Source organism: Sus scrofa, chromosome 4 (assembly GCF_000003025.6).
Source record: "Sus scrofa isolate TJ Tabasco breed Duroc chromosome 4, Sscrofa11.1, whole genome shotgun sequence".
NCBI lineage: Eukaryota > Metazoa > Chordata > Mammalia > Artiodactyla > Suidae > Sus > Sus scrofa.
The window spans coordinates 56,199,284-56,343,462 of record NC_010446.5 but is presented as its reverse complement, the minus strand read 5'-3'; positions in this window follow the sequence as shown (position 1 = coordinate 56,343,462).

The following is a 144,179-nucleotide window of genomic DNA, read 5'->3' as shown; positions in this document are numbered from 1 at the left end:
CAATATATGCCATTTGTGGCAGTCGGTTTAGAGGCAGATTTTATTTCATTGTCTGCCGAAAATGGCTATGAAGCCTGCTCATTAAAATACCATTAATAAATAGGAAACATCACAGTTCATTGGTAGATATGCCTGGATTTTGACATATGTTTCTTACTGATTATCTTATCTTCCAGACCACAGATCCCCAGCTGAGGCTCAGGTAGGGCCTGGCTAGTGCCTTGAGGTCTGCTAGGCTGAGGACCACAGATAAAAAGGAACTAAATGAAACTGAAACCAAAACCAGGCAGATTTTTTTTCATCAAGTCATCAAGCTGAGGGGTTGGCCAGTGGTGTTCTATTTTAGCTACGTAGCAGAATTAGTGGGGGAGCTTTTAATTGGTCTCGCCCCAGACCACGTAAATCAGAAGTTCCGAGAGAGTTTGCTAATCACTAAGAGAGTCTGGAATGCAGACGCACTGGAACATGGGTGCAGCAATCTAGACAGCTGACCTATAGCTTTATTGTGAGCAGGAAGGCTACTAATCCTTATCAGACATACTGAAATCCTATTGCTTTATTATAATTGAGCACTTACCATGTATGAGGCACAATATAGACAGACACAAAGAGAAGAAAAGTAGTAAAACAAACTAATTAATGCTTTTTTTTTTTTTTTTTTTTTTTTTTTTTTGTCTTTTTAGGACCACACCCAAGGCATATGGAAGTTCCCAGGCTAGGGGTTGACTGGAACTGCAGCCGCTGACCTACACCACAGCTCACAGCAACACTGGATCCCCAGCTCACTGAGTGAAGCCAGGGACAGGATCCGCATCTTCCTGGATACTAGTCGGATTCATTTCTGCTGAGCCACAAAGGGAACTCCTAATTAATGCTTTTTGAAGTCTGTATCCTTTTTTTTGTGTGTGGCCACACCTGAGTCATATGGAAGTTTCCAAGCTAGGGGTCGAATTGGAGTTGCAGCTGCAGGCCTACACCACAGCCACTGCAATGCCCAATCTGAGCCAAATCCTCTAAACGCTGGAACCTTAACTTACTGAATAAGGCCAGGAATTGAACCCGCATCCTCATGGATCCGAGTCGGCTTCTGAACCCGCCAAGCCACAACAGGAACTCTCTTGAAGTCTGTATTTGAATATACACTCTTCCAGGCACTTTCATGGTTTAATTTTCACTTTAGTGAAAATTAGGGAAAATAGTATTTTTTAGCATCCTCATTTCACAGATAAGAAAACTGGCTCAGAGAGGTTGAGTAACTTCCTCAAGGTAACTCAGCTAGTAAGAAGCAGAGTTAAGAGTCAAACTCACCTGCCGGCTCAAAAACTCTTGTTTGTTTCCCTATATTTAGTTGCCTATTATGCCAAAAGACGAAGAAAAGACTTGCCTGCCCTTCAGGAGTTTTCAGTCTGTTTAGAGAGGAAGGGTATGGCTCTAAAGGAGAAAGATCACACTAAGCGTTTGAGAGGTTTAAGCATTGCTGAAAGAATGAAGAGGGGAGGGGATTAGAGTTACAAACCACCTTGTATGAAATAAATACAAGGATATATTGTACAACATAGAGGATATAGCCAATGTGTTATAATAACTATGAACGGAATATAGCCTTTAAAACCTGTGGAAAAAAATTGTTAAAGTAGGAATTTATTTTTTCAACCTTTTTCTAAACACACAATGCTTCTTGGAGACTTTATTTTAGAAGCGATACTTTAAAGTCTAAATAAATATAGTACTGGAGTTCCCTGGTGGCTCAGCATGTTAAGGATCTGGCATTGCCACTGCTGTAGCTCAGATGTGGTCCCTGGCCAGGGAATTTCCACGTGCTGCAGGCACGCCTAAATAAATAAATATTGTACCGAGATGAATTTTTTAAAAAAATGAAGACAATGAAAGGGAGGTTGGAAATCACTCTTTGCTGAAGGCAAAGTCCTCTAAAATGCTTCCAGGGAAAGACATTCAGAGCAGCTAAAAGCTGGTAGCTGGAGGAGTTCCCATGGTGGCTCAGTGGTAACAAATCCAACTAGTGTCCGTGAGGACGTGGGTTCGATCCCTGGCATCGCTCAGTGGGTTTAAGGATTCAGCATTGCCATGAGCTGTGGTGTAGGTCTCAGATGCAGCTCGGATCTGGCATTGTTGTGGCTGTGGTGTGGGTCGGCAGCTGTAGTTTCGATTCGACCCCTAGCCTGGGAACCTCCGTATGCCACGGGTGCTGTTCTAAAAAGACAAGAAATAAATAAATAAGTAAAGAAAGAAAGGAAGAAAGAAAGAAGGAAAGGAAGGAAGGAAGGAAGGAAGAAAGGAAAGGAAGAAAGGAAAGGAAGAAAGAAAAAGAAAGAAAGAAAAGAAAGAAAGAAAGAAAGAAAGAAAGAAAGAAAGAAAGAAAGAAAGAAAGAAAGAGAAAGAAAAAGAAAGAGCTTGCAGATGGAGATGTCGACAGAACCTATGCCCAGTAGGGAAGACAAAGACGGTGTGGAGTTGCACAGGGACTTCTTCAGGACAGGGCGTGGAGTCTACTTTGATTGGAGAAGAAAGTACCAGAGTGGACACATGTGCAGCAACTCTGGAACAACACAGAGCCACAAGTTCTTGGATGACAGTCTCAGGCATTAACCTGCTCACCAGGCACAAGAGCCTCGTGGACATCCAAAGGCCAGGAGCGAAATGATGTGTCTGGTGGATTGAAGCCTGGAGAGACTGGAGGCCAGAGGACTGGTGAGGAGGAAACTGTAGTTAACATGAAGTGAAGAGGCAGGGTGGGCAGAGGGAAGGATGAGAGACCCACAGGACGTGACCTGAGGTGGTAGGGTGATAGCGTGGATGAGAGGAAGGCTGTGATCACACGGGTTGTTTCCAGTTTAGGAAGGGTCCCAAAAAGAGGGTTGGGTTCTTTTCGTAAGGCAAGAAGAGTTGAGAGAATTCCCATAGTGGCTCAGCGGAAACGAACCTGACTAGGAACCATGAGATTGTGGGTTCCATCTCTGGCCTCGCTCAGTGGCTTAAGGATCCTGCATTGTCATGAACTGTGGTGTAGGTCACAGATGTGGCCTGAATCTGGCGTTGCTGTGGCTGTGGTGTAGGCTGGCAGCTGTAGCTCCGATTGGACCCCTAGCCTGGGAACTTCCGTATGCCACGGGTGTGGCCCTAAAAAGAAAAAAAAAAAAAAAAGAAGAAGAAGAGTTAAGGATCTGGGGTTTGGGTACGTGGAGCTCAGGGTGATGGGAGGAGATGGAGAAGCACAGGAGGCAGATGGACTCCGAAGTTTCGAGAGGGGTTCTGAGTTCCTGGCCCCTTGCATCAGACTTCGCAGCTAGTTGCCTGGGCGTGATGGCTGGAGCACCTGGCTTCTGTAAAAGTGTTCAACTTGAGTGGATTCCCATTAAATGCTAACCACACGAACACCATTGATTTTAAAAAAAAAAATCGTGGTATCAGAAAACACTGGGTAAAAAGAGTTTCGGAGTCATATCCAGTTAAATAAAGAACGAAGATTGCTAGCTGGTTAAATAACGAAAAAGCTACTTAAACATTACTAAAAAGTTACTTAAAAGTTAATTACATCAATTTTGAAATACCAACTTGGAGAGCTTTCCTATAGACTGGAGCAATTGTAATTAAACACAATTGTAGTCATGCTAGATTTCCTCTCTGATGTTTATTTTTCTTCTGGTTATATTTCAGACAATTAATAGTGTCTAATGACTCGAGGTTTCATGTAATTACCACCCATGATTAGGATCTCTCTCTTCTGGAATGTTCTTTTCACACAGTCACTCTGGAAGTGAAGGACGTTTTATGATTACTCATGAAAGTCTCTCTATTAAGTAGTAAAAAATTAGCAGACTTTAAAATAAATTTACTCTTCATTTCCATCTCTACTTGTGGTAGAAAAAAATGATCAAAATAATTTAGTACCCTTTAAAAAGTTCCAATAGTTTGCTCTCACATAGTGCCTTATTTACCTCCAATTTCAGTATGTTTGAGAGAAATGGAAATTCAAACGGGAGACAGATTTTTGTTTTTAATGCCTTCGAACGCTTGGTTTCTAGGCCTCCCTTTTCCCCACCAAGTGCGAAAGTATTTTAGTGAAAGTTTCATTGCAACTTTGTCAATAATTAATCCTCTGTTTCTTCAAAAAGTCTGACAATGTTACAGTAACAATAACAGGTCATAAAACACTCCCCCTAATTGTGCAAGGGCTCATTCTTCCCTGACAGGGTTCAGGTTGCCTGGAATGTGCTGAAGTCACATTCCAGCACCTTCCAGGGTCAGGAGAACCACACAGGACTTTGGAAGGAAAGGAAGAGATTCTTTATTTCTGCTTCCAGAAAGGAGGATGAAGAAGACTGGAAGAGGCTGGGAGAGGCACCGAAGAAAAGGAAATGAGGCTGAAAAACAGAGGGCAAATTAATCAGGGGGAGAGAGTGTGGGTCCCTGTGCAGAGGGATGGGTCAAATGGGAAAGAGACAGTAACCAAGGGTGAGGCCCATTAACATAAATTAGGGAGGATGATAGACAAACAGATCAGCGATTCATCTGTAAGGCCAATGGCTGGGAATCACAGGCAAGGAAAAAAACACAAACATTAAACATTGTTCATTCAGTGGGGATCTCTCTTCCAAGAAAATGTGTTTGGAAATCCAAATGGAAGAGTCTTCATTTATCTGAATGGTGGATGGTTGAATAGAAACTTGAAAACTAAATCTTAAATTCTCACCAGGATTTACTTAGGAAACTCTTTAAAATTAAGACAGGATTCTATAAGAAATTAATTTTTTTCCAGAGTCCCCTGGTGGCTCAGCTGATTAAGGATCCAGGGTTGTCACTGCTATGGCTCAGATCACAACTGTGGGTGCAGGTTCAATCCCTGGCCTGGGAATTTCTGCATGCTGATGGCACGGCCAAGAAAAACAAAACAAAACAAAACTTTTTTTTCTAACAATTTCTGGCTTTGAAATTTTTATGTTTTAATTTGCTCTTGAGTGACAAGGTTGGTTTTGAGAGAGTGAATTCATGGAGAAACTTGCCCCAAAGTTCCAAAATCTTTCTCCTTAATAACTTTCAACATATTGTGACATTCACCAGTTTTAAACATATAATTCAATGATCTTTTATTAATTTACCTTGTTGTTCAACCATCACCATAATCTGCTTTTAGAACTTGGCCGTCTTCTGGGTAAGATCTGATGTGCCCATTTGCATCTAACTTCCATTTCTGTCACAGGCCCCAGGTAACTAACCACTGATCTATTTCCCATTTCTATAAATTTGACTATCCCGAATATTCCATATAAATGGAATTGTACAATATATGGTCTTTTGGGACTGGCTTCTTTGCAGTGTTTTTGAGGTTCATCCATGTTGTTGCAAGCATGTGTATTTCATTCCTTTATTGCTGAGCAGAATTTCATTACATGACTACACAACATATTGTTTACCTATTGACCAGCTGATGGACATTTGAATTATTTTCACTGTTTGCTTATTATGAATAATGCTATTGAGAACATTCCTGTGCAAGTCTTTGTGTGGTCATATGCTTTTTTTGTGTGTGTGTCTTTTTTTTTTCTGTCTTTTTAGGGCCGCACCCGTGGCATACGGAGGTCCTCAGACTGGGGGTCCAGTTGGAGCTGTTGCTGCCAGTCTATGCCAGAGCCACAGCAATGCGAGATCCAGGCTGCGTCTGTGACCTATACCACAGCTCACGGCAACACCAGATCCTTAACCTGCTGAGCGAGGCCAGGGATGGAACCTACAACCTCATGGTTCCTAGTTAGATTCCTTTCTGCTGCACCAAGATGGGAACTCCATATGCTTTTTTTTAAGTTTCTCCTTTTAGGGAGTTCCCTCATGAAGCAGTGGAGATGAATCCGACTAGTAACCATGAGGATGAGGGTTCGATCCCTGGCCTCCTTCAGTGGGTCGGGGATCCACTGATGCCACAACCTGTGGTGTAGGTTGCAGATGTGGCTCAGATCCCACGTTGCTGTGGCTGGGGTGTTGGCCGGTGACTACAGCTTCAATTTGAACCCTAGCCTGGGAAATTCCATATGCCATGGGTGTGGCCCTAAAAAGCAAAAAACAAAATAAAAAAATAAATAAGCTTCTACTTCTATAGTTATTAAAAAACATTGGCTATATTTCCCATATTGTACAATATATACTTGTAGCTTATTTATTTTATACATAGTTGTTTGTACCTTTAATCCTCTATCCTTATATTGCCCCTCCTCCCTTCCTTCCCCAACTGGTAACCACTGGCTTGTTCTCTATATCTGTGAGTCTATTTCTTTTTTGTTATATTCACTAGGTTACTTTATTTTTTGGATTCCACATATAAGTGATATCATACAGTATTTTTTTTTTTTTTTGGTCTTTTTGCCATTTCTTGGGTCGCTCCTCTGGCATATTGGAGGTTCCCAGGCTAGGGGTCGAATCAGAGCTGTAGCTGCCGGCTTACGCCACAGCCATAGCAATGTGGGATCTGAACCGCGTCTGCAACCTACACCACAGCTCACGGCAACACCGGATCCCTAACCCATTGAGCAAGGCCAGGGATGGAACCCTCAACCTCATGGTTCCTAGTTTGGATTCATTAACCACTGAGCCACGACGGGAACTCCATATAGTATTTGTCTTTTCTGACTTATTTCACTTAGCATAATACCCTCCAAGTCTATCCATGTTTTGCAGATAGCAAAATTTCATTTTCTTATCTTTTTTTTTTAATTTATTTTAAAACACCTGCATCATATGAAATTTCCCAGGCTAGTGGCTGAATCAGAGCCGCAGCTGAGGCCTATGCCACAGTCACGGCAACACCAGGATCCAAGCTGTATTTGTGACCTATACCACAGCTTGCCTCAGTGCTGGATCCTTAACCCATTGAATGAGGCAGACAACGATACATCGTAGATACTCCATAAAGATTTGATGGATGAGGTCAGTGCATATCACTTACATCTCTCCTATCTTCTCTTTCTCCACTGCTACTGGCCAAATTCAAGTTGTCAAGAGACAGTGTGGATTGAGGCTGAGAGCATTAAGTACCATCAACTGGGTTTCCACCTAAAACAGCACTGTAGTTTTGAGCAAACTATAAAACCTCAGTAAGCCAACCTCCCTCCCTCCATTCCTTCTTTCCTTTCTTTCTTCCTTCCTTCTTTCCTTTCTTCCTCAGAGCTGCACCCATGGCATGTGGAAGTTCTTGGGCCAGGGATTGAATCTGAGTTGCAGTTGCAACTTATGCCACAGCTGTGGCAATGTTGAATCCTTAACCACTGAGTGAGGCCAGTGATCGAATCTGCATCCTCATGGATACCAGTCAGATTTGTTTCTGCTGTGCCACAAAAGGAACTCCCCCATTCTCAACATTTTTATTCAACATGATGCTAGAAGTCCTAGCCAGACTCCATCTAGGAGTTCCCACTGTGGCACAGTGGGTTAAGAAGTTAACTACAGTGGCCCAGGTTGTGGCAGAGTTTCATGTTTGATCCTCCTGAAAAACAGAAAAAAAAAAAAAAAAAAATCTCAGATTCCAAGTTGCTGTGGCTGTGGCATAGGCCAGCAGCTGCAGCTCCGATTACACCCCCAGCCTGGGAACTTCCATATGCCATGGGTGTGGCCTAAAAAGACAAAAACAAAAAAGAAACAAACAAAAAAAGAAATTACCAAAAAAAAAAAAAAAAGAAGAAGAAATGACAAAGGAGATATCACAATCAATACCATACAAATACAAAGGATCATAAGAGACTACCATGAACAATTATACAGCATAGAAGAAATGGATACATTCCTGGAAGCATACAACCTACCAAGATTGACTCATGAATAGAAAATCTGAACATACCAATTACTGTAAGCATACTGAATCAGTAATAAAACCTTCTAACAAACAAAGGTCCAGGAACTGATGACTTCACTGTTTAATTTCACCAAACCCTTAAAGAACAAATACTAATCTTTCTCAAATTCTTAGACAAAAATCAAAGAGGAAAGAACACTTTCCAATTCATTTTACAAGGCCAGCATTACTTTGATACCAAAACCAGACAGATTTGCTACAAGAAAATTAAAGGCCCATATCCCTGATGAACATAAATGTAAAAATCCTCAACAAAATATCAGCAAACCAAATTCAACGATACATTAAAAGGATCATACACTATGATCAAGAAGGATTTATTCCAGGAAAGCAAGGATGGTGCAACATTCACAAATCAATCAGTGTGCTATAGCACCCTAACAAGATGAAGGATAAAAATTATATGATCATCTCAATAGAGGCAGAAAAAGCATTTGACAAAACTTAAAAACAATTCATGATTAAAAAAAAAATTTCAACAAACAGGGTATAGAGGAATGTACCTTAACATAATAAAAGCGGTATATGACAAGTCTACATCTAGCATCGTACTCAACAGAGAAAAGCTGAAAGCATTTCCTCAAAGATCAGGAACAAGACAAGAATGTCCGGTCTCACCATTTTTTTTGGTCTTATTTTTAGGGCCGAACCTGCGGCATATAGAAGTACCAAGGCTAGGGAGTGAATCAGAGCTACAGCCACCAGCCTACACCACAGCCACAGCAACTCAGGATCCGAGTCACATCTGTGACCTACACCACAGTGCATGGCAAATCTGGATTCCCCAACCCACTGAGTGAGGCCAGGTTTGATCCTCCTGACAGTGATTTAGACTAGGGGTCAAATCAAAGCTATAGCTGCTGGCCTACACCACAGCCATAGCATTGCAGGATCCAAGCCGTGTCTTCGTCCTATACCACAGCTCATGGCAACACCAGATCCTTAACCTGCTGAGTGAGGCCAGGGATCGAACCCAAGTCCTCATGGATCCTAGTTGAGTTTGTTACCACTGAGCCAGTATGGGAAGGCCTCCTTTTTCATTTCTGATTTTATTTATTTATTTTTTTGTTTTTTTTTGTTTTTGTTTTTGTCTTTTGTCCTTTGTTGTTGTTGTTGTTGTTATTGTTGCTATTTCTTGGGCCGCTCCCACGGCATATGGAGGTTCCCAGGCTAGGGGTTGAATCGGAGCTGCAGCCACCGGCCTACGCCAGAGCCACAGCAACGCAGGATCCGAGCTGCCTCTGCAACCTACACCACAGCTCATGGCAACGCCGGATCGTTAACCTACTGAGCAAGGGCAGGGATTGAACCCGCAACCTCATGGTTCCTAGTCGGATTCGTTAACCACTGCGCCACGATGGGAACTCCTGATTTTATTTATTTTAATTCTTTTTTTCTTTGGTAAGTTTAGCTAAATATTTGTCTGTTTATCTTTGCAAAAAAAAATTAGTTCTTATTTTCATTGATTTTTTTTTTTTTTTGTCTTTTCTAAGGCTGCTCCCACGGCATGTGGAGGTTCCCAAGCTAGGGGTCTAATCAGAGCTGTAGCCACCGGCCTACGCCAGAGCCGCAGCAACGTGGGATCTGAGCCGCGTCTGCAACCTACACCACAGCTCAAGGCAACGCCAGATCCTTAACCCACTGAGCAAGGCCAGGGATGGAACCTGCAACCTCATGGTTCCTAGTCAGATTTGTTTACCACTGTGCCACCAGGGGAACTCCCTCATTGATTTTTTTAAATTGTCTTTTTATTTTCTATTTTATTTATTTCTTTTCTTTTACCAGCTGTGGGCTTTGTTTATTCCTTGAGACATAAATTTCGTTTGAGATCTTTCTTTCTTTATTAATGTAGGCATTTATTGCTAAGAACATCTGTCTTAGAACTGCTTTTGTTGCATCCCATAATTTTTGTATATTGCATTTCCACTTTTATTTTGCTCAAGTTATCTATTTCTCTTTTGATTTCTTTATTGACTAATTGATTACTCTATAACATATTGTTTAATTCCCACATATTTGTGAATTTTCTAATTTTCTTCTTTAACTGATTGCTAGTTTCATATCATTATGGTCAGAAAAGATGCTTGATATAATTTCAATCTTCTTAAATTTATTAAGACTTTTTTTGTGGCCTAACATATGATCTATCCTGGAGAATGTTTCATGTGCACTTGAGAAGACTATGTGTTCTGCTGAAGATGGATGGAATGTTGTATAAATGTTTGATAAGTCCATCTAGACTGATGTGTAGTTTAAGCCCAATGTTCCCTTATTAATTTTCATTGTTGAAACTGGGGTATTCAAATTCCCTACTATCGGGAGTTCCCATTGTAGCATAGCAGAAATTAATCTGACTAGTATCCATGAAGATGAGGGCTCAATCCCAGGCCTTGCTCACTGGGTTGGGGATCCAGCATTGTCCTGAGCTGTGGTGTAGGTCACAGATGTGTGGCTTAGATCCTGCATTGCTGTGGCTGTGGCATAGGTTGGCAGCTGCAGCTCCAATTCCACACCTAGCCTGGGAACTTCCATATGCCATGGGTGCGGCCAATAAAAAAAAAAAAAAAATCCCTACTATTATTTGTTGCTCTCTCTTTCTCCCTTTAGTTTTGTTAACAGTTGCCTTATACATATACTTAGGTGCTTCTATGTTGGGTGCGTAAATATTTACAAATATTATAACCTCTTGACCCCTTTATCATTATATAATGACTTTTGTCTTATATTACGGTCTTTGGCTTATCGTCTATTTTGCTTGATATAAGTATAGCTACCTCTGTTTCTTTTGATTTCATTTGCATGTAATATTTTTTCCATCCCTCACTTGCAGTTTGTGTGTGTGCTTAAAGTTGATTTGAGTCTCTTGTCAGCAACATATAGTTGGGTCTTATTTTTTAATCCATTTAGCCACTCTAAGTCAGAAAATTTAGTCTATTTACACTTAAAGTAATAAGTGGCAGGTATAGACTTATTACTGCCATTTTGTTTACTGTTTTCTGGGCTGCTTTGTAATTCCTTAATTCCTGTCTGCTGTTGTTCTCTTCCTTTGATTTGATAAGTGGTATGCTTAGATTTCTTTCTTTTCATCTTTTGTGTATCTACCTTTTTTGTTTTGTTGTTACTTTGATGCTTACATGAAACACTTTATAAGTCTCTTTTAAGCTGATAACAACATTGAATACATACTAGAGCTATACATTTTTTTTTTAGAGCTATACATTTTTATACCCCCTTATATTTTATGTTTTTGGTGTCAAAATTTAACTCTTTTTACCTTGTAAATCCATAATCAAATTATTTTAATTATAATTGTATTTAAATTTTTTTTGCTTAATCTTTATAGTAAATTAGAAGTGATTTATCCAACATCATTACGGTAGGAGAGTATTCTGAATTTAACTACATATTTACCTTTACTGGCGAGATTTACACTTTCATATGTTTTCTTATTACAAATTAGCATCACTTTGTTTCAGTTTGAAGACGACCTTTTAATAATTTTTATGCAGTCTTTTGGTACTGGAATCCTTCAGCTTTTGCTTGTCTGGAAAATTTTTATTTTTCCTTCAACTCTGAAGGAAAATTTTGCTGGGTAAGTATTCTTGGTTGGCAGTGTTTTTCTTTCAGTGTTCTGAATATGTCAGGCCACTTGCTTCTTTCCTGCAAAGTTTCTGCTGAAAAAAATCTGCTGATAGTTTTATGGGGCTTCCCTTTACATAATGCTTTCTCTCGTTGCTTTATAGATTCCCTATCTAAAATTAAAGTAGCTACCTCATTTGATTTTGACAAGTATTAAGTCATTATATAAAGCAATGACAACTCTTATGGCACATTGCAAGTGTTCAAAATTGTACTATTATAAGTTGTTTAACCTATCAGTTAAGGCAGAATTATTCTGTATTATTGAGTCTCAACTTCCATTTAGTGTGTTATTAAGAGTTTTCACTACCACAGTGCACTGAATCACCAAGGGGCAGAAAATTAACATTTCTTTTTGAAAAACTTTAAACTTGTTTATTATAAAAGCCATACATGCACTAGAGTAAAAAAAAAAATTCAAACAATATAGTAGCATGTACAATAAAAAGTAGAACCCCCCCTTCCACACACATACACACAATTCATTCCTCAGAAGTAATCACTGTAAACAATTCTTTTGTTTTTTACATGTATATATATATGCATATATAAATCTCACATTATATATATATTTATATAATTTCACATTCTTACCCAACAGAGAATGTAATCAGATACTATTAATTGGTTATTACTAAGCATTCTTATTTAACAGTGTGCACTAGAAAACTCTTCAAGAGTATGATATAGTGTTCTTACTCAGATTGAGTACTTAATATTTTTAACAATTTTTTTTTTTTAAAGAACGCTTTTTAGCTTTTTGAGAAAGTCTATGGGCTATACTTTCCTTCCTTCTCCACCCCCGCTCTCCCCAGTCTCAGCCCCCATAGTTTCTAGCAGTCAGATACTGGCACCTGCCCACCCACGCTTTCTTGGCTTGTGGCCAGCTGTGGTCCAACCGGCAGCAGAGAGTTGGGGTGCGGCTGTGGGTAGCAAAGAAGGAAGAGAAAACACATTTTCCATAAGTGGTCGAGAAAGAGCAACAAGAGTAAAATCATGTCAGCCTAAGGCAGCAGCACCCAAAAGTGTTTTGTGACATGAATATAAATAAAAGGTATCAGGGAGAATGTTTTAGAAGGGTTTAAAAAGCAGTAGATAGATGACCACCAGGATTTTAAAGTAGGAGCAACAGCTGCACAATCTGTGACTTGGGTGGTAAGAAAGGACTTGGGGTTCCTGTGGACAAACGTGTTCCCTAGAAGGGGGGTGGGGAGAGAGAGAGAGCAGTTGAGGCCCCCTCAGAGAAGCAAAATGGCAAGATAGCAAATTGGGCTCACTAGCCGGGAAGGACAGGGAATGCACCACCCCTCCTCCCTGAAAACTCGACTTCATTGCCTACACTTTCCACCTGCTTCCGCCATCTCATTGCTCTTAGCCCCATTGCTTCATTTCCCTTCTAGGAGGGGTTTTGCTAGACCTCAAGCCCCAGCCAAGACTCTGGATGACTGATGTCTCCTCCTGACCACAAATGTATCTCAGTGGTTAGATGCTCAAATAACATCTGAAATGGAGATTCTGATAATCTTGGGGGATGTAGAAATAAATCTCTGGTTGTTGCCTCTTTCTTTTTGCTTATTCATTTAATCTTGGTTCCTGAATTGTTTCTACTTCCACCTGGACCAGAGTAAAAAGGTTATAGAATGGTTTAGAGCTTCTAAGTTAAGCTGTTAGAGGGCCTGTGCCTCAGCTTACAGGCCTGGCTCAGAGCCCACACCCAAGAAAGCAAAATCACTCCTTGGGTGGGGCTTGCCTAGACATAAAGCTTTTCCCATGCCTCTAAGCAGGGGAAGCTTGGCCCAAGATTATATTGGGCAGATAATAAAATTAAGGGCAATAAAACCAAATAAACCACCTACTTAGCAGCAATTTACTGTAGCCATTTCAACAAGGAGAGGTAAGATGGAGGGCTCCAAGGGCCCGCTCTCAAGTTCTTTCAAGTAGTGTCCTCTGCTGAGGAAACACTTTTTTTTCCGGGGTCTTGGCTTGACTGAAAGAGCCAAGTGCATTTATCCAACATTCAGTAGGAATAAGTTAGCAGCTCAGAGGGAGGTCTCTGGAATGTGTACCCCTCTCACTAATGCTATGAATGACACCACTGATCTGCTCGAACCTCTTAACATCTTTATTTATTTATTTATTTATTTTTGTATTTTCTAGGACTGCCCAAGAGGCATATGGAGGTTCCCAGGCTCGGGGTCCAATCGGAGCTATAGCTGCCAGCCTACGCCACAGCCACATCAATGTGGGATCTGAGCTGCATCTGCGACCTACACCACAGCTCACAGCAACGCCAGATCCTTAACCCACTGAGCAAGGCCAGGGATCGAACCTGAAACCTCATGGTTCCTAGTCAGATTCATTAACCACCAAGCCACGATAGGAACTCCATCCTCTCAAAATCTTTTTAACAGCCATAGAATTGAAAGAATTGAGGTCCATACATGCACTTTGATGTTTGTTGCAGCGTTGTTTACAATAGCCAAGGTAGAGTCTGGAAGCAACCTAAGTATCCATTGATGGATGGATAAGGAAGATATAGAGTACATACACAATGGACTATTACTCACCCATAAAAATAAATGAAATCTTGCCATTTGTGATAACATGGATGGATCCTAGAGGGCATTATGCTAAGTGAAATAAATCAGACAGAGAAAGACAAATACCATATGATCTCACTTACACATAGAATCTAAAAACACAAACAAACAAATAAGGAATTCTCTTGTGGCACAGCAGGTTAAGGATCCTGTGTTGTCACTACAGCAGCTTAGGTCTCTGCTGTGGCATGGGTTTGACTGTGGCCTGGAAACTTTCACATGCTGTGTGCACAGCCAAACAAACAGACAAAAAATGAAAACAGACATATAGATAAGAGAACAAACAAATGGTTGCCAGAAGAGAGGCAGATGGGATGGGAAGGGTGAAATAGATGAAGGGGATTTAGAGATAGGAATCTCCAGTCATAAAATAAATAAACTGTGGTGACATAATTTACAGCGTAAGGGACATGGCCTATAATATTATAATATTAATATTGTAATAACTTTGTATAGGGACAGATGGTTATGAGATTTGCCATGGTGATTGTTTCATAATATATGCAAATGTTGAATCATTACATAGTACACATGAAACTAACGTGATATTGTACAACAACTATATTTCCATTCAAAAGGTAAGTTAAAAAGAGAAGGAGAGAGTTCCCATTGTGACTCAGTGGAAATGAACCTGGCTAGTATACATGAGGATGTAGATTTGATCCCTGGCCTGGCTCAGTGGGTTAAGGGTCTGGCATTGCCGTGAGCTGTGCTGTAGGTCACAGACGTGGGTCAGATATGGCATTGCTGTAGTTGTGGTGCAGGCGGGAAGCTGCAGCTCTGATTTGACCCCTGGCTGAAAACCTCCATATGCCACACCTGTGGCCCTAAAAAGCAATAAAAAGAGAAAGTCCAATACCAATCTGTCTAGACTCAAGTCATTGTTGATTGATTTTCACATTGAAAATCAAACTTATTCTTTAAAGATGGAATCATTTTCTTGGCCATATACGTCATGGTGATATTATGTTGCTTTTAAGGGATCAATTAAGAGGAAAAACACGAAAGATCAGTCTTAAAACTGCCATACACACACATGTACATATATACATACGTCTACACATCTATATACACCTAGACATACATCCAGGTAAAATAACTAAATTAAGACATACCTCTAGGCGTTCCCATCATAGTGCAGTGGGTTAAGAATCTGACTGCAGCAGTTAAGGCTGCTGTGGAGGTGCAGGTTCGATCCTGGCCCAATGCAGTGGGTTAAAGGATCTGGTGTTGCTGCAGTGGTATAAGTCTTAGCTGTGGCTAGGATTCAATCCTTGGTCCGGGCCTGGGAACTTCCATATGTCATGGGGGAGGTCATAAAAAAAAAAAAAAAAAAAAAGACATATGTCTAAATAGCTTTTTTTTTAAGCACTAGCAAAATTTTTCTATCAATAAATACTTGCTTTTTTCAATTTTATTTCTGCATAATACAAACTTCCCTAAATATCACTTGATGATTGGTCTCTAAATATTAAATAAAATATCTTTCTAATGGTTATAAATTGTATTTTCTTTCTTTGGCCACCCTTCTATGGAAGTTCCTGAGTCAGAGATGGAATTTGAGCTATGGCAGAGATATTACTGGATCCTTAACCCTCTGTGCCACAGCAGGAATGCCTGTATTTTCTATCTAAGAAGAGTCACAAAAGATTCAGCGACTGCAATTATTCTTTGGGGGACCGAGTTGTGGTTATGTGGGCACAGCCCTTTGAGGACACAGCAGGCTGGTGAACCTTTGCTTCAGGAAACCCTGCCCGGAAAGGCCAAGTTCAACCAGCAGCAGGGGATAACCCAGGCAGGGAAGGACTAGTCAAAAATACAAATTCCTGCCTTTGTCAGAATTCCTAGGAATGTGGGGATATTCTCAGTATCTCCCCTTTCCCTCTCTCTTATATCCAGTCAATTACCAACATCGATCAACTGGCTTCAGCTCCTACCTCCCCCTCCAATCCATCTGCTCTTCTGCCTCTTTCTTAAGTCAAACTGGCTGATTATTATGGAATCTTTCCAAGTGGGCTACAACCATCCACTTTTGACCCTGTCCCATCAAGTCCCTATATTATGGCCAGATAGACTTTTTTTTTTTTTTTTTGGTCTTTTTATGGCCACACTGCGGCACATGGAAGTTCCCAGACTAGGGGTAGAATCAGAGATACAGTAGCCAACCTACACCACAGCCACAGCAATGCAAGATCCTAGCCGTGTCTGTGACCTACACCACAGTTCACAGCAATGGTGGATCCTTAACCCACTGAGGGAGACCAGGGATCGAACCCATGTCCTCAGGGATACTAGTAGGGTTTGTTACCGCTGAGCCACGATGGGAAAGTCCACAAGTATATACCTAAGCAGTCCTTCTCCCCTTTAACAGTTTCCATTGGCTTCCTTTTGGCTCTTAGAAGATCAATATCTGCACCGTGACCCAGAGGCTGTGACCGTGAATGTGACTCCATGTTCCACCCTCCAGTGTCCTCCGTACATCACATCACTATTCACCTTTCTCTCCACTGCCCTGACTGCCTCAGGGCTCCTCACAGCTCAGGACATTTGGAGACAGGGAAGAGCCAGGTTCCTGAATTTTACCCAAAGCTCCTTGGGTGGTTCTGTGCCACTGCTATGGTTGAAAGTAATTAGGAAGATGGAGCCACTGAAAACTTGCATTTGATAAGTCTGTGTCTGTGAGCATGAGGCTTTGACTCCAGATTACGAAGCAGGCCAGGAAAATTCCCTAAGTGGCAAGTCTTGGCCGACTTTCTAGAAGAGAAGGTCACAGTTGCTACTTCTGCTACCCAAAAAGACTTTCTTTCTCTTTTTATGGCCACACCTGTGGCATATGGAGGTTTCCAGGCTAGGGGTTGAATCAGAGCTGCAGCTGCTGGCCTATGCCACGGCCATAGCAACACCGGGTCCGAGCTGCTTCTGAGACCTACACTGCAGCTTGCAGCAACCCCAGATCCTTGACCCACTGAGCAAGGCCAGGGATCAAACCTGAATCTCATGGAGAGTATGTCTGGTTCTTAGCTCACTAAGCTGCAATAGAAACTCCCCCCAGAAAAGGTTTAAAGAGTGAGTTACACACGATGCCTTGGGTGGATGCTTTTTTATTTTCGGGAAAACCTAATCCTAGCTAAAATATGCCATTCTGAGGCTAAGGATACATTCACAAAAGCTCTGAAACATTATCTTAGATGAAGCAAACCTGGCTGGGAATGTCTTTCTCTGACCTTTGTGTTTGTAGATTCCATTTAATCCTGTTAGAGCTTGTTAAGTGGATTCGGATGTGCTCTGAGTCTGGTCGTGTTCCAGAAAGTGGACCACCAGGAAAGGTGAAGCCAGATCAAATGGAATTGCTCTTCTCTTCCAGTTCCATTCTAGAAAAATTCCAATGTGTTGTCAAGTTCACTTTTCTGCAGATCTCTCATGAACTGCATGGGGAAAGCAGGATTGAATTTGTTTGTCCCTGCTATTTATAGCACCCACTGAGTCCTCAGCCAGCTGTGGGAGGATGTGACTGCGTTTAGATTCCCATCCAAGTTGTATGTGACAGGATCTGGCACCCATTCAACAACTGCAGTTACTTGGAGAATAAGCACAAAGGGAAATAAATCAACTTTTCATGTCAGGATATCACACCCTCTCTAACGTTTTTTTGGATATGAACGAGGCACTAACTATATAATTAACCTCGATCTTATCTCTTATAATCATATGACTGCTTTACCAGAAGGTGCTATCTCTAACACCAACAAATTTTATTTAACTAAAAAAAAGGAGCTTTCCAGACTAGACAAAAATGTTTAAAGAATGCTGATTTTTTTGATAGGCATATATGGGAAAGTTCCCAAAGTCAAATGTTCAAAAGAACATACAATAAAAAAAATATATGCAATTCCTGCACCTGTACTTCAGTCATCCAATTCCCTAGGGAAACATGGTAACCAGGGGTTTTTTTTGCTTTTTATTCTTTGTTTTTTTCCCTTCTTATTTTTTATTTATTTTACAATTTTATTTTATTTATTTATTCGTGTTTTACTTTTCAGGACTGCACCTGCAGCATAAGGAAGTTCCCAGGCTAGGGGTCGAACTGGAGCTGTAGCTGCTGGCCTATGCCACATTCACAGCAATGCAAGATCTTGAGTCTTTTCTGTGACCTACACCACAGCTCATGGCAATGCCAGATCCTTAACCCACTGAGCAAGGCCAGGGATCAAACCTGTATCCTCAAGGATAATAGTTGGGTTCATTCCCCCTGAGCCACAGGGGGAACTTCAATTTTTTTATTTATTGAGTTTTTTTTTTTTTAAGGCCACACCCAAAACATATAGAGGTTCCCAGGCCAGGGGTGGAATTGGAGCTGCACCTGCAGCTTAGGCTGCAGCTTAAGGCACAACTAGATACTTAACCCATTGAGCCAGACCAGGAATCCAACCCACATCCTCACAGAGACAAGGTTGTATCCTTAACCTACTGAGCCACAATGGGAACTCCTGCCTTTTTATTTTTTTATTAATTCTAAATAGTCTTTTTAATTTTTTTTTCATTTTTAAAGTTTTATTGTAGTCAATGTCCAATGTTGTGATAATTAGTAACCAGGTTTTAATTTTTCTGTCTAGAGAAATCTTTTAGACACACACACATACATAACACACACACACCTCTTGCTTTTTTTCTTTTTTTAAATAGTATATGCTAATTGCTCCACATAAACACATGGAGATGGGCCTAATTTCATTGCTCAGGGCTGTGTTTCATGCAATAATTTCCTTTTTTTTTTTGGTCTTTTTGTCTTTTCTAGGCCCCCACCCATGGCATGCGGAGGTTCCCAGGCTAGGGGTCCAATCGGAGCTGTAGCTGCCGGCCTAGGCCACAGCCACAGCCACATCAATGTGGGATCTGAGCTGCATCAGCAATCTACACCACAGCTCACAGCAACGCCAGATCCTTAATCCACTGAGCAAGGCCAGGAATTGAACCCCAAACCTCATGGTTCCTAGTTGGATTCGTTAACCACTGAGCAACGACAGGAACTCCATTCGATAATTTCTTGACTTCCCAGTGAACCCTTCTTTACCATGAAGACCTTTTGTGGCTTCTCAGCTGTCGGGAATGACACCAAAAGGCCTCTGCAACCATCTCAATCAGACACCATTTTTAACCTGTATTCTCCACTCCAGATAGACTGACCTACTCTGGCTCTTGAATGGAGCACGAATCCCTGCTCTTTTGTTAATTTACTGTTTGGCTGCGGACAAGTGATCTCACTCTTCTGGCCCTTGGTCTTCTCATCCCTGAATTAGGGATGGTACAGGGAGGGGAAGCGGGTGGATCCACTTCTAAGGTCCTTTCAGCCCTGTTCTGTGAATCTGTGACCAGATGAGGTCAAAGGGCCTATTCAAGTCTACACTTTGATCAGCAATTTAAATCTTCATGGGTTCCCTTAGTGGCTCTGCAGTAATGAACCTGACTGGTATCCATGAGGATGTGGGTTTGATCCCTGGCCTCATTTTGTGGGTTAAGGATCTGGTGTTTCTGTGAACTGTGGTGTAGGTCACAGATGCAGCTCAGATCAGGCATTGCTGCGGCCGTGGCATAGGCTGGCAGCTGTAGCTCTGATTTGACCCCTAGCCTGGGAACTTCCATATGCTGCGGGTGAGGCCCTAAAAAGCAAAAATAAATAAATAAATAAAAGAAGCTAGGCTTAGAAGTGTTCACATCTTAAATGTCAGGACAATTTAAAAATTGATTAATTAAATTTAAAAAATAATAATGTTGACTCATCTGGTGATAGAACCAGGGTTAGGATCTGGGTATCCTTACTTTGATTCTCCAAAAAAAAGAGGAGAAACAGAACTTTACAGTGTGTTATTCGTTGGAACTTGCTGCTCCATGAAACTATATGCACATAGATTATTATGGTTTGTATCTTACTACACTTCCTCATTTGAAAAATTAGATTAATAAGCCAGCTTACTTCACAGGGTAGTAGAAAGACTACATTAGATGCCTATAGAGTCCGAGGAAAGCCCCAGGAACATAAATGTTACCTATAATTACTGTTTAAACATTTTCATAATGAAAGGTCATTTTTTGAATTCCCATCATGGCTCAGTGGTAATGAACCTGACTAAGATCCATGAGAATGCAGGATTGATTCCTGGCCATGCTCAGTGGGTTAAGGATCCGGCATTGCCATGAGCTGTGGTGTAGGTGGCAGACGCAGCTTGGATCTGGCATTGCTATAGCTGAGGCATAGGCTGGCAGCTGCAGTTCCGATTCAACCACTAGTCTGGGAAATATGCCTCAGGCAAAAAGCAAAAAAAAAAAAAAAAAAAAGAAGAAGAAGAAGAAAGGTCATTTTCTAATATAATCTCCCCTTGAGCTGATTTTTTTTTAGTGGAGAGAGAGCCGAATTTAAAAGTCAGATTTTGTTAAGGAAAGCACACCTACCCAAATGAACATCATGGCTAATCATTGACTTAGTCTTCATCTTAAAATGGGAGAATAATTCCTGGTTTTTGCCTATCTTTCAGTGACTACAGAAATTATGAAAATTTCAGTCATTCACACATATTCTCACGACTTTTGCCAAATCTGCCTACCAGCTCTATTATTATTACTGTTTTTATTTAAATTGATCAACCTCTAATTTAAATATTTTGCATAGTTGTATTACAATATAAGACTCTTTAAATAAGAAGAGTTGTTCCTAGATCCCTTAGGGAACACTGTTACACTGAAATGCATTGAGTTGAAAGATTAGAACACTTAGTTTCTAATCCTAGCTTTGCATTCTGCTCTTCATGTAATGTTGAGCAAGTTGTCTCAGTTTCTTAATCTATAGAAGGATGAGCACAATATGTAATTCACAATGTCTTGATGGTTATAAATAGAATCAGATAAGTGGAAACACCTTGAAAGATTAAGACAGTGTATTTTATTAGTTACTGTTAAATAAAGGGAAAACTATCGTGTTTTGAGAAGAAAGTGGTATCGTTTTAGTTATGGACAGTTTATTCAGGAGGCTGGGAGGATGTAGAGATCAACACCTTGAGGAATGGATAAAGAACAATACACTGTTAGGTAGGCTGAACACTGCACAAAGCTGAACAAAATTACTGCAAAAGGGGCATAATCGACTTAAATTCTCTTCAATGAAAAGAACATTCTTAGTACAGGTCTAACAATGAAACTGTGGCAAGTTTATGTGAAATTTTAAAAACATAGCTTCAGAAAAAAAAAATGAATAAAATATCTTCAGGAGTTCCTATCGTGGCTCAGTGGTAACAAACCCGACTAGTATCCATGAGGACACCGGTTCGATACCCGGCTTTGCTCAGTGGATTAAGGATCTGGTGTTGCTGTGAGCTGCAAGGTAGGTTGCAGAAAAGCCTCAGATCTGGCATTTGCTGTAGCTGTCACATAGGCCTGCAGCTCCAATTCTCCCCATAGCCTGGGAACTTCTATATTCTGCAGGTGCGGCCCTAAAAAAAACCCAAAAACCAAAAAACAATACACACACACACACATACATATATATAGCTTCAAGTGTTAAAACTTAATCATATATATAATGAGTAAAAGGTATCTTAACAGTAATTACTGTTTTCTCTATTCCACTGCAATCATTAATTTTCTGACATACTATTTTCTTAACTTGCTCTCTAGAGTTAACGTAAACCAAGTCAAGTCTCCCACATACTTATTGCTAAATTGCAAAGAGTAAGAATAGTCAAGACTACAAGCTCCCCAGACTCAGACCATGCCTACTTTAAAAAAAAAACCTCTTCGAAATGTATTCCCACCTTTCTCCATTCTCTTTACTTCCTTGACTACCTGAAGAGTTCCCATCGTGGTTCAGCAGTAATGAACCCAACTGGTATCCATGAGGAAATGGGTTCAATCCCTGGCCTCGCTCAGTGGTTAAGGATCCAGAGTTGCTGTGATCTGTGGCATAGCCCAGCAGTCGCAGCTCTAATTGGACCCCTAGCCTGGGAACTTCCATATGCTGTGAGTGCAGCCCTAAAAAGACGAAACAAACAAGAGTTCTCAACTCGGCGCAGAGGAGATGAATCTGACTAGGAACCATGAGGTTGCAGGTTCGATCCCAGGCCTCGCTCAGTGGGTTAAGGATCTGGTGTTGCTGTGAGCTGTGCTGTAGGTTGCAGATTTGGCTCAGATCTGATGTTGCTGTGGCTCTGGCGTAGGCCAGTGGCTACAGCTCCGATTCAACCCCTAGACTGGGAACCTCCATATGCCTCGGGTGTGGCCCCCCCAAAAAAAAGAAAAAAAAAAAAAGACAAAACAGACAAAACAAACTAGAGGGACCCTCCGGGGCCCCTGTCAACTTCCTGTCCCTGGATCTCCATGGCAACCCTGCCTTCCCCTTCTTCCTGGACCTCCTCTCTGGGTCTGGAGCATCCTACTCTTTATTGGAACTTTGAACTCTCTGTAGCTTCTGCTTTCCCTGTGATTCTAATCTTGCCCTGGCTGCAGGTTTTTCTCATCAGCACTAACCATTTCATGCCTTCTCCTGTCCATTGCTTCCCATGTTGAGCTACTTTGACCCTCTCCCTTACATCAAATATGTCCAATGAACTCTCTTCCTAATGTCTTACTTTGTCTTCTTCTGCATTCCTTGCCTCTCAAGTAAACTTCCATATTCTCTTCTCCTCTAAGAATGTTAGGTTCCCACCACAAATTTTAATCCACAGCAATTTGTGTATATAATTACACAAGTAGTAGAATAAAAGAATAAATAGATAAAATTTGATTGGCTGTAGTGCCAAATAAATTGTAGTGCTGCATAGAGTGTCTACATGCTCCCATTTCCCCTGATAGGAATTTTTTTTTTTGCATGTAAGTAGTTTTCTTATATCATAGCAACCACACTGACCTTTTTGTTTTGTTTTGGCCTCCCCTCAGCATATGAAGTTCCTGGGCTAGGGGTCAAATCCAAGCCCTAGCTGTGGCCTATGAGCTGGGCCCATGCCAGATCCTTAACCCACTGTGGTGGGCCAGGGATCAAATCTGTGTCCCTGTGCTCCAGAGACACTGCTAATCCTGTTGGGCCTCAGCAGAAATTCTTTTTTTTTTTTTTTTTTTTTTTTGGCAGCCACTTAGCATACGGAGTTCCTGGGCCAGAGATCAGATCCCAGCCATAGCTGCGCTCTATGCTGCAGCTGTAGCAATACAACATGAGATCCTTTAATTCACTATGCCCTTCTGGGGATCAAACCTGTGTCCTGGTGCTCCAGAGACACGGCTGATCCCAGTTGTACCACATTGGGAACTCCCACACTGGCTTTTCAACCCACTCTAGGAATAAAGCATAACCTGCTATGAAAACAACTAGTCTGGGTTCAAGAAGCTTTTCACTTTCTACCTGAGAGATTTTTGCCCTCACTTATCTGAGTCCATTGTTAGGAAGATTGTCAATGAATCCTCTGGCCTCTTAAATCTAGACTTGAATTTCAACTTGCCAGTAGTATTTGATGCAGCTGATCACCCCTTTGCGACACCTTCTCCTACCTGGTTTTGTGATGGTGTATGCTCCTGGTGACTCATTTCCCTTGGCTGCTCCTTCTCAGATTTCCCATGGGCTCTTTTTCTGCTACTGTTCATTCCCCCAATGAGTTCCTAAGGGGTTCACGCTGAGTTCCTCTGCTTTTATCATTCTACGCACTCTCCTTAGGCAGTCTCACTCATTTTGGAGACTCCTATTACTATCTTCATGCTGGTGAGCCTCAAACTCCTTTCTCCACCAAAGACCTTTCCTAGAACTTCGTATCTGTCTTCCTAGTGGTCAACTGGATAGATCCATAGGATGATTCATAATGGGCATGTAAATCTTAGTATTTTATCAAACGGAACTCATCTTCCCATCCCCAAATATTTATTTCTCAAGTCTTTTCTCACTTAGTAAAGGTCACCACCATTTCCACACAGTTCCTTAAGCCAGAAACTTAGGAGTCATCATCGATTTAGCCTTCACTTACCTCTTTCTTACCATACCCCCCTTCCCCATTAATTAATCACCAAGTCTTTTCCATTCTATATCTTACATCTTTCTTTAATCCATGTATCTCCCTAAATTGTCACTGTCATCATACCAAGTCCAAAGTACCATCATCTTTCAACTGGATTGTGTGACCATCTCTCACCCTCCCACGAAAGCCCATGTGATTGTGTCACTCTCTCCTTAACTCCGTTTAATGATTTCCCACTGCCTTTAGCATAAAGGTCTGAATCTTTAAGTCCTCCAAGGTTCTGTGTGCTCTTCCATCTACTAGTTATATAGAGGTTCACTGTGGGTCATTCTGTTCCTCACTCTTTCCATTCCAGAAACTGGCCCCTTGGTTCTTGGCGATGAGAAGTCACATTTCTTTATTTCTTTTTTTTTTTGGCCACATGCAGAAGTTCCTAGGCCAGGAAACCCACGCCGCAGTCATGACCCAAGCCACAGCAGTGACAAAGCCAGATCCCTAACCACTCCAGCCACACTTCTTACCTTGGGACTTTGCCGGGAATACATTAGCTTAATTTTCAAGCCCCCTACTGCCCCCTCTCCTCTGTCGTCCCCCACAATTCGCAGACCTCCCCTGACCTCAACTTTGACATAGTTATCTTATTCTTTAAGTCTCATCGTAAAAATCCTATCTTCAAAAAAAGGCTTTGGGAGTTCCCATCGTGGCGCAGTGGTTAACGAGTCCGACTAGGAACCATGAGGTTGCAGGTTTGATCCCTGGCCTTGCTCAGTGGGTTGAGGATCTGGCGTTGCCGTAGCTGTGGTGTAGGTCACAGACGTGGCTTGGATCTGATATTTCTGTGGCTGTGGCCTAGGCTGGCAGCTGTATCTCCGATTTGACCCCTAGCCTGGGAACCTCCATATGCTGCAGGTGCGGCCCTAAAAAAAGCAAAAAAACAAAAAAAAGGCAAGTCTCTGAGGTGGTTGCTATTTTCACCCTTGGGTTGGAGTGTAACTGCCATCCCTTTGTTTATGGCTCTGAGGGAAGCAGGAAGTAACGTTCTCTATCTGTCACTGACACACCTCTTCATTAGGTCATATTTTACAGTTACACTAGATTCTGATAATGACCGGGATTCTTGCCTGGCTGCTTCCAAGAGCTCCTGGGCCACGCTGCCAGAGGACTGTCTCCTGTCATGTGTTGTCTCTTGCATCACAGATTCTTCCCGGGTGGATCTGGCTCCATCCTATCTCTTTACTGCCAGAGGAATTTATCTAGTCATGCATTGCCCTTGAGGCCACAGGAGCTAGTCCTTGTGAGTTTTTTTTAAAACACTGCAGTTACTAAATGGTATTCAGAAAAAAGGATTCTGCAGGGTGCCCATGCTTGTCTCCCATTCAAAGAGTTCCCATTGTGCCTCAGCGGTTAACGAATCTGACTAGCATCCATGAGGACAGAGGTTTGGTTCCTGCCCTCATTCAGTAGGTTAAGGATCTGTCACTGCTTTGAGCTGTGGTGTAGGTTGCAGATGCAGCTCGGATTTGGCATTGCTGTGGCCGTGGCATAGCCCAGTGACTACATCTCCAATTGGACCTCTAGCCTGGGAACCTCCATATGCTGTGGGTGCAGCCCTAAAAACAAACAAACAAACAAAAAACCAAAGTCCTCTGGAAGCATAAAGATGGATGGGAAGCAGTGAGCATGTAAGGGGAGATTGACAGTAACATATCTCATTCATTCACTCACTCACCCATTTTTAAATATGTTTTTAATTTTTATTTTTTGGCCATGTCCGTGGCATGCAGAAGTTCCCCGGCCAGGGACTGAACCTGCTTCATGGCAGTAACCAGATCCACAGCAGTGACAATACTGGATACCCAACCTATTGAGCCACCAGGGAACTCCCTCATTCACTCATTTACTATTATTATTATTTTATTATTATTATTACCATTGCTTTTTAGGACCCCACCTGAGCCATATGGACGTTCCCAGTCTAGGGGTTGAATCAGAGCTGCAGCTGGTGGCCTACACCACAGCATTAGCAATGCCACATCCTTAACCCACTGAGCAAGTCCAGGGATCAAACCAGAGTCCTCAAGGATATTAGTCAAGTTCATTACCACTGAGACACAATAGGAACTCCTTCACTAAATTTATTAATTAAATTTAGTCCACAAATTTATTGCTTATCTGCTGTGTGCCAAGTTGCATTTGAGTTGCTGGGAGCATCACAGTGAGGGGGAAATTCCTGTCCTCAAGGAGCTTCTAGTCTAACTGCAGAAATAGAGGGGTTAATATAACACATGTTTTGAAGGAGGTTAAATGAGAAGTATTGTAATGTTGGAACTCAGGGTGACTCAGGGTAAACCCAATTGAAAAATTGATTAGGTGAAACTGTTAATATTTATTGGCTGAAGGAAAAGCACTTGGAATAATAAAACCCTGAGAAAGGGAGGGGCTGCAGCAAGGACTCAGTACCAACTAGACCCAGGCACTTGAATGTCCCCAGGAGCTTGCTGTTCTTGGTCCACATGCAGGCTCTTTCTCTGTAGCTGAAGACTGGCTCTCCTCAGAGGTCAAGAAGCAAGGCCTCCATCATTTTTTTTTTTTTTTGTCTTTTTAGGGTGGCACCCACAGCATATGGAGGGTCCCAGGCTAGGGGTCCAATCAGACTGTAGCTGCTGGCCTACACCACAGCCACAGCAACACCAGATCCTTAACCCACTGAGCGAGGCCAGGGATCAAACCCACATCCTCATGGATACCAGTTGGGTTCATTTCCGCTAAGCCATGAAGGGAACTCCAATGCCTCCATCAATTCTAAGCCTCACACCAATTCAGGGTCTGACTCAGAGAGGACTGGCTCATCTTTTTCAATTCTAATCTAAAAAACCCCAGGGAAGAACTCAAATCAACTCAGCGTGGGTCATATGCCCATCTCCAGATCCGTGATTTTCGACTGTAGGTGGTTTTGCCCCTCAAGGGATATTGGGCAATGTCTGAAGATACATTCTCTTGTCATTACTAGTGCAGTGGACAGGGTGCTCTTGATGTCTAGTGGATGGAGGCCAAGGATGCTGCTAAACATCCTACAATGTATAGGAATGCCCCCCACAACAAAGAATGGTGACTACGAAATGTCAGTTGTGCTAAGGTTGAGAAATCCTGTTCTAGACCACTCCATTATGGTCAGGGGGAGAGTACACAGGGGCTTCGAAGCTTTTCTAAAAGAAGCGAAGTATTGGCTGACTCTTGAAGGGTGAGTAGGAACCATCCAGGCCAAGAAGGGCCACGGAAGGCAGATACATGAGCAAAGAGCCAGGACTGCCCACAGCAGTTTCCTATAAGTCCCTCCCACTACTGCCTTGCAAAGTATCATGAATCTTTACATGGAAGGTGCACCTGGAGCAAAGTGTCTGGTGCTTCAATAGTGTCATTACCTGGCAAAACAATTTATCAAGCACAAATCATATGCATTTCCTCCACTGTACCAGGTTTTTGTACAAGGCTAGTGTTGCATCTGAGATTCATTTATATTTATCAGGAGATTGTTTTGGTCTGATCTTAAAATGCATTAATAGATGAGCCCTAGTGTTTAGTAGGACTGGTTCTGGAGTCAAGCCAACCTGGCTTTGAATTCAGGCCCTGGCTCTGCCTAGGGGGTATCCTTGGCCATCACAGGTGGAACAGGCTAGTCCTCAGAAAGGAGGCCACGTGAGGGAGGGAGGAGGAACCCAGACCTTTTAGAGTGAGAAATAAGTGGGTAAGTCGAAGGGAGGAAGGTATTCTTTTTTTTTTTCTTTCTTTCTTTTCTTTTTTTTTGTCTTTTCTGTCTTTTGAGGGCCGCACACATGGCATATGGAGGCTCCCAGGCTAGGGGTCAAATCAGAGCTGTTGCTGCCAGCCTACACCACAGCCACAGCAACACTAGATCCCAGCTGCATCTGCAACTTATACCACAGCTAATGGCCATGCCGGATCCTTAACCCACTGAGCGAGACCAGGGATCGAACTCCCAACCTCATGGTTCCTAGTAGGATTCATTTCCGCTGTGCCACGATGGGAACTCCGGAAAGAAGCTATTCTAAGTGGAGAAAGAAGCATGTGCCAAGACGTGGAGTTGTGTGTGGGGGGAAATGGGAGATAAGAAGATGAAGACATCTTGAGGAATTGGGAGTTTCATTTTGGACACACAAATGAGCATTTCCTTTGGAAGATCTAAGTAGAGGTATTCAGGAGTTCCTGTCATGGCTCAGTGGAAATGAACCTGACTAGTAGCCATAAGGATGGGGATTCGATCCCTGGCTCCTCTCAGTGGGTTGAGCATCTGGCTTTGCTGTGAGGTGTGGTGTAGGTCTCAGATGTGGCTCGGGTCTGGTGTTGCTGTGGCTGTGGCATAGGCCAGCAGCTGCAGCTCCAATTGAACCCCTAGCCTGGGAACCTCCATATGCCTTGGGTGCGGCCCTAAAAAAAAAAAAGTAGAGGTGTTCAGAGAACAGTCAGAGTTACAGGCAGGATTCAAATTCAGGTGAGAGGTAAAGAGATTGATCTACTTGAGAAAGACATACAATGTCTTTAATGTAAAGAGCTGAGAGACAGAGAGAAAAAAGAAAAATGTTTGTTGAAAGAAAGGGAAAAAAGAAAGAAAAATGAGAAAAACAAAACAGACGAGCGTGTGAAGAAAGAGAGAAAAGAATAAAAGGAGTGATGACGTGGTGTCACGGATGCTCAAGGAGGAGAGAATTTGAAGAATGAAGAGGTGTCAGTCATGTCAAATACTGCAAAGAGACTAAAGGTGAGCAGAGCCCTTACAGAGATTGCTGGACACCTGCAGTGCCTTTTAAGATGCATGTTTCTGGTGGGAGGATGGAGGGTAGGGGTCGGCATCTGATAAAGGGAGTCCTGGCGTAAACATGGGTAAGCACTTGGAAAAACCTAGTACATAATAATAGCCTTTTACAAATTTAGAATGATAAGCACTGAAGTCCTACTGTGTAGCACAGGGAACTATATCCGATCTCTTGTGATAGAACTTGATGGAACATAATATGAGAAAAAGAACGCATATACATGTATGACTGGGACACCTTGCTGTAAGCAGAAATTAGCACAACTTTTTATTTTTTTATTTGTTTTGATTTTTAGGGCCACACCTGAGGAATATGGAAGTTCCCAGACTAGGGGTCTAATCAAAGCTATAGTTGCTGGCCTAGGCCACAGCCACAGCAACACAGGATCCGAGCCGCATCTGTGACCTACACCACAGCTCACAGCAACGCCAGATCCTCAACCCACTGAGCCAGGCCAGGGATCGAACCTGGGTCATCACGGATCCTAGTCGGATTCGTTAACTGCTGAGCCACGAAGGGAACTCTGAAATTGGCAACTCCATTGTGAATCAACTATACTTTAATAAAAAATTCAAATTAACTAAATTTGGATGTTAGACAAAGATGCCCATTATTATTGTCATTATTGCACATTGATTTGAAGCTTTCAACCCAACGCATAAGCGCAAGCGAAAAAGGAATAACAATTGAAAATAAATTAGCAAAATAAATTCACTATTTGTAGATTATATTACTTTTTACCCAAAGATACAATTTTCTTTTCCTTTTGGCCACACCTGTGGCATGTGAAAGTTCTGGGCCAGGGATCAAACTCATGCCACAGCAGAGACCTAAGCTGCCACAGTGACAACAGCAGATCTTTAACCGGCTGAGCCACATGAGAGCTCCAAAAACACAAATTAAAAAAAAAATAAACTCCAAAAGAACATATTAAGACTAATCCAAAAGCTCACAAGGTGACTAATTACAAAGTAAGTACATATATAGCCATAGGTTAATTTTAAAAAGTTCAGTTTGCTGTAGGAATTCAGAGTGACTAAAAAGAAAGAGTGAATCAGTAGAAGGACCTAAGATGTTCAATATTGCATATGTATCAATTATCCTCAACTTAATTTAAATGCTTAGTACAATTCCAATCAAAACCTCCATGCACTCTTGGGGTCTCTTGATAAATCAATCTGAGATACCATTAAGGATAGAAGGCTGGATCCGGCAGAGAGGTTGTCAGTAAGAAATTCTGCTTGGTGGAGGAGTTCCTGTTGTGGCTCAGCGGTAACAAATCTGACTAGTATCCATGAAGATGTGGAGTTGATTCCTGGCCTTGCTCAGTGGGTTAAGAATCCAGCGTTGCTATGACCTGTGCTGTAGGTCTCAAACGTGGCATGGATCTGGTGTTGCTGTGGCTGTGGTGCAGGCTGGCAGCTGTAGCTCCAATTCGACCCCTAGCCCAGGAACTTCCATATGCTGTGGGTGAGGCTTTACAAAGCAAAATAAATAAATTAAAAAAAAAAAAAGGAGAAAAAGAAAGAAATTCTTCTTGGTGGAGTCACAAAACATTTTTTAAAAGTGATATTGGAGTTCCCTGGTGGCCCAGAGGGGTTAAGGATCCTGTATTGTCACTGCTGTGGCTCAGGTCATTGCTGTGGTGAACATTCGATCCTTGGCCCAGGAACTTCCACATGCCACATGCATGGCCAAAAAGGATATTAATATTCACTTTTGTCGCATATATACAATATATGCTCCCTCCATTTTCCAGACACTGAGTAAAATATGCTAAATATAGAAATGTCTTTGATGACATTTTCTTTTTTGGGAGTCATTTTAAGGACTGCACCTGTGGCATATGGAGGTTCCCAAGCTAGGGGTCCAATTGGGGATCACGGCAATGCCGGATCCTTAACGCACTGAGCAAAGCCAGGGATGGAACCCACAACCTCATGGTTCCTTTGGATTTGTTAACTACAAGAACTCCATTTGATGGCATTTTCAAGGGAGAAGATCCGAACGAAAGAGGTGGAGGTGCACTGTTAGATTGGTGGGGAACAGAGAAAAAGAAAAGCTTGAGAAGGTGAATTTACGGCGAAATTCAGTGGAATGAGAACTAGGAGACAAAAATGATTATATTGACCCCTGAAAATTTGAAGCAACCTTAAAGAATGAAATGCAACTCTGTTGAGATGATGGGAGGAGCCTTGAGCCAACCTTTTCTGTTATCTCAACATTCAAGGTAATTTCAGTTGACATCTCAGTTACAAAGGTGAAATCTTAACCTTTTAAAAGAAATTTCGACAAAAAAGACAGAACACTACTCTTACTTTTCTCAGCAGTATTGAATCAGAAATGATTTTTCTTTTTTATACTTATTGGGTTTTTTGTGTTTTCTATGATGAGCTTAAGTTATTTTTCTAAGAAAATTTGTCAGTGAAAAAAAAGAGAAGTAAGAAGAATGCTTGGGTGGAAAGCAAGGTCAAATAAAGGTTTTCAAGTTCATTTGCTTGGTGGTTTCTAGAAAGGTCACGGTAAATGATTCTTTGTGTTTCATCTTCAACCATAATTATCGTGGTTTTGATTTTATGTGTTTTGCCATAATTTTGGAACCAAGTACCAAGAGTGAGCAACTTATTTCTACCCATTGATATTTCCCTCTTTTGACTTTCCAGAGATGACACCAATTACATATTTTCTTGAGCTGTTATCTAGTTGTTTCATGTGCTTAAATGCTATCTTGCTAACTAGGTTATAAACTTGTCTATAAACTTGTCATGTCTTATATTTCTGTTGCTTCTCCCGTGGTACCTAATAGATAAAACTGGTTCTGTGTTTAATTAAGAATTTTTAAAATTATTTCATAAAAGAAATAGAGGTGAATATTCAGTGATTTTCAAGAAAAACTGAGGGTCCATAATAACTCTTTAAGACCACATAGATAATATGGCAATGGCATAGGTTTCCAGGGAGTTCCCACTGTGATGCAGTGGAAATGAATCCCACTAGGATCCATGAGGATGCGGGTTTGACCCCTGGCCTCCCTCAAGGGGTCAGGGCTCTGCGTTGCTGTGAGCTGTGGTGTAGGTCACAGATGCAGCTCAGATCCTGCGTTGCTGTGGCTGTGGTGTAGGCCGGCAGCTGCAGCTCTGGTTCAACCCCTAGCCTGGGAACTTCGTTATGCCATGGGTACAGCCCTAAAAACCAAAAAAAAAAAAAAAAAAGTGGGAATTATAATCAAAGAATTTTATAATATATTTTATTCCTCTGGGATCCACCTCCTCCATCTTACACATATTAATATTCTATTGCTACTATAACAAATTACTACACATGTTAACAGCTAAAACATGATCAGTATATTAGCTTACAGTTCTGTAGGTCAGAAGTCTAACATGAGTCTGCTGAACTGCGTTCCTTCTGAAAGCTCTAGGGGAGAACTGGTTTCCTTGCCTTTTCCAGGTCCTAGAGGGCCTTTGCTCCACCTTCAAAGTCATCAGCATGGTGTCTCCTCTCCTTTCTGACTTTCTGCCTCCTTCTCATAAGGACCCTTGTGATTACATTGGGTCCACCTGGATAATCCCGAATAATCTCCCCAGCTCAAACTCCTTAATTTAATCATAGTTACAAAATTCCTTAAGCCAGGTAAGGTCATATATTTGCAGGTTCTGGGGATTAGGATGTGGACATCCTCCGAGGCCACCATGCAACTCCACAACTTGTGAATCTGATTTTTCACTTTCATGATCTGATCGTCAAGCACATTTACTGAAACAATGGGCGTGTATTGTATATAAAAGTAGAGGACTGCCTGCAGTGAGGTAGAAAAATACTTCGTTAGAAAATAAAATATGGTCTGCTTCCTGCTCCCATTATAATAAGAGGTACAACTTGTTTTGTTTTAAATCTTTCCTCTTTTTATTTTATTATTATTACTATTATTTTAGGGCCACACCCATAGCATATGGAAGTTCCCAGGCTAAGGGTCAAATTGGAGCTGTAACCACCATCCTACATCACAGCCACAGCAATGCAGGATCTGAGCCCCATCTGCAACCTACACCATGCTCATAGTAACTCCAGGTCCTTTACCTCTCTGAACAAGACCAGGGATTGAACCCACATCCTCATGGATACTAGTCAGGTTCATTACCACTGAGCCACAAGGGGGACTCTGCTTTCCTCTTTTTAAATAGGATGGGGAGTCAGAAAACTGGAAAAGCAGAGGAAACACTGGGAAGGATAACTGCTGCCAAGTAGGAGTTCCCTGGTGGCTCAGTGGGTTAAGCATCCAGCATTGTCACTGTCACTGTCATGCTGTGGTGTAGGCTTGATCCTTGGCTTGGGAACTTCTGTATGCTGTGGGCACAGCCAAAAAACAAACAAACGACCCCCAAACTGCTACCAAATACTCTAAGAACAAAAAGAATATCGCTAAGGCTGCTTCTTGGTCTTTTGATTACGTGTGAACAGATGGTTCATTATCTTACAAGAATGGTAATAAAGATAAGGGATTTTTTTTTTTTTTTTTTTTTTGCTGTGGTTGTAGCATACAGAAATTCCCAAGCCAGGGTTCTAACCTGCACCACAGCAGTGTGGGATTCTTAACGAACTGAGCCATAAGGGAACTCCAAGGCAAGGGATTTTTAATTAAGTTTCCTCTGAAGTTTATGAGATTTTTTACTTATTTACTTTTTAAAAGTCTTTTTCTTTCTTTTTGAAATTAAAAAATTTGTACTCAGGATAAATTTTGAATCTTTTTTTTTTGTCTTTTTGCCATTTCTTGGGCTGCTCCCAAGGCATATGGAGGTTCCCAGGCTAGGAGTCTAATTGGAGCTGTAGCCACCGGCCTATACCACAGCCACAGCAATGCGAGATCCGAGCCCCGTCTGCAACCTACACCACAGCTCACGGCAACGGCAACGCCAGATCCCTAACCCACTGAGCAAGGCCAGGGATCAAACCCGCAACCTCATGGTTCCTAATCTGATCGTTAACCACTGAGCCACGAGAGGAACTCCAAATTTTGAATCTTTGACCTCAAAACAAAATACTATATCTGATTATCAAATATTTCCTTTTCCTCACTTATGAAAGCTGCTGTAGGACTATTTTCTGGACTACTCAGTATTATTTGATCTATGTTTAAAATATTTATTGAAAAAATCAATTTACAATGTTCATTGGATAACTATCAGAATAAAATTGCTGACCCTTTATTATCAAAAGGCAGAGATTTCTGGTGAGCAGTAAGAAGTATTCTTAAGCCTGGAGACAAAACCAAGTTTAAATCAAACTGGATTTTATTACATTTAAGAAATTGAGAAAGGGGTTTTTCTGAATTTAACCATATGACTTTACCAATATTACTTAATATTTATATGTGGCTGCTTTGCTAGATAGTTACACCATTTGTTGAAGGAAAAAAAAAAAAAAAGGCTACTAAGTGAAAAAGATAATGAACTGCTCCCAGCCCTGCTACTGTATTGCTTCTTTGGAGGCCAACCTAAGGCATTATCTGGGGACAAGGGAGCCTGCTTCTAGGTAAAAGTCATAGCAGTAGATAAAGTCCCTGCAAACTTAAATTGATAAAGTAAATGTAAATGTCAGATCTCATCCTGCAGATAGGAATGCAAAGGAATTTTAATACCCTTTTGGGACAGATTGAATTTACTGAATCTTTAAGATAATATATTTAGGGAAAATTTTTTTTTTCTTTTTACAGCTGCACCTGCAACACATGGAAGTTCCCAGGCTAGGAGTTGAATCAGAGCCACACCTGCCAGCCTACACCACAGCCACAGCCACGCAGGATCTGAGCCTCATCTGCGACCTATACCACAGCTCAAGGCAACACCGGGTCCTTAACCTACAGAGCGAGGCCAGAGATCGAACCCACATCCTCAAGGACTCTATGTCGGGTTCTTAACCTGCCAAGCCAGGAGCTCTCTGATTACCCTCTTTTTATAGATGAGGAAACCAAATTTACGTCATTTTTCCAAGGGCACATAGCAAGCAAGTGACAGAGGCAGCTGGAGTGTGAATGTTTGATGCTAAATTCCACACCACAAACCACTGCACTTATATTTTGCATCTTTTACCAGGACACAGTTTCTTAACTCCAGGTGAAATTTTTTTTCCATCCTAGATATGAATAAGAAATATACACGTCATGGAATTCCTGGGTTAGCCATCTGTGTTTCCTACTACCTGATTGTGAGACAGGAGGCCGTGTTCCAGGTCTGGAACACGCTCCTTCCTCTCCACCATCTGTGAATAGAGCCTTCAGGGTACCCAATCCCTCTGTGGTTTTCTTTTGCTTCTAAGGACCCCCAGAGGCTGTTTCATGCTCAGTGAATCCTGTATCTATCAGCCTTGTAAGGAGTGAGGCTGTCACTAAAGAAATGAAGTCATTATGTCTGAATCTAATATATGGCACAAATGAACCTGTCTCCAGAAAAGAAACAAACTCATGGAGTTCCCGTTGTGGCTCAGTGGTTAACGAATCCGACTAGGAACCATGAGATGGCGGGTTTGATCCCTGGCCTCGCTCAGTGGGTTAAGGATCTGGCATTGCCTTGAGCTGTGGCGTAGGTCGCAGATGTGGCTCGGATCCCGCGTTGCTGTGGCTCTGGCTTAGGCCAGCAGCTACAGCTCCAGTTCGACCCCTAGCCTGGGAACCTCCATATACCGCCGGGAGCAGGCCAAGAAATGGCAAAAAGATGAAGGAAAAAAGAAAGAAAGAAAGAAAGAAAGAAAGAAAAACTCACGGACTTGGAGAACACACTTGTGGTTGCCGAGGGGGAGAGGGAGGGAGTGGAATGGACTGGGAGTCTGGGGTTAATAGATGCAAACTACTGCATTTGGAGTGGATAAACAATGAGATTATAGCACAGGGAACTATATCTAATCACCTGTGATGGAACATGATGGAGGATAATGTGAGCAAAAAGAATGTATGTATATGTATAACTGGGTCACCTTGCTGTACAGCAGAAATTGACAGAATATTGTAAATCATCCATAATTAAAAAAAAATAAATGAAGTCATTTTACACACCCTTTCAAAAGCAACCAAACCCGGACATCCCCGGGAGACTCAGAGTCAGCCTGGAAGTGAAGGGGGCCCCCACGTTGTGAGAGTGGACTTTGTGAGGAAGAAAAGCAGTGTTGCTTCGGGAAGCTCACAGGAGCATCCTAAGCTAACTTTGACCCCTTTCTCTGGCACCCTGGTTCCTAAAACCACCCTTGCCCCCCATTCAGATGGTGAAACTCTCTGGTGATTTGATACCCTTGATTCGAGGTGCCGGGAACATCTAGACGGCATGCTTAACCCAGCGCTGTCACGTGGGGTTGGGCTATGGGCTGATCTACACAGAAGAGCTCAGTCTGTCTACCCCCTGATGTTTCTGTAAATGAAATCAGGTTCTGATGATTTTATTTACAGAGCCTTCAGCTGGCAGCATGGGAAGGCAAGAAAGGGACCAAGCATAGCTCCTGGGCTGAGAAGGAACAGTGTTAAAGGCTGCTTGTGCTGATGGGAACTTCAGGTCCTGCTTGGCAGTGGTTCAAGCAGCCCTTCTCCCTCTGTCTGCCCCCTTAAGACACTGCCCTGATGCCTGGGTTCAAAGTTAGGGGCCTAGGAAAATTTTCAGAATTCAGTACAGGTGGCAATAGGCAGATTTGAAAGTATGAGAAAAGGAGAGAAAAAGTTAGGTCCAAAGGTCAAAAGTTCTCCTCTCATCCTCCCTGAGGACCAGCAACTAATCTTCCTTTATTTCTTCTTTTCCTTTCCTCTCCTTTCCTTTCTTCCTTTCCTTTCCTTTCCTTTCCTTTCTTTCCTTTCCTTTCTTTCCTTTCCTTCCCTTCCCTTCCCTTCCTTTTCTTTTTCTTTCTTCCTTCCTTCCTTCCTTCCTTTCTTTCTTTCTTTCTTTCTTTCTTTCTTTCTTTCTTTCTTTCTCTCTCTCTCTCTCTCTCTCTCTCTCTCTCTCTCTCTCTCTCTCTTTCTGTCTTTCTTTCTTGCCAAGCCTGCAGTGTGCAGAAGTTCCCAGACCAGGGATCTAACCTGCTCCACACCCGTGACAACACAATCCTGGGTTCTTAATCTGCTGGGCCACCAGGAAGCTCTTTTCTATCTTCCTACCTTCCCACCCTCCCTTTCTCTCTCTCTCTTTCTTTTTTTTTTCCTTTTAAGGCTGCATTTGCAGCATATGGAAGTTCCTAGGCTAGAGGTCAAATTGGAGCTACAGCTGCTGGCCTATGCCATAGCCACAGCAACGCCAGATCCAAGCCCCATCTACAAACTACAACACAGCTCACAGCAACACCGGATCCTTAACCCACTGAGCCAGGCCAGGGATCATACCAGTGTCCTCATGGATACTAGTCAGATTCATTTCTGCTGAGCCACAACTGGAATTCCCTCTTTCTTTCTCTCTTTCTTTCTTCCTTCTTTTTCCCTTCATCCCCCCTCCCTCCCTCCCTTCCTTCCTAAGACTTTCTGTTCAGGAGCAGAACTGTGACTTAATGGGTGACATAGAAAAAGAACAGCATTAGATACCAACAGTTCTCAGTGCTATGATTAGTAGTTGCTGCTGCTTGTCATAATACATCAGAAAAACAGCAACCCATCTGTTCCAAATTGATACAGCAAAGGCTCAGCAAGAAGTGTTTATCCAGATTCTATGGGAAAGTGTCTGCGTTTTACGGCATATTGACATGTGTGCCCGTGCAGCTAAAAGATGTCAGATGCCAGCTTGCTACCTAGCCGAGTATCATGTAACATCTGTCATGACAATAGCTAAGAGTTTTGACAAGCCGGCTGTTTTAGTATGAAAACGTCCAAGTGGGAGGAAGAATATGCTTTGCTGAAAGTCAAATGCCACTTCAAATCTACAGCGCCACTTGGACTCGTCTGTTCTGAGGATATAATAGGAAATGGAATCAAACCACCTCTTCCATCCACAAAAGCAAATTGCTATCACACTCTGTGTTGGCGTTTCCCAGACACTTTTCACTGGTGGTAATTAGCAGCACATAAATGCTAATGACTAATTAGCTTGGCCTGTGTAGACATCATGAGACTCAAAGTAAACTATTGTCCAAAAGCCTGACTTAACAGATATGTGGACAGTAAAGCTGCAAGTTTTAATAGCTTTCCATAACTCTTGGGCTGAGGGATCAGTAATTGAGGGGACTGTTGGGTAGTGGCTGCGGGCAGGAGGGTAGATGAATATGTTCATGTTATTTACATTTTTGGAGGTAGAACTGGGTAATTCGCAGCCTCTGTGTGCCAAGGTCTCAGAAAATAAATATAATTCACAGAGGCACATGAATTCTCTGTATACATTTACTTGAAGGTCTGTTTTTCCTCTGTTGTCAGTGGGTGAGATACCTAAAACTTACAGCAGGAACATCTGGTTTCCTTAATAAAACATGTCAGATAAATGGGTGGCTTCTGCACAGCATATGTGGATATAAAGGGAAATAAATAATTCACTTTTCTGGAAAACTGTCAAGGTCAAAGAAATGACCCTTTACAACAAGGCGTTAATGGGGTGTCATAAGAACAGAGGACCCTCCCTGCCTACTAAATCTTCCCTCCTGTGTCCCTGAGTGAGGGAAGATTCCAGAATTTCTGTAAGGGACGGCTTAGGAACAGCAATGGGTTACCAAAATGGACTGGATAACTTGTCTTGAAGCTGCGTTGAACAACAAGCATAGTTTTGACTTGTAGGTGTGTTTGCTTTTGGTAAATGTCTTTGGAGAAGGGGAGGTTATAGGGAACTAAAGTTGCTCCCTACCGAAACTGCCACTGGGGGAAGAAAACTGATTTTTAAAATTTTTATTATTTTTTAATTTTCATGGCTACGCCCATGGCATATGAAAGTTCCTGAGCCAGAGATTGAATCCAAGGCATAATTGTGACCTATGCCACAGCTGCAGCAATGCCTGATCCTTTAACCCACAGTGCCAGGCTGGGGATTAAATGCACACCTCTTTAGGAACTAAAGCTGCTGCAGTCAGATTCCTGATCTATTGTACCACATCGGGAACTCCAAAAACTGATTTTTTTTTTAGGGGGGGGATATTTTTACTCCCTCCTAGATTTCTTCACCTACCTGATGTAATTGATTTTTCTTAGAGACACCAGGAGGGCTAGAATTTATATTAGCTCATCTTACATTTAAATGCTGCATTCAAATCCTGTTGATTTGTTTTATATAACTGAAATGCATATCTTTTCTGTTGAGAAACTGGAATAAAGGTTAGCTGCATTTTATACTATTTTCAATCCTTTAAAGGGTTAAAATGGTTCTTCGGGTGATGAAATCTCATATGTGTTACCTTTCTCAATTCCATACAATTCCATACAAGAACCAAAAAACCGAATAGCAAGAAACTTCTTATTTTATTTGTAAGAGGGGATCTAGGATAATAAAATGTATATTCTAATTCCAACTTCTCATCATAAAGTCCCATGAAAATTAGTGAGAGTTTTGTTCTCTTTTTAAAAGCTACTATGTTTTTTGCTGTGCCTCTGGCGTAGGCCGGCAGCTACAGCTCCGATTCGACCCCTAGTCTGGGAACTTCCATATGCCGTGGGTGTGGCCCTAAAAAAGACAGAAAAAAAAAAAAAACCCACACTACTGTTTGTATATCCCATACACTCTGTTGTATTATAATATATAAACACTGTAAAACTAAGAGATTTCAGAATCATTTAAGAGGTTTTTTTTTTTTTGGACCACACCCGCAGTCAGCCATGGACTGACCCTGTGCCACAGCTGTGACCTGAGCCACAGCAGTGACAACCCCAAATCCTTAAGCCACTGAACCACCAGGGAACACATTTTTTTTTAATTTAAAAATTATTTATGTATTTATTTTTTAAAAATTGAAGTATAGCTGATTTACAAAGTTCTGGTTATTTAAAATGCACTTCTATTCTGAGCATGTCAACCAAACGACTTGGGACTTCTGAGATCCTGGTCACAAGACACTAAGGAGGTAAGTTAATATTCTTAGGCTCCTAAAAGTCAGAGATCACTTCAAAACTCTAATATCGTTTAGCAAAACAGCCTTCAACATCACTGCAAATAAGCTCATCACACACATATCACAAACACTAGGGCCAAACTGAGACAGGATAACAGGTTTGTACACTTTCAAAAGGAAACGCTGTAAATATCTATTTAGCCAAGAAGGGGTGATTAACTCTGCAGAGGGCTAGCTGAGTAGTTTATGGGTCAGATAGATAGATTTGGAGGAAGTTCCCGTATCTGCAAAGCTTTTTTTCTTTTTTCTTTTTTTTTTGGCTTTTTAGGGCTGCACCTGCGGCATACGGAAGTTCCCGGGCTGGGGTCAAATCAGAGTTATGGCTGCCAGCCTACACCACAGCCACAGCAACGCTGGATCCCTGACCCACTGATGGAGGCCAGGGATCAAACCTGCATCTTTATGGATGCTAGTCATATTCGTTTCCACTGTGCCACAGCGGGAACGCCACAGTAAAGCTATTTGGAACTCCATTTTTATGGGGAAGAGTTTCTTGGAATAATCAAGTTCTATTAGTGCAGACAGATGGATCTCCATGGCATGTTCATGTAGACAGCGTACTATGTGGGTATAGAGTCTCAATCTAAAAATACCAAAGTGTATAAGAATAAGATGCTATGATATCATCATCCTCTCCTCACCCCAAACTTGTTCTTTTTCTTGTTTTTTTTTTTAACTCCTTCAATTTCATTTTATAGCACTTCCACCCACCCTGACACCCAGGCTGAAAACCAGAGGATCTGCCCTGACTCATGGCTAACATTTAATCAGTTCTGCCTCTTGAAGGTGCTAAATATTTCCTGGATCCACTGGCTCCTCTTCATTCCTGGTTCAGGCCCTCCTCCTTTCTCGCCTGGATCCTGCAGTACCCTCCTAATTGGTTTCCTGTTTCAAGCCAGGTAAGTGTCAGTTTTACATATGGTTTTCCTTGGAAATACGGCTTGTTGGTGAGGTTTGACTCCGTTTTAAAAGAATCACAGTTCTCTTGATTGCCTGTTAGTGGGTACTCCAGTTATCCTGAGAATTCCTGATTATCACCTTGTCTTTTATCCCCTTAGTTTGCCCAAGGATGGAAAGGATGTCACCACGCCTTCAGGACTGAAATGGCAGTCAGGGATGGGGTAAGATTTAGGAATAGGGTAGGGGTTAGCTATCTATTCAACATATTACTTATTCTACACACAGTAAGAAGAAACAGAAAGTCCCACTTTAATTTCATCCTCTGTGGACACTGTTGGTACCCTGCCACCCCCCCCCCCCTTTTCTTTTTAGGGCTCCCACCCCCCCCTTTTCTTTTTAGGGCCATACCCGACACATATGGAAGTTCCCAGGCTAGGGACAGAATTGGAGCTGTAGCTCCTGGCCTACACCACAGCCACAACAACGTCAGATCCAAGCCGAGTCTGCGACCTACACCACAGCTCACAGTAACGCTGGATCCTTAATCCACTGAGCTGAGCAAGACCAGGGATAGAACCCATGTCTTCATGGATATTAGTTGGCTTCATTACTGCTAAGCCACAATGGGAACTCCCCTGCCCAAATTGTTTTCATGCCTTTCACCAACTCTGTACTCCCCAGGTACTGTGTGCTTTGCTCATGCTGTAAGGGAAAGAGGGCTGTCCTTTGGCAATGGAGCCGCCTGACCCACAGGGAAAGCAAGAACGCTTAAGAGCCTTCACCTCTCCCAGGGTGGCCGGTCGATGACAACTCACTGGTGTGGGAGAGAAAAAACCCAGCTACCTGCCTTAAGGTGAGGCAAACTCTGAGGTATGATTTTTATTTTTGCTTTTTAGGGGCACACTCGTGGCATATGGAGGTTCCCAGGCTAGGGGTCCAATCAGAGCTACAGCTGCTGGCCTATACTACAGCCACAGCAATGCCAGATCTGAGCCACCTTTGCAACCTATACCACAGCTCATGGCAATGCCAGATCCTTAACCCACTGAGTGAGGCTAGTGATTGAACCTGAAACCTCATGGTTCCTAATTGGATTCGTTTCCACTGCACCATGATGGAAACTCCATGACTTTTTTTAAAATTATAATTGATGTACAATGTTGTGTTAGTTTTAGGTATAGTGCACAGTGAATCAGTTACACATATATTCACACACATGTATATTCTTTTCAGATTCTTTTCCTTTATAGGTTTATTACAGAATATTGAGTAGATTTCCATGTGCTATACAGGGCCCTCGTTGATTATCTGCTTTATATATAGCAGTGTGTATCTGTTAGTCCCAAACTCCCGAACTCCTAGTTTATCCTAACTTTTTTAAGTTCATTTGTATCCTTTTTTTTAGATTCTACATATAAGCCATATCATATGATATTTGTCTTTGTGTGACTTACTTCACTCAGTATCATAATTTCTAGGTCCATCCATGTTGCTTGCAAATGGCATTATTTCATTCTTTTTTATGGCTGAGTGGTATTCCATTATGTAATATAGTATTACATATTCTAGTAGTATATATGTACCTCATCTTCTTCATCCAATCCTCTGCAGATGGACATTTACGTTGTTTCCATTTCTTGGCTGTTATAAGTAGAGCTGTAATGAACAGAGGTATGAGCTGAACTGTAGAGCTCCACACAGGAACAAGTCTAGAACTTGACTTTAAACTGCTCCTGTGCCTGGCTTCTTATCCTTCTCTTTCCTGTTTCTCCTCCTTTATTAAACTAGTTTTTTCTGGAATCATTTTTCTTTAAAAAAAGAAAAAAAGGGAGTTCCTGTTGTGGCTCAGCAGAAATGAATCTAACAAGGATCCATGAGACGTAGGTTCAATCCCTGGCCTCACTCAGTGAGTTAAGGACCTGGCATTGCTATGAGCTGTGGTGCAGGTTGAAGACGCAGCTTGGATCTGGGATTGCTGTGGCTGTGGCATAGAAAGATAGCTGCAGCTCCAATTCCATCCCTAGCCTGGGAACTTGTATAAGCCACAAGTGCGGCCCTAAAAAGACCAATAAAAAAATATATGTATATATATATATGTCACTTGAACTCAAATCTTCGGTTCAGGGTCTCTTTCTGGGAGAACCCAACTTTTACTTGCCCCTAAAATTCTCTCACCAGAAATCTATCTAAAATAAAGATCTGAGGAGTTCCCATCATGGTGCAGTGGAAATGAATCTGACTAGGGACCATGAGGATGCGGGTTGATCCCTGGCCTCGCTCAGTGGGTTAAGGATCCAGTGTTGCCATGAGCTGTAGGTTTCAGATGCAGCTCAGATCTGGCGTTGCGGTGGCTGTGGCTTAGGCCAGCAGCTGTAGCTCTGATTGGACCCCTAGCCTGGGAACCTCCATATGCCACGGGTGTGGCCCTAAAAAGAAAATAAATAAATAAAATAAAGATCTGACACTGTCGCTCTCCTGCTAAAGCCTTCAGTAGTATGTGCTCGTTACCTATGTGATCCTTTCCTGTGACATTCAAGGTTGGCTGCCCTTGGCCTTTGCCTGCCCAGTCTCACCTGTCCCAGCATCCTAACCTGTGGAACAGTGGTGTGGAACTGCTTTGGATGCCTTGTCAGCTGCTTGGTTTCTGGTGTCCCCATCATCTGTGAAACTTCCAGAAGCCCCTCGGCTTCCACAGCTCCCCGAGATGTGTTAAGGTTCCTCTTTGGTTCTCTTCTAATAACCTATCCAGTCTCTTTCAAATGTGCCGCTCTTACCACCTTATATTGCAGTTCTGTTGTTCATCTTCCCAACTAGACAAGCGATATCCTTAAAGTCAGGGAGCGTGCCTTCATCATTGTCAAATCCCCACTGGCCAGCACAATGCCTCCTGTGTAGAAGGCTGTCATTCAAGTTTTTGAATGAATTCACAGAACCATTTTTTTCATGCAAGCAGCCAGAGATAGGAACGTAATTATAGCACTCCGCGCTCCAATTCTATCACATGGAAACGAGACACACACTTAGAATAATAAAAATGGCAGAGATTTTTCAAAATATTTATGCTTCTGGCCGTCCAGGCATAGTGACAGCGGTTAAACTGGTTAGGCAGAGGTATTAGGACTTCATCCTATGATATATACCTTGGGCTTTTTTTTGCTCAAAACTCCTTGACTCCATCTCAGATTATATAACCGACGGTTAGAGCCTTTACATAACCCTTGGTTTTTTAGTGGCTTTGTTTACGAAATATTGTTTTTAACTGTGTGGTTTGTGTGGACTCCACAGGACTGCTCCCTGACCTACCTCCTGGATTAGGAACACAGCCTACCAGCTCCCCAGCAGCCAGTCAGCACCATGCCTCATTCCTTAGCTTGGTTGGCAGAAGTGAAAATGCCACAGGAAAAACAAGGGAGAGGGCTAAAATAAGCTCGCTTGGTTTCATCCTGCCAGAAACTATTTGGGCGAATAATTCAACATCCATCAAATGTGAACATGTCAAAATTAGGTGAAAAAGAAATGTTATCTGCTACCTTTAAGGAAAAGTCACATCCTATAAGTTGGAGAAGAGGGTTTGCAACATTTAGAAACTTGGCAATACGATTTGTGGCATGGAGAGCCAGGGTCATGGTGAGGCGGGAGGTCAGAGCGAACGTGGTCCACAGACATTCAGGTGTGCAAGGGAGTGTGTGTGGGGTTCTTTACCTAGAAATGGTCCACATCTGGAAGATATTGAGCCAGAGCTACAATGGGAGCATCCAGTGAATCACAGCATACATTCTTCTCTCTCTCTCTCTCTTTTTTTTTTTTTTTTTGGCTGTACCATGTGGAAGTTTCCAGGCCGAGGATGGAGCTCGTGCCACAGCAATGACTGGAGCCACAACACTGCCAACACCAGATCCTTAACCTTCTGAACCGCTAGGGAACTCCATATGTATCATTGAAAGTCTGATCGAGGATCCTTTTCCATCTTATGTTTCTGCGATTATGTTGTATTGCTCCTCACCCCACCCGCTCTTGCCGACTCAAGGACATTGGTCCATCCGTCATCCCTTCTTTTCCCACATCATCAGTTTTTCCTTTCTACTGGACTTTCCCATCAGCATTAACTCTGTCATCTCTTCTATGTCTCCCAAATCCTTTCTTATCCTCCCTTTCTCAGTGGTTCCTATACTATTTCATTTCTCCCACTCGAGCAAAAGTCTTTTTTTTTTTTTTTTTATCTTTTTGCCTTTTCTAGGGCTGCTCCCGCGGCGTATGGAGGTTTCCAGTCTAGGGGTCCAATCGGAGCTATAGCCACCGACCTAAGCCAGAGCCACAGCAACGCGGGATCCGAGCCATGTCTGCAACCTACAGCACAGCTCACGGCAACACTGGATCCTTAACCCACTGAGCAAGGCCAGGGATCGAACCCGAAACCTCATGGTTCCTAGTTGGATTCGTTAACCACTGAGCCATGACGGGAACTCCGAGCAAAAGTCCTTTTAAAAGTTTTCTCTATTACTGTTTCGAGCTACTTTCCTCACACTTGCAGGTGAACCTGCTCCAGGGGGGCTTTTGCTTTTTTACTCCACCAAAACTATTTCATCAAGGTTATCATTGACCATGACATTGTCCAGCCCTCAATTCACTTGATCCATCAGCAACATTTAACACAGTCGTTCACACCCTCTTAAAAAACACTTCTTTTCCAGAGTTCTCATTGTGGCTCAGTGGTAACGAACCTGTCTAGTATCCATGAGCATGCGGATTCCATCCCTGGCCCTGCTCAGTGAGTTAAGGTCCAGTGTTGCTGGGAGCTGCAGTGTAGGTCGAAGATGTGGCTTGGATCCCTGTTGCTATGGCTGTGGTATAGGCTGGCAGCTACAGCTCCCATTCAACCCCTAGCCTGAGAAATTCCATATGCTGTGGGTGAGGTTCTACAAAGACAAAACAAAACAAAACAATCCACTTCTTTTCCTCTCAGGGCTTCTAGGAAAATGCACACTCCTGATTTTCCTCCTAGCTCACTGGTCTCTCCTCTCTGTCTCATCTCTAGAGTTGATTCCTCTTCATCTCTTGGGCTTCTTGACATTGAATTGCTATTATATATATATATACACTCTGTCCTTTGAACTCTTTTCTTTTTTTTATTTTTAGGGCCGCACCTGCGGCATATGGAGGTTCCCAGGGTAGGGGTCAAATCAGAGCTACAGCTGCCAGCCTACACCACAGCCACAGCAATGCCAGATCCGAACCTCGCCTGCGACCTACACCACAGCTCACAGCAAAGCTGGATCCTCAACCCACTGAGCAAGGCCAAGGATCAAACCCGCAACCTCACAGTTCGTAGTCAGATTCGTTTCTGCTGCACCACAATGGGAACTCCCTTGAACTCTTTTCTTTACTCTCAACTTTCTCAATGAATCCATCCCATCTTGTGCTTTAGACACCATTTCCATGCTAATAACGTTCAAAACTATATATTCAGTGTGGAATTCTCCCCTGAATTCGAGATTCATCTCTACTGGGATGTCTAACATGCACCTCAAACTTAACATGTCTCATAATGAATTCCTGGTCTTCCTCTGAAAGCCTCTCTGGGAAGTTTTCCCCCGTTTCAATGCCATCCAGGAGTTGCTGAAGTTTAAGTTCTAGGACTCATGCTTGACTCCCCTCTTCTATTCTCAATCCAAATACAAGTCATGAGCAAGACCCGTTGGTTCTACCTTCAAGATCTATCTAAATCTGAACACTTCTCGCTGTCTCCATTGTTGCCATTGTGGTCTAACTAAGTCACCATCATCTCTTTCATGGATTATTGCAATAATCTCCTAATTGTTCTCCCTGCTTATACCTATTTTAAAATGACAACAACACCCCACATGCCCATGCACTTGCTATTCTTCTTTGCTTTTTTTTCCTCTATGCCATTTGCTAATACACACACACACACATGATACAATTCAAAACAGCCATTATTTTAAGTGTGCGTTTTGATGAATGACAAATTTATACATCTGTAACTATTACCACAATCAAGATGTAAAACATTTATATCATGTCAAAAAATTTCCTTTTCGGAGTTCCCTTTGTGGCTCAGTGGTTAACGAACCTGACTAGCATCCATGAGGATGCAGGTTCGATCCCTGGACTCACTCAGTGAGTTAAGGATCCGGCATTGCGGTGAGCTGTGGCATAGGTCTCAGACTCGGCTCGGATCCTGCGTTGCTGTGGCTGTGGCATAGGGTAGAAGCTGCAGCTCGGATTTGACCACTGGCCTGGGACAGTACACATGCTGCGGGTTCAGCCCTAAAAAGACAAAAAAAAAAAAAAAAAAAAAAAATTTCCTTTTGCCCCTTTCTTTGCAGTAAGTTTATCTCCCCAGTTCTGGCTCTGGGAAACAAGCAATATGCTTTTTTTTTCTTTTTTTTGGTCTTTTTTTTTTGCTATTTCTTGGGCCGCTCCCGCGGCATATGGAGGTTCCCAGGCTAGGGGTCTAATCAGAGCTGTAGCCACTGGCCTACGCCAGAGCCACAGCAACGCTGGATCCGAGTCACGTCTGCAACCTACACCACAGCTCACGGCAATGCCGGATTGTTAACCCACTGAGCAAGGGGCAGGGACAGAACCCGAAACCTCATGGTTCCTAGTTGGATTCGTTAACCACTGAGCCACGACGGGAACTCCCGAGATATGCTTTTTTAATGACAGTGGCGGAGGTGAGAGAAAGAACATGTTTTACTCTAATGGGAAAGAAATAGATGATGTAGCTCACTATAAATGCCATTTGCCTTTTTTAGAATCTTACATAAATGGAATTGTTCCAGTATGTACTCTTTTGTAGCTGGTGTGTTTTATTCAGCATAATTTTTTTTTTTTTTTGAGATTCATTCCTATTGCATATATCCATAGCTCATTCCTTTTCATTTTTGAGTAGTATTTCATTTTAAGGATATACCACAACTTGTTTACTAATTCACTAATTGATGGCCATTTGAATTATTTTCAGGGTGAGACTGTTATGAGTAAAATTGAATAAACACTAATAAAACATTGGTGTACAAAATTTCGCATGGATATGTTTTCAGTTTTCTTAGGTAAATATTTAGAATTGCTGGGTTGAAGGTATATATATATTTAACTTTGAAAGCAACTGCCAAATTGTTTTCCAAGGTTTTACATTCCCACCAGCAATGTATGAGAGTTCTAGGTGATTTGCCTCCTTGTTAACACCTGATTTTTTCAGTCTTTTTATTCTGGTGTGTGTCTAGTGGTATTTCCTTGTGGTTTTAATTTGCATTTCTCTGTGACTCATGATGTTAAGTGTCTTTTTCATTTGCTTATCAGTCATCCATATATCTTTTTTGGTAAAGTATCAGTTCAATCACTTGCCCTTTTTTTTTTTTTGTCTTTTTGCCTTTGCTAGGGTCGATCCTGCGGTATATGGAGGTTCCCAGGCCAGGAGTCGAATCAGAGCTGTAGCCACCAGCCTACGCCAGAGCCACAGCAATGCGGGATCTGAGCCAAGTCTGCAACCTACATCACAGCTCCTGGCAACGCCTGGATCCTTAATCCACTGAGCAAGGCCAGGGATTGAACCCGCAACCTCATGGTTCCTAGTCAGATTCGTTAACCCCTGAGCCACAACGGGAACTCCGACTTGCCCATGTTTTTAACTGAGTTGTTTTCTTGCTGAATTGGAAGTGTTCTCTAGAGACTCTGAACACAAGTCTTTTGTCAGCTATTTGCACTATATGTATTTTCTCCCAGTATGCAGAATGCTTTTGATTTTCTTGATATTTTTTGAAGAGAAGATACAATATTTAAATTTTTTTCTTTTATTATTTGAACTTTTTGTGTCATAAGACATCTTTCCTATGGAGATTTTCTTATATAATATCAAGTATATTTTGCTCATTTTATTTCATCTTCCACAAACTGAAAATATACTACATGGTACAAAATGCTAGAGAAATATTTGAATTTTTTTTTCTTTTTTATTTTAGGGCTGCACCAGCAGCATATGGAAGTTCCCAGGCTAAGGGTCGAATTGGAATTCGACCACAGCCACAGCAACATAGGATCCAAGCCATGTCTACAACCTACAGCACAACTCACGGCAATGCCGGATTCTTAACCCACTGAGCGAGGCCAGGGACTGAACCTGCATATTAACAAATGGTAGTCAAATTCGTTTCCACTGATCCACTTTGGGAATGCCTGAATTTTTTTTTTTTTTTTTGCTTTTTTTTTAGAAGGGCTGCACCCACAGCATATGGAGATTCCCAGGCTAGGGGCTGAATAGGAGCTGTAGCTGCTGGCCTACACCACAGCCATAGCAATGCGGAATCCAAGCCGAGTCTGCACCTACACCACAGCTCATGGCAACCCACTGAGTGAGGCCAGGGATCAAACCTGAATCCTCATGGATACTAGTAAGATTCGTTTCCTCTGCACTGCAACAGGAACTCCATATTTGAATATTTGACATAACTGTGTGTGTGTGTCTATGTACACTTTCCAATTTATAGTGTAACTAGACTATGTTGTCACACTTTGCTGATGGGTTTCTATAGGCAGATACCATAGCACGGTGGTGAAGAGTAAAGACATGCAAGATAGACAGATCTGGAACTGAAAATTGCTGCTTATCCACAGTGGCAAGTCGCCTAACTTCTCAGGGAGAACTTTGTCAGAGGTACAAAGGAAAGAATGATGATTTTATGGGGTAATACACACAATCCTGAGCACACGGATAAGGCTGCATGAATTTTAGGTGCCATCATCATCATCATTATTAAGGTATGTTTGAAGCTTCCAGTGTGAATTTAGTCAACAGGCTAAGGTCAAGTGTATTTATAAAATAGAAGTTAAACGTATTGCTATGATTATTATTCAGTTATTATCCGAGCATTTCCCAAACAGTAATGAGCACACATTTCACAGTTGGCAGTATGTTTTCCTAACAAAAATTTGGGGGTGTTTGTAATTTGTTAGAGCCGTATGTCAACAGAAATCTTCCAAACTTCTAAGAATAGAATAACCTCAGATTATTTTTGCCACAAAAGGACCATCTAAAAATGTCTTGGCTGTTGCTGCTTCTGTTTCATAAAGTCAGGTCTGGAACAGTTTTTGTAAGTGTAATGTATTTGTCACAATTGCTTTTTCTCCTATCATTTGCCATGGCAACCATTTATCAGTCATGCGCTAGGTCTTAAGACAAAAATACCACTTATTTGCCATGTGTCTTTCCCACTGGTCTTCTCTGATAACATGTTAACAGAAATGTGATTCAGAGAGGTTTCAGATAAGTCAGCAAAGTAGCAAGTCCCCCTCATTATTTGTAAGTCGTTTATAATTAAGTTGGTTTGTCACATTTAGAATCTTGGACTAAATATTTATTTAATAAACAATCTGGGCTCAAACATTGGTTGCATTTAATAAATATTTTGTTGTGTCTTTTTAGGGCCACACCTGCAGTATATGGAGGATCCCAGGCTAGGGGGTGAATTGGAGCTGTAGCTGCTGGCCTACATCACAGCCAAAGCAACTTAGGGTCCGAGCCACATCTTTGACCTATACCACAGCTCACAGCAAAGCTGGATCCTTAACCCACTGAGTGAGGCCAGGGATTGAACCCGCGTCCTCACGGATGCTAGTCAGATTCGTTTCTGCCGAGCCATGATGGGAACTCCCATAAATAAATATTTTAAACCAGCCATGGAGTTCCCACTGTGGCACAATGGGATCAGCGGCATCTTTGGAGCTCTAGGGTGCAGGTTCAAGCCCTGGCCCAGCACAGTGGGTTAAGATTTGGTGTTGCTGCCACTGCAACTTAGATCTGATTTCCGGCCCGGGAAACTCCATATGCCATGGGGTGGCCAATAAATAAATAAATAAATAAATAATAAAGCAGCCACTCAAGAAGGATGACTTTTGAGTTTCTTCTGATAACCGCCGAGCCATATGCACAACAGTCTCATTACATGTTCTGCCGTGACTTTCCCAGAGGATATAAACACTGTAAAGCTGATTTTGATGTAAATAGGCTGTGAGGACCGAGGGGCTTCTGCTGTTTGGGTTGCTTTAAACCTGCATGGCTGGGGCAGCAGCGCCCATTCTCCAGTGAAACATCCATTGAAACAGCACGAAATGACTCATCCTCGACACTCTCACTGATCTACGCGCTTCAATTCAAACCACCCCAGAGGCATACGGTTTGGTTTTGACTGTCTGTCATGCTGTTAAGGAGAATTTAGCTAAGTGTTGATTTGCTTCCTTACTCTCAAATTATAGGTGATCTCTCTGTGTTTGCTCAGGGCTTCATATTCCTTTTTTAGGGGATAGGGAAGCTGGTTCTTGTCATAACAGAATTATTCTGCTTTCGGATCATTTTTCAAGTCACAGAGAAGCCTCTGCCTGTCAACGTGTGCTATTTTTCTATTTCTCCAATTCTTTTAGGTTTTGCAGGGAGGGTGCTTCTGTGGGAACCCAACCAAGACACATGTCCAGAGAAGCCTAGGGAGTTAATGACCAGCAGGGTGAAGGAGGCAGGCTTCTTCTGGCTAAATAGATGCTATGTTTCCTAAGCATGGGAGGATTAGAATAGTGGCACTGGAACCCCACCAAAGCCCTTTGCCTTTGGTGAATTAAAGCTTAATCCCTTGGCTTTGTTCTACTGTATAGATAAGTCTCATTACTTGTTTTGTCAATGCCCCTGAGAGAGCAATTGTTTTAGATGATCACTTTAGATGTTCTAATGTGAAGAGGTTCCTGATATTTCTTCTTCTTCTCTTCTTCTTCCTCCTGCTCCTCCCCCTCCTCTTCCTTCTTCCCCTTCTTCTTTTGACTCTACCCATGGCATCTGACTATTCCCAAGTCGGGGATCGAACCCACACCTCAGCGGCACCCCTGTGGCCACAGCAGTGGCAACGCTGGATCCTTAACCCGCTGCACCACAAGGCAATGCCTCCTGATCATTTCTGATGAACTGATGTCTGCAAGGAGAAGAGATACAGGAGGGAGGCAGAACCAAATAAAACATGAGACCCTGGGGATGTGAGGAGGGATGGAGGGCTATTGAAGGATAGGAGAGAAAAATGAGCCAGACTCCACATCTTTGTACTTTACAGCTTGTTTTTGAGCAATGGAGTTGGGGTGCAGAGGCGTTGGCAGTGATTGGGCACGCAGCCTAAAACACTGGTTCTCTACCATCCAGAGGGCTCTAGAACTACCTAAGCCTAGGCCTCACCCCTCTTCTCCAGCCAGGCTGACTTAATTGATCTGGGAGGGGTTCCAGAGATTAGTATTTTATTCCCTCTCTCTATGTCTGTCTGTCTGTCTGTCTTTCTTTCTTTCTTTCTTTCTTTCTTTCTTTCTTTCTTTCTTTCTTTCTTTCTTTCTCTCTCTCTCTCTTCCTTCCTTCTTTTCTTCATTTCTTCCTTCCTTTCTCCCTCCTTTCTGTCTGTCTGTCTGTCTTTTTAGGGCTGCACCTACAGCATATGGAAGTTCCCAGGTTAGGGGTCAAAAGAGAGCTGCACTCGGAATTCAAGCTGCATCTGAGACTTACACTACAGCTCACAGCAATACCAGATCTTTAACCCACGGAGCGAGGCCAGGGATCCAACCAGCATCTTCGTGGATATTAGTTGGGTTTCTTACCCTTTAGCCACAGCAGGAACTCCTCTCAGTGTTTATCAAAGGCAGCCGGAGTCAAGAACCTCAGCCTAAGGGAGGCTTCAGGAGTCCCCAAGAATGGGGATCCCCACTTTGTCCTTCTCTTCAGGCGCCTGGGGAAGTCCCAAGGACTGTTCAGCAATGGAAGAAATCCCCACTTGAATCTTGTGGGAAGAGGAGGAGGAGATGACTTGTCATCACCCCTGGAAACTCCCTGAGGCCTTCTGACTCTTCCTGGTCTCTTCACATAAGATGCTCGCCACAGAATGCCTTCCTGAAGAAGCACAGTCTCTGCAGCTCACGTCCATTTGGCCACATTCTTTCAGAAACCAAATTCCTTTGGAGACACTTACAATTAACCTTTTCTCAAGTTAGATTTCAGACAAGTTGGTACGGTTATAACATGATTTTCCAGTTCGGTGTGGATGGAGACCTACTTCTCCAGCGGCAAGAAAGCCTATGGGGTTTTCTGGCAGGTTTCTTAAACACAATCGTCATGCGGTTTGCAATGACAAGAGGTGTGGAAAAAATACATATAGTATCCGTTTAAAATCAGATTAATGATTCTGAGCTTCTAGACTCGAACAAATTAAAAAGAAAACTGCAATCAGTTTTCTCATCTGAAAAATTGGATTGCAAGTACCTATCTTTCTTGTCAAAGATTTGTTGATGAAGATTAAATTAGATAATATTAGAGAGTTAAATATTAATATTAATATTTAATATTAGTATTAATATTATACTAATATTAATATAGTATAATATAATTTTAATATTAGTTAGTTAAAAATTTTGGAGTTCCCTTCATGGCTCAGTGGTTAACGAATCTAACATCCATGAAGACGAAGGTTCGATCCCTGGCCTTGCTCAGTGGGTTAAGGATCTGGCGTTGCCATGAGCTGTGCTGTAGGTCACAGACATGGCTTGGATCCTGCATTGCTGTGGCTGTGGTGTACGCTGGCAGCTACAGCTTCGATTCGACCCCCAGCCTGGGAACCTCTATATGCCGTGGGTACAGCCCTAAAAAGCCAAAAAACAAAAAAAAACTATATATTACTCTTCAGAAGTGAAATCCTGTTATAGTCCAGTTAAAGTCTGTTTTTTCAACAGGATTGATTGCATTGAAAAACCTACGTTATGTAGCCAATTTCCAATTTCAGGAAGACATGGAATATAAAAATGCCTATATTGGCTCATACAGATATGAATCAGGATTTGCTAAAAAAGATCTTATACCAATAAAGATTTTAAAGTTTTTTTTTTTTTTTTCAAAACGCTTCAGAGGTTGTGGTCATTTTTTTCTTTACAGTCACTTAGTAGAAAATAATTCCCCAATCTGAGATATTTTCAGTATATAGACTGTCTTGTTTTTTTCTAAACTCATATTGCTACCACCCTGCCTAGCTCCCCAGGTTATTTTGAAATGAATCCCAGACTTTTCAAAAAATTGTTTTATTCATAAGTTCTCCAGGAGTTCCCATCGTGGGGCAGCAAAAACAAACCCAACAAGTATCCATGAGGATGTGGGTTCAATCTCTGGCCTTGCTCAGTGGGTCAAAGATCTAGGTTTGCTGTGAGCTGTGGTGTAGGTCGCAGACACAGCTTGGATCTTATGTTGCTGTGACTATGGTGTAGGCTGGTAGCTGTAGCTCCTATTAGACCCCTAGTCTGGGAACATCCATATGCTGCAGGTGGGGCCATAAAAAGCAAAAAAAAAAAAAAAAAAAAAAGTTCTCCAGAACTTTTTTTGAATCAGAGCTATAAAAACTATCCAAAAAACACGTTTGAGATAAATGATAGTGGTTTTAACACTGACAAATGTAGAACTGAGCCACCCTGGCACATTGCCTAATGGCGCATGACTTAGTAGCACAATAAGGACTTGAAGTAAGCTCTTTAATTTTATTAGAAAGAAGTAACACCCTCCCCCTTTTAGCTCATTTAAAAATGTATCACATCTCATGGGTAAATATGTTTTGTTAAAATCAGTACCAGTTATGTATTGTTTGGGATTGATTCTTATGGATCAGGGAAAAAATAAGTTGTTGAGTCAAAACATGAAAGTACTAGATGAGAATAGATTATCTCGCCCAACCCCTTCATTTGAAAGTTGAAGAAATCAAGATGGACAGAGATTAAGATACACAGATAGAAGGCTGGATAGGTAGATGGATAGATAATAGATAATCTCTGTACACCTTAATTAAGATATGTCATACATAAATATATTTAACTTTTATTTTTCTAAAGTCTGTATTCACTGTCTGTAACTTTATAAAGAGAATTAGTTGGCATTTTACAAAGAGGAGGTAAAATAGTTCAATGGGAAAAATAATTAAGGATTCAATTTAAAAGAGTTGGATATTTAAGTGATTTCTACAAAGATTTTATTTTCTACTTTTTCAATACTGTATCACAGTGACACTGATATTAGTGATTTTTTTATGGTCACATCTGAGGCATATGGCAGTTCCCAGGTTAGGGGTTGAATCGGAGCTGCAGCTGCAGTTTCATGCCACAGCCACAGCAGTGCCAGATGTGAGCTGCATCTGCAACCTACAACACAACTGGCAGCAATGCCCGATACTTAACTGACTGATCAAGGCAAGAAATCAAACCTGCATCCTCACAGACACTATGTCAGGTTCTTATCTCTCTGAACCACACAAGGAACTCCCAATATTGGTGATTTTAAAGGCAAGAGGCTGGTGACAACTGCTAAGTGTCCAGACAGGTTAGAGGCATTTTGGAACCAGTAAAGTAGAACAAAAATCTTCATGGAGCAATGGTTTGGGCTGAACAGACGTGACCAAATACAACTATATACAGGACACATAAGGTCCAAAAATTAGGTTGCAGAAAGGAAAAATCTATATTTGGGGGAAAAATAAAAACAAACCCAACAGCATTTAATTCAATAGTTCTCTGTAGAACCCAGGTGAAAAAGTGTATGTGTGAATTTGCATCCAGACACAGACAGTGGCACACAGATTAGCATAAGTTAAAGTTGTAGAACTGTAGTCTGGATCTCATAAGCTAGTGTCTTTCATGGGTGTAACGGTTAGCAAGAGTTCTGGTACCCGGGCAAGCAAGTCTGTTGCGGTGCCAAAGAGAGCTTCCAGGGAGTTGTCACTCTGCCAGCATTCTTCTCAAGGGTGTGTGTGTGTGTGTGTGTGTGTGTGTGTTAGATGCAGTACCTGCTCAGTTACTATGTTGGTTCTACCTGTTCCTTGAAAGATTTTGATTGCTTACACTGATGACTTTTGTTCATGGGGTGTGAAAAAAAAAAAAAAAACACTGATGCTTGGACCAAACTCTCAGAGATTCTTGATTTCATTGAAATGAGGGAAGCCTAGACAGTGATGTATTTTTACATCCTTCTCCAGTGATTCTGAGCTGTGCCTTGGGTTGAGAGGCTCTAGCTTAGGTGATGAGGAGCCCTCCCCGACTGGACCTCTTCTGGGGGGTGGGGACGGTGTAAGGGTTTGCCTTCTGATACCCAGGAGTCCTCCCCTCACTGTTTAATGGGGGTGCCTCATGGGGGAGGCTGTGGGGCAGTTGGGATGGGGGCCATTAACATGCTATCCATGTCCTCTCCTTAAAGTGACTCCCCTCAGCTGGAGGTCAGAGTTCAGCTGTGAGGACCCCTATATGCCATCAGAGTTCACCTCATCAGAGACCTGGACATCCTCTGAAACCAGAGGAGAAAAATATTTTTAGGTCAGATCTTAACAGAAGACTTCACAGGACAAATTTCAGTTCTGTGTCTGGCCTAGATGTAACCATGGAGAATTGGTTGTCAGATTAGGTCCAGTTTTGTGCTGCCTGTGAAGAAATGAGTATTAAATGTCAGCAAACTACTGACTGAAACCAGCCTGTCTCCTCAGGGCACACAACCTAATTCTACGGCTCCTTGTGGCTGAACTTACACAAAAGACACTATTTCCACTTTAGAATGAGAAGTGAGAATGCAGATGGATTCCCTGAATTTGTAAGAATGAAGCAATGTTCACATTGATTTCACCCCAAAGCAGGAAATGAGTGTCTTTATTCCCTATGACAAGATGCATTTCTTCAGAGTTCCCATTGTGGCTCAGTAGGTTAAGGACCAGACATAGTGTCGGTGAGGAGGTGGGTACCATCCCTGGCTTTGCTCAGTGGGTTAAGCATCCGGCATTGCCACGGCTGCAGCATGGGTCACAGATGTGGCTTGGATCTGGCATTGCTGTGGATGTGGAGTAGGCAACTCCACTTTGATCCCTAGCCTGGAAAATTCCATAAGCCACAGGTGCACCCCCCCAAATATGTTTCTTATTAGGACAACTATATCAACTTTGGTATTGTAGGCATCTCATATTAGCCAATCATTTTTACCTTTAATACTTGGTTTTAAATATTTTTCTTTCATTACCTATTTTTGCATTAAAAAAGGGCTGCATGCTTCATCAAAAAAGCTTAAAGCAAAATGAAAAAGAAAGAGAAAAGATAATTTTACTATTCAGAAAGTCGCATTTACCACTTTGGCTTATGTCTTTTCTGATTTTGTTCTTGTTTTGTTTGTTTGTTTTGTTTTGTTTTTTAGGGCTGCACCTGCGGCATATGGAGGTTCCCAGGCTAGGGGTCCAATTGGAGCTACAGCTGCCGGCCTATGCCACAGCCATAGCAACACCAGATCTGAGTTGAGTCTGTGACCTATACCACAACTCACAGCAATGCCAGATCCTTAACCTACTGAGGAGGGCCACATCTGAGCCACATCTTGATCTATACCATAGCTCACGGCAACGTGAGATCCTTAACCCACTGAGCAAAGCTGGGGATTGAACCCGAATCGTCATGATTACTAGTCTGATTCATTTCCATTGAACCACAACGGGAACTCCCCATTGTCCTTTGTTTTTTAATTTCAGGGAAAACATAACTGACAAGAACAAAGCAGAACCCAACTCTAATTGGGAATTAAAATAGCTAAAAGATTCTAAAAAGAGTTCCTTGGTGGCCTAGAAGTTTAAGATCCGGTGTTGTCACTGGTGTGGTTTGGCTTGCTGCTGTAGCATGGGTTTGATTCCATGCTTTCGGGGGGCTAAAAAAAAAAGTTTCTGGAGTTCCTGTTGTGGTGCAATGGGATCAGCGGTTGGGCCACAAGTTCGGCATAGTAGGTTAAGGATCCGCCTTTACCACAGCTGTAGCTTAGGTCATGACTGCGGCTTGGATCTGATCCCTGGCCTGGGAATTCCACATGCCTCAGATCCGCCAAAAAAAAAAAAAAAAAAAAAAAAAAAAAAAAAAAAAAGATTTTAAGAAGGGATCAAGTCAAAAGCTCTAAGAAGTAAGAAACTAAGAAGTAAGAAACCCAGTAATCAAACTTAGACATTCCAAGGAATAGATGCTGGAACATGACATGTTGGTCCAGAGACCAAAACATATTTGATTTCTCAGATTAGAATAAGTTCTTGAAACTGGAATCGGGTGGAAATTTAAGGGGCCCCATTGTTGGGGGAGGGGAGAGCTACAGAGGTCAGGATATAAGGTGGGTCATACAAGTATCTTCTTTTTTTTTTTTTTTTTTTACTACATCATGGGCATTTCTTCCTTTGAAATATCTCTGAAAACCATCCCTCTTCACTATCCACCTAAAGCAAGTGCTACCTGGTTGTCTTTTCTGACTTAGAATCTTCCTTGGATTTCCTTGTGGCTCAACAGTAATGAATCCAACTAGTATCTATGAGGATCCGGGTTCAATCTCGCTCAGTGGATTAAGGATCCACTGTTGCCGTGTGCTGTGGTGTAGTTCGCAAACTTGGCTCAGATCCCGAGTTGCTGTGCCTGCGGTGTGGGCCAGCAGCTGTAGCTCCGATTTGACCCCTAGCCTGGGAACTTCCGTATGCCGCAGGTGCAGCCCTGAAAGCAATAATAATAATAATAGTAATAATAATAAAGAATCTTTCTTCCCCCAGATGACCCCACACACTGCTGCCAGATGAGTCTCCTTAAACTGCTATTTTAGCATTATCTTTCCCCTGCTTGGAGATGAAAAATGGCTCCTATTGTCAAATTGGTTCAGGTCCAAACTTCTCTTCCTGCTTTCAGAGTCCTCTATAACTGAGCACTAACCCATTTACTCAGCCTTGTTTTTTATGTCATACTCACATTTTCTCCAATCAGGTTGATGAGCTAAGTGTTCTTCTCACAATTCTTCTTATTGTTGTCCCTACCCTCATCCCCACATGACGGTCTTGTCTGGAATGTCCTGCTTTCCTCCCTCTGTCTATCTATTGTTAATTCAAGGCCTGGATATAAGTAGCTCCTTTCCAATATATTCCTTTTTTTTTTTTTTTTGTCTTTTTATGGCCACACCCAAGGCATATGGATGTTCCCAGGCTAGGGGTCCAGTCAGAGCTGTAGCTGCCAGCCTATGCCACAGCCACAGCATGCCAGATCTGAGCTGTGTCTGCAACCTGCACCACAGCTCACAGTAATGCCGGATCCTTAACCCACTGAATGAAGCCAGGGATTGGACCTGTGTGTGTCTTCATAGATTCTAGTCGGTTCCTTACTACTAAGACACAAAGGGAACTCCTCCAATATGTTCCTTAATAAATCCACATTGATTTATGTTTTCTTAGACCAACCTCACCAGTCATAATTTATCACTACTTACTTACTACCTTGTATTATTTATCATCTTACCTTTGTTATCTGTTCCTTTTCGATTTAATTGCAAGCTCATTGAAAATAAAATCTATAGCTGGTTATTTTCTCATATGGTATAAATGGTCAAATTTGTATAAATACATGTCAATATTCAGCTTATTAGAATACAGAGATTATACATATTAAAATTTAATATTCAAATTCTAAAAAATTCTATTACCATAGATTTTTCAAGGATTTTAAAGGAAATTGTGCTTTGCTTTTTCTCCTTACTGAAATAGTTTTCCAGTTTATGCATGATAATACCCACACTGAGATATGTGGAATGATTGGCCATTAGGACCTGCTGTATAGCACAGAGAACCCTACTAATAGTCTCTGATAATCTATGTGGAAAAAAATTCTGAACGAGAACAGATGTGTGTACAGGTATAACTGAATCACTTTGCTGTACAGCAGAAATTATCACTGCATTGGAGTTCCTGTCATGGTGCAGCAGGAACGGATCTGATTAGGAACCATGAGGTTGCAAGTTTGATCCCTGGCCTCGCTCAGTGGAAAGGATTTGGTGTTTCATGAGCTGTGGTGTAGGTCGTGGATCCAGCTCGGATCTGGCATTGCTGTGGCTGTGGCATAGGCCAGTAGCTATAGCTCCGATTAGACACCTAGCCTGGGAACTTTCATATGCTTTGGGTGCGGCCCTAAAAAGACAAAAAAATTTAAAAAAGAAAGAAAGTAAAAGAGAAAATAATCACTGAAATAAGCAAAATTGCAAAGAAAAATCACCCAAAATTTCAATATTCAGAGACAACCACTTATAACATAAGGATCTCTATCCTTTCAAATTCTCTCTTTATCTATATGGCTTATTTTATTTTTCTACTGAATAATATAATATATATAAACATCAATTTATATATATTATACTAATAATGTTACATTAGTTTCAGATGTACAACATAGTGATTCAGTATTTTTAGAAATTATATGCATTTAAAGTTATTAAAAAGTAATTATATGATTTTAAAGGATAACTAGATTGATGCATTTCTCAGTAGAGTCTGAATTCAAAAATTCCTTTGTTCCCAAGCAGCCAATGATGTAATTATGAGAGCTTATGAAAAAAATTTGCTTGGAATATATACCTAAAACTGAATGTCTTAGGCAATGTATGTACAATTGTGAATTTGCTTCATCTATTCCTTTAAATCCTTGGAGTCCAGCTATTTTTCAGGAGTGAAAACATCTGCAATCCTAGAGGCTGAGCCACGCCAGGTGTTGGTGAAGAGAAGGGTGGGTAGTAGAAGAGTGGGGGCAGCCAAAAGGTGCTGAACTCATCTGCAAATCCGTCAGAGAGAAGCCTGGTTACTGTCTTTCCCACTTCCTCTGGGGAGCTGGGTCTCTCCACCCGAGGAAGGAGTAGGAAGGGCATTTAGGATTTCTAGTCCTAAATTTCGCCTTGCTCCTTCCCTTGGAAAGAGAGTTTGGGATGAACTCAAACTTCCATTTAAAGTACACACAGAAGGGATTCCCTCATGGCACAGTGGGATAAGGATCTGGCATTGTCACGGTAGAATCCCCGGTCACTGCTGTGGCACAGGTTCAATGCCTGGCCCAGGAATTTCCACGTGTGTGGCCAAAAAATTAAAAAACAAAAAACAAAAAACAAGAAACAATAAACTACACATAGCACTTTGAAAGAGACCAGATGATAAGTTGTAATTTGGAATCGGTCACTTGATTTTAACTTACTTTTTGTATTTGAAATTGCTAGTTTTTCAAGAAGTTTCATCCTCTATAAAGTGAGGCCTGTGAACCAGGTGGTTTACATAGTTCATCCCAGCAATGAGCTATGAAGTTCTAGGATTCTAATTTTTATCTAATTGAGGAATACCATCACACATTGCCTCACACAAAACAGGCTCTTAATAAATGTCTGCTGAGTTAAACAGGGACAGAAAAGATCAAAGTTAACTAGATTAATTATTTTATAAAAAAATAAATTGAAATTATATTTATATATATATGGCTGAAAAGAAGCAAATTCCACTGTGACAGGATGTCTGGCAATTATTTTGCTCCTAATTAGTCTTATGTTGATGATTGCCAAAACGTTGTCTGGTAATAGAATTAGATCCTCAAATATAATAAAACCAGATTGAGGAAATAAATACTAAAGTTTGCACTCATTCTAACTGAACACTGAATTAAAGTATGGCAAATCAGGCAAGAATCCACTGCAAATATTCAAGAAAGTCGGGGAGTTCCCAGCATGGCGCAATTAGCAATGGGTTAAGAAATTGACTGCAGCAGCAGCTCGGGTTGCTGTGGAGACACAGTGTTTTTTTTGTTTTTTTTTTAACTCAATGAATTTTATTACATTTATAGTTGTACAGGGGTGGAGGCACAGGGTTGATCCTGGCCTGGCACCGTGGGTTTCAGGCATTATCATAGCTGCAGCGTAGGTCGAAGCTTGGGCTTGGATTCAGTCCCTGGCCCTGGAACTTCCATATGCCCCAGGGTGAGACCATTAAAAGAAAAAAAGAAAGAAAGTCAGAAGGCACTTAGTGGATGCGAAGGAATAACCCCCATGATTCTACTTCATCTCACCCTCTTTTATCATCAAAGCTGAAGCAGTAGGAATTCTCCTTCTCCATCTCACATACTCACCTCTTGTTCTGCATGCTGCCCTTTGATGACTTCTTGTCCCCAGGACTGTTCACTGAACCAGGTTCTGCTCTCTAAATACGTTGGCAGTGGGTCTGGGTAACCTAGAACTTGTCACAGGTCACCTCCTCCTCAAATGAAATGGAAGAGACCTAAAGGCACTGGTGCTGAAAATTGGGTGTGAACTCATGGGAGGCTTAGCCACATGGGTACCCAGGATGATTACAACTTGAATATTCCCTCTATTATACAACACAGAGAATATAACCAATATTTTACAATAACTATAAATGGAGTATAATCTTTAAAAAGTGTGAATTACTATGTTGCATACCTGTAACCTGTATAATATTGTATAGCAACTATACTTTAATTAAAAAGTAAATTTAGGAGTTCCTGTTGTGGCTCAACAGTAACAAACCCAACTAGTGCTCATGAGGATGCGGGTTCAATCCCTGGCTCTGCTCAGTGGGTTAAGGATCCCATGTTGCTGTTAGCTGCGATGCAACTCTCTGACACAGCTAGGATCTGGCATTGCTGTGGCTGTGGCTCAGTCCAGAAGCTGCAGCTCCAGTTTGACCCCTAGCCTGGGAACTTCCATATGCCATGGGTACAGCCCTAAATAAATAAATAAATATTTCAAATAAAAGAAAAAGAAATAAGAAAGAAAATTCGAATGTTCTCCATACTGTTAGATTGTGTCTTTAAAGAGAAGGTGTGCCAAGAGAAAAATTTAGGTGGTTATGGAATCTGAAAAACTGAAGTGTTTGGAAACACTTTAGCTCAATTATAAAGTCAACATTTTTAAAAAATTTAAATGAAATTGGAGGATTGTCTCAGTGCTTCACTTTCCACTGCATGACTGGTTTAGCCTAACTTGGTGTCTCCAACACCCATGGAACACACATGAATTTAAGAACATGAATGCTAGAGTTCCCATGGCTGCTCAGCAATAACGAACCCAACTGGTATCCATGAGGTTGTGGGTTCTATCCTTGGCCTTTCTCAATGGGTTAATGGTCCAGGGTTGCCCTGAGCTGTGGTGTAGGTTGCAGACATGATTCAAATCCTGAGTTCCTGTGGCTGTGATGTAGGCTGGCTGTGTGTAGCTACCCCTAGCCTGGGAACTTCCATATGCTGTGGGTACCACCCTAAAAAGACAAAAAAAATAAAAATAAAATAAAAAAAAATAACATGAATGCACTGAATTTATCCAGTCCACACTGAATTTAAGACACACTTCATTTTACCAAGCACTTACAAGTGTGAATTAGCCTCCAGTGCATTTAATATTTGAAAGGATTTATGGTTATCTGCAGGTGATGTATAGTGTGTGAGTATTCTCACAAATGGATACCTAAGATTTGCATCTTTAGCAAAGGTGCATGTCTTGGTTGTCAAGCATGCCATAGCAAATAGGTACAGTTATCACAAGAATGCCCAAGAATGGAGTTCCCTGTGGCTCAGCATAAACAAATCTGACTAGTATCCATGAGGATTCGGGTTCGATCCCTGGCCTCGCTCAGTGGGTTAACGATCTGGCATTTGCTGTGGGTTGCTGATGCGACTCAGATCTGGCATTGCTATGGTTGTGGGGTAGGCTGTAGCTCTGATGTTACCCCTAGCCTGGGAACTTCCATATATTGCAGATGCAGCTCAAAAAAAAAAGCAAGATGAAGAAGACATTTCCTCATGACAAAAAATCAACCACATTTTACCTGTCACCATGGAGTATTCTGTCCATTTATAATAGACCACTTGAAAAATAGAACTGAAATGATACTCAGGTAGACCTCATCTACCAATGTGATAATGTCAATTCAATCAATACAATGAGTCCTTGCATTACATCATGTGATGATAGTCACTAAGACAATTCCTGTAAATTCATATTTACTCTAATTCATAGAACATTCCATCTATTTGCTTCCCTTTATAATCCAGACAGTGGCCCATGGTCACCTGAAACAATGTGCAGAGTGTATCAAGAATTTGAGGTACTCTCACATTGTTGACTCTGCCTGTGGGGGAGCATTTGTGGAATGCAAAATTGTGTTCATACCCTAGGAGGCCTTTTGCAGCCAAGGTCATATCAGTTCGTCTCTCCTACCAGACCATCAGCAATGTGAATTCAGGGACTCCATTCTCACCTTCTTTGCTTGGCACTTAGATCTACTTCATAAATGTCAGTTGAATAAACGATTATATCCACAAACAAGAATAATTAACAAAATAGTTAAAGTTTGTTTATTCTTTTCAAGTTTGAATTAATACAGTCTGCTGCTAATAAGGGCATTTGTACTTGAGATGAAGGCTCTTTTTCCAAAATATGAATAAATAAACATTATCTTTCCTTAGGGCCATTGTTAGCACAGCAACTGACGCGTCTTGGGCTCAGTAAATTGTTACTGACTTAAATGGATGTGGCCCTTCTATAAATTACAAAGATCCATTCCTGTGATAATAATTTTACCCTGCTGAGGACTTTCAAACTGAACCTATATAAGAAAATAATTTATAGGTGATATAAATTATATCTAAAATGCTTAGAAAAATACTTGGCATCTAGTAAGTAGTCAATACATATTAATTTTTTCCTTCACATATATTTAAAAAGAATAATGATAACCATACTCTAAAGCTTGGTGGAATATATAAAATTAATTTTAGTAGAGGGCAAATGGCAAAAAGAAAAGGTCAGTATTATCTTTACTTAGCAAAGAGGTTGAATTTTTATTTAATTATTTATTTTTTATTTTTTTAATGTCTTTTTAGGGCTGCACCTGCAGCACATGGAGGTTCCCAGGCTAGGGGTGGAACTGGAGCTGTAGCTGCCAGCCTACGCCACAGCCACAGCAACGCGGGATCCGAGCTGTGTCTGCAGTTTACACCACAGCTCATGGCAACACCGGATCCCTAACCCACTGAGGAAGGCCAGGGATCGAACCTGTGTCCTCATGGATACCCTTCAGGTTCTTTAACCCCTGAGGCACAACAGGAACTCCCAAATTTATTTCTCATAGCTAAGGAGGATGAGAAGTCCAAGATCAAGGCCCTGGAAGATTTGTTGTCTTTTGATGGCTTACTTCCTTGTTCATAGACACCTGTCTTCTTACTGTAACCTCACATGGCAGGAGGGGTGGCCCTGTATTTTTATTTGCTAAATCTGGCAACGCTAATCTAACAGCAGGGAGTACTAGCAAGTTGAAAAGCAGTAATACTTTGGTGAGCGCCCTCCCCCCCACACACACTTATTTCCCCAAGAACAGAATGGCAGTTAACCAATTTCTTTAAGTCTTTAAGCTCATCTTTTTCCTCATCATAAACCTATGGTTAGTTTGCATAATGGCACTGTGATTTCACCTTCCTTTAATGAAATGCTCTAGAATCAAACTGTCTATTTTGGCTCTCCATGGTCACCAGAGTGTAGCTGACAAAAACGGAACAGTTGTTAGTCCTGGCTAAAAGCCAGACATTTGGTGTAGCATTATCCGTTGCTTATTCTTCTAGAAGTTTCAGTGGAAGCTTGTGAAGCAGGTTTTCCTTATTCGTTTGGATCAAGTAGCCAGGAGACCATTTCTACTGCTGTTTATTTTCATTGCATGGTGAAGAGCCTGAAGCACTCACAATGAAGAAGACAGGGCAAACCTTGATATGCAGTGTGGTTGCGGGTAATAACCAGCTTGTGACTTCACCAGGGAGCTCCGGGTCACAGAGCAGGGGAGCAGGGAGCCAAGTTTGGATGGAGGTCTTGGCAGGGCCCCACGAGCAAAGAAACACCAGAAGTTTTACTAAATCGATCATTTTATGAATACTTTATTCTCTTCATTACTCATTGCTCCTCAAGCAACCATAGAAATCATCTCGTGCCTGAAATCTTAAATTCCAGAGAGTTGGTAGGTGAGCAGCTGTAGGAGACTGAGGCCTTCTGCCAAAACATAAAACCCGGAGGACATTCCAGGTCTTTAGCCAGCTCCCCAAAGCCCTCTTTCCTTTCTTCTCTGAGCCCTGGGGATTGGCCAGCCTGTTTCCTTTCCACTGTTACCACCTGTTATTTCCAACTGCGTTTATCTCCTCCCTTAGTACAGTGTGGGACACAAGACAGCCCCACAGCTTCTGGCCTATCTTGTTCACACTGACTGCCATTTCTTGATCACTCACCCGTGCACCAGGCTCCCTACTGTGTACTTCTTTTTTTTTTTTTTTTTTTTTTTTTTTTGGTCTTTTGTGTTTTTGGGGCTACTCCCGTGGCATATGGAGATTCCAAAGCTAGGGCTCTAATAGGAGCTGTAGCCACCGGCCTACACCACAGCCACAGCAACTTGGGATCTTAGCCGAGTCTTCGACCTACACCACAGCTCATGGCAATGACGGATTCTTAATCCACTGAGCAAGGCCAGGGATTGAACCCACAACCTCATGGTTCCTAGTTGGATTCGTTTCTGCTGCACCACGACAGGAACTCCTTCTTTCAGTTTCTGAGACAAGAACCATCCCTGGTCTAAGTGACACTTCCAGGAAAATCATAAGAAATGGACTTTCCCTAATTTGGCCCCAATCTTCCTACAGGAAAACCAGAGACCACAGGCATGGTAATGGTGGATCTTTGAGGTTTAATGAAAGTTTCTGAGGTGAGATGAGGAGACAGATAAGAGATCTGGTTTTAAAAAAAAAGTGGCTTTCAAACTTTGATGTATAGTTTGAAGAATCATTCAGAGGACTTAAAACACAGAAGAAAAGATTTATGTGTTAAACTATTAAAGCTAGTTGACTTTCTAGTCATATATAGCCTTAAATTGACTTAGACATTCGATATACATTTAAAACACTTCATGGGATGCCAGTAACTTCATCCTGTTGAATTCTTTGTTTTTTCTTTTTTGGCTGTGCCTGTGGCATGTGGAAGTTCCCAAGCCAGGGACTGAACCCTGACCCAAGCCATTGCAGTGACAAGGCCAGATCCTTAAACCACTGTGCCACAGGAGAACTCCTGAATTCTTTCTACTGAAACTGTATAGCAAAACACTTAAAAATAATATTAATGTGAAAGTGCCCAGAAAAACACCTGACATGTTGCTAAAGGTAACTCCAACGCCAGGAGACATAAGAGGAAAGATGAATCATTTTGATTTCATAAAAGAATTTCTAAAGTATGCATGATATAAAAACAACCTGAAAAGTAAATGATAAATTTTGGTACAAATATGTACAGTAAAAACCACATATGTTATGGTATGTCCATTCAGTGGAAAAATATGTAGTTGAAAAAGGAATGTAGAGAGCACTTTGTACTAAATATGAAAAGATTTCCGGGAATTCCCGTCGTGGCTCAGTGGTTATGGAATCTCACTCGGAACCATGAGGTTGCGGGTTTGACCCCTGGCCTTGCTCAGTGGGTTAAGGATCTGGTGTTGCTGTGAGCTGTGGTGTAGGTTGCAGACGAGGCTCGGATTCCATGTTGCTGTGACTCTGGTGTAGGCCGGCAGCTACAGCTCTGATTCGACCCCTAGCCTGGGAACCTCCATATGCCTCGGGAGTGGCCCTGGAAAAGGCAAAAAGACAAAAAAAAAAAAAAAAAAAAAAGAAAAGAAAAGATTTCCAAGAGATGTTAATAAATGAAATAAATGAATTAAGCTTGGTAGAAAGCAATGTGCACAGTACACTTCTATGCTTTCTTTTTGTAAAATGGGAAAATGACTGGGGAGGATGGAAATTATATTATATTAATATATTTTAATAATATTTACATTATATTATAAAATATAAACACATAATTTATATATATATATTTTTTTGTCTTTTTGAGAGCCACACTCATGGCATATGGAGGTTCCCAGGATAGGGGTCTAATCAGAGCTGTAGCCTCTGGCCTATGCCACAGCCACAGCAAAGTGGGATCCGAGCCGTGTCTATGACCTGCACCACAGCTCACAGCAATGCTCGATCCTTAACCCACTGAGCAAGGCCAGGATCAAACCCGCAACCTCATGGTTACTAGTCAGGTTCTTTAACCACTGAGTCATGGCAGGAACTCCAGATATATATATATTTATACATGTGTATTTAGAGGAAGAAAGAGAGACACCTAAAAAGATAGGAAGCTAGTGGCTCTATTTGTCTGAAATGGAAGAACTGGGGAAATGGGAAGAGAGGAACTGGAGGTGGAGAAAGAATTTTCCACTATATACCTTTGAAGATTTTTCAAGTTTGAACCAGGTGCATGTATTATTTATTTTAGAATTAAAACAATTAAGATATGGTACAAGCAACCTGCCACCCTAAAAAGCTTTCACAGACTGACTTTGGAGATTCTAATTCATCAGGAGTAGCTCAGAGACCTGCATTTTTTATAAACTTCCACTGGTGAGCCTGTTGTAGGTGGTCATCTGAGGACCACACTTTGAGAAGCATAGATAAAAGGTTAGAGACCAACCGAAAGCCACATCAGAGTTCAGAGAAGCAGGAAAAGGGGACAGAGGGTGTCCCAAGTGGTTATGCTTCCAACTTCCCTTTGCTTCAGCTCTTGCTTTTGTGCTTTCATCCTGCCATCCTTGACCTTCCTGCCTGTTTAGGCATTAGGACAAAGGAAGAACTCTGTCCAGTTGCAGGTAACCCCAGGGAACAGGAAGGGGATGAAGAAGAAATTCGAAGCCCACTTTGAAGGGAGAAGAAGGATTTCTATGGCCACCCATTCATCTAGATCTCATTCTAGGTGCCTATATCTAATATGGAAATTGAGGTTTCTTAGCGATTTAGAAATTTGATTTTTTTAATATAATGTTTTGCATGGTTTGCAATCACATTTATGTTTCTATGATTCTAGTCTCTTCCTTTCTACTCCTTTTTCTGGGGTGGTGTGGGGAGGAAGTATGCCTGCAGCACTGGGACCAGAGATCAAACCCATGCCACAGCAGTGACAATGCCAGATCCTTAACCTGCTGCTCCACCAAGGAACTCTCCCTTTCTTTCCTTCTTTCCTTCCTTCCTTCTTTCTTTCTTTCTTTCTTTCTTTCTTTCTTTCTTTCTTTCTTTCTTTCTTTCTTTCTTTCTTTCTTTCTTTCTATCTTTTGTCTTTTTTTAGGCTGCACCAATGGCATATGGAAATTCCCAGGCTAGGGATCTAATTGGAGCTGCAGCTGCCAGTCTACATCCCAGACACAGCAACGCCAGAGCTGAGCTATGTCTGTGAGCTATACCACAGCCTACGGCAACACTGGATCCTTAACCCACTGAGCAAGGCTAAGGATTGAACCTGTGTCCTCATGGATACTAGCCAGGTTCATAACTGCTAAGCCGCAATGGGAACTCTGTCTTCTCTCTATTATTCTTGACCTTTCTTTCTTTGTTTATAAAGCCAAACAGAGGAAGACATGTTGTAAACACACACACACACCCTACATAGACCAGTGCCTTCTCTCGTAATACAATTTATTTATCAATAATTGTCCTTTGTTAATAGTTAAACTTTGATTTTTTTCCCCTTTCTCGAGGCAGAGTTTTGCAGTCCTCATTGTTTGGAACCCGTGTGTGTGCTGGTGGCTGTGGAGGCAGGAAGTGTTGTAGGAATCAGAGGGCTTGCTCATCAGCATGAAAAAGTCTGTTCAGCTGTCTTCTCCATTTTTTCATCCCAGCTATCCAGTCCTTTATTTCTTTCTTCCGTAAATATTCATTCCATCTTTGCTAGTTGCTGTGCACATAAAGACAGTGAGAAATAGGACGTGGCTCCAGTTACTGAAAAGTTAAGTGGTAGAGTGTGGCTACCTTCAGTACTGGGAGGCAGAAATGTAAAAAATGAAATGCAAAGGTGGGTAGCCCACTGTTTTGACAGTAGTTTGCTCAGGCCACGTATATGATGATGGTAGAGGCACAAGTCAGTAGCATCTGGCAGGGAGTTGGATAAAGGAGGACAGAGCAGGTTTCAGAAGGGAAGTAACACTTGACCTCATTTTACCTTATTACCTTAGCTAGGACTAAATCTGGTCCCCTTTCTTGAGGATGTGAGGGTTTTGTTTGTTTGTTATTTGTCCTTTTTGGGCTGCACCCTCTGCATATGGAAGTTCCCAGGCTAGGGATCCAACTGGAGCTACAGCTGCTGGCCTACACCACAGCCACAGCAACAGAGGATCGGAGCCACATCTGGGACATAGACCACAGCTCACAGCAATGCCAGATCTTTAACCCACTGAGCGAGGCCAGGGATTGAACCTGAGTCCTCATGAATACAAGTTGGGTTGGTTACAGCTGAGCCACAACAGGAATTCCCGTGTGGTTTTTTTTAACCTTTTTTTTTTTTTTTTTTTTTTTTTGCCAAAAGTGTGCTGCTTCCTCCTGTAGAGTCTATGAGATCCTATCTGCTTTCCCTGGCATAATCATAATCTCTGTATTCTTAATTTTTGGTTCTTCTTTCCATTGTATGAGCAATATATGATCTGCTAACAGTCTAAGAACTAGCTTCTTCCCAAAGCTTTAACAATGGTTTCTTGCAAATGTCTGCAGGTACTTCTGTTTTACACCCTGCCACAAGCCTGTGACAAAACTGACTTACTGCACAAATAAGTTTTTAAAGGAACAGTTCCTCTTTTCTTTCTAAATATTTGGAAAGCATTCCAAAAAAGCTAAATAATTTTGAAAAATAGATATTAGTCACAGAAATAGAAATGGGATTACAGGGGAATCTAACTGGTAGATAATAGGGACGATGCTGACGTAAGAAAATCTATGTAGATTTAGCTGAATTTTGCATGTGGTCATGTGCATAGCCTTTTACCAGTTTTTTTCTTAAAGTCAAACATCTTCGGAGGAGGAAAGAGAAGGAACTGAGTTTAACTTCTCAATGCTTAGACTATTCATTCTCCATCTGATTTAATCCTCATAACAATCTTTAGCCATAAATGATATTTTTTTGCACCTTCTCTCCGATCCTATAAAAATAATAATTTCTTTCAGGGCAAATTTTTTTTAAAGTATTTTTTTAGGAGGGAGTTCCCATCATGGCTCAGTGGAAATGAATCTGACCAGCATCCATGAGGATGCAGGTTTGATCCCTGGCCTTGCTCAGTGGGTTAAGGATCCTGCGTTGCCTTGAGGTGTGGTGTAGTTCGCAAACGAGGCTCGGATCTGGTGTTGCTGTGGCTGTGGCATAAGCTGGCAGCTACAGCTCTGATTTGACCCATAGAAGGGGAACTTCCACATGCCGTGGGTACGGCCCTAAAAAGACCAAAAAAAAAGTATGTGTTTTTTTTTTTTATCATCATCCTTTTATTATTTTTACCTTTTTTGGCTGCCCCATGGCATATGGAGTTCCTGGGCCAGGGATCAGATCCAGGCTAGTTTTGACCTACACTGCAGCTGTGGCAATGCCAGATCTGTAACCCACTGTGCCAGGCCAGGGATCAAACCTGCATCTCAGAAGCTCCTAAGACACTGCTGATCCCATTGTGCCACTTGGGGAACTCCCAGGACAACCTAATTAATTATTTAAAACAAAACAGGAGTTCCTGATGTGGCTCAGTGGAAATGAATCTGACTAGCATCCATGAGGATGAAGGTTCTATCCCTGGCCTTAGTCAGTGAGTTGGGGATCCTTCATTGCCGAGAGCTGTGGTGTAGGTCGAAGATGTGGCTCGGATCCTGTGTTGCTATGACTGTGGCACAAGCCAGCAGCTGCAACTCAAATTCGACCCTTAGCCTGGGATCTTCCATAATCAGCAATTGCGGCTCTTAAAAAAAAAAAAAAAAAAAAAAAAAAAAAAAAAAAAAAAAAAAAAAAGGAAAGAAACAACAGGTTGTTTTAATGTAGATTTAGGAAAGAGTAAAGTAACATATTCTCATTCTTTTATGTATTCTTTCTGGACTTAATTCAACAACAAAATCACACAAAAAGCATAACTATTGAAGCATATATAAATACAGCAGGTGGCCAATTATCGGTATCTTGGAAAATGGTATCAGGAAGATGTAGAGAGGAGTCGGATTCCAGTGAGAGGGATTTACTATGTACAAAGGCAGAGAGATATGAAATAATAGGGGAAAAAATGAGAAGGAACACTGTAAATGATTTAGGATGGCTATAGAGCAAGGGTTGGCAAACTATGACCCAAGGGCCAAATAGGGCCATTCAACCAGTTTTATATGACCTATGAGCTAAAAATAGTTTTTACAACATCCCTAGAGGCTTGGAAAACAATCACAAGAATAATATTTTATGATGCATGAAAATTACATGAAATTCAAATTTTAGTGTCCATAAATATAGTCTTATTGGAACACAGATACACTCGTTTGTTTACATATTATATATAGTTGCTTTCACGGGACAACTGCAGAGTTGAGTAATTGAAACAGAGGATGTATGAAGTACTCTCATGGCTTTTCACTGCTGCTCAGTGCCCTATAAATCACAGGGATGCAGTTATAACTCAACAGCATTTTGAGGGTTTCACATATCATACCACCAAAACATGTATATTTATTACCGGTGCATACCTATCATGTCAAAACAAGAAGCGAAGAGAAAGGTAGCTTTCGAATGTCATGTATTAAGGAAAAGTGGAGTGTGGATTATTTTCTTATAATATGGCAAAGTGTAGTGTTTATTATGTGAAGATACAAAAACTGTGCTGAAAGAATACAATATACATCAGCATTACCAGACTAAGCCCTCATCGCAGTATGCCAACTCACAGGAAAATCACAGTCAGAAAAAATGATCTTAATTTATAACAGAATATCTCATCATATCAAAATTTCTGCACAAAAATAAAAAATTGAAATGGGGTTGCAATCAAAGTAAGGTTCTGAGTGATTTGTTATTCAAGCAGAAGGTCATTTACCAATACAAGTTAATTAAATTTTGTTTGATTGCAGCAGCTGGAAAAAATGCATATGTAAAAATAAACAAATTTAAGATTTAGCCTCTCCAGAGAATAGTTGCTTACAGAGTTGAGGACATGGGGAGCAACATCAATAGTTAATTTTAAAACAAGGAAAATGATTTTGCATTGTTTTCCTTGGCACTTGATGAGCTGACAGATGTTACTGATCCTCCTTGATGGTTGGTTATTCAAAGATTCTAGGCAGAGTGTGAAGTGACTGAAGAATTAGCTTCTGTGAAAAGCATGCACGGAAAAACTATAGACAAGAGAGAAGTTGAGAAATACTAATTCAGCCAACCTGAAGTGGAATCTTCTAAGATGTGTGACAACTGATGATGATAAAAATCTGTGTGCAGTAGAAAAAAAGGAAAAAACCAAAACGAAAAACTCAGTTGGATGAACTAACAAAGCTTGTAAAAAAAGAAGGCCGTTCATGAGCAGCTATTTTGCAGAAAATACTTGAATCTATTGGATTCTTGAAATCTATCGTGTATGTTATTACCATGTTAGTGGTGAACTTCACTGGCTGTTGAAGACTTGGTCATCATTCATTCCAAGAATTTTAGTTAGAAAAAGAAGTTGAATGTCTTGATTTGCCTAACACACATCAGTTCAATGGCTTAGTAGTAAGTTTTATTGTGAGTTTTAAAGTTGAGGGCTGAGACTAATTTTTTTCCCAGGCCATAGAGTAACTAAAATTTAAAAACTGACAATACCAAGTCCTGGGGAGCATGTAGAATAACTGGAATTATTATACATTGCTGATGGGCACATAAAATGGCACAAACACTTTGAAAAACTATTTTGAAATTGCTTACAAAAGAAACTCAGAAATTCCATCCCAGGTGTTCTTTTATCCAAGGAAAATAAAAGCAAATGACCAATGAAAGATTGCCTGAGAATATTCCCAGGAGTTTCATCCATAAAACATGGAAACAACTCAAAAGTCCATCAGAAGAAGAATGGACAAACAAATCATGAAATATTTACACAATATGCTACTTCTCAGCAATTAAAAAATGAACTATTGATATAGGAGAACATGGAGATCAGGCAAAAAGTATGATATACCCAGAGTATGATTCCTCTTATACAAAGTTCAGGAACAGGGAGTTCCTGTGGTGACTCAGTGGTAATGAACCTAACTAGTATCTATGAGGATGCAGGTTTTGATCTCTGGTCTTGCTCAGTGGGTTAAAGATAGGGCATTGCCGCAAGCTGTAGTGTAGGTTGCAGATGTGGCTCAGATCTGGTGTCGCTGTGGCTGTGGTATAAGCTGGCAACTGCAGCTCCAATTCTACCCCTAGACTTGGAAATTCCACATGCTGCAGGGGCAGCTCTAAAAAGACAAAAAAAAAAAAAAAAAAAAAAGTGAAAAATTTACATAAACCACAGATTTGTGCTAAGCTCCAGCCTATGCTTTCCATTGTGGTGCCTCCCTCCAACTTGCTCTACTCCATCACTCCCCCCTGCTTGGTTCTCATAGGCATTGAGTTTGCGTCCTTTAATGGACGTGATGTTGCCTGTATCAGTCCTCACAAAGTCTCTGAGAGGGTATTTTATTTCTCTTAGCGTTGGTTCTTTCATTGATAGTGATAGAAAATCTATTTTAGGATTAAAGATTTGAGGGTGTCCGTGGGCCTCACAGAGTTTCCAAGACACATTTTTGGTTAGGCCTGCTCTGTTTTCCAAATATGAAATCATCTTTTCATGTGTCTATTGGCCACTTGAATGTCTTCTTTGGAAAGATGTCTATCTAGGTCTTCTGCTCTTTTTTTGTCTTTTTAAAAGTGTTTTACATTGAGTTGTATGAGCTGTTTGTGTATTTTGGATATTAACCCCTTGTCAGTTGCATCATTTGCAAATATTTTCTCCCATTTTGTAGGCTGTGTTTTCACTATGTTTGTGACTTCCTTTTCAGTGCAAATGCTTTTTTTTTTTTTAAAGTTTTATTTTTTATTTTTTTTGTCTTTTTTTGTTGTTGTTGTTGCTATTTCTTGGGCCGCTCCCGCGGCATATGGAGGTTCCCAGGCTAGGGGTTGAATCGGAGCTGTAGCCACCGGCCTACGCCAGAGCCACAGCAACGCGGGATCCGAGCCGCGTCTGCAACCTACACCACAGCTCAGGGCAACGCCGGATCGTTAACCCACTGAGCAAGGGCAGGGACCGAACCCGCAACCTCATGGTTCCTAGTCGGATTCGTTAACCACTGCGCCACGACGGGAACTCCCGCAAATGCTTTTAAGTTTGATTAGGTTCCATTTATTTATTTTTGCTTTTATTAATTTTGCTTTGGGAGACTGATGTAAGAAAGCATTGCTACAATTTACATCAGAGAACGTTTTGCCTGCGTTCTCTTCTAGGAGTTTTACCGTGTCATGTCTTACATTTAGGTCTTTAAACCATTTTGAGTTTATTTTTATATGTGGTGTAAGGGAGTGTTCTAATTTTTTTTTGTTAATTTATACGTAGCTAATTCGAGAAATATAAATCAAAACCACAATGAGGTACCACCTCACACTGGTCAGAATGGCTAAAATCCAAAAGTTTACAAATAATAAATGCTGGAGAAAATGGAGCCCTTCTACACTGTTGGTGGGAATGTGAATTGGTGCAGCCACTATGGAAAATGGTAGAGACCTTTCTTCAAAAACTAAAAATAAAAGTACCATATGACCGAGCAATCCCACTCCTGGGTATATATCTAGAAAAAAAATGAAAACTTTAACTCAAAAAGGTACATGCACCCAATGTTCATAGCAGCATGGTTTGCAACAGCCAAGACACAGAAACAACTCAAGAGCCATCAACAAATGATTGGCTAAGAAGATATGAACTATTACTCAACCATAAAATGAATGAAATATTGATATCTGCAGAAACATGGATGGATTTAGAGACTATTACACTTAGTGAAGAAAGTCAGACAAAGACAAATACTATGTGTTTCTCTTTCTTTTTGTTTTTGTTTTTGGCTACACCCATTGCATGTGGAAGTTCTCCAGCCAAGGATCAACCCACAGCAGTGATCCAAGCCTCTGCAGTGACAATGTTGGATCCTTAACCTGGTGTGCCACAAGAGCACTCTGACAAATACCATATCACTTATACGTGGAATCTAAAAGATAATAAGAATGGAGTTCCTGTCGTGGCTCAGTGGTTAACAAACCTGACTAGCATCCATGAGGATGCAGGTTCGATCCCTGGCCTCGCTCAGTAGGTTAAGGATCCAGCGTTGCCATGAGCTGTGGTGTAGGTCACAGAAGCGGCTCAGATCCTGAGTTGCTGTGGCTGTGGTATAGCCTGGCAGCTGCAGCTCTGATTGGACCACTAGCCTGGGAATTTCCATATGCTGTGGGTGCGGCCCTAAAAATACAAATAATAATAATGATACAAATGGATCTATAAATAAGACAGAAATAGACTCACAGACATTGAAAACAAATTTATGACTACCAAAGAGAAAAGAGGGGATAGGAGGGAGAAATTAAGAGTATGAATTAAATGATACAAACAAGTATTTACTGTATAGCACAGGGAATTATATTCAATATCTTTTAATAGCCTATATTGCAATCTGATAAAAATAGCTGAATCACTTTTCTGTATATCTGAAACTAACACAATATTATAAATCAATAATACTTCAATTTAAAAAATATAGAGTCAAACTAGATTTCTGGAGTCAATGGTGCTGCTTCTAGAATTTTCTGGAATCACCATTACTTATCCATCTTGTTTGATAAATCTTCAGAAGCAGGCCCCTGGTCCTCTGTAAAGTGGCTTTTCCATGAGGTTAAGCAAAATTTCTGGTTAAAATAAAATGCTTGTGTCTGCTCACTCAGCTGTATCACTTCAAAGAGAAAAACAAATAAAACCTAGCTTCCTCTCATCTCCCAGCATTAAAGGATGACAAACTACAGTTGCTTTCCATTTTGACTAGAAGCAATAACTTCAGATAAATAACAGATCAAGACACCAAACAAACTGATGTAAGCTCTTCATCAGCAAAAGCCAACTAGTGGAAGATAGAATGAAAATCCCCCACACTGACACCCATTCCACCTCTGATAAGGTAAGAAAAAGAAAAAAAAAAGAAGAGGAGCTCTTTTCAAAACGAGCGAATGACCTAATACTATACCTAAACTATTGAAATCTGCACATTCTTTTCAGCTGCTTACAAGGAACAAAAAAGAAACTACTGAAATAGGAGTTCCCATTGTGACTCAGCAGAAATGAACCCAATTGGTATCCATGAGGACGAGGGTTTGATTCCTGGCCTTGTTCAGTAGTTTAAGGATCTGGCGTTGCCATGAGCTGTGGTGTAGGTTGCAGACTTGGCTCTGATCTGGCATTGCTGTGGCTGTGGTGTAGATGTGCAGCTGCAGCTCCAATTTGACCCCTAGCCTGGTATCTTCCATATGCTGCAGATGTGACCCTAAATAAATAAATTAATTAATTAAAAATTTTTTAAAGTAAACCAACTATTAAAAAAAAAAAAAAGAAATAGAATTGTACTCACTTACCATGGAAGCTTTTCCTTTTCTAAATATGAATCCCAACACAACACTGTAAATCAACTATACTTCAATTAAAAAATTATTAAAAAGTATATAAAGGTGGTTTCCTTCTACTACCACCTGACAGAAAACCTTGACTATTAGAGACCAGGATGGGGGCTTTTTGGGTAACCTGAGACTGTCCTCGAGCCTTCTGAATCTCTTCCCTTCTATCTTTGAGCAGGACTTATTGGCTCATTCATTCATTCATTCAGTGTCTATTCCCTGTTTACATATATTGTTAGAGAACCACATGAAAACATTATATATACTTTTACGGTTGTTACTTTTTGATAATTCAACATTTGATTGATTGATTTTGTCAAGCAATGGCGTGCACCTCCTTTCAAAATATTCCAAACCTAACCCCACCCTCTTAGGGTAAAAGTAGCAGCTTTTCATAAGAAGGCAACCACATTCTGATTGCCCTTCTTTTAGGATGTAAGCAAAGGGATGTCAAGAATGGCTAAAGAAACACTTTGATGAGAATTACATCAATGTGATCACCAAAGATCATGGGCAAGTCACAACTACTTTACCTCTAGCATCTTTATCTATAGCAAAAGTTCAGAGCATGATTTTTCAAAGTTTTTTCTGTGGGCTCAAGCTTACGTGGGGTGCTTTTTAATAAATGTGCATTCTTAGGCTTTATCCTAGAGTTACTGACTCAGAATCTCTGGTACTAAAGCTCCTAAATCTTTTAGACCAAGCACCAAGGAGGGTCATATGCTGTGAAGCTGAGAACTATTGAACTAATGATCCTAAAGGTCCCTTCCAGTTCTAAAGGTCATGACCAGTGGTGTGCCATGTAGCAGAGTGTCACTGAGAGGATGAAATTTTTGCCTGAAGTTGGAGGATGTTGGGGTAAGCAGATGATTTTGGAAAACAGAGAACTTAGAGATGATGCAATCAGGTATACGTAGAAAAATGGTATAGAAACAAATGTGATATTTACCCCTTAAAACAGTAAAGTCAATGTTTTTTTGAAATGAAAGCATCTAGCATGTTTTGTCATGGAGAAGCCTACTAGGAATAACCATCTTAAAAATGTGCGGTTGATAAATTAAGCTATAATTAGAAAGAGAATACGAGAATAAATTCCAGATGCCTCTATTTCATGGAGCAGCACAGCGATCCTCAAGCAAGGGCTGTTTAAATGAAGTTAGAGATGACAAGTGTTTGCCACAGAATGGAGTAAATATTTTTGGTGGAAAGCCTTTAATCATCATTCCCATGGTGGATTATACTTCATTGGTGATAGAAGGAAAACAAACTGAAGAATCTTAGCATAACTGAGGAAACATAACATTTTGATTTATAGTTAACGGTGACCGTTTGGAAACTGTCATTTATTCAGCTGTTTTGAGAGAGCCACTGAAATAAAAAGCATATTTCTGGGTCAGAAAAATCACAAAAAAGAAAACATTTTAAAATCCAATAAATCCTCCCACTAAGTGAACCAAATTCTCTAGTCTGGAAATAGCCAAACACATTGGAATTTTCAGTGTCTCCTAGGAATACAATTAGTTATTGGAGATGTCCCCAAAGGGGTGAGATCATGTCTTCAAGACAGACACAGTGACTTCTTGCCCTATCAACACTTTGGGCCACACCTATTATCTTTCTTTTTGATCTCAAAATTATGATTATTATTATTATAAGCCCTTGCCCATAGCATGTGGGAATTCCAAGGCCAGGGATCAAACCCTCACCACAGCCATGACCTGAGTTGCTGCAGTGACAACGCCAGACCTTTAACCCACTGCACCACAAGGGAACTTCTAAATTAATTTTGAAAATATATTTCTGCATCTCGAAGGGTCTAACCTTATTGAATTTGCAAACTTGAGAGTCTTCCAGAGCTCCAAGTGCATCTTGACAAATGTAGAGTTAATATAATTATTGCCTACTTACAGCTCTGTGAGCACTGCATCCTCTGGCAGTGTAACAACTATTAATCTGTGTTATGTATTGCATGGTACTTTGGTAGATTGCAGCCCAATTAAGGTAGGGAAAAATCACAGGGAGCTCAGATTTCAATTACTTTGTCTCACTGTCTGCTTAAGAGCATTAAAAAAAAAAAGAATATATTGGAGTTCCCTTTGTGGCACAGCAAAAATGAATCCTACTAGTATCCATGAGAATGCAGGTTCAATTCCTGGCCTTACTCGGTGGGTCAGGGATCCGGGATTGCTTTGAGCTGTGGTGTAGGTCACAGACGAGGCTTGGATCCTATATTGCTGTGGCTGTGGTATAGGCTGGCAGCTGTAGCTTGGATTCAAGCCTTAGCTAGGGAACTTCCATATGCTGCTGGTGGGGCCCTAAAAAGAAAAAGAATATAGGTTTCTGGTTTCTGGAGTTTGCTGTTGGCTCAGCAGGTTAAGGATCCAGATCAGGTCACTACTGTGATTGATGAAGTTTCAGTCCCTAGCCTGGAAATTTCCATATGCTGTGGCATGGCCTATAACACACACACACACACACACACACACACACACATACACAGATCTCCTTTCAATCTTTTAAAATTGACCTTTATTTTCCTGACCTCGGCCTCGCTCTCGTGCACAGGACCACAATGCTCTGCACCTCCTGTCATTTGAAGATGCCTGAAGGTGGGGGTCAGCGAGAAGGAAGAGAATTCAGCCAGAGGTACATGAAACACAGATGTTCATCACCCTTCTCAGGACCACGTTCCTTTTTGGCAGCCCAGGTGGGATGACCAGAATGAAGTGTCCCAGAAAGGGAAGAGAGAGAAAGAGGTAGAAGATGTATTTAAGGAAATGATGGCTGAAACCTGGGGAAGGAAGCACATCCAGGTCCAGATCTGCAAAACTGTTTTCCACAGCAGCTGCACCATTTTATATTCCAACCAACAGTGTACAAGAGTTCCAATTTGTTCATATTCTTGTCAACTTTTCCATTTCTAAAATTTCTAAAAATATATTTTTAAAAAATTGAATAGGTATCTCATTGTGGCTTGATTTGTCTTTTCCTTATTGCCAGTGATGTTGAACATCTTTGCAGGTGCTTATTGGCCATTTATACACCTTCCTTGGAGAAGTATTTTTTCAGATCCTTTGCCCAATTGAGTTGAGTTAGGTGCCATTTTATTATTTAGTTGTAAAAGTTCATTACGTGTTTGGATACAAGTCCCTTATTAAGTATATGACCTGCTAATGAATTTTTCATTAAAATTACTGTCCTTTTCAGGTCCAGAAAAATAAAAAATAAAAAAATAAAACTTACCTTTAGATAACTCCCTCTCTAGTTCCCCTTTGTGTGGGCCATTCCACATTTCTGCTCCTTCCTCTATCACTGCCCTCCTTAGACCAGCAGCTATCTTCAATGGTTTCAACCAAGAAAAAAATAAGACTGTTAAGTATGAACATTTTTTTTTTCCTTTTTAGGGCCGCCCCCGCAACATATGGAGGTTCCCAGGGTAGGGGTCAAATCAGAGCTACAGCTGCTGGCCTACACCACAGCCATAGCAACGCAGGATCTGAGCGGCGTCTGTGACCCTACACCACAGCTCACGGCAACCCTGGATGCTTAACCCAGGGATGGAAACCGCAACCTTGGTTTCCATTGTTTGCTGCGCCACAATGAGAACTCCATAGGAATGTTTTTTTAACTTTTTTTTTTTTTAATAGAGACATTCTTTGCTGTTGTTTGTTCGTTTTTTTTGTCCATGACTATGGCATATGGAAACTCCCAGGCCAGGGATTGAATGCACACCACAACTATAACCAGAGCCACTGCAGTGACAGCCCCAGATCCTAAACCTGCTGAGCCACCAGGGAACTCCAAGGGAGCTGGGTCTTTTTCTTCTTCCCTGTTGTACTCAAGACACTAGCATCCATGCCTAGCACCCAATAGGAACTCAATAAATACTTCTTAAATACATAAATAAATAAATGAGTTAAACTACTTATCACATTGCTGTACAATTTGCTTGCTAAGTCTCTCTTGGCCAGACTGTTTTATTTATAGTTCATGATTGCACCTGGTACAATTAATAAATGCAAGTTGAATGAGTGATCTGCAATCAGCAAATCAGAACAGCCCCAATCTTTTTACTGAGCTGCTGTGGGCATCTTTTATTCATTCACTTTATAGCCCTTGGTTTATCTGCCTAGGAGCTTCAACTCCAGGTAACATAAACATGTTATCATCAACATATTGCTCCCATAGGAAATATAACTAGAACCTAAATCACTCCAACTTCGATTTCCTCTCTCCTATGTTTCAAACATTGCACGAGTGATGTTAAACTAAAAAAGCCAGTTTCTGTCCAAAAAGGAGTGCGTGGATAATACTCTATAAAAACGAGTGTTAAAGGAAAAGCAAGAAAAGGGGAACTAAGATCTATTACGCGTACTGTGATCCTGATTCTACCATAATACTCACTCTGTGAGGCAGCATGGTTATGCTCATTCTCCCTGCTGAGAGAAACATGATGAAGATAGCTTGGCCACTACATCCTACACTTTTCCCACTGACTCATCCTACCTGGGCACAAAAGATGCCTTATTCATTTATTTCTAATTTCTCTTTTGTATTAGTATTTCTTACACTTAAAAGTATTCATTATTTAAACTAACATATATTCAAAGCCCACCTTAAGCCAGGACTAAACTTGAGTACTCTAGATATAGTAAACATCCAAAAATTATATGAGGTTATTGTCATATTATAGATGTTGAAGCTTACTGACTTGGAATATAGTTCATAAGCAGTAGGCAATTGAACAGGAATTCAAACCCTGGTTTGTGTGACTATAAAAACTCTGGTCTTGGGAGTTCCCTGGTGTCTTAGTAGTGTAAGAATCCAATGTTGTAATTGCTGTGGCTCTGGTCACTGCCCTGGCATGGGTTCCATCCCTGTCCCAAGACCTTTTGTGTGCCTTGAATAGAGCCGAAAAACCAAACCCCAAAAAACCCTGAAAAACTCTGGTCTTTCCATTTTACTATGAAAAATATTATATTTCTGTTGGGCTAAATAAAGATGGCACTTTAGATAATCCAACCAAATATCTCTGGATCTCGCCCCTGCCTTGGAAGGGAAGGAAAGGTTCTTGTAGGGGGGAAACATTCCAGTCCATCAGCTGACATCTTTGACTTCTTCAGTGTACAAACCAGGTCAGAGTAATCCTTAAGGGCAGTGGAAGGATGAATGGAATGGAAAAATTTTGTGTAAGGCAGTTTACATAGATTAAGTTGGAAAGTGAGATAATTTGCCAGGCTCTAGACAAACGATGATGCTCATTACTTAATCACAAGCAAATATCACTGTCGGACAATCAGTGAAAAACACAATGGATAATCTTCAAAATTATGTCAACCAACAACTTTATTTGCAAAACATAATAAAATATTTACTGTCTATGCAGAATGTACCTGTAATAAACTCTTAATTCTTTTGTTTTGTTTAGTTGCTTTTTAGGGCCACGCCCACAGCATATGGAAGGTTCCAGGCTAGGGGTTGAATTGAAGCTGCAGCTGCTGGCCTACACCACAGCCACAGCAACGTGGGATCCGAGCTGCGTCTGTGATCTACACCACAGCTCAAGGCATGGCCTGATCTTTAATCCACTGAGCAAGGCCAGGTATCGAACCTGCATCCTCATTGATACCAGTTGGGTTCGTTATCACTGAGCAATGACAGGAACTCCCTAAACTCTTAATTCTTTGGCAAGTTTCATAGGAAGAAAGAAGGAGCATGTCTATATGCTAAACTGCTTTTTTTCCAAAATCAGTTTAAAAGCATTTTGGAATTGATGGAAATTTTCAAATTTTCCATGACTTTCATTTTCAAAGAGGCGATCTGCAGGTTCACTTTTAATCCAAATTACTTTTCAGCAATGTTAAGAATGTGACATTAAAATTGTCATAAAAATGTCGACCCTTTATAGTTCAAAGATGATCTTTTTCCATGTCATCTTTCGGCCATTAGTATCAAGTGTAATCTAAATACCATATTGTTCCTTATGAGCAACTTTGTTTCATGTACATTCTGGAACTTCTTTAACAGTTTTTCTCAGATTCTAGGAAATAGTAACAGGAACTGAGTTGAACTGAAATGCTACTTCTTAGCTGTCCTTCAAAAATATTTCAGTGTGTCTGAATGTTGTGCTCATGAAATTGGCAGTCATAAAATCTCAGCGTATTTATAGCATTGCAATACTATGAAAATTGTTCAAGTGATCATCACTCAATGCCAAGAGCTAGGCTGTTCAGCTGGCTTTCCCATAATTTGTAAGAAAGGAATTTACTTTTCCTGATATAACTTTTTAAAATTCATGGATTATTTTTAGGATATTCTCTTTGGTTCTGGAAAATATTAATTAAGAAATAGCTAAGAACAACAGTGGACTTTTAGAGAACATATTTTCCAAACCTGAATGGATTATCTGATAAGAAGGATTATAATGAAAGGAAAAATAAGGCAGAACCTTTGAAATTGGGACTGTCCCAGGAAATCTTAGCCACATGATGACCATGACAATTATACAGTAATTTTCACTTTTCATTATTTTTTCAACAAGTGGTCTGCAATTCCTAGCTGGCAATGCAACTAGGATTTTACACTGACTTTTCACTGATGATAGTAAATCATCAGAATCTGTTCTATGTGCTGGAAAAGAATTAAGTCATGCAGAAACTGCCTTATGGTATCTTTTGAGTGCTCATACATCGCTACACTCTATTGCCCTGAAAAACTTCTTGGAGAAGAGGAAGTGACAGATTCATATTTGCTTCTTCAGAGAGTCATAATATGCATGCTCCACTTTCAAGTTCATTTATTTCCATTTGCTCAATGATTCTGCTTCATTCATAAGAATCTGAGAGTTAGGAAATCAGGAAAGATGAAGCTATAAGCTGTTTGCTGCCACTTACTGGATAACCAATCTTGCCAAAACAAATGGAGAATTTTTAACTACTTCCTGGTTGTTGTATACGTGAACCTTCAAATTTCTATTAAGGTCAGAAAAATGCTAGGGACAAAATCAATAAGAAAATTACTTCCTGGAGTTCCCGTTGTGGCAGAGGAGAAATGAATCCGACTAGTATCTCTGAGGATGGGGGTTTGATACCTGGCCTTGCTCAGTGGGTCAGGGATCCAGCGTGTCCATAAGCTGTGGTGCAGGTCACAGACAAGGCTTAGATCCTGAGTTGCTGTGGATGTGGCTTAGGCTGGCAGCTACATCTCTGATTGGACTTCTACCCTGGGAACCTCCATATGCTGTGGGTAAGGCCCTAAAAAGCAAAAAAAAAAAAAAAAAAAAAAAGCAAAAAAAAAGAAAAGAAAAGAAAATTACTTCCTAAATCTGTTTCATGTCTTCTTAATAAAACACACACTTCCTCCTGCCCTTAGTTTTATTTTTATTTTCTGTTCAGGAGAAGGAGAGTATAGTTTATTTCTTTAATTTTAAGTTTAATTTAATTTAATTTTTTTTGAGGATGGGCATGCCCTCAACATGTAGAAGTTCCAAGGCTGGGGATGGAACCTGCAGCACAGCAGCAACCCATGATGCTGCAGTGACAACACAAGATCCTTAACCTGCTGCACCACAGGAAATTCCTATAGTTTATTTCTAAAACAGAATTTCTGAGGGAAAAAGAGAGGCACAGTTAGAATATCACATAGAGTGAGTAGGACCTTAGAAGAACATTAGTATCTAATGATAACTCCAACATCATGAAGCTACAAAATGGAGCACTTTTCTCAGAAAGAGTGGCATCTGTTGTCTCCACAAATGCCTGTGCAGTTTATTTGCTTAGTACAAAATATTCTGATTGGGTAGGCGATAGGAACCACTATTTCATGTCGTTGTCCCCACTCATGTAGCACCACACATCCATTAGAAAGAAGCCTTTGAACACTGTGACAGTCAACAGGTGTCTAATCTTTCTAATACTACATGTTTTTGCCCTTGATTGTGACTCAGCTGTTACTGAAGTTTGCATACTTAAAGCTGGGGACAGCTCATCCAAATATGCTCTGTGTTCGGGGAATGACTTTGGCTTGTGAAATAATTTCTGTGGGTTTGGCTCATGAATTAGCCTTTTGTGGACACCTGTGTAAATGTAGTCAGAGAGCCCATAGTTCTAATCCCAAATAAAGTTTTATCAAAAATATTATCAAAAAAGATTTACTATATTGCCTGGGGAACTATATTCAATATCTTCTATAAACTATAATAGAAAATAATGTGAAAATGTATTAATATAGAACCAAATCACTCTGCTGTGCATATGAAACTAACACCATGTTGTAAATCAACCATACTTCAATTTCTTTCTTTCTTTCTTTTTTTTTAAGGGCCACACCCGTGGCATCTGGAAGTTCCTAGGCTAGGGGTCAAATGGGAGCTGTAGCTGCCAGCCTACACCCCAGCCACAGTGATGGGGGATCCCAGCTGAGTCTGCGACCTACACCACAGCTCACGGCAACAGTGGATCCTTAATCCACTGAGCAAGGCCAGGGTTCGAACCTGCATTCTAATGGGTACAGGTCAGATTCCTTTCTGCTGCGCCACAATGGAAACCCTCCAATTTTTTTCAAGACTCTTTTTAGACATTGGAGATGCTCGTGGGACATTCAAGTGGGATTATCAAGGAGGCAACTGCTTTGGGGTTTGGAGTTGGAGGATAGATCATAAATTCAGAGTGGGAATTTGTGCACACGTGGACAGCACAGGTGAACATCACCAGGAAGCTTCTCCTGACTTCCAGTCTGGTTTCAGGCCCTTTCAACACTGCACCCTGGACAGCCTCCTTCACAGTAAAGATAATTCTTCACTGTGCTGAGGGACCATCTCATGATTAACATGCTTCTTCCACCCACCAGCTCCAGGAGGCCAGAGGCCAGCCTTTCTGCACTGCTGTTGCCCCAGTCTGGTTTGATGAATGTCATCCACCCCCAAAGAGAGAAAATAGACTCCCAGTTGCAAATTTCACCAGCTTCACGGTTGTGGTAGGTGAACTTGTCCTGGGGCACACAAGCCCTAGGAGTACATTGACCTGGTGCTCTCTAGCATATGTCTGAAGGAGGTCCTTTTGTAACCAAGCAGGAAATTTTGGGGCCTTCTCTGGGCAGCCCCTTCCCCCATATCCTTTTCTTTAGCTCCTCTCTGAAGTATAATATGTATCTTGCTGGAGGTTTACAGGAACATTCTGACCTGCCTGACCTCTGTGAACAGCTGCAAGAACAAAAGATTTCTGCACTAAGAAGTTTGCAACAACCAACCACGCCCTGCCCCTCCCTCACCTTGCCCTTAAAAGTGCTTTGCAATTTTGCTTCAGAGAGTTCTGTGTATTTTGGGGGAATTGAGCCACCCTTCTCCTTGCCTGGACCTTTCTCTGCTCCAAACTCTGATGTTTTGGTTTGTTTGGCCTCACTGTACATTGGGTATGTGGACTTGGGCTAACACTTTACCTGCTGCCCCTGTGTAGTCCAGTCCATGAGCCACCTGACTCCTTTTTTTTTTTTTTTTTTGGCTGCACTTGCAGCATACGAAAATTCCTGGGCCAGGAATCAAAACTGCACCACAGTTGCGAGCTTAGCCATGCCTGTAGCAATGCTGGATCCTTAACCTGCTTTGCCACATGGGAACTCCTCACTCTTTTCCAGTTTTACTATGTGGTTATCCTCTCTTTGAGACCAAACTTGGAATTACCAAAAACTTTATGACTAATGGAATTATTCTTACTTCTAAGTGAATTTACATGAGAAAGCACTCAAGATTGATTAATTTCATTATCACTTTGAAATAATCAACGTGTTACTTTCTTGTCCTAGTCTGGACAAGAAGAAGACACTACCAAAAAGAGAATGCTGGGAGTTCCCTTTGTGGCACAACAGAAATGAATCCGACTAGTATCCATGAGGATGTGGGTTCGATCCCTGGCCTTGCTCAGTGGGACGGGGATCTGGCATTGCTATGGCTATGGGGTAGGCTGGCAGCTGTAGTTCTGATTTGATCCCTAGCCTAAGAACTTCCATATGCTGCGGGTGTGGCCCTAAAAAGCAAAAAAAAAAAAAAAAAAAGTGAATGCTTGCCAACCTAATAGTGAATAAGCCTGGATTTTAATTACTAATTTACTTTTGTTAATTTACAATGTGTACTAAAATGGTTAATTGCCACTCTTATCAATATCTTTTCTTTCAAGAAGGTTTACTGAGAAGTGGAAATATTACTGCTAGTCATGAGGTTTTTGTTTGCTCTGGGATTAGTAAGGCAAAGAGAACCAAAGGCCAGTTATAGAATCTGTGCGATTTATATGTTATCCTAATATGTTATTAGATGAAGGCTTTGCTAGATCTTTTAAAAAGAAGCCAGTAGAAGTCTCTTGTTAGTCCTTTTAAGAAACTATTTTTCATTGCCATAAAATCTATTATATTGTTTATCAAGACAACAATGGAGATAGAAGATTTTCATTTAGATGCTGCGAATCTAAGACAATGTAAACTTCTTAATTTCTTTTGAAATTATGTTTTTTTCACTCTTCATTTTCTCTGCCTTCATTACATTTTCTTATACGAAATTGCTATCAATGCTTCCTACAATTTAAGACCTGACCTGAGCTTTTCTCTTCAAAAAAGTGCCGGATTACAAGATTTCATGTAGATATATTTGCACTGTTTAAAAAATGGTGCTCTGCACAAATATAAAAAACAAACTTATGGTTACCACAGAGGAAAGGACAGGGAAAAGGGTAAGTTAGGAGTTTGGTATCAACAAATACAAACTACTATATATAAAATGGATAAATAACAAGGTCCTACCACATAGCACAGGGAACTATAGCAATATCTTGTAATATTCTATAATGGAAAATAATTTGAAAAAGAGTGTATGTGTGTGTGTGTATCACTTAACCTGTGCCCCTGAAACTAAAACAACATAGTAAATCAACTATACTTCAATTTTTAAAAAAAATTCAAAAAAGGAAAAAAAAGATGCTCTGTGAGGACAGCAAAAAAGAGTAATTCCGGACCCTGTAGGCTTTTGCATTGAGCACCCATGATGCTCTTCCCACTGAGGTGAGTGCTTACTTCCTGAAGACATGGGCACCCAGTACCCCAGAAGCCAGCCTGCTCCATTTTTGGACATCTACTATTATTCTATATGGAAAGTTCTTTTTTTTTTTTTTTTTGGCTTTTTTAGGGCTGCACCTGCAGCATATGGAAGTTCCCAGGCTAGGGGTCAAATTGGAGCTACAGCTGCAGACCTATGCCACAGCCACAGCAACACCAGATCTCACAGCCACAGCCACAGCAGGGCCAGATCCGAGCCACGTCTGTGACCTACACCACAACTCATGGCAATGCTGGATCCTTAACCCACTGAGCTAGACCAGGGATAGAACCCGCATCCTCATGGATACGAGTCAGATTGGTTTCCACTGCACCACAATGGGAACTCCCAGAAAGTTCATCTTTAAGTAGACTCCTATCTATCGCCCTGCTCTTTTAACTGGATGGTTCTATTCTGCTCTCTGGAGCTACACTGCAGGGTCTTATTCCTCTTCCCTATGAATTCAATTGCTTCAAATATTCTTCTCTTTTCTTTGTTGAACAGTGTTTGCCACCTCCCTAAGCCTGAATACCAGAATACTATTGATGTAGTTGAAATCCATATTCACTTTTCTTTTCCTGTTGAACAGTCTTTTGTTCTTCCACAGGTTCCTAATGTGTTACGTTTCCAGGAGCTTCCCAGTCCAGCTCTTCAAATTCTTTAGGCTCTCATTTTTCAGTCGTGAACTCTCAGGAATCCTGTTCCCAGCTAAGTTTGGTGGGACAGACCAGGGTCTGCCTCTGGCCTGACCACACACTGGTCCAGGCTCATGGAGTGATAATATCCTTATCAACACATGGGAGGCATTAAAAAGACATGACTTAAGGCTTGCGTGGAATAGAGTCATGTGAAGCATTTAGCTCATCACCTGGTATATATTAAGCATACAGTAAATGTTAGCCACATAAGTAATTTAAACAAAGAATCTTGCGTTTATCAACATAGGATGGGAAAAAATTGCCACCTCTCAAAATCTGAATACTAGGATACTGTCAGTGCAGTTTAAATTCATATTAACTTTCTCAGCACCTTCATCACGTACAACTCACACTGAGATCATCAGAACTCCTAAATTGTTTTTTACATATGCTTCTGGTTGACCACATCTTTCTCATCTGCACTAGTGGGGGTTTTGTTTGTTTGTTCTACTGTTGTTATTCCTTTTTTAATTGAAATATTGTTGATTTACAATGTTGTATTAATTCCTGCTGTATAGCAAAGTGATTCATTTATACATATACATACATTATTTTTAATATTCTTTTCCATTACAGTTTATATCAGGATATTGAATATAGTTCCCTGTGCTATATAATGGGGCTTTGTGGTTTATCTGTTCTATATGTAATAGTTTTCATCTGCTAATCCCAAACTCCCAATCCATCCCTCCACCACCACCCCTTCTTGGCAAACACAAGTCTATTCTTTCTGTCTATGAGTCTGTTTCTGTTTCACAGAACAGGTTCATTTGTGTCATATATTAGATGGCACATAGAGGTGATATCCGATGGTATTTGTCTTTCTCTTTCTGACTTCACTTTGTATGATTCTCTAGTTCCATCCATATTGCAAATATCATTATTTTGGATTTTTTATGGCTGAATAGTAGTTCTTTGAATATATGTGTACCACATCTTCTCCTTCCATTCATCTGTTGATGGACATTTAGGTTGTTTCCATGTCTTGGCTATTGTGAATAGTGCTGCATATCTTTTTGAATTATAGTTCTGTCTGGACATATGCCCAGGAGTGGGATTTCTGGATCATGTGATAGTTCTATTTTTAGTTGTTTAAGGAACCTGCATACCACTTTCCACAGTGGCTTCACCAATTTACATTGCCACCAATAGTGTAGGAGTGTTACCTTTTCTCCATACCCTCTTCAGCATTTGTTATTTATAGACTTTTAAATTTTTATTTATTTATTTCTGGCCACACCCATGGCATGTGGAAGTTCCCAGGCTAGGAATAGAACCCTCACTGTAGCAGCAACCTAAACTTCTCCAGTGACAACACCATATCCTTAATCCACTATGCCACAAGAGAATGACAATTTATAGACTTTTTAATGCTGGCCATTCTGCTTGGTGTGAGGTGGTACCTCACTATAATTTTGCTTTGCCTTTCTCTGATAATGAATGATGTTGAGCATCTTTTCATGTACCTATTGGCCATCTGTCTGTTTTCTTTGTAGAAATTTAGGTCTTCTGCCCATTTTTTGAGTGGGTTGTTTTTTGTTGTTGTTGGGTTGTATGAGTTGTTTGTATGTTTTGGAAATTTACTGTTGTTATTCTTAATGTGTCTTTTATTATTTATCCTTACTCAATTCCATCATTTTTAATGCTATGTATCATCCCACCCTACAGAGATCTTTTTGGATTTTGTGTTCACGATACTTCCCAACTGTATGGAAAGTCCGGTTGCTGTTTGCGCCCCTGCCTCTGAGACTTTGCAAGAGGCAGTACATTCTTTGCCAAAAAGAACAGCCTCATTCTTCACACCTCCATGCCCAGGAGCAGCTGCAAGTTCCTAGTGAGCTTCAGGCTTTCCATGGTGCTGGAAGCTTCCGGGAATCCTCGAGTCGGTACATTTTCTTGTGAATGCCAAAGGCAGCTGCCATGTGTTCTGTGGTGGGGCACTTTTCACACAGAGTTTGCCCAGTAAAACTCTGGTTTATGTCTCTTACTCCAGGCTCACAATCATCCTGTCTGCCCTCCACAGTGCTGCTAAAGTAATCAGTCAGAAATATAAATCTGGGAAGTTCCCGTCGTGGCGCAGCGGTTAATGAATCTGACTAGCCTCCACAAGGATGCAGGTTCAATCCCTGGTGTCACTCAGTGGGTTAAGGGTCTGGCATTGCTGAGAGCTGCGGTGTAGGTTGTAGATGCGGCTTGGATCTGGCATTACTGAGGCTGTGGCATAGGCCAGTGGCTATAGCTTGGAGTCAACCCCTAGCCAGAGAACGTCCATATGCAGTGAGTGTGGCCCTAAAAAAAAAAAAAAAAAAAAAAAAAAAAAAAAAAAAAAAAATACACACACACACACACAGGCCCTAAATACACGCATGCACAGACACAGACACACACACACACATAAAATCTGGGAGTTCCCATTGTAGCTCCATGGGTTAAGAACCTGACATAGTGTCCATGAGGATGTGAGTTTGATCCTTGGCCTCAATCAGTGGGTTAAGGATCCAGCATTTCCACAGGCTGCAGTGTAGGTCGCAGATATGGCTGGATCTGGTGTTGCCGTGGCTATGACTGCGGCATATATTGGCTGCAGCTCAGATTCAACTCCTAGCCTGGGAACTTTCATATATTGCAAATGCAACCATTAAAATATATATATATATATATATATATATATATATATATATATATATAGTCATAAAGCTCTCTGACCCTTCGAAGCTTCCTCTGATGTTTGGCACACCAGGACCACACAATCCAGAGCCTACCCATCTGCTGCCTCCTGCCCTGCCATTCCCCTGGCTGCCTGGTGGTCCCCTTTCCTCCATGTCTCTGCCTGGCTAACTCCACCATATCTTTCAAGACTCAGCCCACGTGCTGCCTCATGTAAAGAATCTTCTGCAGGACCCCATCCCCTCCCTTCCATCCTTGTGCTGACCGAGGTACTCCAACAGCATCTTGAGTCCTTATCACAGAGTTTTACGATGGTACATTAGTTGTCATCTGCCCTGGATGTTTTCAACTGCAAGAATGATATTTTTGGTGCCAGTGCAGTAGGAATTCTTGCCAGCAATCTGCATAAACTCAATTTTGCTGCCTAGATTTTTTTTTCTATAGCACAATTTTATTGAAATCTCCTTTCCTCTTTTAATTCTTGAGAGCAAATGAATAAACCAAAGACAGTAAGAGTTCATCTAAAATGACTTCTGCTCAAAAAAGTTATGATCCCAAATAAAACTTTAATCTTCTTGAAATTCCTCAGAAAATAATGGACCCTGAGGGAAAGTCTTCTTAAAATTGGCCTCATTAATTAGTTTCCTTGGCAAATATTTACTGAGAGCACACTCTTTGCTGAGCCCTGAAATAAGCCCTGGGTGCCAGGGTGAGGGGTGAAACCAAATCTTTGTCCTCCTGGGATTCAGAGTCTGGTGAGAGACCAGATGTTTAACCAACAAAAACAATGACAAAATGCTAAAACATGAAGTGCCAGTTGATTAATAAAGTTGGGTGTTGCTATAGAAACTTCCAGTGGAACCTGTGGAGATGAATGTGGTCTGAGCTGGCCTCATAGACATGGTAACGTACAAACTGAGTCCTAAGGTAAAAGAAGGAACTAGCCACACAAAGAGCACTGCTGGCAGAGCAAAGGGCATGTGTGAGGTCCCAAGGTAGAAGAAACTTGGAGAAACAGGAAGGAAGCCTGTGTGGCTGCCACCTAGAAAGTGTGGGTGAAGCTATGGGAGAGGAGGGTGGCACAGTGCACAGACGGTGACCACCTTGGATATGAAGTTAAGTATTTTTTTAAAAATATAGTTGGAGTTCCTGTTGTGGAAGAGCGGAAATGAATCTGACTAGGAACCATGGGGTTGCAGGTTCGATCCCTGGCCTCGCTCAGTGGATTAAGGGTCCGGTGTTGCCCTGAGCTGTGGTGTAGGTCACAGACACAGCTCGGATCCTGTATTGCTGTGGCTGTGGCATAGGCCGGTGGCTGTAGCTCCGATTGGACCCCTATATATACATATACACATTCCTTTTCTTAAATATTATTTTCCATCATGGTCTGTCCTAGGAGACTGAATATAGTTCCCTGTGCTGTATAGCAGGAACTCATTGCTTATCCAGTCTAAATATAATAGTTTTCCTCTATTAACCCCAAATTCCAGTCCCTCCCACTCCCTCCCCTCTCCTCCTTGGCAACCACAATTCTGTTCTCTACACCTGTGAGTCTGTTTCTGTTTTGTAGATAGGTTATGAAGTTAAGATTTAATTTAAAATAAAATGAGAAGCCAGCTAAAAGTTCTCCTTAGTGACTAACAGGATCCAATGTATATTTTTTAAAATGTTGGAAAATTGGAGAAAATCTTTGGGGTCTAGGGCTAGGTGAAGTGTTCTTAGATGTGACATCAAAAGCATAATCCATGATAGGAAAATTTGATAAATTGGATTCTATCAAAATTAAAAACTTTCAGTCTGCAAACTCCCAGGAAAGAGGATGAACAAGCTACAGACTGGGAGGGAATGTTTGAAAATCACCTTTCAAACAAAGGATTGATATCTTGAATGTATAAAGAACTCTCAAAACTCAACAGTAAAAAACGTACATGATCCAATCAGAAAATGAGCAAAAGACATGAACAGACAGTTGCAGAAGAGGATAAAAAGATGGCAGATAAGCATTTAAAAAAATGTTCACAATCATTTACCATCAGGGAAACGCAAATTAAAACCACAATGACGTGTTGTTAGAAATCTATCAGAAAGTCTAAAATAAAAAATAATGACAACACCAAATGCTGGCATGAATGTGGAAAAACTGAATCACTCAGACATTGCTGATGGGCCTGTAAGATGGTACAGCTACTCTGGAAAACAGTTTGGCAGTTTCTTAAAAACTAAATCTGCAACTATCATATGACTCAGCAGTTTTACCCTTGGTCATTTATCCCAGAAAAAGGAAACTTAATGCTTACATAGCAACTTATATACGAATGTTCATAGCAGCTTTATCTGTAATTGCCCCACACTGGAAAGAGCCCAGATGTCTTTCAATGGGTGAATGGTTAAACAAACCAGAGTACATACATACCATGGATACTACTCAAGAGTGAGGAGGAATAAACTCTTGAGACACACAAAAACTTGCAAATCTCCAGGGAATTATGCTGAGAAAAAAAAAAAAAAAACCAGCTAAAAGTTTACATACTGTGTGATTCCGTGTATGCAATATTCTTGAAATGAAAAACATTTACGAATAAAGAACAGATTAGTGATTGCCCAGAGTTAAGGAAGGAGCATAGAGGGAGGACGGGAGGTAGGTATGATTATAGAAGAGCAACCGGAGAGATCCTTGTGATGGACTCTTTGGGTCTTGACCATGGTGGTGGATACACATGAGATAAAATTGTATATAGAATGAAAAACACACATACACACACACACACACAAATGAGTACAAGTAAAACTGGGGAAATCTGAATAAAGCCGGTGGGTATATCCACATAATGTCCTGGTTGTGATATTGTAGCATAATTTTGTAAGATGTTATCATCAGGTGAAACATCCCTTACAAACTGCATATAAGTCTACAATTACCTCAATAAAAATTTTAATTTAAAAAATATCAGGGGGGAGTTCCCGTTACGGCTCTGTGGGTTAAGAACCAGACATCGTGTCCATGAGGATTCAGGTTCGATCCCTGGTCTCGTTCAGTGGGTTAAGGATCTGGCATTGGTGCAAGCTGTGGCATAGGTCGCAGATGGGGCTCAGATTCTGTGTTACTGTGGCTGTGGTGTAGACCGGCAGCTGCAGCTCTGACTGAACCCCTAGCCTGGGAACTTCCTTATGCCACAGGTGTGGCCCTAAAGGAAAAAAAAAAAAAAAATCTCAGGGAGTTCCCTTGTGGCCTAGCAGTTAAAGAATCCAGTGTGGTAGCTGCTGTGACATCCCTGGTCTGGGAACTTCCACATGCCTCGGAGCTGCCCAAAAATATAAATAAGTAAGTAAGTAAATAAATAAATAATCTCTGAAGAGAATGGATTGAAACTGGAGTTGAAGGCTGGGCAGTCAGAGCAGAAGCAGGGAGCCCGGTTCAGAGCGGACTAGAGGAGTTCCCATCATGGCTCATTGGAAAGGAATCTGACTAGTATGCATGGGGACACAAGTTCCATCCCTGGCCTCGCTCGGTGGGTTAAGGATCTGGCGTTGCCGTGAGTTGTGGTGTACGTCAGGGTGGTGCAGATGAGGTGTGTGTAGGTGTGATGCAGATGAGACTCAGATCTCACGTTGTATGGCTGTGGTGTAGGCCAGGGACTACTGCTCTGATTTGATTCCTAGCCTAGAAACCTTCATGTGCCACGCGTGTGGCCCTAAAAAGACCAAAAGAAAAAAGGGGGGTGACTAGAAATGAGGACCTAGAGGATGTAGGCTGGAGGGGCCCTGGCAGTGGAGGGAAAGAGAATGCTGGGTTCATTATGGACTCTAAAGTCTCCTGACCTTTGAATGGAATTTTCCCAGAGAGTCTCCCAAATCACCCAGTTTGCAAGAACCCTATCATAATAATGATCTCCTTATCAATTATGCATCCTAAAAAGTTCATCGATATCCCTTATTCTCTTGGGCCACAATGATACAAAAACAGAATAAAGCAGAATTCTGAGCAGAGACTGGGCTCTGGGAACCCCTGTGGGGTCTCACCTTCCTTCACCCCCATGTTCTCCTAAGTGGATGCTGGTACCAGACCTCATGGCTGGCCCCAGCCTCACCAACCCAACCAGCTCCAAACCCAGCTGTGCTCAGACCTGCCCCTGCTCCATCTTTACCTTGGATGACAGGAGTTAAGCTCCCCCAGTATTGCATCATCTCACACACACTCCACAACTTCTTCTCATTCCTGGTGCCTTCTTCCCATCCCATGCCTGTGCCTGAGATTAAATCCCATTCCTTTGAAATACACTTTCTACACAAGACTTCTGAGGCACTTTTATGAGAAATATTATATTTCTGGGAGTTCCCTGGTGGCACAGTGAGTTAAGGATCTGGCGTTGTTACTGCTGTGTCTCAGGTTCAATCCCTGGTTCTGGAATTTCTGCATCCTGTGGGCACAGCCAAGAAGAAAAAGAAAAAAAAAAAACTATTAAATTTCTGAATACCAACAGCCTCTTCATCTTTTTCCCCTATGGTGAGATAATATGACTTTTCCCTAGAAAGGGCTTCAGACCCATGAATAATAATTTAAGATCTAAGAGTTCCCATTGTGGCTCAAAAGTAATGAACCTGACTAGTATCTATGAGGATGTAGCTTCCATCCCTGGCCTGGCTTAATGGGTTAAGGATCTGGCATTGCTGTGAGCTGTGGTGTAGGCCAGCAGCTGCAGATCCGATTCAGCCCTTAGCCTGGGAACTTCTATATGCTTCAGGTAAAGCCCTAAAGACAAATAATAATAATAATAATAATAATAATAATAATAATAACATTTTAAGATCTAAACAAGTTCCTGTCCTAAAAGGATATAAGTCAAGGGAAGTGAAGTACAATTCTAAACCAAATGTAAAAAAAAAAAAATAGACTAATGATAAATAAGGAAGATATAATGTTTATCTACATTTATTACAATTAAAAAACACTAAAAGTGAGGAGTACTGAGTGGTATAGCTGTGAAATATTACAGATTATGACCGTTTTCTCATCATTGGCTCACAGTGACTTGAATTTTTCTGGGTTGCTTTTTTTGGGGCCACACCTATGGCATATGGAGGTTCCCTGGCTAGGGGTCCAATTGGAGCTTTAGCTGCTGGCTTACACTACAGCCACAGCAATGCCAGATCCGAGCTGCATGTGCGACCTACACCACAGCTCACGGCAACACTGCATCCTTAACCCACTGATTGAGGCCAGGGATCAAACCTGCGTCCTCACAGATGCTAGTCCGATTCATTTCTGCTGAGTCATGATGGGAACTCCAAAAGTGACTTGAATTTTTAGGGATCTCTAGACATCCGGCCCTTGGTAATTTCTGCTATGACTTTCAAATCAGGCTAGAAGGAAAGACGGAGGTGATGAGGTCCAGAATGTTCCTAGAGAAACTGAAAAGACAGTTCAACTCCTGCAGGGTCTCAATGGTCCCTTCTCCATTGCATCTCCAAGGAATCTGGCACAGAAGACAAAGACTGGGCACAGCTCCAGGATGTCTCAGTCCTTAGGAGATCACTAGCAAAGTTTGACAGGTGTCAAACATTCCATATCCATAGGCTGACAGCTGACTTAGAGTTTTGGGAGTTTTGAAACTGAAAAGTTCAGAGTGAGTCAAGTATTCAGATTCTTCAGAGTGAGATGGAAGATTGAGTTTGAAGTGGAGTGGGAAGTGATGGAGCTCCCAGGAGCGAGAATCCTAACAGAGAGTGATTAAAGATAAAAAAATTAAAAATAAAACACAAGGAGTTCCCTTCATGGCTCAGCAGTTAGTGAACCTGACTAAGACCCATGAGGATGCGGGTTCAATCCCTGGCCTTGCTCAGTGGGTTAAGGATCCAGCATTGCTGTGAGCTGTGGTGTAGGTCGAAGACATGGCTCGGATCTGGTGTTGCTGTGGCTATGGACTGGCCAGAGGCTACAGCTCCGATTAGACCCCTAGTCTGGGAACCTCCATATGCTGCAGGTATGCCTTAAAAAGCAAAAAAAATAAAAATAAATAAATAAAACACAAAATTGAATTAGATACCTGAAAACACAAGACCAAGGTAAAAAAAGAAAAAAATGCATCTATTTGCTTCATGATAATACACTATTTTATTCTACCACTTTATTCTTGAAATATGTACTTTTTAAAAGATTTGCATAGTTCCCATTGTGGCTCTGTGGATTAAGAACCTGGCATTGTCTCTGTGAGGATGCAGGTTCGATCCCTGGCCTTGATCAATGGGTTAAGGATTAAGCATTGCTGTAAACTGTGGTGTAAGTTGCAGATGAGGCTCAGACCCAGGGTTGCTATGGCTGTGGTGTAGGCCAGCAGCTGCAGTTCCAATTTGACCCCTAGCCTGGGAACTTTGATCTGTGCAGGTGGGGCCATAAAAAGAAAAGATTTGCTTTGTGTAGGTGAAGATGGGAACACAACTTTTTCACGGCTCAGGTATTTTACTCAAAGCTGCTATTTTTTTTTCCCTTTCTTCTTTCCCTCCTCCTTTTCCTCCTCTTCTGTCTTTTAGTCCACACACATAAAAAGTCATTTAAATATCACTTAAATTTCTAAACACAGGATTTCCCGTCGTGGCGCAGCAGAAACAAATCTGACTAGGAACCATGAGGTTGCGGGTTTGATCCCTGACCTCGCTCAGTGGGTTAAGGATCTGGCGTTGCTGTGGCTCTGTCATATGCCGGCGACTACAGCTCTGATTAGACCTCTAGCCTGGGACCCCCCCATATGCCGCAGGTGCAGCCCTGAAAAAAAAGGCAAAAAAAAAAAAAATTTCTAAACACACTTGGTAAAATTTTAAGTAGTATATCCTTTATCCAAGCTGACACTCCCTTTCCTTGTGATGTCTTCCTAGGAGACAGTGTCTTCCCTTTGGTGGCCCACTTCTTCATTAGACAGTAAATATTTGCTGCCACATCTGACCCCTTCTTTTGTTCACAGTGGGACTGTGAGTCTGTGAGGGTCTTTCCCATCCTTGTATTTCTAAGTTTAGTCCAGGATCCTTAACACAGTAGGCCTCAATAAAAGTCTGTTGAATAAAAGAGAAGCTAAAAAGTACCCAGTAGAATGGATATTAAATCATTAAAATCATCAGCTCTTCTGCTCACATGGTTTGCAAGGCCCACGACAAAGTTCCAGAAGAAGGAAGAGGCATCATTGGTTTCAATCATCATTTTCTCATTTGCCTGCCAGCTTCTAGAAAATCCTGTAGAATGATTTTAGTTAGGGTGGCAGTGCTGAGCCTCTATTGGCTAGGAAATGATGACCTGCCAAAGATGCCCATCCCCTGGAGCTTCCTGAGCAGTTTGTACATTGTCCTAGAGAAGAAAAACAAGCTTTGGGGAGTTCCCTTGTGGTGCAGCAGGTTAAGGCCAGTTCAGTACCTACCACTCTTCCCAAGAGAATATTTGATTAACTCTTCCCCAAGCCTTCTATATTGGCTTTTCCTTTTTTTTTTTTTTTTTTTTAAGATTCCATATTATTACCTTCTGCCAGTTTGTTTTACCATATTCTTTCTTTGTTAGGGTATAATATAATTGATTAGGTACAGCTTTCAAAATGCCACCCTGGTTGTTCCTGGACAAAAATCTAACTCTTCCTTAATCCCCTCAACTTTATAGTCACAGGTCATCGTTTAGGGTGGGTTAATTCTATCACCTACTCTGCAGATTTGCCTCACAGTTTTGTTCTCTGAAAGTCATCTTGTTTCCAGATGATGGGATCATCTCTCTATTGTCCCCAGTATTGACCTCTGTATAGTCAGAAGCAACATGTCCTTAAGTCTTGAAACACTAAGCACAATTTGAAATTAATAATAGGTACTTAATTTAAGAATTTAAACAAATCTTGGAGCTCCTGTCATGGTTTAGTTGTTAACGAACTCACTAGTATCCATGAGATTCCATCCCTGGCCTTGTTCAGTGGGTTAAAGATCCAGTGTTGCCATGAGCTGTGGTGTAGGTCATAGACGTGGCTTAGATCTGGCGTCGTTGCGGCTGTGGCTGTGGTTGTAGTGTAGGCTGGCAGCTGATTCTACCCCTAGCCTGAGAACTGCCAGATGCTGCAGGTGAGGCCATAAAAAAACAAAAAGACAAAAAAATAAAAAAAAAAATTTAAAAAGAATTTAAACAAATCTTATACACAGTAAAAACATAAAAAGCTTGTCCTTTTATTACCTTTGCTGGAAGTCTTCGAGAAGGCCTCAAGTCTAGAATAAGCAATTAAGTTATATTATACAGGCAATAAAGGCCAAATATCCACAAATAAGCAAAAGAAATATTTTGCAGTTTCTTTAAGTGCAAGTTCAAGTGGCAGAGATTGTTATTGCACAGAACCACTGCTTTAGATACAAGGCACATACAGAAGTGTACATAAGGCAGTAACAGTAGACTTACCTTCAAGGAGCATAAATCTAATTCAAGAAGAAAAATATACAAATGAATAATGATTTTGGAGTTATTTCAAAATCACAAATAATCATACATGATTATTGGTCATAAGCCAAACAGGTGAATCCTGAAAGAAATTTATAATAAAAGCAACAATGATGAGGAGTTCTCTTGTGGCACAGCGGGTTAAGGATCCAGTGTTTTCACTACGGCAGCTTGGGTCGCTGCTGTGACATGGATTTGATCTGGCCCGGGAATGGGCACAGCCAAAAAAAAAAAAAAAGCAACAATGATGACAGGGGCTGCTGTACCTACAGTTTACAGACGAAGAAAGTGAAGTTCAGAGACATCTATCCAAGGTCACATGGCTAATAAATCACCACTCGGTAGGGGTTGGACAAGGGTTTGGAAAAAAGCAATTTAGGGGGAATGAAGGGAACAAAGGCATCAGAGGATGACTAGGCTGCTTTAGCTGGAGGGCAGAATTCAAGTGGAAAGCACGTGGAGGCAGAGAAAAAGAAAGAGATGGGGGTCAGGTGGCAACAGAGAGTAGGAGGGGGCTGAGGGATTCTCGTAAATTTAGCCCTTTGGGGCTGAAGCGATAAGCATGCAAGAATCAGCCAGGGAGTGGTCCTCTTCTCACACAGGGTTTTACAGACCTGGAATCTAAAGACTTCTTGTGGTAAATGGAGCAGTCTTTGGAACCAGCAGGGTCATTAAAGAAGAGTCTAGATCGATGAATATTTACTCATCATCTAGGAGGTACCTAGATAAACAGTAAACAAAGATAGTGAGGCAAGATAGCAACAATCTGGCATAAGTACTACGAATGCCATAAACAGGGTGAAAATAGAGTAACTGCTCAGGGGATCAACTTCAGATAGGGAGGTGGTGAAACCTGCACATTTTAGCCATACCTATTCACTCACATAAATAGCAAACACTAAGGAATTTGAGTAACTTTTTCTGAAATACATAGTGATACATATACATATATACATGTACTAATATATATACTTCGAATTACATGAAACAAAAGCATATCATACATTCATGAGAGATAAAACTAGTTCTAAGAAATATGCCCTGAAGAGTAACAAAAACAATATAAACTGAATTCAACCTATGATTTCATAGAGAAGTTTCCAACTAAAAGGAAATATTTGGAATACATTTGGAAAGAATTAGAAAATGGCAGTGTTATAAGGCAATGTTTTCAATTAAAAATACAAACATTGAGTCTGAAAACTGCTGGCTTCACTAGATTGACGATTGTGCAGTCAGAAATGATCCCTGGGGTATCTGAAATTCCTACAAACTCCAGGAAACTCAAATGCCTCAACAGCATATAACCTGAAGGAAGTTGTCTTCCTAAAGGCAGAACACCTCAGGTGTATGATACTTGGCGCCCATGCTCAGGGAGCACAGCAAGAAAGTTCAGAGTTACGTAAAAGTCACATTCTTTCTTTCATTAAAATAACATTAACCACAGTTCCCATCGTGGCACAGTGGAAACGAATCCGACTGGGAACTATGAGGTTTTGGGTTCGATCCCTGGCCTCTCTCAGTGGGTTAAGGATCTGGCATTGCTGTGAGCTGTGGTGTAGGTAGCAGATGTGTCTGGGATCTGGCATTGCTGTGTCTCTGGCATAGGCTGGCAGCTACAGCTCTGATTAGACTCCTAGCCTGGGAACCTCCATATGCCGTGGGTGTGGCCCTAAAAAGACAAAAGACAAAATAATAATAATAATATTGACCATAAAAACAATAGGAAAGAAAAAAAAAAAAAAACCCGAGATGATTGAAAGCAAAGGTGACTAAAGCAACTTAAGCTTCAGGACCCACTCCCAATGCCAACATTCTCATGGCCCTCTTCCAAGGCTCTACAAAGTGCCCTAGCAATGTAACTTCAAGGTCATTTTTTTTTTTTTTTTGGTCTTTTTAGGGCTGCACCCAAGGCATATGGAGATTTCCAGGCTAGGGGTTGAATTGGGAGCTTCAGCTGCTAGCCTATGCCACAGCCACAGCCATGCAGGATCCAAGCTGTGTCTGTGACCTACATTACAGCTTACAGCAATACTGGATCCTTAACCCACTGAGAGAGGCCAGGGATCAAACCCACATTTTCATGGATGCTAGTCAGGTTTGTTACCCCTGAGCCACAGGGGAAGTCCTGAATTCTGTTTCTTAAAGAGGGGAACCTAGGAGTTCCCTGGTGGTTTGGAGGCCAAGCTGTCACTGTTGCAGCTCAGGTTGCTGCTGTGGCGTGCATTTTCCCTGGCCCAGGAACTCCCACATACCCTGGATGAGGCAAAAAAACCAAATAAATAAAAAGCCCCTATATTGTATAAACTTCAGTCCAACCCCTAGATCCTCTTGATGCAATACCTCCTTATATCACATTGCACACTTAACACTGGAGATAAAAAAGATGAACAACACACACTCCTCCCAGGGAGCAGTTTGGTGTAAAAGTGAGACAAGAAAAGCAATTACAATGAGATACCTTCTGGTTATTATGGAGATGCTCTTTTGTTGTTATTTGTCTGTTCACTATTTTTTTTTTTTTTTGTCCAGGCCTGCAGCAGGGGTAAGTTCCTGGGCCAGGGGTCATTCCTGTAATCAGAACCACAGCAGTGACAAAGCCAGATCCCTAAGCTGCTGAACCATGAGGGAACTCCTAAAATGTTTTGAATCATTGACTTTCCTTTGCTAAGTGATAAGTGCCCACAACTAAAGTCCGATGATACAGAAATGTAGAAACAGTTAATAATCTCTCTAAGAAATCTTTGCTACTGTCCAGGCCCAATGAAATGCCACTTGTGTCATGAAGGTATTCACCCCAGGCTCTTTTGGATGCTTATGACACTTTGTAGCATTCACATGACACTGAAAGTCACATTGGAACATGGGACTGGTCAGAAGAACTGGAAACATCAAAGATCCGCCGGTCATGGCAAGTATTCCCTAAGGTTCACATAGAAGAACATTAAGAGATAAGAATGGAGCAAGAGCACAGAAGCTTGGGGTTCCAGGACAGGAACTCCAGACTCTATTCCAGGTGGTTTATCCTCAGTGCATCAATACAAATAAGCACTATTAATAATTAATTACATTAATAATTTTTATATATAAATTCCATATATTAGCAATATATATAGAATTAGTAGGAGTCTCACCATGACTCTGTGGGTTAAGGATCCCATGCTGTCACTCCCGTGGCTCAGGCCACTACTGTGGCAAGGGCTGGATCCCTGACTAGGGAACTTCCATAAGTGGCAGGCACAGCCAAAAAAAAAAAAAATTGAATGGATAAACAGCAAGGTCCTACTGTATAGCAAGGGAATGATATTCAATATCTGTGATAAACTATAATGGAAAAGAATATAAGAAAGAATGTATATATATTCATTTTTATAACTGCATCTTTTTGCTGTACAGCAGAAATTAACACAAGGCTGGCAATCAACTATACTTTAAACAAAAATTTTTTTTAAATAAATAAGGAGTTCCCATCATGGCTCAGGGGTGATGAACCCCACTAGTATTGATGAGGATGCAGCTTCGATCCCTGGCCTTGCTCAGTGGGTTAAGGACCCGTCTTGCTGTGACCTGTGGTGTAGGTCGAAGACAAGGCTTGGATCCCTGAGTTGCTGTGGCTGTGGGGTAGGCCGGCAGCTGCAAGCTTTGATTTTACTCCTAGACTGGGAACTTGCATATGCCACACATGCGGCCCTAAAAAAACAACAACAACAAAAAGAAAAATAAATAAGCACTCCTTTAAGATAACAATTGTACCTGAAATTGGAGTCTGTTTTGTGGAGACAGGCAGAGCAAGAAGAGCAGTGAGGAATGGAAGCCTTGGGGCCTGGGTCCAGAGAGTAGCAGTGGAGTGAAAAGTAAGAGACATCAGAAGAAGTTCAAAGTTGATTTGGACTGAGAGTGGGAGGAATGGAAAGGAAATTCGTATTATTCTGTGGTAGGGGGAGAATTAATACCAGCAAGAAAAAAAAAATTTTGTTTATTTTTGGCTGCAGAGTACAGCAGCTTGACGTGGGATCTCAGTTCCCAGACCAGGGACTGAATTGTGGCCAAAGTGGTGAAAGGGCTAAATCCTAACCACTAGACCACCAGAGAACTCCTAGCAAAAATTAATAAGACCTTAAAAAGGAGAATGGTCTGGTTTGGGGAGGAAGATGGTAAGTTTGAGCTTGGTTGCTTCTGAGATACCAGTAGGTCAAAAAGTGGAAAAGCCTAGTCCTTTGCTACCCAGAGTAAAGTGTGGTCCATGGAGTAGCAGCATCGCGATCACCTAGGAGATGATGTCAAGTGCAATGCTCCGAGCTGCCAATCTGCTGAATCCAAGCTGTGTCATAAACCTTGCACCTGTAAAGCCCTGGGTTCAGACTTGGCTCCAAATTGCTGTGAATTCATCAAACTTCCTCTACTCTGGAGGTTAAAACTTCTAGGTTTTAAAGCCTGTTCTATAGATGTGGTTAGTGCAAAAGAGTTGCAGAAAAGATCTGTAAAGCTGTGTGGGACCCTTTAAAACCTCCTGCCTATGAAGTACATCAAAGTCAAACAAACACCTGTGGACCATGTGCACAGCTGTCAGGGCGGCTGACTCATCTGCCCAGCTGTGAGCTGCATCACAGGTTTTCCTCTATACGTAAAAGCAATGATAATAACATCAAAGAGAAGACAGCTTACAGGGCTTTTAATGAATTTCACTAATTGAAAGAGTTCAGATACCAATAACAAGTGAGAATTTGAGTACAACACCATTATTATAAAATAAGGATCTCATTCTTCAAAACTCTCCATGTTAAAAGTACTAACATATCCTAGTTAATTATGTAAGCCAGTTCCTCAGGTTCACCACAAGATAGGCATTTCTGTAAGAAATCATCAGATCTCACTAGAAAAAATAATCATAGATATGACATTTTCTAATATCCAGTTTATACAAAGGCACAGAAAATCCTTTCCTTCTCTGTTAACCGGTAGAAGAGTATTTATATAATCATGCAATACTACCCTTTAAATACTTGCAGTATTATTTGACATGTCAGTTGAATGTGTAGGAAATCGGTTTTTCAGTAATTTGACTTCAGATGTGAAATAATGAGTTTAAAAGAATATGTAACCAGTGGAGACCATATCACAATATGCCACTATTATAACATTCACAGTGGTGACTTTTGTTTTGAGACCTAATTACTAAATTCTGATCACCCACTATATACCTGGAATATGGTTAGGAACTTTACACATATAAATCCTTTATAAACCCCTCAGAATCTCAATTTCACAGATATCTTGGATGCTTATACATACCTGAAATCCTCAGTAAGAGGAGGGAAAAAAAATCACAGGGGTCTTCATCTGCAGAGTGTGCAAAAGTAATATGTTTACCAATGGAATGATTTTTTTTTTTTTAATCTTTTGTCTTTTTAGGGCTGCAACTAGGGCATATGGAGGTTCTCGGCCTAGGCGTCCAATCAGAACTGTTGTCGTCCTACACCACAACCACAGCAACGCCAGATCTGAGCCACATCTTCGACCTACACCACAGGTCATGGGAACGCTGGATCCTTAACCCACTGAATGAGGCCAGGAATTGAACCTGCCTCCTCATGGATACTAGTCAGATTTGATTCCACTGAGCCACAACAGGAACTTCCTCCAATGGAATGAATTTAAAAGAAGATGTAAATGAAGTGCCTCTGCTTCAAGAGCTGCTCCAATCAGAATTATTAGGATGGGAATTCCTGTTGTGGTTCAGTGGTTAACGAATCTGATTAGGAACCATGAGGTTGCAGGTTCTATCCCTGGTCTTGCTCAGTGGGTTAAGGATCTGGTGTTGCTGTGAGCTGTGGTGTTAGGTCGCAGACTCGGCTCGGATCTGGCATCGCTGTGGCTCTGGCGTAGGCCGGAGGCTACAGCTCCGATGATTAGACCCCTAGCCTGGGAACCTCCATATGCTGCAGGAGCAGCCCTAGAAAAGGCAAAAAGACCAAAAAAAAAAAAAAAAAAAAAAAAAAGGAGAAGAAGAAGAAGAAGAATTATTAGGATGAACCAAATGAAATTGCTGTCTGATGTCGAACTGGTATCTGACCACAATTATTGGCCAAATATTGGCAATTTCACATAGTTCAGTCTCTACTATAATTAGGCAATTTCTTACCAGCCAATTTATGCTATAATGAGACAACAAAGCAGACAGCAAAGCAAAAGGTGTACATGTAAGATTTTTTTTTCTTTCATGTGGTTAGTTTTCAGAGCAGAGTCGTCTCTCTAATACTATTGCTACACAGATTCTTTTTTTTTTTTTTTTTTTTTTTTGTCATTTTAGGGCCATACCTGGGGAACACAGAGGTTCCCAGGCTAGGGGTCTAATCAGAGCTGTAGCCACTGGCCTGCGCCACAGCCACAGCAAGGTGGGATCCAAGCCGCGTCTGTGACCTACACCACAGCTCACGGCAATGCCAGATTCTTAACCCATTGGCGAGGCCAGGGATCATACCTGCATCCTCATAGATACTAGTCGGGTTCATTAGCCACTGAGCCACGATGGGAACTCCCCACACAGACTCTTAATGACAACTCTGAAACTTAGAAAGAGCCTAAATTTCATGATGAGCCATTGCTTAGTGTGCCCCTGTCTAATCATTGCTCCATCATCAGTGAGAAGCTGACAGTGTGACAGTGCAGAAAGCAACCCCAAAAGAAAAACATTTCTGGTTTCTTTAGCCGACTAGAAATGTACATGTGATATTTCAGCGTACTGATTGTCCTTTCTTTGAAATGAAACGCTAAAACCCGAAAATGCAAAGACCTAAGGGTAAATGGCTATCTCATTGTTTAAAATCTGCTGCCAAAAAAGCTGACCTGACACAAATAAGAAGCTAACTATGTTTATTTTCAAGATGTCTTATTTCATGTAATCAGATTTTGAATGCGTGGCCAATTCATGCCTCTGTCCTCAGGGCTAATTTTATATCATGGCAGGATAATGGAATGAATAAGTTTTCCAAAAGTTATATGGAAAAAAATACTGTTACCTGGATCATTTTTAAAGAGATAATATATACATCACAATCTAAATGATTTTATAAAACCTTAAATGGTCAGACAAGGGTCAGCAGAATCAGGTTAAATTTATTTAGTTCACCAATTACAAAATCCTTCAAGTGGATTATTTTCGAGTTTAAATAAAACCCCAGGGAATTCCCTTAGTGGCTCGGCAGTAATGAATTCGACTAGTATCCATGAGGACGTGGGTTTGATTCCTGGCCTTGCTCAGCAGGTTAAGGATCTGGCATTGCTGTGAGCTGTGGTATAAGTTGCAGACATGGCTCGAATCTGGTGTTGCTGTGGCTGTGATGTAGGCCAGCAGCTGCAGCTCTGATTTGACGCCTAGCCTGGGAACTTCCATATGCTGTGGGTGTGGCCCTAAAAAGAAAAAAATAAATAAACAGTAAATTTAAAATGGGTGACATGAGAGTTCCCTTGTGGCACAGCAGGTTAAGGATCCAGTGTGATCACTATAGCAGCTTGAGGAAACTTCCACGTGCCATGGCCGTGGCCAACTCCCCACCCCAAAAGAAAAAAAAATGGGTGATGTGGAGTAGTTGTTATGTTACTATAACAGTAGAAAAAGAACTCAGTGCTGAACATATAATAAACATTCTAAAAATTTAACTATTACTATTACTAATATCATCATTATTATTACTATTTTTACTTAATATATAGAATTGCCTTTGAAATAAGTTTTTTATTTTATCTTTATATACGTTCACGAGGTGATGATTTGGTTAGATTTCTTTAACTGGGTCTAGAGAATAAAGGTGCCTTTTTTCCTGCAATAAATTATAAAATTAATTATGCATGCAACACATTACCTTATACTTATAATGGTACTATAGTCAACTCTCAGCCGAACGTGTACAAAATTGGAATCGAAAAACCTGGCTTTGAGTGTGGGCTCTGTTACTAATGTTAACAAGGAGGAGCTGCTTAAAGTCATGAGCTTTGCTTTCTTTATCTGTAAAACCGGGCTAAATGCAGCAGTAATAACACCTAATGTTTGGAGTACGACTTTTCTAAGAATTTCATACACATTAACTTAGTTACTAATACACCTAACAGGAGTCCCAAGTGTGGTCCCGTAGGTTAAGAATCCAACTGCAGTGGCTCAGGCCACTATGGAAGTTCAGGTTCAATCCCTGGCCCAGGGCAGTGGGTGAAAGGATCCATCACAGCTGCAGCTCAGATTCAGTCCCTGGCCTGGGAACTTCCATAGGCCATAGGTGTGACCGTAGAAAAATAACGGAATAAGTAAAACAATACATCTAACATCTAGCTCTAATTTAGGAAAAGGGGGATTGTGTGGGTTGGTCTCCATTTGCCCTCCACCCCTGGCCCTGCTCTGCTAGGCAGCTGGCCCCTGCAGATCAGCCAGTGGGGCTCTGTGACACCTGACTTCCATCCTGATGGGTTCAGACACAGGAGAGCATCAGCAAAAGATCAGAGGGTAGGAGGAGAGAGAGGTTGAGATATGTCCTCCCCACTTTCTCCTTCATTTAGCAGCCCTATTCTAATTTGTGTGTTTGGGAGGGGGGTGCTCCCCAAGGCTAAATCACTTGTCTGACAGCCTCTTTTCCATATTTGCTTTTCTCATCAGGATCACTAAACACTCTGTCTTTAGCCTCTTCAGGCCCTGAGTGGTACTGACCTCCTGCTGTGACGAGTCTTCTGTATCCCAACAAGATCTTAAAGAGCTTCCTAAACAAGATCATGTTTCCTTAAATCCCTTCCCACATCTCTGTGACGAGGTCTTTCATTTGGAAATTCCCATCCTGGCTCAGTGGTAAGAACCCGACTAGTATCTACGAGGATGTGGATGCGGGTTCGATCCCAGGCCTCACTCAGGGGGTTAAGGATCCAGCATTGAGTGAGCTGTGGTGTAGGTCAGAGATGCTGCTTGGATCCCAAGTTGCTGTGGCTGTGGCATAGGCCAGCAGCTGTAGCCCCAATTCCACCCCTAGTCTGGGAGCTTCCATATGGCACAGGTGAGGCCCTAAAAAGCAAAAAAGAAAAAAGAAAAAAAAGAGTTCTTTCATTTGAATCCCAGGAGTGGAGTACTTTTTCTAGCTGGGACCCAGACTCTTCTCAGGATTTACTGCTTTAGCATTTTAGTCAACTACTTGTTACTTAGTATGAGGGTATATTAAACAGAGTTTTGTTTCATTTTGTTTTGAAGGAATTGGTATGCTAGGAAATATGATCTTGCATTTCAACTGTTCTAAAAAAACTGAAGTGTTTGTTTCTAATTTGAACTAGTTCACTATTTTTTTAAAAAAAACAAACAAACTAAAAAAACTCATTCATTTGCTTCACACTTCAGGGAAAGGATGTTTGGGATTTGACTCAGTTTGGGAGTTCAACAAACTAGCCTGGTATATACCAGTTAAATTGTTCATGGTTTGGTCTGGTTCAGGTTCAAGCATAAAATAGTGAATACTGGAAAAAGGTGAGTTGGCGTAAATTGGTTTCTCTGAGTGGGACTAATGTACAATCTAATTACGGGGAAACATTCCCAGAATGGTAGAAACTCAAGGTCATTTTAGGAATAAAACAAAATTAGTGATTTTCTCTGGAATGAATAGCTCATCAGCCACTGGATTTCTCAGTGTATATACTTTAGCTTCCTAAACAAGATTATGACAAACTCTGTCTGTGTGTCTTCTAAGTACTGCTATATCTCACTTTTATTTTTTTCTAAATAAACTCCTTTTCCAACCATATATGTATTTCTCAAAATATGGACTCTGGATCATCACCTGGAATTTGTTAGAAATGAAAATTTTTTCAGCAATATCAACAACATACAGAAATTCCAGGGCCAGGGATTCAAACAGTGATGACCTGAGTGACCATGTTAGATCCTTAACCCTCTGAGCCACCAGGGAACTCCTAGAAATGCACATTTTTTTTGATCCCCACCCCAGATCTACTAAATTAGAAATTCCAGGGATGGGCCCAGCAATCTGTGTCTTTTTTTTTTTTCTTTTTCTTTTTACAGCTATACCCATGGCATATGGAAGTTCCAGGGCCAGGTGTCAAACTGGAGCTGCAGCTGCAACCTACACCACAGCCGACACTGGATCCAAGCCAAATCTGTGACCTATGCTGCAGCTTGAAGCAATGCAGATCCTTAACCCACTGAGTAAGGCCAGGAATGGAACCTACATCCTTAGGGATACCAGTCAGGTGCTTAACCCACTGAGCCACAACGGGAATTCCAGATTATATGTTTCTTGAAGTCAAGTCCTATCTAATATTTCTGCCTTGGGATTGGGGTCTACTCAAAAATCATGCTGATATAATTAAGTTCACATGTGTCAGTGACAAGGTAATAGGGGCAATTGATGGGTGACCAAAGACATAAGTGACAGAGACAGTGTTGAACTTGGACAATCTAACTTCAGAGCTTAGTTTCCTAACCATGATGTTAGAATGCCTCACTAACAGCCACACAGAACAGAGACATGAGAGCATATGAAACCCTGAGTTTGAGAAATAACCTTCATATAAACTTTTTATTCCTCAAACATGTTTCATAAGAGAAACGTAGTATCTATTTAGAATAATATGTATTGGGATTTCTCCTGTGGTGCAGCCAGTTAAGGAGCTGGCATTGTCACTGCAGAGGCTTGGGTCCCTGCTATGGCATTGATTCAATCCCTGGCCTGGAAACTTCTATATACTGTGAACGTAGCCAAAAAAAAAAAGAAAAGAAAAAAAAAGAATGCATATTTGTTTCATTACTTGACACAGTAGAAAAAGTCAAGATGTGATTTTGCTAATATACATCTAAAATTTCAAGCATGAATTTCTGGTTATCCAATAACTAAGTTTTTTCACATTTTAGCTCTTGAAAGCCAGTTCTTTGCTTAATGAGAACCAGGCAGAACTGCATACATAGAGGACAGCTACAGACTGTGATAAAGCTATGGACACCCAGTCCTAAGCAAATGCGTTTAATCGTGCATTCTGGCTTTCACATTTCTTTGTCTAGGACAATAGATCTATTTTATTATATAGCTGCATATATGTTAAGTATGGATGTGTTTTTGCCTGGAGCTACAGCTTCCTGAGAAAGGCACCAAATGGACAGGAAAAGCAGGAATGGGTGTGGGTGGGCATTTCTAATCTAGGGATTCCCTTAGTCGGAAACTTAATGATGTTTCCCAATGCGGGCACATCTTTAATCTCAAAATGAATAATGTATAACGGTTTAAAGAAAGATGTAATAAAAGATCCCTATGTTGTAAAGCCAGTAATTTGGGAGTTATGCGCGTTCCTCCCTCTCTCGCCCCCAAACACAATCTGTCACCCAGCCCTTCTGATGCTAGCTGCCAAACCCTTCTCTTTCCTTTCCAGTCTCATTACAACGGCCTTAATTTAGGACCTAGGCTCCGTTGGTCTTTTTCCCTGCTCACTTTTGACGCATTGTCATGACAACTATACTTTTCTTAATATCATATTTTATATTTACTTATTTATTCATGTGTTAATTATTGTTTTTAATTTTGGGCCATATCCATGACCTGCAAAAGTCCCCAGACCAGGGATCGAAACCACGCCACAGCAGCAACCCGAGCCATAGCAGTGACAAAGCCAGATCCTTAACCACGAAGCCACCAGAGAACTCCTTATTTCTCTACGTTCAACATCACCAACCACCGCTCCCCTCCCGTACCTAAGTCCTCAGCCTACTTACCAATTATCTCTTCCTGTGGCTCAAACAATATTCCAGCAATTTGCTGGACAAGCCAACCCGCTTCATACCTTCTAGGCTTTGCTTCCTAGCCATCTCCTCAGCCTGGGATTCCCTTTTCCTCCTATATCAAGAGGGAAATGCATTGCATTTCTTACAAAACCCAGTTAAGGGAGCGTTTCTAGCCCCAAGTGCAGGGATTTCTCTGTCCCTGCCCTTACTGCCTTGTATGGGATCTCACAACCCATCGCTGATTATTTCTGTTACTCATTTGTATGCCTTGTTTAGTTTGGATTCCAGACATTGCCCTAATTCCTGGCGCGAAGCACCACACTTAATTGAAGAAACAATTGCATTCACCACATCAGCACTGTATAATAGTGTTTAGTGTTTATTTTATTTTATTTTATTATTTTACTTTAATTTTTAGGGCTGCCCCTGCGGCATATGGGAGTTCCAAGGCTAGGGTTTGAATTGGAGCTTCAGCTGCCGGCTTGCCCCACAGCCACAGCAATGCCAGATCTGAGCCATGTCTGCGACCTATACTGCAGCTTACAGCAACACCGGATCCTTAACCCACTGAGCAAGGCCAGAGATCAAACCTACCACCTAAGGATACTAGTTGGGTTCTTAACCTGCTGAGTCACAATGGGAACTCCCAAAACTTGAAAATGTTTTATCTCTCATACAAATGTTTTCAAAAGCTAGATGCTTAGAGTTGAAATAACTTTATTGCCTTTGTAACTTGTAGCATTTGCTAACTCTTTGTCTTCAGTCATGGAGTAAGTGCAAAAATTGTTTTATCCTAGAGTTCCTGTCGTGGCTCAGCAGTAAAGAACCTGACTAGTATCCATGATGACACAGGTTCAATCCTTGGCCTCGCTCAGTGAGTTAAGGATCCTACGTTGCTGTGAGCTCTGTGTAGGTGGCATATGCGCCTCGGATCTGGCGTTGCTGTAGCTGTGGCATAGACCGGTGGCTACAGCTCCAATTCAACCCCCCTAGCCTGGGAACTTCCATATGCCTCAGGCGCGGCCCTAAAAAGACAAAAAATAAAAATTGTTTCATCCAGGAGTTCCCATTGTGGCATAGCAGAAACGACTCCAGCTGGTAACCATGAGGTTGTGGGTTCAGTCCCTGGCCTCAATCAGTGGGTTAAGGATCCGGCGTTGCCATGAGCTGTAGTGTAGGTTGTAGACGTGGCTTGGTTCCTGCATTGCTGTGGCTGTGGCTCCTATTTGACTCCTAGCCTGGAAACCTCCATATGCCGTGGATTTGGCCCTAAAAAGTGGAAAAAAAATTGTTTCATCCACTACAAAAATCTTTCTGTTTTTGCAGTTATGTCAATTGGGCACAAAGCAATCAGAGAAAAGCTAGCCAACCAACTTAATTTGTCTCATTCTGCTCTCATCCCATGTTTTACTTGTCTAGTCCAGATAAGCCAAGGTCTGTCCAAGAGATTTGATTTTGAAAATGAACTCGAACTGCCCAGATTATTAGGCATAACTATTAATCTCAATGGTCATATTATAAACATTTGACATGTAAAACAAAATATAAATGCCTTAATTAACAATAGAAATTATAGACATGTCAAAGATTTCTGTTTCTATATACTCCTGCCCTAAACAAGAGGTAAAATTAGAAATCAGGGAGCTGGAGTTCCCACTGTGGCTCAGCAGGTTAAGAACCCTATGTAGTGTCTTTGAGGATTTGGTTTTGATCCTTGGCCCCGCTCATTGGGTTAGGGATCCAGCATTTCTGAAAGCTGGAGGGTAGGTAGCAGAAGAGGCTCATATCAACTGTTGCCGTGGCTGTGGCATAGGCCTCAGCTGCAGGTCCTGTTCACTCCCTAGCCTGGGAACTTCCATAGGCAGCAGGTGCAGCCCTAAAAAGGAAAGAAAGGAAGGACTGAAGGAAGGAAGGGAGAGAGGGAAGAAGGAAGGAATTTGAGGGCTATTAGTTGAGTGTGAACTTGGAACAAGGGGAAACTGCCAGTCTCACGAGATAATTCTTCCAGACCAGAAAAAAGCCAGATGAACTATCCCTGCCTCTGCTATAACAGAGCATACTTGTCCTCCAGGACCTGGACATACGGTGTCTGGCAGAGTAAATGAGTCTCTCCTAGGCAACGCAAAAGAAATGCTACCAACTTTCTTTTTGGGGGGAGGTGTAGGTTTGATGACTCTCGTTGCTTGGATTCTTTTTTTTTTTTTTTTGTCTTTTTGTCTTTTTGTCTTTTTGCCTTTCCTAGAGCCACTCCCTCGGCATATGGAGGTTCCCAGGCTAGGGGTCTAATCAGAGCTGTAGCCACCAGCCTACACCACAGCCACAGCAATGCGGGATCTGAGCCGAATCTGCAACCTATACCAAGCTCACGGCAATGCTGGATCCTTAACCCACCGAGCAAGGCCAGGGATCGAACCCGCAACATCATGGTTCCTAGTCAGATGTTAACCACTGCACCACAACGGGAACTCCTGGATTCTTTATTTTATAGCATTTTTTTTTTAGTCAGTTACATTTATAGTTGTACAACGGTCATCATAACCCAATTTTATAGCATTTCCAACCCAAACCCCCAGCACATCCCCCTACCCCCCAACCTGTCTCATTTGGAAAACATAAGTTTTTCAAAGTCTATGAGTCAGTATCTGTTTTGCAAAGAAGTTCATTGTGTCCCTTTTTTAGATTTTCCATGTGAGTGAGAGCATTTGATATTGGTGTCTCACTGTCTGACTGACTTCACTTAGCATGATAATTTCTGGGTCCATACATGTTGCTGCAAATTCCGTTATTTCTTTCCTTTTAATGGCTGAGTAATATTCCATTGTGTATAAATACCACATCTTCTTTATCCACACCTCTGTCGATGGACATTTAGGTTGTGTCCATGTCTTGGCTATTGTATATAGTGCTGCAATGAACATTGGAATACATGTGTCTTTTCAAGTCATGGTTTTCTCTGGATAGATGCCCAGGAGTGGGATTGCTGGATCAAATGGTAATTCTATTTTTAGTTTCCTAAGGAATCTCCATACTATTTTCCACAGTGATTGCACCAATTTACATTCCCTCCAACAGTGTAATAGGCTTCCCTTTTCTCCACACCCTCATTGCTTGGATTCTTGCCTTCTGCGAACAATTTTGTTTTGTTTTGTTTAGATAGGATGTAATAAACAGTGACCTCAGAACTCACTCCCTCTCATTCTTGACTTTGTCAGTCGTTTACCACCTGCCTCTTTGTCCTGGTCTGGCCTTGTTATCCTAATTATGATTTTCACTTCCTCTTGATCACTCTATAGGTAGACCAGGGAATAAGAATAAGCAGTCACCCTGATTAAAAAAAAAAAAATTTGGATGGTCACAATTTTATCAGTCATCCAATTATGATCTGTATCCTCCATAGAAGACAGGTCTCATCCTCCATATTTTTATACTTCCTGCTTTTATTCTTAGAGAATAACATTCTGGAAGTACCTAACAGTAGTTCCCTAGATACTGACTGTACTTGACACATGATGATCTTGACAATTACTGCCCCAAGATAATTTTTTGAAAAGGAAGAAATAAAATTAAACATGAAGAGCTGAATCTTTCTCATAATGACCCTTCAAAACATGTTCCTCTCTGCCTCCACTCAAAAACGGAAGATGGAAGGTGACCTTCACAAAGTTATATTGGGTAGAAGAATTACTCACTGCCAGAGACTAGAAAGAGAGGCTCTCTGTTCACATGCCCTCCCCCAGTGTTTTTCTGTGGTCGCAGAGGCTCAGAAGAGAGTGTGTGTACAGGTATTCTCTGTATGGCTCAGGAATTGACTTTTTTTTTTTTTTAAATTCCACTCTCAGGATGCCTGACTTCTTGCCCAAGGTCAGCCACATTTATTTCTGGCCTTGAAGGACATAATTTGTGCATTATCTGCTTTATCTTACACCTCTGTATAATAGGAATAAAAATACTTGGTCTTGATCTATTATACAGATATAAACCAAAGTCAACCCCTATGAGAAAAGAAATTATTTTTTGTATTATTTCTAGAGTGGATTTTTTAAAGGTTTTAATCCTGATTGTGGAATTTGGGGAACTTTTCCGAAATGTGGTTCTAATTATTCATATGTTACTCATACACAAAAAAATTTAAGCCTCTTTCAGTATGTGGCTTATGACTTTTTTCTATCCACATACAACTTTTAAAATTACCTTTGCACACATTTTGTGCACAACGTGTGCACATATTTTGATGTTTAACTGTAAGTTAGCCACTTAGAAATATTAAATGAAACTCAGTTATTCCTATGAAGATCGTTTGTTTTGTGGACCCTTTTCAATAGACTTACTATCTTCCTGCCTAGTCTAAATTTTTGATTCTTCCTCCTCCTCGTCATAAGAAATTGCCTATACATCTGTGCTAGGGACTATTCAGAGAACACTAAAGGAAATGGGCTTTATCTTTAAGAAGTTTACACTTTTACAGAATAACTGATATGTAACATATGAAAAGCAAAATAAGCAGAGTAAGTCACTATTAAATTAGTAAATTAGGAGTTCCATTTTGGTTCAGAGGGTTAAGAACCTGACATAGGGTCCATGAGGATGTGGGTTCAATCCCTGGCCTCATTCAGCAGGTTAAGGATCTGGCATTGCCGTAAGCGGTGGCAATAGGCCTGCAGCTGCTCCTCTGATTCAACCCTTAGCGCAGGAACTTCCATATGCCACAGCTGTGGCTATAAAAAGGAAAAAAAAAATTAGTAAATTAGGCTTGGAATGTCTGTATGAGGGCTAAGTGTAGTTCGGGTTTGTAAAAATAGACAAAGATGATCCTGACTTAACACGTATAGAGTGTGTAGCAATATAACAAAGCAGTGAAGAGATGGGCATTGCAGCTAGATGGACCTGGACTCACAGCCCAGCGCCACCACTTACTCACCATGGCACTAGTTATGTGACAGCATCCTTTGGACTTTTTGGATTTAACTGATCTGAGCCAACATTTCCTCTTCTATAAAATGGGGTTAACGATAACTTCTTATTGGTTTTCAAATAATATAAATCATATAAAGCAGTGAGCACAATGCCTGGACATAGTGAGAGCTCAGCAAATTGTTGTGTTTTAGAATTACTGGACTTTGGATTTATTCAAAGAATTTTCAGATAATTCATCTCACGTGATCTAGTTGCCAATTTGGTAGAGGAGATGAGATAGGCATTATATACCTCTCACCACCACTTTCGCACACATCTACCTTCCAATTAGATGAAGAAACAGAGACACAGAGATTGGAAATGATTTGCTCAAGTTAGCGACAGAGCCAGTACAAAAACTGGTCTAGAACGCTTTCTACATCATCTCACCAAACGGGGATCCTGGCCATAGGTGTTCTCAGGTCCAGATGCAGTGACATCATGGGAATAATTATCATTCTCTGATGAGCCTAGGAAAACTTTGCAGAAAACATGAATGATTGCAAAGACTATCTGAATGGTAGGAAAAGGTAATTTTAGATGAGGTGAGAGATTGGTTCTTAGCCCTACTCAGGGAAGAGACTCACCAGAAGTGTATTCTAAAGGGATACATTGTAATCAAAGAAATTTTAATCAAATATGCCTTAGAAGAATAGAGATATATTAATTTCTTCTATAAACTGGGGATATTATCCACTCACAGAACTATAATAAAGATTAACTTGCATAAAATGCATAAAGGAATTCCTGCATGGAACTGTTACGAAGCTAAGGCTCTGCAAATAGAGAAATTAGGAAATATTATGTGCCTCCATTCTTTTCCCTTCAGTATATCCTACCCCAAATTGTGCAAAATGCTTTTACTATTTTTTCTTTTCCTTTCTTTTTTTTTTTTTTTTTTTTTTTTTTTCCTTTTTGGCAGCCCTGCAGAATAGGGAGTTCCTGGGCAGGGATCGGATCTGAGCTACCACTGCGGCAACGCCAGATCCTTTAACTCACAGTGCTGGGCAGAGATCAAACCTGTGTCCTGGCACAGAGACATAGCCAATCCCATTGTGCCACATCGGGGACTCCTAAAATGCTTTTGCTTTGTTAGATTGCCTGGATTTACATTGATTAGGAATTCACTCGGGTTATTAGGCAACCATTTTCTAGATACACATGGTTCTGATATGTGCATATTTTTAAGATACACATAGTTTACTTATCAGCCATTTCTAGATTAATATATTGTTTAATCAGATTGCTTTCCTAACTTTTAAATGACATCAAAGAAAACAGAAGAATTTTGGCAAGGAGAAGAGGCAGGCAATTTGAGGATAAACAGCAATTGGGGGAGGATGCTACATCGGGTTTATTCAACTAGTAGGTGCCCAAGTGGTCTGAGAGCAGAGGATTCTCCTGGCAGAGTATTACAGAGAAGGAGATCTGTCATAGAGTCTCCAAATTAATATTATTATTATTATTACTATTTTGTCTTTTGTCTTTTTAGGGCCACACCCGTGGCCTATGGAGGTTCCCAGTCAAGGGGTCAAATCAGAGCTGTAGCGGTCTGCCTACATCACAGTCACAATAACTCAGGATCCTCGCCACATCTGCAACCTACACCAGAGCTCACGGCAAGGCCGGATCTTTAACCCACTGAGCGAGACCAGGGATCCAACCTGTGTCCTCATGGATACTAGTCAGATTCGTTTCCCCTGAGCCACAATGGGAACTCCGAATCCTCAAATTATTATATGGAAAAATAAATTTCCAGAGTTATGCCTGTATCTAAAGAAAGCATGGAAATATTTTTCTTTTGCACATTCCTCTTGCATAAGGGGCCTCTTATGCACCTGTAGTTTTAACGTGTGGTAGCACTCACTATTATTTGACTATGTAATGGTTAAACAGATATTTTGGGACTGGACTGGAGATTGTATTGTTTCTAGAGGAAAAGGATACCTGAGTTTTAAGTAATGTCTTTTTTTTAACTTAGGAATTTTCAATGTTTATATTACACATATTGATAGAGCAGGCTGATGTCTTTAAATAAGAAACAGACAACTGTAATAGCTTTTATTGCTTAGCTCTCTCAAAATAACATACATGTATTGATTTCTACTGTTACTCGCCAGTGTATTATTCTGTATTACTTTTAAAATGTAGTGAAAAAGCAGTAGAAACTGGTATGTTTTGTGTTTTTCAAGGATAGTTCTGGTTGTTTAATTGCATCAAATTGGTTTAGAGGAATTGTTCAAAGTAGGGAGACAACCTTCTGAAAATATCTACTCTAATGCTTCACAAAATAGAATGTTGAATAAATTTATGGCTTTTTTTTTTTTTTTTTTGGCCTCATCCACAGCAGGCATGTGGAAGTTCCTGAGCCAGGGAATCAAACTCGTGCCACTGCAGTGACTTTAGCCACAGCAGTGATAATGCTGGATCCTAAACCACTAGGCTGTGAGGGAACTCCTTTGTATGTTTTCAAATGGACAGCAATATCTACTAGGAATCTTTGCTGGTCATCGAGCTATCCTAAAGATACTTGCAAAAAAAATAAATAAATAAAAAATAAAAAGGAGTTCCTGTTGTGGCTCAGTGATTAACGAACTCAACTAGTATCCATGAGGATGTGCGTTTAATCCCTGGCTCTGCTCAGTAGGTTAAGGATCTGGTGTTGCTGTGAGCTGTGGTGTAGGTCACAGACAGGTCATGGATTCCGAATTGTTGTGGCTGTGGTGTAGGCCATTGGCTACAGCTCCAATTCGACCCCCAGCCCGGGAACCTCCATATGCCTTGGGTGAGGCCCTAAAAATGACAAAAAAAAAAAAAAAAAAAAAAAAAGATACTTGAGGTCTTTTTCTAAATACATGATTTCTCCTTAACTTATTTGTCACCCTGAGTATAAATCCCCAAATATGCCTGGCACACTATTTGGTACCAAAGTTTCAGAGCAAATGACATTTATTTGGCATTAACCTTATCCTGGCTGATCTCCTTTTTTATTTATTTATTTATTTATTTATTTATTTACTTATTTATTTACTTATTTACTTATTTATTTTAGGGCCACACCCACAGCATATGGAAGTTCCCAGGCTAGGGGTTGAATCAGAGCTGTAGCCGCTGGCCTACACCACAGCCACAAGGACGCCAGATCCAAGCCACATCTTCAACCTACACAAAATTTAGGGCAACATGGGATCCTTAACCCACTGGGTGAAGCCAGGGATAGAACCTGTGTTCTTATGGATGCTAGTCAGATTCGTTTCCGCTGAGCCATGACAGGAACTCCAGACCTCCTTTATTTATTTTTTCTCAAGTATCACATTAACAAGTGAAGATATTTAAATACAAGGATTTAGGTGGGGGAAAAACTGTAATTGCAATGTATACATGTAAGGATAACCTGACCCCCTTGCTGTACAGTGGGAAAATAAAAAAATTAAAAAATAAATAAATAAATAAATACAAGGATTTAGACCAGTACAGCACCACTCAAATTTTAGGCCTCTCCCTCTCCATCTTAGTCCAATTTACCATTATCTCATCACTGGCCTTTTACAATAGTCTCTGTAATTGGTTTCTTTGCTTTTACTTTGCTATCGGCCAACATGATGTCTTTTTAAAAATTAGATTGTGTCACTTTTCAACTTAAATTCCTCCAAGTATCCACCATTGTGCTTAAAGTAAAACTCAAGGAGTTCCCGTCGTGGCGCAGTGGTTAACGAATTCGACTAGGAACCATGAGGTTTCGGGTTCGATCCCCGGCCTTGCTCAGTGGGTTAAGGATCCGGTGTTGCCGTGAGCTGTGGTTTAGGTTGCAGACGTGGCTCGGATCCCACGTTGCTGTGGCTCTGGCGTAGGCCGGTGGCTACAGCTCCTATTCGACCCCTGGCCTGCGAAGCCTTCATATGCTGCAGGAGTGGCCCAAGAAATGGCAAAAAAAAAAAAAAAAAAAAAAAAAGACAAAATAAAATAAAACTCAAATTTCTTTCTTTCTTTCTTTTTTGTCTTTTTGCCTTTTCTAAGGCCGCTCCTGCGGCATATGGAGGTTCCCAGGCTAGGGGTGGAATCAGAGCTATAGCCACAGGCCTACGCCAGGGCCACAGCAACATGGGATCCAAGCCATGTCTGCAACCTACACCATAGCTCACGGCAACGCCAGATCCTTAACCCACTGAGCGAGGCCAGGGATCGAACCCACAACCTCATGGTTCCTAGTTGGATTCGTTAACCACTGCGCCACGACGGGAACTCCTATAATTTAAATTTCTTATCACGACCTAGGCAGATCCACAAGGCTTAGTTTACCCCTTTTCTTTGTCTTTTCATTTATTTCTATATTCCAACCCTACTGGCTTCTCTGTGTTTTTCAGGGAAGTTTAGTCTGTTCTTTAACCAAGTCTTTGCACTGTAACTTCCAACAGATGCCTGACTCCAGGATTTCACAAATCTAGAGCCTTGTTTTTCTTCAGAGCTCAGCCATTCCCCTGCTCACCACTGTAATGTGGCCCCAGGCCACCCAGGTCCACTCTAGAAAATGACCCTGGGAGTTCCTGTTGTGGCACATCAGAAATGAATCTGACTAGTAACCATGAGGTTACAGGTTTGATCCCTGGCCTTGCGCAGTGGGTTAGGGATCCAGCATTGCAGTGAGCTGTGTGGTGTAGGTCTCAGATATGGCTTGGATCTGGCATTGCTATGGCTGTGGTGTAGGCCAGTGGCTACAGTTCTGATTCAACCCCTAGTCTGGGAACCTCCATATGACATGGGTGCGGCCCTTAAAAAAAAAAATAGAATATGACCTTGTTGTATTTCCTTTATAGTGCTTGCTACCGACTACAGTTACTTTATTTATAACTACTGCTCTGTCTTTCCTTCCCACTAGAAATTATGCTCTATGGGAACAGGGATCTTGCCTTGTTCTTAAACATTGTCACTTGAGAATTGTCCTAGTGCACACAGTAGTTAAACTGATGATATTTTAAACTCTCGTAACTTACATTTTAAAATAGAAGGAGACCCTGGAGTTCCCTGGTGGCCTAGGGGTTAAGGATCTGGCATTGTCACTGCTGTGGCTTAGATCTGATCCCTAGCCTGGGAAATTCCACATGCCACAGGCACAGCTCCCTCCTCCCCCCACCAAAAAAATAAAAAATAAAAATAGAAGGAGATTTTGGAGTTCCCGTTGTGGCTTAGCAGAAATTAATCTGATTATTATCCATAAGGATGAAGGTTTGATCCCAGGCTTGCTCAGTGGGTTAAGGATCTGGCATTGCCATGAGCTGTAGTGTAGGTCGCAGATGCAGCTCAGATCTTGAGTTGCTGTGGCTGTGGTGTAGGCCGGCAGCTGCAGCTCTGATTCAACCCCTAGCCTGAGAACCTCCATATGCCACGAGTGCAGCCCTAAAAAGACCAAAAAAAAAAAAAAAAAAAAAAAAAGAAGCAGGTTTTAAATACTATAAGGTACAACCTTTCATGTTATGGATAATAAAAATTAGAGCATAAAGAGATTAAAAGTTATATCTGGGAAGTTATAAGATCAGTACTAGACTCCTGTTCTCCTCACCCCACAATTTCACGTGGCCTTTCCACTATAACTCGTTGCCCTGCATTCTCCCTCATTCTTCAACTAGCTTGCTCATGTTTCTCCTCTTCCTTCCTTACACAATTTTTTCTAAGCTATTGTTTTGTCCATGCATTGCTGCTAACACAATTCATTTATTTCTGAGTTTCACTAGCTTTATTATTAACTCTCTGAAAGGTTTTGTGATGCTAGTTATGAAGAATTATCTTATGAAAATACACCGTAACATGTGAAAAAAGCCACAGTCCACAGCAGTACCGCACACAGTGCCTATAACAAAGGCTCAGTTGTGCTGTTGCAGGGAAGAGTCAATAATTAGTAACACATTTCTAAAGGTCTCTCTTGCATAATTTTTGTGTCCAGATGTCTATGACATTTGGGTTCTAAAATAGAGTTCCAAATACCACACATTCATGCACATTTTCCAAGAAAAATTGGATGATTTTTTTAATCTTTCTAGTTAATAAACATCAGGACTAAAGATGGACTACTTCACCATATCAAATTTATTCATTTTAAACATCCATTTTGATGTGGAAAGTGTTTGGAATAAACACAATTAAAAGAGTGCCAGATTGTATGTAAATCCTTTGAAGTTTTTGTTTATGATATGTCTCTTCCAACTGCTAGTGGTGTAAAAATGGAAAGTTAATTTACATAAAAATTTTCAATTCACATGTTCTTGGAGATTAACTTTTTCTTTTCCTTTCTTTCTTTCTTCCTTTCTTTCTTTCTTTTCTTTTTTTTTTTTGAGATTAACTATTAACAATTCCCTTAAAACCCTTTGGTGGATCCCAACAGCCTGGGGTATAAAGTCCAAGCGCCCTAATAAGGTACAAGCTCCTTTTCCTGCATCTGGCTCTGCCTACATCTCCAGCTTCAAGTTTCCACTCCTCCAAAGTTTATGCTCCAGGAACACTGAACTGCTTGCAATTCCTGGAACACAATGGAATGCTTCTTGTTCCGATGTCTTTGTCCATGCTGTGCCCTTTCTCTCCACATCTCCCAGCTTAGTTCTAGTTCACCTTTGAGTTCTAGTTCACATGCCATTTCCTGTAGGAAAGCATCTCTGATGCCCTCAAGCTGGGTGAAGCTGTTCTTGGGAGCCCAACTCCCTCTCTGGATGACAGTGGATTATAACTAATGCCCCAAGCACATTTCCTACTGGCCCATGGACTACTACAGGGGGCTCATCCTTGTCCCCACAGCATCCAACAGGTGTTAAATAAAAGACAAATGAATAAATAAGGCATTTGCATAGAACATTAAATTACAGAAAAGCAAAGGTTAGATATCAGTGATTGTTAGGTGCAAGAAAAACTCCATTTATTAGAACCAGCTAACTTAGAATTTACCAGAATTTTTTTTTCTTTTTTTTTGGTCCTTTTAGGCCACACCTGCAGCATATGAAACTTCCCAGGCTAGGGGTCAAATTGGAGCTGCAGCTGCTGGCCTATGCCACAGCCACAGCAATGTGGGATCTGAGCCATGTCTGCAACCTACACCATAGCTGTTGGCAACAGCAGATCCCCAGCCCACTGAGCGAGGTCAAGGATTGAACCCGAGTCCTCATGGATACTAGTCAGGTTAGTTAACCACTGTGCCATGACGGGAACTCCTGAACTTATTGTAAATTTTGAAGAGAGAAGATTTACCCTGATGTTGCTCAAAAAAAAAAAAAAAATTCTCAGGGGAAAAAAATGCTTTTACTAAAGATCTCTTTAAAAAGAATGAAAGAATGCAAAGACAATTTCTAGGGTATGCCATAGCATAAGTAAGATTTAGCACAAACCTCTCAACCTTCTACATCTATTTTGGGGGCTGCCAATCCTTGCAAAACTGGGCTTCCTTCCAAAAATCTAAATTGATCTTTGGAGTTTTCCAGTGTCACAGAGGGTTAAGGATCTATAATTGTCATGGTAGAGGCTTGGGTGGTTGCTGTATTGCAGGTTCAGTCCCTAGTCCCGGCACTTCCACATGCCAAGGGTGTGGCCAAAAATAAATAGTCTTTATCAGGAGTTCCCTGGTGGTCTAGTGGGTAGGATTTGATGCTTTCACCACTGTGGCCTGGGTTCAATCCTTGGTCTTGGAACTCAGATCCCACATCAAGCTGCTATACACAGCAGGCAAAAAATAAATCAAACAAAATAAAAAAAAAACCAAAATGATCTTTACTACTGTAGTCTGTCTATGTATGCATAACATAATAATGATGCTATATGAATATTTTTATGTTGTTATTTGAGGTTAATAAAATATTAAAAAATTTAAAGCGATACTATATTTGCAGAACCAATGTCATTATATATATTCTCAATCCTTGTATTCATTCATTCAACAAGTATATATTGAGAGACTAGTCTGTGCCAGACCCTGTGCACATAATGGGGATTCAATAGTGAACAAATGAGATGTGGTTCATGACCTCAAGGTGTTTACAGTCTAGCAAGAGAGAGACAGCAAAAGAACAAGCAAATAATAACCCACTGAATGAGACCGATGAAATAAAAAACTGGGAGCTATGTTACAAAACAATAGGAGAGATGAAAACAGATATTCAAAGACGGCTTTTCCAGGAAAGTGACTTTTAGATAGAAATCTCAAGACTAAGAAGCAGCCAGAAGGGAAAGAAGTAAAGGACTAACATTAGAAGGATCAGCATGTGCAAAGGCCCAGCCAAGAGAGAGCTTCACCTTTTTTTTTCTTTTTTTTTTTTGCTTTTTAAGGCCACACCCTCGGCGGATCGAGGTTCCCAAGCTAGGGGTTGAATCAGAGCTATAGCTGCTGGCCTCCACCACAGCCAGAGCAACAGAGGATCTGAGCCACGTACGTCTACAACCTACACCACAGCTAACAGCAATGCCAGATCCTTAACTCACTGAGCAAGGTCAGGGATTGAACCTGAATTCTCATGGATGATAGTCAGGTTCGTTAACCACTGAGCCACGACGGGAACTCCAAACCTCATTTTTTTTTTTTTTTTTTTAACTTTTTAGGGCTGCAGGTGTGGCCTATGGAAGTTCCCAGGCTAGGGGTTGAACTGGAGCTACAGCTGCCGGCCACAGCCACAGCCATAGCAATACTGGATCCTACACCACAGCTCATGACAATGCCAGATCCTTAACCCACTGAGTGAGGCCAGGGATTGAACCCTCATCCTCATGGATGCTAGTTGGGTTCATTACCACTGAATCACGACGAGAACTCCCCTCAAATGTTTTGAGGAACTGAAATAAGGCCAGTGTATACAGCATATTGGGCGCAGAGTGAGGTGGACTTGGAGAAACCAGATCATTTAGTATAGGCCATAGTAGGTAAGGGCTTTCCCTCTAAGTCACATTAGGAAAAAAGTGAAGAGGGGTTGAATACTCACTGTCTGCCTAAATTATTTAATACAGCACTAACTTGTGCTGTGTGTAAATAAACACTTAATTGTGTTTCCCAGATATCCAAGAATTATTTATGAAAGTTTTTTTTCTTTTCTTTTTCTGGCCACCCCTGCAGCATATGGAAGTTCCCAGGCTAGGGGTCGAATCAGAGATGCAGCTGCAGGTCTATACCACAGCCACAGCAACACTGGATCCCAGCCTCATCTGTGGCAACCTCAGATTCTTAACCCACTGAGCCAGGCCAGGGATCAAATCCACATACTGACAAACATAATGTTGGGTTCTTAACCTGCTAAACCACAATGGGAACTCTTTATGAAAGTATTCTTTTTTCAGAATACAAAAAGAATTCTGAAATACTGAACATTTTCCCCAAAATAAAATAATTTATTCTGATAGATCTAGTCAACTGGGTATTGATAGGGGGTTCTTAAGGAGGTTTCTTAACGACACCCTTCTCAACCAACCTTAAATGGATACCCACAGAGGAAAAAAAAGGGCGGTTGCACTTAGGACCCAGAGGGCAACTCTTCTTTTTCTTTCACTCTGGGCACACTGGTTCCTGATGGCAACATTCTGTCCAGATGGTTCTTGTCCTGGCCATGAAATTTCAAACGGGGTATAACTTGAGATAGAGCCCATGGAGGAAGCAGATGCCAGGGGTGCAAGCTGCACTCTTCATACTTGAATCCCAGAGGTCCCTGTACTGTTTGCTCTAAATGTATTCTCATTGTTTCTTCTCACATAAGCTGAATTTTTGTGCCTCTGAGATATTCTCCCCCAGTGAAGAGGAGGTTAGTTTTCTGCATCCTTTTGTGTTTAAAAGCAGTCTCAAACTTAAAGTAAGAATGTTGTAATCATCTAGAGTTCCCTCTGTGGCACAGCAGGGCTGGTGGCATCTCTGGAGCACTGGGATACAGGTTTGATCCCCGGCCTGGCGCAGTGAGTTAAAGGATCTGGCCTTCCTAAAGCTGTGGCATAGGTCACAACTGCAGCTCGGATCTGATCTGATCCCCAGCTCAGGAATTCCACATGCTGCAGAATGGCCAAAAAAGTAAAAAAAAAACAAAAAAAAAAAACAAAGGAAAAAAGAAAGACTATAGTGATCATCAATACACCTTAATGAATAGCTCTATCGTATTTCATGATTTTTAAGCACCTTCACCAATATGTGCCTGCATGGATCCTGTAACTGGAGGTATTTGCCCTCTACACTACACAGAGGAGACTGAGAAATCAGCTGTCAGTGATTTCCCTGGGGTCTCCGGAGCTTTGGTGATGGAAGCACTTTTCTTCATCATGTTAAATTTAGGAGGAAGGAAAAAAATCTGCTGAGTTTGTGTGTTTTATGGCAATAAGCCAATTCTCCTTTCCATATGTTGCTTGCCCTAGGGCACTCCTAAAGTATGTGGAATTCATCTCCACTGAAGGAGAAGCCTTAGAGCATGGGGAGGGGGGAAGGGAATGAATGAGACAGGCTGGTCTGATTAGCTACTGACTAATCTGCAAAAGAATATAAAAATTAGGACTGGAGGCTGGGGATGAGGAAAGGGCACAGCCAGGCTGACATTCATGAGAGCGTGTAGATTTTCTTGATTGGTTGTGCAAAAAAGGAAAGTTTGACATGCAGGCCCTCACTGAAATCACACTCCGGTAGATTTCAGGCAAAGAAGTGACCCATAGTTTGGTTAAGGGCTCTGATGAGGGAAGTAGAGGTTACTGGGATGGTAACCCATAGGAAGGATGTGGGGCTTGCAGGGAGGTAGTCCTTGTGGAGGAAGTACTTCCTAAGCGGAGATCAAAATCATAAAAATGTAATTTCAGGCATAGGAATGGGATGGGGTGGGGTAGAATGTGGAGCATGGACGATGGAGGAGGAAGTGTGTCTGCAAAATATGGTTAAATGGGAGGTGCATTCCAGAAACTGAACGGAATTCAATACGTTGAAGCCTAGTGTACAAGTGGGTGGATAGAGGGTGCTTAAGAGTGGTGGCTGGGGAAGTTCCCGTCGTGGTGTAGCAGAAACTAATCCGACTATGAACCAGGAGGTTGCAGGTTCGATTCCTGGCCTCGCTCAACGGGTTAAGGATTCGGAGTTGCCGTGAGCTGGGGTGTGAGCTGGGGTGTAGGTCACAGACGTGTGGCTCAGATCTGGCGTTGCTATGGCTCTGGTGTATAACAGCGGCTACAGCTCCAATTAGACCTCCTAGCTTGGGAACCTCTGTATGCTGTGGGTTCGGCCTTAAAAAGACAAAAAAGAAAAAGAAAAAAAAAAAAAGAAAGAGTGGTGGCTGGAGCTATATATCCAATTATGAAAGTCCTTCCAGGACAAGCTAATGATTGATCTGAGGACAATGTGGATCCAATATGGATTTTAAGAAGGAGAATGATCGGAGTTTCTGTTGTGGCTCAGCGGTAATAAACCCAACTATCCATGAGGACATGGATTTGATCCCTGGCCTCGCTCAGTGGGTTAAGGATCCAGCAGTGCGGTGAGCTAAGGTGTAGGTTACAGATGCAGCTCGGATCCAGCATTGCTGTGGCTATGCTGTAGGCCCATAGCTGTAGCTCCGATTAGACCCCTAGCCTGGGAAATTCCATATGTTGCAGGTATGGCCCTAAAAAGAAAAAAAAAAAAAAATGACCCAGATGATAATGATGACCTGAACTGAGGCAGTGATGTGGTGGAATTGGTAGAAGTGGATGGAGTTAGGAAGCGAAAATGAGACTTGATAGTTGCTTGAAAGAAGGAGGTGGAAGAAAAGAAGGAGGCCAACATTTCCCTAGTTTTGTGGTTTAAAGAGCTGGTAGATGATGTGTCTATTCTGTAGGAGGAAACCCGATTTAGTTGGGTCAGTGCTCTTTGCACGAAGCCATGCTATTTCCCCGCTATCGCAGATCACGCTAGATTGAGAGGGACGTTTGGGTAGCCAGAATGCAGCCATGAATCTGGTACCATAGTCATACTTTCCCAAGATAGTCCTGTTTGGAGTTCCCATTGTGGCTCAGTGGTTAACGAATCTGACTGACTAGGAACCATGAGGTGGTGGGTTTGAGCCCTGGCCTTGCTCAGTGGGTTAAGGATTTGGTGTTGCTGTGAGCTGTGGTGTAGGTCACAGAGGTGGCTTGGGTCTGGCTTTGCTGTGGCTCTTGCATAGGCCAGCGGCTACAGCTCCGATTAAACCCCTAGCCTGGGAACCTCCATATGCAGCAGTATGGCCCTAGAAAAGACAAAAAGACCAAAAAAAAGTCCTGTTTTATGCCTATTGTCCTAATATCTCATCAGGTTTAGCATTTTTCTAGAGAAGAGTGTCCTGGTTTGGACCATAAATTACAGTCACTCTACTTATGGGTAACTGCCCTTAGAATGAAAAATAAATTATCTTTTCTTTTTCTTTTTCTTTCTTTCTTTTTTTTGGCCACACCTGCAGCATGCAGAAGTTCCTGGGCCAGGGATCAAACCTGAGCCACAGGAGTGGCCTGACCTACTACAGTAACAGTGCTGGGTCCTTAGCCTACTACACCACAGGGAGCTCCTATTAGTTCTTTCCTTTCCTTTTTTTTTTTTTTTTTTGAGGTGTTGGGGCACACCTGAGGCATATGGAGTTTCCCAGGCTAGGGGTGGAATTGGAGCTGCAGCAAAGCAGGAGCCAAGCTGCATCTGAGACCTATACCATAGCTCACAGAAACGCCAGATACTTAATCCACTGAGAGAGGCCAGGGATCGAACCTGCGTCCTCATGTATGCTAGTCAGATTCGTTTCCACTGAGCCATGATGGGAATTCCCCATTAGTGCTTTTCTTGAACACATATTTTATTGGGGTGGCAGTCATAAGATAGTGTGTGAAGGGGATGAGTTGGCTGGAATAATTTAGTAAAGAATAATTTTCATTATATTGTTTGAGTAAAATTACTGTAGAAGAAATTCTAAGTTATATCTGCTTAGATTGAAAAAAGTTCAAGTACTTGATGAACATTATTTCACCTCAACCTGCCATTTCATTTTTTAAAGTATAAGTGATTCTAAATGCCCCAAAAGGGAATTCCCTTGAGGCACAGCAGGTTAAGGATCTGGCCTTGTCACTGCAGTGGCTCAGGTCACTGCTGTGTCGAGGTTCAGTCCCTGGCCCAGGAACGTCCACATGTGGCGATTGCAGCCAAATTAATTAATTAATTTTCCAAAGGGATTTAATAAACCATGGACATGACTATAGTATTATAAATGGTTTACAGATCTTTTTTTTTTTTCACATAGATGTGATTTACTGTAGATGAGATTATTCTTAGGATAGGAAGCCCCATTATAGCCTAAAGTGAATAGTTGATTTCAGGACTATGGAAAAAGAAAATATCCAAGGGATTTCCTATTGTGGCTCAGTGGGTTAGGAGCCTGACTAATACCCATGAGGAAACAGGTTCAATCCCTTGCCTTGCTCAGTGGGTTAAAGGTTGCCTTGAGCCTCAGTGTAGGTCACAGATGGGGCTTGGATCCTGTGTTGCTGTGGCTGTGGTGTACTCTGGCAGCTGCAGTTCCAATTCCACCCCCAGCCTGGGAACTTCCGTATGCCGAAGGTGTAGCCCTAAATTTAAAAAAAAAAAAAAAAAAGATATGCACGATGTCTGAATGTGGTGAAACTATTCTAGAGCTCTGTCTCAAAAAAAAATCCCCAATCTACCTAATGTTTTTTATCTACACACCTCATTTGTATATTTATAGCCTTTCTCCTTCCAAAAAGTGTATAAGATAGCTCCAAAAGATTCAGCCCCCATTAGAAACCAGTTTTTCATAGAAGTTGATATGTTTCTAACTGCAACTGTTACTTGAAAGATAACTTTAAACAGGCCACCCGGTTTTTTCACTTTCCAACAGATTGCATTCCAAAAATGCACTTGAGGGTTGGCTCTTTGAAAGTTGGAATACATTTTTCTTTCAGAAACACTGTGATGGTTGAGTTCCCAGGCAAGAGCACAAAAACCTGGTCAATCTTGGATTTATACTGCTTGCTCGAATTCTGGGTCCTAGAAGTATTCCTGAGGAGAGTAGAATGAAGAGAGCTTTCCCTCATTTTCTCTATAAAGAGGAAAGTTCTAGAAATTGTCAAGTCTGTCTTATCTCCACCTTTCTCTCTGTTCTCTCTCCCGCTGGTGTTTCTCCAGGCCTCCATACTATCCCAAGTCCTCATTGCTTCCCTCCTTTTGGGCCTGTTCCAACTCCTTAAAAATGTCTTTCCTAATGATTTCTCCTTTCTTCCCTAATAAAACTCCCATGCCCTCAGTGTTGTTATCTTAACTTCCCATTAAAACATTCTAACTGAACACCACATGTGAATCATTAATGGATTCTGACTATCTGCAGAGCTCTTTTTAAAAGAGACAAGGAGGGGGAGTTCCCTTTGTGGCTCAGTGGGTTAAGAACCTGACTAGTATCCGGAGTTCCTGTCATGGTGCAGTGGTTAACAAATCTGACTAGGAATCATGAGGTTGCAGGTTTGGTCCCTGGCCTCACTCAGTGGGTTAAGGGTCCCACATTGCTGTGGCTGTGGAGTAGGCCAGCAGCTACAGCACAGATTAGACCCCCTCCGTATGCTGTGGGTGCAGCCCTAGAAAAGACCAAAAAATAAAAAAGAACCTAACTAGTAACCACGAGGACTCGGGTTCAATCCCTGGCCTTGTTCAGTGGACTAAGGATCAGGCCTTGCTGAAAGTTGTGGCATTGTTTGCAGATGTTTGGATCTGGCATTGCTGTGACTGGGACCCCTAGTAAGCCTGCAGCTTGGGTTCATCCCCTAGCCTGGGAACTTCCATATGCTGCAGGTGCGGCCCTAAAAAGAAAAAAGAAAAAAAAAAAATGCAAGGAGGAATTCTATGGTAGCTCATCAGGTTAAGGATCTGATGTTGTCACTGCTGTGGCATGGGTTTAGTCCCTGGCCAGGGAACTTCCACATGCCACAGGCAAGGTCAAAAAAAAAAAAAAAAAGGGAGTATGTATTACTTCAAATATTTGTATTTTGGCAAGGAAGAATGCAATGCAATTTAGTAGGGGAAATTCAGGTTAAGACAATTTCTGCCTTGACTTTTTTTTTTTTTTTTTTAAGGCGACATGTGCAGCATATGGAAGTTCCCAGGCTAGGGGGCCAATCAGAGCTACAGCTGCTGGCCTGTGCCACAGCCACAGCAATGCAGGATGCGAGCCATATCTGCGACCTACACTACAGCTCATGGCAACTCTAATGCCGGATCTTAACCCAATGAGCAGGGCTGGTGGGATTGTTTCCACTGCACTGCAACAGGAACTCCACCTTTTATTTATTTATTTATTTATTTATTTATTTATTGCTTTTTAGGGCCACGCCTGTGGCATATGAAAGTTCCCAGGCTAGGGGTTTAATCGGAGCTGCGCTGCCAGCCTACACCACAGCCATAGCAACACTGGATACAAGCTGAATCTGTGACTTACACCTCTGCTTGGGACAACACCCGATCCCCAACCCACAGAGTGAGACCAGGGGTTTAAACCTGCATCCTCATGAATACTAGTTGGCTTCTTAACCCACTGAGCCACCAGAGGGAACTCCCATCTGCCTTTACCATTAAATGATAGCAACAATTAGCATAAGTATATCACCTTATAATATACTTTGATAAACGTTTGAACTTTTAAGGTATTATTCCTTTTTAACAGAAAGGGAAGACAAGGCTCAAAAAAGCTAATTAAGTGTCTTGCTTAGGATCTCCAGCTCAGACTGGAAAGAACTCAGTTCCTGAATCACAGCTTCTGAGCAAGTTCTCCTGCATCCGGCTGCCTCTCTAATTTCCAAAGTTCCCCAAATCTCCATGCTGAAAGTGAAGGTTCTGGCACTACTGGTGAGGGGAAGGGCATGGAAAGTCAGGAATTTAGCCCAGGGCTCCATCCCTAGAAAACCATTTAGACACGTCCCCTCTTGTAAGAAATAGTTGCTCTGCTAATAGCTGATATAAACCTGAGATCTGGTCAGAAGGGATTGAGAAGGGAGTCAGGAATAAATGGAAAGTTTGAACATTCAGGGCATATATTTTTTATACTATAATATATGTGTATATATCTGCATAATAATGACTTTACATTGCATATCAGAGAACACGGATCAATATGTACCACATCACTTTTCAATTTTCCATCATTGATGAGGCAAATTATGCAGCCTATAAATGGCACTGTTGAGAAAACATTCAGAGATGGCACATACACTTGACCAAATTGCGAAGAAATGAAAAAAAAAAAAAGAGAAGACAAAAAGGAGGTACAATTCTAGAGATCATGATATTCATAGTTGTAATCAGAGTTAAAATGAAGCCTGTCAGAATAAAATTTAAAAAGGGTCCGTATCTTTGGAAGAAGCAAAGTGCCTTGATGGCAAGTTCTGATCATGGCAGGGAAACTCTTCCTGTTCCTAAATGACATGCATGAATCTGTTAAGAACTTTCTCTTTTGGGGCCAATCCAGCTAATCAGCAGTGACAGAGACTCCACAGGAAAACACAGATGCTCAGAAGTCCTAGTCACAGCTTTAAGCCGGAAGCACGAAGAGGACAAAGAGGCACCCTGGTTGGGGTGCTTAGAACCCTGAACTCTTGAAAATCTTATTTTGGTCCACCTAGTACTAGAAGTACTCTGAAAAAGCAGTAGGAAAAGAGAAGAATCAAATATTAACTCTTTCCATATTAAAAAATTTAAAGGGAGTTCCCTTCCTGGCTCAACAGTTAACCAACCCAACTAGGATCTATGATGATGTGGGTTCAATCCCTGACCTCACCCAATGTTAAGGATCTGGCGTTGCCATGAGCTGTGGTGTAGGTTGCAGAAGCAGCTCGGATCTGGCATTGCTGTGGCTGTGGTGTGGCTGGCAGCTGTAGCTCTGATTCGAACCCTAGCCTGGGAACTTCCATATGCCACTGGTGTGGCCCTGGAAAACAAAACAAAACAAAACAAAAAACTTAAAGACACCAGGACTTAAAAATAGTATTAGGCAAACATTTATTAAAAGTTTCTCAAGGAGGAGTTCCCGCTGAAGCAAGCAACAGTGTCAGTGGCATCTCTCTGCAGGGCCAGGATGCAGGTTCAATACCCAGCCAGCACAGAGGGGCAAAGGATCCAGCATTTCTTAGGTCGAAAGTGCAGCTTGGATCTGATCCATGGCCCCAAAACACGTTATGCTGCATGGTGGCTGAAAAGGGATAAAAAGAGGAGTTCCCCTCATGGCTCAGAGGTTAATGAATCTGACTAGGAATCATGAGGTTTCAGGTTCAATCCCTGGCCTTGCTCAGTGGGTTAAGGATCTGGCATTGCCGTGAGCTGTGGTGTAGGTCTCAGACGCAGCTCAGATCCCAGGTTGCTGTGGCTGTGGCTGTGGCTGGCGGCTACAGCTCCAATTAGCACCCTAGCCTGGGAACCTCCATATGCCCTGGGTGCAGACCTAGAAAAGACAAAAAGACAAAAAAAAAAAAAAAAAAGACAAAAAAAAAAGAGGGGGAGAAAAGAAAAAAGTGTCTCAAGGAAAAAAATTCTTTGCAACCGTATGATAAAAGGAAGGTACTAGACTACTGCCTGCATTCAAAGAAAATGAGTCATATGATCTTTGGTGGGAAAGAAAGGGGTTTGGGGGAGTGGGGTGGAGTGAGGAGAAGGAACTAAAGGGGGCCGTAATGGTGGGGTTTTGTTTTTTTTTTAAGATTGCTGATAACCTATCAAAACTAGATTGGAGAAAATCTTAACAATGAAAATGTTAATCCACTTACTTGAAATAAAGGCTAGGACTTGGAGGAGACAGATAGGCTAGAGTTTGTCATTATTTGGGAGTGATTGGATTTATCTGAAGTTCAGAACCTCCTCAAAGAATGTTAAAGTTAAACTGGAGAAAAAAGTATTTTTTGTTTTGTTTTGGTGGGTGTGGAGACCTCTTGTTTGTACTGAAGTACGTTGGGTTTTACTAAGGTATAGGAAAATTCACTAAGATTAATTTACTCTGCTACCTTTCATTAGTAAGAGAAAGGTTCTAAAATCAAAGACATATTTCTATGCAATGGTTATTCTTAATATTCTTTTTTGCTTTTTTAGGGCTATGCCTGTGGCATATGGAGGTTCCCAGGCTAGGGGTCAAATTGGAGCTGTAGCTGCCAGCCTACACCACAGCCTAGCAATGTAGGATCTGAGCTCATGGCAACGGTGGATCCTTAATCTATTGAGTGAGGCCAGGAATCGAACCTGCCACCTCATGGTTACTAGTCGGATTTGTTTCTGCTGAGCTATGGGAACTCCCGTTTCTTAGTATTCTTTACTCAGTTAATTTGTCATTATTTATTTAGACATAGCCTTAAATTCCAGTGCAAATTATGATTCTGTTCTGTTATTTTCCATCAACACACTTTGCTTATGCTAGCACATAACTCTCATAGTTTGATAAAGGAGCTTCTTTTATAGTTAAAGAGCCGTTTACAGGGCAAGTATACAGTCAGCCCTCCATATTCTTGCCTTACACATTTGCAGATCCAAGCAACCACCGATAGAAAGTATTCAGGGGGGAAAAATCATTCCAGAAAGCTCCAAAAAGCAAAACTTGAACTTTCCATGCACCAGCAACTATTTACATAGTATTTACATTGTATTTACAACTATTTACATAGCATCTATGTTGTATTAGGTATTATAAGCAACCGAGAGTTGATTTAAAGTTTACCGGAGGATGTAAGTAGGTTAAATGATGCAAATCCTATGCCATTTTATATAAGGGACTTAAGCATTCATGGATTTTGTTAGAGGTGGTGGTGGGGGTTGTTCTAGAACCAATCCTTGGAAGATTGCAAGGGATGACTATATCTTTGAATGAAAATAGTATGTTAACTATGTTTGCAGTTAATTTATTTTTTCATTTTTTTGCCTCACTGTGGCATATGAAAGTTCCTGGGCCAGGGATCAAACCCGCGGCACAGCACCACGCCACAGCAGTAACCCATGCCACTGCAGTGACAATGAGGAATCCTTAGCGTTCTGTGCCACAGGGGAATTCCCAGGGTAAATATTTTTAAAGAGCAGATTTAACTGGATAAATGGGAGTTCTGTTGTGGCTCAGCAGTAACGAACCCGACTCGGATCCATGAGGATTCGGATTTGATCCCTGGCCTCACTCAGGGGGTTAAGGATCTGGTGTTGCTGTGAGCTGTGGTGTGGGTTGCAGATGCGGCTTAGATCCCACGTTGCTATGGCTGTGGTATAGGCTGCCAGGTGCATCTCTGATTTGATCCCTAGCCTGGGAACTTCCATGTGCCGGGAGTGTGGCCGTAAAAAGAAAAAAAAGAAAAAAAAACTCATGAAGAAATGAACAGTAACCCTGTAAAGTGCCGAGGCGAAGAGTCCCAAATTATTCCCTCATGGTTCAGTGGTGAACCAAATAGAGATGAAGCCTTTCTGATGGAGAGTTTATGGTTCTGTCCTATTCACTGAGTAGCTAGCTATCTGGCTTTCTTCCCTTCCAACACACCGCTGTTGACAAAATCACTTAACAAGAGGAGAAAAATGGAGAGCAATCATGGAGCACACATAATAAATAAATGTATTATTTCCTTTACAGCAACAATGAATGAAAAGATCAAATAAAACATCTGAGAAATATGAAAAAAAAACAGACTGAGGAGGTCCTATTGTGGCTCAGTAGCAATGAACCCCAACTAGGATCCATGAGGATGGAGGTTCGGTCCCTGGCCTGGCTCAGTAGTTTAAGAATCTGCACTGCTGTGAGCTGTCACAGATGTGGCCTGGATCCTGTGTTGCTGTGGCTGTGGTGTAGGCTGACGGCTGTAGCTCTGATTGGACCCCTAGCCTGGGAACATCCATATGCCTCAGGTGTGACCCTTAAAAAAAAAAAAGAGAGAGAGAGAGAGAGAGAAAATCAGACTAGAGAAGGCCTCGAATGTCCTTTATTTGGGAGGCAATGAGCAGCCTGTGAAGTTTTGCCACTGGAGGAATGGTATTTACAAAATGGAACTTTTGAATGAAGAATGTGAGGATCGCGTATCAAAGGGAAATGGAAGGAGTGTCACTGAAGAAGTCACTGCTATTTGATTAGGTGCTTAGTCACATCACATCCTTCTTGCACATGGTTTTAAAATGATAAAATGATGAAGATCCAGAACCAAAGGCATATGGTCCCTGCTCTAGTCCTGCACTAACTACCTAAATTTATCTTATAACTTCTCAGGATTTTTCTTTTCTTTTTTTAATTAAAGTGTAGTTAATTTACAGTGTTGTGCCAGTTTCTCCTGTACCAGGGATTTTCTAACTACTCAGATAAATAGCCTGGATCAGATGAACCTCTAAGTGTCTAATTCTAGCACTGAAGAAAGCTTTAAGGAGTTCCCGCCATGGTGCAGTAGTTACCGAATCCAACTAGAAATCATGAGGTTGAGGGTTCAATCCCTGGTCTTGCTCAGTGGGTTAAGGATCCAGGTGTTGCCATGAGCTGTGGTGTAGGTGGCAGACACAGCTCAGATCCCACGTTGCTGTGTCTCTGGTGTAGGCCGGTGGCTACAGCTCCAATTAGACCCCTAGCCTGGGAACCTCCATATGCCGAGGGAGCAGCCCTAGAAAAGGCAAAAATACAAAAAAAAAAAAAAAAAGGCTTTAATCACACAGTGAGCACTAAACAAATATTCATTTGTTAAACAACTTAATAAATAAGTAAATGAAGTCTGACTATATGATACATTTTCACATTCTGATATTTACAGAAAGCTTGAAATTTCAGAAAAGTATAAAGAAGGAAACAAAAATCACACATAACCCTTGGAGTTCCCGAGGTGGCTCCTGGGTAACGAACTAGTATCCCTGGCCTCACTCAGTGAGTTAAGGATCTGGCGTTGCTGAGAGCTGTGGTGTAGGTCACAGACATGGCTCAGATCCTGCATTGCTGTGGCTGTGGTACAAGCCAGCAGCTACAGCTCCAGTTCAACCCCTAGCCTGGGAACTTCCATATGCCACAGGTGTAGCCCTAAAAAAAAATCACACTTAACCCCACCATCCTGTCACAATTATGATTAACATTTGTATACACCACTCTTCCATCTCTCTTCATCCTACCTTTAAAAAACTGTTGCAGCACAAATATTTCTCATATGACCAAAAATTCTTCAGAAACATGGTTTTTCGCTTTTTTCTTTTTGGCCACACTCACAGCATGTGGAAGTTCCCAGAAAGGCATGGAACCCGCGCCACAGCAGTGACCCAAGCCATGGCAGTGACAATGCCAGGTCCTTAACCCACTGAGCCACACAAGAACTCCAGAAACATGGTTTCTAATATTAACATAATAGACGAAAATACGGATACTGTCTTTTTTAAATAACCAGTACCTGGTTTTATGTCAACCAATCATCTTCCAAAGGTTTGTTGAGCATGGATTGTATATTATACATGAATGATACTAAGCTCAGGGCTTCCCCATATTCTTATTTTCCTAGATACTCAGAAGCCATCTGGACTTCAACTTCAGCTGAATTACTTGTTTCCTCTTCTGTGTTCCCATCACACTGTGTTTATCATTCTACTGTTGTAATTTTCTCTTATATCACAATTAATTGTCTGTTTCCTCCTGTTAATTAAGGACTCTCCAAGGGCAAAGGCTGCTGTTTATCCTTGTGTTCCTAGGCCTAGAACAAGGTTTTTGCTTTTGTTTTGTTTTGTCTAAATCTCAACTTTAAAGTGAATCCTATAGTAAGAATAGCCATCCATCAGAAATTTTCACCTCTAGGAGTTCTCGTTGTGGCTCAGTGGTAACGAACCGACAAGCATCCCTGAGGATGCAGGCTTGATCCCTGGTCTTGCTCAGTGGGTTAAGGATCCGGCGTTGCCGTGAGCTGTGGTGTAGGTCCCAGACACCATTCGGATCCTGCATTGCTGTGGCTGTGGTACAGGCTGGCAGCTACAGCTCTGATTTGACCCCTAAACTTTGAACCCTAAATTTTTGACCCCTAAAGTTTGTCTTTGACCCCTAAATTTTGTCCCACAGGTGAGGCCCTAAAAACACAAGAAAAGAAAAGAAAAGAAAAGAAAAGAAAAGAAAAGAAAAGAAAAGAAAAGAAAAGAAAAGAAAAGGGCTCCCTTTAGGATGCCTCTCCGCTCTTTCCCTTCCTTTTTAGTCCTCTTGCCAACAGGCCCTCATCACCTTGTGCAGTCATTGGTCTAACAGCTTAATGGATGGGCTTCCTAATTCCAGAATCAGCTCCATATCCTGCTGCTTTTTTTTGCTTTTTTTTAGGTCCGAACTCACGGCATATGGAAGTTCCCAGGCTAGGAATTGAGTCAGAGCTAAAGCTGCTGGCCTACACCACTGCCATAGCAAGTCTGAGCCACACCTGTGAACTGCACCTCAGCTCACAGCAACGCTGGATCCTTAACCCACTGAGCGAGGCCAGGAATCGAACATGAAACCTCAGGATTCCTAGTCAGATTTGTTCCTGCTGCACCACAATGGGAACTCCAGAATGGCTAGTCATACTGTAGGATTACACTTCAAATTTGAGATTTAGACAAAATGAAAACAAAAACCCTGTTTTAGGCCTAGGGATACAAGAATAAACAGCAGCCTTCGGTGTTTGTTTTTTTTTTTTTTTTCTTTTTTCTTTTTCTTTTTGTCTTTTTTTGTCTTTTCTAGGGCCGCACCCGAGGCATATGGAGGTTCCCAGGCTAGGGGTCGAATCGGAGCCATAGCCACCGGCCTATGCCACAGCTCACGGCAACGCCGGATCCTTAACCTGCTGAGCAAGGCCAGGGATCGAACCCGAAACCTCATGGTTCCTAGTGGGGTTCGCTAAACACTGAGCCACAACGGGAACTCCAACAGCAGCCTTTGTTAAGCACACAGATAATAGCCTACATCATAGAACTCAGATCCAGCCATCAACCATTTAGTGGTTGTTGGAAAGAGAGAAGACCTGTTGCAAATTTTCTCCTTTAAGCACACAGTCAATAGCCTACATTACAGAACTCAGATCCAATTTTTATGCACCAAACACAAAACTTAATTACTCATTAAGTGAATAAGGGAATAAAGTTGGAGAGATCTCTTCTTTTTTCTTTAACCACTGGGGCCAGACAGAAAAAAACATTCATGGAGTTCCAGCAAGCTGCCAGGAACTGTACTGAGTTGTATTCACTTTCCATCACTGAGACCTCATAATAAGCCTCCATGATAGAGATAATTAACTTGCCTCTAATTCCCAGAATTCAGTTGTGAAACTGTGACTAGAATTGAAGTTTGAGTACAAACTTTATTTGTTTATTTATTTAGCCACGCCCTCGTAATTCAGAAGTTCCTGGTCCAGAGATCAAACCCAGGCCATAGGTATAAGCAGAGCCACAGTAGTGACAATGCTTAGTCCTTAACCTGCTGCACCAATAGGTAATCCCTAAAAATATTTTTTAATAAGCAGCTGCATAAATTGTCTTTATTAATTAATCATAAAATACTATCCATCTTTACATGAAATATTAGTAATTATTTTATTGTATAGATAAAATAAGTAGAAATAAGAATGGTATCAATTTCTTCATGTACCCCAATAGATCATGATACTTCAGAAGTAACTGGTCTAGAAAATTTTGCAAAACAAAGTACTGCTATTTCAGACATATAACTCCTAAAATACCAAAGCCACCTCTAAAGCTTTTTTTTTTTTTTTTTTTTGGTCTTTTTGCCTTTTCCAGGGCTGATCCTGTGGCATATGGAGGTTCCCAGGCTAGGGGTCTAATCGGAGCTGTAGCCACCGGCCTACACCAGAGCTACAGCAACGCGGGATCGAGCCTGCAACCTCAAGTTTCCTAGTCGGATTTGTTAACCACTGCGCCACTACGGGAACTCCTAAAGCTTTTTTTTTTAAGCTTTTAATTTAGGTGAAATCATAAAGCAGTCAAGTTAACCTTTTTATGATTAATGATCAATCAATCATCAAAGAATAATACAAAGGAGGGCTCCTAAATTCTAAGCTAAACATCAGATACCTTACACAAACTGTGAGGTTGATCATCCTGAATCCAAGTGGAAATTCCAAAAAAAGTACCCAAAGACTGGCTGCTCCCAACACTCACACAAAACTTCAAATCTCATAGGATGTTACACTGAAAGGATGTCTTTTATCTATTAGTTGGAACTGTTTTATTTGTGAGTGACAGAGACACAATTTGAACCTACTGAAAAAACCATGACTCAAAAAAATACATGTACCTCAATGTGTTCATTGCAGATCTATATACAATAGCCAAGATGTGGAAGCAAGCTAAATGTCCATCGATGGAGGAATGGACAAAGAAGTTTTGGTACATATATGCAATGGAATATTACTCAGCCGTAAAAATTATGTAAAAAAGAATGAAATAACGGCATTTGCGGCAACATGGATGGACCTAGAATTTGTACTAAGCGAAGTTAGTCATACAGTGAGAGACGAACATCATATGTTATCACTTACATGTGGAACCTTATAAAAAGATACAATGAATTTATTTACAGAACAGAAACAGACTCACAGACTTTGAAAAACTTATGGTTACCAAAGGGGAGAGGTGCAGGGGGAGGGAGGGATAGATTGGGGAGTTGGGAAGGAAATGTTCTAAAATTAGTTGTTGTGATGGTTGTACAATAAATATAAAATACATTGAATTATTTAAAAAATTGAATCTACTTAAGCAAAAAAGGAGAATTGATTAAGAAGATTCTGGAGAGTTTTATGGGATAAAAGAGAGTGAATAACACCAGCCCACAGTCTCAAGTCTCTCTTCCTTTACACATCTACTTCCTTCATTTCATTGATAGTAATTAATTTTTATAACCTATGTAATTGATACAACTGTTGTTTCCATTTTATGGGTCAGGAAACTGAAACACTGTAACTTATTAATGGTTAAAAAGTGGCAGAGAGGTGTTCCTGTTGTGGGACAGTGGAAACAAGTCCAGCTAGTATCCATGAGGTTCAATCCTTGGCCTCCCTCAGTGGGTTGGGGATCCTGCATAGCTGTGAGCTCTGGTGTAGGTTGCAGGCTAGGCTGGATCCTGCGTTGCTGTGGCTGTGGCATAGGCTGACAGCTTTAGCTATAATTCTACTCCTAGCTTGGGAACTTCCATAAGCCACAGGTGTGGCCCTAAAAAGCAGAGAAGGCGGGGGGAGCAGAGGATTCAAACCCAAGCAATCTATTAGCAAAGCTCTTACTCATTAACTTTTATTTTTTGGCTGCACCCATGGCATGTGGAAGTTCCAGGGCCAGGAATCAAACCTGTGCCACAGCAGTGACTCAAGCCACAGTAAGTGACAACACTGGATCCTTATCACACTGAGCCACCAAGGAACTCCTCGCTAAAATATTTCAGAGTGTTAATGTTGATCCAAGTCCCTAGTAATTGGAGTTCCCATCATGGCTCAGTGGTTAACAAACCTGACTAGGATCTATGAGGATGTGGGTTTGATCCCTGGCCCTGCTCAGTGGGCTAAGACTCTGGAGTTTCCATGAACTGTGGTATAGGTCACAGACACAGCTCAGATCCTGTGTGGCTGTGGCTGTGGCATCAGCTGTCAGCTGCAGCTCCACTTCGACCCCTAGCCTTGGAACTTCCATATGCTGTGGGTGAGGCTCTAAAAGACCAAAAAAAAAAAAAAAAAAAAAAAAAAAAAATCCTACTAATCAACTAAAGAATGGGTATTTAAGTCATGCTCATATGCTTGCATAATTTTCAGTGAGCAGAATATGAAGAATCTATTTTCTAGCAAAAATAGAATGCATGGTAACCAAAATATTCAAAGAATGAATTGTTAAAATGCATCAGGTACTCCAAAATCAGCAAAGAAATATTTCCATGATTTTCTTTTTAAAGACAAAAATAGCAAAAGTGTTTCCAAATCTAATGCTTAATGTTGTCGTTGTCTTATAATATTTAAGGTTTTCCAATAAAATCCTTGTACAAGTATATCTGTAGACAATTTAACAAACAATCATAAAACATGTTAGTAGGGAAAATAAGTAATTAACCTGGGATAATAAACAGGAAAAGTTACTAGGCAAAGTCAGAGATTCTGAGACCTGCAAATGAGAAATTGTCATCCTGGAGTTCCTGTCGTGGCTCAGTGGCTAATGAAACCATGAGGTTGTGGGTTCGATCCCTGGTCTTGCTCAGTGGGTTAAAGATCCAGCATTGCTGTGAATAGTGGTGTAGGTTACAGATATGAATGACTTGGATCCTGCGTTGCTGTGGCTCTGGTGAAGGCCGGCAGCAACAGCTCCGATTAGACCCCTAGCTGGGAACTTCCATATGCCGTGGGTACTGCCCTAGAAAACGCAAAAAGACAAAAAAAAAAAAAAAAAAAAAGGAAAAGAAAAGAAAGAAAGAAATCGTCATCCTGTTCGTTTTATAACAAACTTGTTTTGGGGGGTGGCATGGGAGATAATTTAGAAAAAATGAAAATGTTATGGACTGTGTTTAAATTTTTTCATTCAAAATAGAAATAGTATTAGTACTACGGGAAGAAAAAAAAGGTACACTTTTAGAACTCAAATGATCTATTTTACTGAAAGAAAGAAAGGGGTATAACTCGCCATTCTTTCTATTCTTATAATGCTGATGAGTCAGTAGTCCTGTGTTGAATAACAGTAATACACTTTTGTGGATTTTCCTTCTAAGAGGGGCTTGTATGAAAAACTTTCATTTAGAAGTGTGTTACTTAACAATCCTGATTTTGTTAGCAATCTTTAAATATATTACTTAGTCATTTATAAGAGTTTGGCACTTAAGTTAAACAATTATTCTTATTCATGTTTGCTATATTCATTTTAGCATTATAGGCTTCAGTGATTTCTAGGGGACTTAAAAGTACAAACAAGAGTCATTGTCCTTGCTTAGTCACTACATTCTGTATTATTCATTTCAGTTAATCTGTTACAAATTCAAGTTGATAATATTATTGCTTCTACTTGTGTTCTATTGCATGTACTAATAATGATACACTGTCATATTTTTTTCAATAGACATTATCTATAGAATGATTACCTAGCAAGGTCCTAGGCTAGGATGTCATGGACACAAAGGTAAGTATGACATGATGTCCCTTTGGAGAGTTCATGGCGTGGTGGTGGAGACAAAACCATGCAAAGGCATGTTAATATAATGTGCTAAGGGCAACACCAGACGTAGGTCCTGGGTATTATGAAAAAATAATAAAAAGACTTTCTAGGAAGAGATGGTAACTGAGGTAGGCTTTATTAAGGAATAATTAAGAATTAATTAAAGGATGAGGAAGAGGGTTGAAAGGAGAAACGTGTTCCATA